This window comes from Artemia sp. Qi Xiang Cuo, chromosome 9 (genome assembly GCF_049724085.1).
Source record: "Artemia sp. Qi Xiang Cuo chromosome 9, ASM4972408v1, whole genome shotgun sequence".
NCBI lineage: Eukaryota > Metazoa > Arthropoda > Branchiopoda > Anostraca > Artemiidae > Artemia > Artemia sp. Qi Xiang Cuo.
This window is the reverse complement of record NC_142802.1, coordinates 29,743,938-29,888,116: the sequence shown is the minus strand read 5'-3', so window position 1 is coordinate 29,888,116 and position 144,179 is coordinate 29,743,938. Positions and strand designations below refer to the sequence as shown.

Here is a 144,179-nt window from a genome sequence, read left to right as displayed (position 1 = left end):
AATGGCTCTCAATATAACAAGAAAGGTCTTGTTGGTCAAGTCGGAGCTGGTCATCAACAAGCTGCGCACTTTCGTCCCTATCGCTGCCTTATATTTGGATTCCTATATTAATTTTCAGAACGATGGGCATCTAGTTTATATTTAATCATAAAAACTGCGGCACCTTGTTACCTGTGTTCTCTGCTTTATGTTGAAAATGAAGCCTTTTTTTTAGGGAGAAGCTAATGGCCCAGTAGTGCTAGGTTATTATGACTAAGACACATTTTGGGCTTTTCAATGTATAAACTGCAAAGGAAAAACACGAGGAGCAATAGAAGGCGTGAACCAAAATACCAAGGCTGAGCTCCTGTCGAGTGTTAGCTGACATTTTATCGATGTTGCGAAACATCTGAGACCAAGACTTTCTTCTATATGGAGGAAAGATGGGCTGTTCTACACGCAACTCCTTATTCCTTCTCTGAGAAAAAATTTCCTGATTATTTACGAGGTACTGGCTATTGCACGCCAGTCAGTGGCGAATCAGCGTTAATAGGTGGCAAAATGCGAGGTGGTTGAATTTATGTATGTATGTATAAATTTATTGCCCATCATAAATGTAAAATACAACACTGATGGAGCATAAAGAAAGAAAATGGAAAGAAACAAATAAATTCTGACAAATACAAACAGAACCAAAACAAAGGAGAACAGAGAAGAAGAAAAAAAATACAAATAAGGGCAATTATATGTAAGAACAAACACATTATCAACGACGGACTATTCCAGAGGTGCTTTCACCAATAATCTGCCTCCGATATCTCTCATTTCTTTTCTGCACCGTGGACACTGGACTAGCAACTTCATACCGCGAAGATAGTGAGCTGTTATTAGTCCAGAGAGGCAGCCTTAGCAAATACTTCGCACACTTGTAGAAACACTTCCGTATATCCCTAATATCTGAAGCAGTAAGAAGAGACCAAAATGGTGCAATGGCAAGTAGATGCGGAACAGCAAATGCATTATAAACGCTAGCTAAGATATGGCGGTTAAATTTAAGCTTTAACGCAACTAGTAAACCATACGCGTTCCTAGCTTTTCTGGCAAAAAATCTTTCAACAGTTGACGCGTGGCACGAAGATTTGACCCAATCGGTACACCAAGATACTTCAGTGTATCTTGTGGTTTAATAACATGTTCACCTAACTGAACATTTTTCGGGCAATCTGAATGGTGATTAAGCACCTGAATCTCTTTCTTAATCTCAATAAATCGAAGACCTATACGTTTTTACCCCCTATCGAGAAATCCAAAAATTTCCCCAATTCCATAGGTTATTTTATAAATATAAAGAAGGTACTCGGTATAGTTAGGTAGCGAAAAATCACTACCATTAAATATACATGTGGTTAGAACGTTCTGTTGTGGCACAATGACAGTATTATTAAACAGGAGGGGAGAAGTAACAGCGTCCTGTCTAATACCTTTTTTTACTGGAACTGAAGGAGTGAGTTCCACCGTACCAGGTGAGATGGTAACCTTAACTCTGGTATTAAGCTTTTTATATATATTACGTATCGATTTGCTGACAGAAATATTAACTCCACGCTTATAAACAGTCAATAAGATATGTGGATGTATACCCATGTCGAAAGATCAAGATACGTTTAACCCAGCACAATACAATACCTGATTATTTTCATGAGAATGTAGAAGTAAATTAGCAATCAAATGGTGAGCATGGTCACAGCCTACTCCTTTCTTGAAGCCGAATTGGTTATCCGGTGTATAACACTTATCAGATACTTCGTCAATAATTAGTAACTCAAAAACTTAGCATAAAACCAGTGACACCGAAATTGGTCTAAAAGAAGAACATTGGTCCTTGGGCTTTCCCCTTTTTAATACCGAGGTTATTACTCCAGTACTGAACAGATCAGGGACTATACCACAACATAATATTATCTGAAAGAGTAAGGTCAGATGCTCAATCAGGAGAGGGGACCCACATCTTAGATGCTGTGCACAGAGGCCATCAACACCACGAGAAGTGTTCTTTTGTAGCTTAGAAATGCACTCGAGAAATGCTACCGCAGATCGAGTAACAATAAAACTGATCTTATCAGTTGATTGGCCTAAGCAACCATCAAGCTCCATTTCATATTGGTTTGACAATGACGTATCGGGCTCGGAAAATTCACTTGTAAAGTAACCATACCTCTGGTCACTGGCAATTTTGAAAGCATTATAGGCTTTTGAATTATCTCTTTTGAGCAGTTTCCATACGAAATTAAGTTCACTCGCGGCTTTACTTGATGGTTCAACTACTGATTTAGCCTGATGTTGCCTAAGTGCTTTCACAAAATGTCGCTTTGCTTTCAGACGAATTTCATTTTCCAAACCTTGCCGTGGCATACCACAATCCTTCCAGACATAAAACCAGAATTTCGATTGAGCACAAGAATCAACGAGGCCAGGGTTACCTGAACAACCATGCTTCTCAGTCCCAAGACGTACTCTTCATATGGGTAAACTAGCACGCTCGGCAGAGCGTAGAGCGTGAACGATCTCTGCAGAGTAAATATTCAGCAATATTTGCTTCTCTGTAAATGTTAATAATTCCTTTTTTTGGGGAGAGTATATGAATCAGGACTTTGATCTTTTTTAAAATAGAATCACTAACAGCCCGGAACATAAACATATCTGCACGAGCCCAGTCAGCGGTTTCATGCCATTTACTATCATTGTCTGGACTTGGACAACTTGGTGCAATAAGTTGAACAGGGAATATATTACTGATAGGCATGTGGCCTGAGATTTGGAAAGTGGAGATAAGTGAGGATCCCGAGTCTGGTTTTATATTCGGGGAACATATGAAAAAGTCCAGAGAAGAGGTACTGCCAGAGTTATGGATATATATGAAACATTGGGTATTCTCGACCGTCAAGAGCTGAGGGCACATACTATTCAGAATATTTGCACGGCTGCTACTGTCATCAAAAAGGTTACAGTTCATATCACCAGTAAGGATTACTGCTAGGTTTTGCACTTCACGATCAGACACGAAGGAACTGACTAGGTGGCAAGCTTGATCAAATTGTCTGTCTGATGTAGCATTACGGTAATCGGTGGGTAAATACACTGAGACCACCACATAATTCTGAATTTTTACTGCCGTAAAATAGTCACTGTCACGAAAGTGTTCGGGCAAGAGGACACTTCTAGCAAGAATAGCAGTACCTCCACTCGGCCGACCAGCCCCGGTGTGTCTAGCGGCACGACTTATTACGACAGTAGAACCAGTCTTGCTCAACAAATATAGACTGTCGGCAGTGAGAGGTGCTCTTGTAGGCAGAGAAGGTCATTCGTCTCGCATCGAGTTTGGCTTATGGGTAATTTCACTGAGACGCCTCTATTAATATTCCATGATGTAACGCGTAGATCAGTCTGTGCACTGATGATGTTCCATGATGTAACGCGTAGGTCAGTGCACATTTTAGGGGATTCATATGTTTCTGTGCGACAAGACATTTATAGCTGAAACAAGGATGATCAGCTTGGTTGAACAGCACACACTTCATTTTATTTTGACATGGGGTTTCCAGCTTGTTCGAATGCCCAGTCTGCGAACAGCACGAACAACAAGTAAGAGCTTTATAGTGCTGGGCGATATGTCCGTAAGCTTGGCAGTTGTAGCAGTGAAGAGGGAGAGGGAGAAACTTATCAATGGGGATTCGCTCGTACTCGATTATTATTGATGAGGAAATGGCTGCCAAAAAGTCTTCTTGGTGGGAGACCCGAAGATTGTGGGACATAGTTTCGCCAATACGGTAGACTTCGGTCCAGTTAGTTGTCAAGTTATGCATCTGACCGTAAGCAACAGTGTCGGGACCAAAACGGGCAATTCCAGTATACAATGGAATTTTTAGCTGTAAGCTTAGCGATTGGTCCTTCGATTTAATAGCATCAGCTACAGCAGTAGCTTCATTTTAATTACTTACGACGAGGCGCCAAGTATCTTTTCCCGGTCTAAGCTCAGTTATCGCCGACTTCGAGTCACCACACAAGTTATCAATAAAAGTTTTGCGGTCCTTGGGGTCATTCAGCGTTTTAGGTGGATTCTTTAATATAACGGCAAAAGAGGGTTTGGATGATTTTCTGGGGGCTTGAGACAAAAAATGCAACGGGTTACACTTCGACAGGACGTAATTATCGAATTTGAAACATAATTCGTTAACCTTACGAGTAAGCGTAGCACTTGATTCCCTTACGATAACTGGTTCGTCAGGCTCGTACAGCACGAAACGGGGTTGGGGTATTTACTTTTCATCACACTTTTCAAAAATTTTAAGTATGTCCAGACAGTTATCAGAAGCTTTCGGTTTGTCACTTGAGTGATTCGTGCAGTTTGCAAAATTCCACAATATTTTTTTTGCTTCCATTAACGAATAAGTGCTAAAAAAAAGTCCGCACCAGTTTTCGCAATATCAGCGTGAACATTCCCCACAGCCCGGGCACGGTATAAAAAGTTCAAGACTGGAGACCATACAAGCTGCTGGCTCCACATTGTACGTAGCAAACAAACATACAACAGGTATCTCACTTAGTCAAAAACAAGGCTTACTAGCCGTACAGAGATCACCGGGAGCAAGGGCAGCGTGGAGACCTGCTCACCTGTCCCCTGCAATTGAAGGCTAATTAAAACCGGCAGGTACCAATTCGGTGCATCCGGCACGTTCTCTCCCCTCTTCTGCTTGGTCCCAATTGATCCACGCGGTACTGTTGACGCACCTTAAGAAAAGGTTCAAATTTGCTCCAAATTGACTGAATTCTAGTGATTTGGCTATTTTTTTTATAATTGGAAGATGATCTAAAGAACTATACGGTCAATGAGTTATCAGTTATCGCAGTCGTCTCCTTACATGTAACAAGGATATGAGCTATCTTTATTTGACAGTGTCGAACGTGCCGCTCTCATCGTTTCACATGGATGTACAAATGTTAAACGCCAATGTAGACTAAAAACTGTACTTAACCAGCCTTAATCCTTGATGCCAGAGAGAAATCTCAGTGGCAACTTGAAAGCTTAGATGCCACGAAAGCTTAGCTGCCACGAAAGCTGAAGAGACAGAAAGAAGAAGAGAGAAAGTGAAGAGATGAAGAAGAGCGTTGTGCATTGATAGAAAACATCGAAAATGAGAAATAAGCTATAGCTGCATTAAAAAATGTAGAGGATATAAAAGAAAAGCAGAAATGTTGTATGAGAAATAGATTGCAGACAATCTTTTATAAAAAAAAAAAAACATTGAAAAGGTTGGATAACGCTCTGAGGTCAAAGGACATGGTTGAGGTAGAGGTAGCAAAGGTTATATTAGATTCTCTTAAAGTTCACCGTGAACAGGAAAAAAAAACAAAGGTAAACGTTTGGAAGGTTGAATTTACTGTTAAAGAAAGCAGGAGTTAATCTCGAATGTGTTCAAGAAGTTCCTGAGAAAAAAAGGAACTTAATTAATCGGCTAATCCACCGCTCCTTTCTTTGTGATATTTTATCTTTATATATATAGTATATTTAAAGTAGCTATGCTGGATTAAATGGTGCACATCTATATATCTGCAAAATAAGTAAAGTGCGTTAACAGTGCTTGGCGCCCCATAGAATGTCTTTTGCAGTGCTTGACCATGGAAGGTCTTTTGCAGTGGTTTTGCGCTGATATGAAAGTGATATTGCTTGATTAAGACTGTCTGTGATTGCCTAGTACTCTTGCTCCTACGCCACTGTACTTGATGGCCAGGAGTATATTGGCAAAACACTGTGCTGAACACTGTGCTAAATTCTAGTCAGGTTCAGCGGTAGGAATACTACTCATTTTTTGGGATGACGGGTAGTGTATGGTAAGCTTTTGTACGCATAACTAGAACAGGGGTGGTAGTCAGCGGTGTCTATTTCAGTTATTTATACAGACAGGGGGTCTCTAGTCTGGCCCCTGCTTGGTCTTTTTGCTTTCGAACCCAAAAATCCCTAAGTCCCTACTTTCCAGCCGTTTTGTCTGTGCGACTTCTGATCATGCATCTCACACATAGAGGAGCATTTTTTTTTTAATAATCTGTAAATAATTTATGGTATTACAGTATGTCCCACTGTTCCTCTATTTTGATGTTTCTATTGCCGGGCTGAGAAAGAACGTCTTTTTTTTCAGACTTTGAAGTATTTTAAATGTATGTACTCGTAGTCCCTCTAACTCTTACTTTATTTTAGTATTTATTTATTTTGTCTGATTTCGCCCTAGCAACCAATAAAATTCTGAGTTATTACTTGTAATTTTCCAAAAACTAGTTTAAAATATGATTTTGTTTCTTTTTTGCAGAGTTCGAAGCATTTTAAATATATGTTCTGGTAGTCCCTCTAACTCTTGCTTTATTTCAGTGTCTATCTCTTTTTGTCTGACTGTGCCCTAAATAACCAATAAAATTCTGAGTTATTACTCGTAGTTTTCCAAAAACTAATTTAATAACTAATGTAATATAAAATTTATTTTCAAAAAATGGCTATCACAAGCCCAGAGTGACCCGATTTGCACTTCACAGTCAATAAACAAAGCAAGAAAAGCATATAAGATTAGTCAAAAGAAATGTAATAAGGCTGGTCAGAAATAAAGTGAACACTTTATTGGAAAAGAGAAATAAAGAAAATTTTTCAAAAAGTTCAAAACAACTAAAACTCGCAGAATGTATAACGAACTTAGACTATATAAAACACAAAGACAATTTACCCTTATGATTAAAAAATAATAATAATAATAAATGGCTATTAAAAGGTCAAAATTTTGAAGATCAACATTGTATAGTGATTGTAAGAAGGACCATATTCGTATATTTTTAACATATCAACTATGCAAGGGTAAAAGTTCTTCCTTATGTATTTATGGGGGAAAAAATTGGGGTAAAAGTGCGGATTTTGTTGAAGTGGAGCTTGGGAAGTGACGTTGAAAGGGAGGTGAATGACTTGGGAAAAGTGGTCCGGGGATTGTAGAAGGTAGGGTTGGCGGAATAGAAGGAAATTTAACTGTCCTTTATGGTGACCATATTGGCTCTCCAAAGAAGGGAGATATAATGAACTTTTCCCTCATTAAAGATGATTCTTAGGCAACTTTTTTGGATTGCCTCTATTCTGTCCAACAATTCATTAACAATTCTTGGATACCAAACAGGAAAGACATATTCAAGGGTTGGGTGTACAAATGAGAGGAAAGTTATCAATGCGATTCAGGACACTTAATTTTTTTACGAAGTTTGAAAAGGGAAAATTTGGGATTTGTACGTTTTTAAATTTGCACGTTTTGAGTTGCAACGTGATAAGTTTCTTCTGATGGATTCCTATCCACTGTTTGGGTTTGCCGAGGTACTTTATTAGAGGTACGAAAGTTCGACCAGAATTGGGGGGGGAAATTTTTCTATGTCTCTAGCTCAAAGATTATCAAATATGGTGTCATTCTCTATGTGTAAAAATAGAACCACTTTACTTAAGTAACACTTTATAGATTTGATGATGTTCTTCGAACTAAACTCTTGAACAAAAACACTTCCCTTGGAAAACCTTAGTTTCTTTTTTCAGTCTCCTCTACAATTATGAAAACGTGAGACACTTCCTTTCATTTTGGATACGACGATATGCTGATTCCAGTCTCTAGCAGATGACTGGAGCCACACAGTGAAAGTAGTGAAACAATTAAGGTAGAGTTCGTAAATCAGCATGTTAGCAAGTCTAGTATGATGAAAGTGAACTTGTGTAAAATATTCCTTATGCATAGAGATAACATATAGCCAATTTTCCAGGAGTGCAACAATTTGAAATCAAAACTGAAAGTTTGGTAAACTGAAAGTCAAATACTCCATGGGTATAGTTGAAAAAAAAAAAAAAAAATCTTCAAACAACAAACTGTTTTCGAAAAGTCTCCAATTGTGGTGAGGTAAACGAGTACTAAGTCGGACTCTTCGACTATTTATCTGATCTTAGCTTTCATTTAGGAGATTCAAGTCAAACTAGACCTAGTAGTTCCCAGACTGTTTATGGAGCTTACGATCAGCAAGCTGCAGCAACATCTTCGCCGCTAGCTTATGGATCGCCGGCTCAGCCAACTGCAGCATCACAACCAACTTTAAGCCGCATGAGCAAACAAACTCCAAGCCCCGGTGCATCAGGCTCTACGCCCAATCAGTGGAACCAAAGCCATATAAGACAGGTTACCATTATTCTCTCTCTTTCTCTCTCTCTCCCTCTCCCCCCCCCCTCTCTCTCTCTCTTTCTCTTTCTATTTCTCTCTTTCTATTTCTCCCCCTCTCTCTCCCTCTCTCTTTCACTCTCTGTCTCTCTCTCTCTCTCTGTCACTCACTCTCTCACTCAATCTCTCACACACTCACACTCTCTATCTCACTCTCACTCTCTCACTCTCTATCCCTATATTTTGAATATCTAATTTTGATATCCGTATCTAACTTTTATAGCCTCTGGACAATTTCATTGTTGTTTTTTTTTTTTTTTTTTTATAAATATACCCCTTATATGAAATTCCCTAATAATTTCACTAAATTGTATTGTCCTTCACATTTCTTAATATAATTTTTATCAATAGAATCTTGTATCAGTCTCCATTATGTTGAATTATCGAGAGCTTTTTTTCGGAAGCATTTATAATTACCTTAATAACTATACATGTAAGCCTTTTTTTGTAGACCTTGACAATCTATTGCTTTGTTTTCATGCTTAAGCATTGTACAAGTAAATGGAACATTGGGTTTAAATAAAAAGTGAATGTTTTATTAAAATATAAAAAGAATTGTACCCCAACCTGACTGAACTTGCTAAAAATCATAATTCAGGTATATATTCATCAATTTTATTGTGTAACATTAATTTGACCTTATGCATCCGGTTAATATGGTTCCCCCATTACTCAGGCCTCTACGTAGCTGAGTCATGGATTTTGTAGCTGAGATCTTGATTTCTCCAGTCTCGTCCCACCTTATTTAAAAGCATACGTTCATAGAATTTCTGTTTGTTTTAAGTTTTTATTGTTGTATGTCTTAGTTTTTGATATAGCTGGGTTTGTGTATGTCTGGGTTTTGATATAGCACTTTTCTTTGAAAAAGACCTTTTTTGGAGGTGTTTTTAAAACTTATGACAAAAAGGGGTTTTTGATTTAATCGACTGTTGTTTTCTTATGCGTGACCACAAGGCCGTATCCAGGGTGGGGGACTAGGTTTGAACCCCCCCCCCCTCCCCCAAGTGTTTTTCCAACTCGTAAAAACGTAACAAAAATGAATATAAACAATTTTTTTTTTTTTTTTTTTTTTTTTTTTTTTTTTTAGAGCATGATTTTTAGACTTATTTAATGAGTTATCGCAATTACTTGGAATTAACTGCAATGAGCTGTCTTGAACATGGGACTGATGTGAATGGGAGTTGTTTGTCATGAACGGTTGAATTGAATTATGGGACTTGATTTCCAGGGGATGATTTCAATAGAATGGAAATACTGGGGGTTGAGTTGTATGAAAGCTGAGCCAAATGAGTGTTAGGTTGAATGAAGGCTCAGGTGAATGGGGTTAATTTCAGAGGTTTAAGTTAATTAAGGTTGAGTTGCATGAGGGTTGAATTGAATGCGATTGAGTTAAATGAGGTTAAGTAGAGTGGGGTCTGACTTGACAATCTCCTTTACGCGTGCACATCCCCCTGAAATGGAAAGTTCATCAATTCTATGTTTGAATTCTTTTAAGCTAAGATTTTAGAGCATGATTTTTAGACTTATTTAATGAGTTATCGCAATTACTTGGAATTAACTGCAATGAGCTGTCTTGAACATGGGACTGATGTGAATGGGAGTTGTTTGTCATGAACGGTTGAATTGAATTATGGGACTTGATTTCCAGGGGATGATTTCAATAGAATGGAAATACTGGGGGTTGAGTTGTATGAAAGCTGAGCCAAATGAGTGTTAGGTTGAATGAAGGCTCAGGTGAATGGGGTTAATTTCAGAGGTTTAAGTTAATTAAGGTTGAGTTGCATGAGGGTTGAATTGAATGCGATTGAGTTAAATGAGGTTAAGTAGAGTGGGGTCTGACTTGACAATCTCCTTTACGCGTGCACATCCCCCTGAAATGGAAAGTTCATCAATTCCATGTTTGAATTCTTTTAAGCTAAGATTATATATATATATATATATATATATTAGCTAAAACCTAATGACCGAAATTGGGTAAAGGACCAGCGGCATATCAGAAACTGTCAGTTTACTTAGTATCGAGAAATATACAGTGAAACAATTTGTAGAGGCTGACCGTACATGACAGTTGTATTACCTATTTGAAAAGGTATCCCTTTTCATTTCTTTTATTTCGGAGAACTTGTACAACATATACAGTATATATCGGACAGTTGCCACACTATTATCTAAATTAATTAACAGTGACTGTTTTATAATAAATGGTATCTTATGATATCGTAATGATATCTTATGGAATTACAGCGTTCGGTATGGAATGTAAATGTTTTGCCGTTTACTTAATAAGAACAGATTTTGTGGTGTTTAAACCGAATGAAATGATTATTTCGTGTTTCTTTGGTTTTCGAACCGGATGTAGTCATTATAGTCATCTAAACAAATCGGGTACTGCAAAAAAAAAATCGTGAATTTAAAAACTGGAAAGAAGTCACCACAAGAAAAAAAAGTAATCGTGTGTACGCTTGACTCAAGTATGCAAAGTTTTGCGTGAAGTATCATTCTCAAGTACCATAAAATTTTACTTAAGTAAATGTCAAATACTTAGAAATTGTGTTAAGTACAACACTCTAGAATAAGTTTGGCTTTTTAGAATCAGATGGAATCTCCTGAAAAAGGTGAGAAATTGCAGATCTAGTTTAGTAGGCTGCGTAAAAATGGTAGCACATACAAGAAGTTATAGGTGTACTCAGCGGGAGCAGGAGGTTATATCCTTATCTTTTTTTCTTTTTTTTTTTTTTTTTTTAAGCTGTGGATTTTACTCTTTTTGAATATTTACAATATTCGAGTCATTGCATTGTATATTCGTTCCTACAATATTTACCATCGTACCGCCCCTCCCCATGTTCATTATGCGGGACGCGGTGCTACATCCCAATACAGAGAAACCAAAAAATGAGAAAAATCGATTGTCGCATTTAGTTCTTGCAGAGGGCCTCATATTTAGGAAAACATATTAAACACTGAAAGTACGGTGAAAGTGTCCTAGTCCCAAAATTAATTGGGATAAGGGTAAAAAAAATTTCTGCCCTTATCCCAAACGAGGAATTTATCTGGTCCTAAATCGTTTCTTAACCTTGGGTGGAATCTTGGCTGTTCGTTTACCCTCATTGTCTGAGATCTCTGAATTCCCTCTGGTGGATATGGATGACAAATGTTTAGTCCTTCCCAAAGATAGAAATCCCTATCTTCCTTCCCCTTCCCCCAAAGGGATCATATGAGGTTCAGATCCTTGAACAGAAGAACTGTGAGCCTGGCTCTTACTTCACAGCAATATTGGTTGGCATATAATACCCTTTCCTGTTAAATGTTCTGAGGACAAGATATTTAGGACCCCGCTTCCTCTCTCCTCAGAGAGACCTGGTAGAACCTGATTCCAAAACAAGCATACCTAGGACTGCAACTGCTGCTTCAGACGATATTTTACTGCGATTTGACTACAACTTTTATTAGGTATCTCAATGACTATAATTTAGAGCCCCTCTCCCTGCACATAGGTCAGGTTGGCCCTTATGGCCCGAGGGACAGAAATGCTTACTGAAGTTGATATTAAGCTTTTAAGATAAATGATGAAGCCGTATTGATTATTAAGCTTGCACGACGCGTACAGAAAAAAAAATCGCCCGAAATATTTTCTAGTTATGCTATTTACTTAATAATAGCTTCTGACGTCAAAACTGAGCAGTTGTTTTATTCTGGGTTTTCGAAAGTCTTTGTTGCATAATGGTTTTCTTTTATTTCTTATTATGTACAATGGTTCTTGGACTTATCAGACTTCTCTATTTGCATTCGCTTTATTTAGGTCCCCCCGTTAGATCAATCTGCCTGCCGTATACATTCTAGTATATGTACTTTGTACATACGAAAAGCCATTAACTTTCATTTTGTGTCAAATTTATTCCATTAGAACTTTAGTGTTTATTAGACTTTAGTGTTTTTAGGTCATCTATTTTACATCTATTAGGAAAAGCCGTATTTTTATTATTGCTTTTAAAATTACAAAAAATTAAATGGGATAATATTATGGCTTCGACGCGTGCGGTAGTTGTTTTAAATCTTTCACTTTATGCTCTTAGATTTTTGTTTGCCAAGTTCGTGTGTTTATGTTTTCACGGTGGTTTCATCTTCTTCCAAGATTGATGTTTAGATTGATCTACCCTTTATCCTTTGATAATTACCATTTTGTTGTCCTAAACACATGCTCGAAAACTCCCAAACACCTGCTCTAAAGTGACACCTACTCCGGACTAAAATATGTTTTCTTATTGTAACTTCTGCTTTTGCTCTTGTTTTAATCTCAATAGAATATTTTTTTTTTGTAACTGCCACTTGTGTTGCCAGGCAGTTTATTAGAAATATTATATTCAGTGTAGTTGTAAAGGAAGGAAGATTTTAATCGCTCAAAGAAGAAGAGGAATTAACAGTAACATTTGTATCTGGGTACTGTTCATTATTACTCCTGTTTGGTAACTGTTCATTCTTGGTTTCTCCTCACTGTGTATTCTTGTTCCTTATTAATCCTTGATTCATTATTTCTTACTCGTACTCCTGATTCCTGTTTAACACAGCCTTATTTGAAATTGCACTACCTGTTTCTTACAGGTGAATGTCTCTCCCGTTGATCACATTCTCCTGTTGAATCGAGCATCTGCATTTTTTGTATGCAGAATTTTTCTTGTGAAAATGCCATCTCAGGTTACCAAGAAGCTGAAAACTTATATAAATAAAGAAATGTCTTCACTTTAGTTCCTTTTTAGAAGAAGTTATGACTTGCTTATATTTAATTATCAACGAACAAAATAAAATTTCCAACAAACCTAATAAACAAATTCACTATCTTGACCGCTCTTCTGGATCGCCCAGGAAACTGACTCTAGGTTGTTTTAAGAGGCAGTCCAATATTTATTGAAATAACAAGCTTGGCCTCATCCAAAATCAAAACGTACATCCCTTGCCATTTATTTTTAAGTTTTTGTTGAAAACTTTGATGTTTAAGCTGAAAACTTTGTATCTTATAGTATCTTGTAAACCATAGCCATGAATTTTTGTTCTGTATAATTTAAATGCGATTTATGAATTCTAATAAACTCGTATGAATTCTAGCAAATCATAATTGAATGGTTCCTTTTTTAAGCAGGGAAAGGGGATGGGATTGAGTACAAAAGAGTTTTAATCTAGAAGCAGTTTTTGTATATAAAATTATAATTTTGAAGTGGATTATTGATACCGATCCGTTCTTGTATTGTGTTTATCACGTTTGTGCTATTGACTGAGTAACCTTGTCGTCAGTGTACCATTACTTATGTAATGAACAGACGTTATGGGCATTGTCATACTAATCCATTTGTCATAATGTATCCACTTGATTACTTGACTTCTTTGCTAATGTTTGCTAAATGTTGTAACTTCATACAATAATAGGTATTTCTTATTACAGGAAGGATATCAATATACTCCAATTAGCCCCAGTCGGTCACCTGGAGAAGGTGCAACTTACACTCAACTTGGTGCCGGACCATCTAGTAGGTCAACTGCTCAATACCACCCACATCCGTCTGCACCAGGTAAGAAACAATATTTTTTCAGTTCATTCCAGTCTCGGAATTACTTCAACAGAGTTGAGCTTCTATTCAGGTTTATAAACGGTTTATATCGTTCATACCAACTTATGAGGTTATGGTAAATTATAGCAACTATTTTGAGGTTAGTAGAATGAGAATCAATTTCATCAATTGATGAAATGAAAAATTGGATTAAAAATCAATTAAAAAATTAATGACAAATGGGTATGCCATTTCAAGGATATTCAACTATTAAGAATGTTGTGTTACTGTACCATCTTGTATATGGTTGGGATGTTTCAGTAGCCATCGTTAAAATCATTAATCTGGGTGCAAGTAGGAGAATACAACCAAAACTTTATACAAAATGCGGGATTATGTGTCGATCATGCGTGGTATCGAAAAGCTCAATTTTCCCATTAACAGAAAGCCCCCAAAAAATAATAGATATCTTCACTTTAAATCTAGCCAATATTATTATTATTATTGAGATTGGGGTGAGGCTCATGCCTTCAAGGCCCAATGCCCCAAAACTATGCTCCATTTGTGATTGGGGGAGGGGGCAATGACGGATTTTGCCTCCCCGGCCTTACTATAAATCTTGCCAACTGTCGGACTTTACCACCATCCTTCGCTATATCCTGCAGCTTGACAATAACAATATGAAAATCCCAAGCCGGTGTCTAATCCTAGTTGGACATTATTCAACAGATGCCTTCTTGTCAATTACTTGGACTATCTGTCTTGGCTTTTCTCTGTCTACAATTACCCAGCCCAGTCTTGATGCAACCTATGCAACTTATTGCGCAAAATACTTGATAACTTCAATTCAAAATCAACGGACTCGGTCGATTTTGCGCAATAGGTTGCAAAGGTTGCATAAAGACTGGGCTGGGTAATTGCAGACAGAGAAAAGCCAAGACAGATAGTCCAAGTAATTGAGAGGCAAATGTTTAAATGACATTAATGCCACGGGTAATTGAATTGAAGTTATCAAGTATTTTGCGCAATAGGTTGCATAGGTTGCATCAAGACTGGGCTGGGTAATTGTAGACAGAGAAAAGCCAAGACAGATAGTCCAAGTAATTGAGAGGCAATCGTTTTAATGGCTGGGGCACGGGTAAATGGCAGGAGTATGAATGACTCTCTTATTGGACACATACTTGTCAGGTTAGTTTTTGGAAAGGCATGCCTGCCTAGAGTCTTAGGCATGCTGATCAAGAATTTAAAAAAGAGGCAAACAAGGCACACCCGCCTATCTCGCACTTTTGACATAATGTAATTTCAGCCCTCCCTATTTAGAAAAGATTTTTCTCAAAATCTAACCATCCTCCAAAGGATGAAAGAGGTGTTGTGGTATCTCCTGTGAATTTTGTCGTTAATATTTATTCAGAGTCCTATATTTAAAATTAATTAGATCTTATTAGACGCATTATTTAAAAAAAAGGCTACATCATCTCTTTTCATTATAATGTAATCAGTCAAAGGTTAAACAGACATATTCCTAAACTCAAAAGTTTTTAATCTGTAGAACGATCTAAGTGCCCTGCAAAAAAAGGTTTACGTTTTATGCGATGCGAAATAGTGAAAAAAAAACTTTCTACGAAATAATGTATTGGTTATTTTTAAAAGTAACTTACTTGTTACAAATCTCCTTAATTCTTGTTAAAATAAGATCCTAGCTACTCGTCAAAGAAGGGTATATAAAACACCTTGTGGTTGCGAAAACTATGACAGCGACGGAACCCATCCAAACTTAGGAAGCCGTCTACATTAACTCAAGGAAAGCCTAACAAAAGCCTTAAATTCTAATAGGAGCCTTAAGTCTTTGGATTCACTTCTAAGCAGCCACATTTTTGGAAATCCCAGTCACTCCTTGCCTTTACAGGAACAAATTATAATTGGCAATTACCTGGGAAAAAACGAATTGCCATCGAAGCAATTGAAATTCAACAAAATTTAAGTAATAATGCCTCCTTAAATAGAGACTTGGGCGAGTAAAGATTCAGCCCTATGTGCATAAATTTGATAGAAAAATTATAACCAAAGTGAACTTGTATCCACAAAATATACAAAAATAGCTGCCGAAAAGCAAGAACTATTAAAACGAATTTTCTAAATTCTTAGCAAAAGTGTGTGGCATGAATAACTTTTTTGTCAGCCTGACCTTAATTTTTGTGAGGCAATAAAGCTAAGACTTGGTAAAATTTTTACTTTTTGTGTTTTTTTTAACTTCTTGTTTTTTTTGCAACTAGCTGGCGTTGACTGACCACCTATCTGGTATAACACCTGGTCTAGAGACCTATTTGGCTAGATTGATGTGGCTTCACTACCCAACAAAGGGCTGGGTATAAAAGTCCAGGCAAGGTTGGCTTCGACAATTTAGCTTTAATTTTTCCAGCCAGCGATGGTTACATCCACCCATTTTTATTATTTGTATTTTTAGTATTTAAAAAGAAAAATAAGCAAAAGAGAATATTTCTCCTGTAACTCTAATTAAAATATCGCATTTTTTTTGTAGCTGGGTCTTACCAGTCAACGCACTGAAAAGTATCGTTCATTGTAAATAAAAATATTTTAGCTACATTGACGCTTTTCATATTGCTATTGATCCTGCTGGATCGATTAGCGAAGTTGTAAAATTATTTTCTACATGAAATGTGTCATATATACCCTAATAATTTTTTGTGAAGTTTCAGAGTTCTTTCTTTCAGCTTCACAGATGTGGCATTGGCCTTCAGCTGGCAGTCAAGCTGCGCCAGAAGGTTCTCCTGTTGCTAATGCAAACGCATCCAACGTACCAACAAGTGTTGTCCACCCAGGACAACAGCCTCAAGCAGAACTGTCGGATATGCTTCATATGCTTGATCAAACTGCAGCCGGTGGTTTTGAAGACTTAAATATGTTTAGCTCAAATTTCGAGTGATATTTGCTTTTATGGTTCATGAAGTGCCATTCTGTACCTTTAAAAAGCAGCAAATGCACGAAAATAGATATTTCTTGAGTAGTTATTCCTCATTTTATTAAATTTTTGGAAACAAGAAGTTCACTGTGACCTCTGGTGGAAATTATAATGATAAATTTGAGCTAATTTAAATAGACTTCTTTTGTTTTTAAGAGTAAAATTTGTGATCATATCAATACCTTTTTTTTCGAGCACGATTGTTTGCACATCACAGTGGGTATTCTTGTAAGAGGAAATTCCATATGCTGATAGTTATTCAGCAAGGGGGTATTTTGAAGGAAGGCAAGTTTTGGGGTGATGATTTGGGCTCAAATCTAAAAGAAAAAAATTACGCTTTGTCGTCTCCTGATTCTGATCAACGCGAATCTTATGTCAGAGTTAACAGTGTTCGTTCTTAGTAGCAAGAGCCGTGTCTGTAAGCAATAATGATGGAAATCAGTTTGTCTTGGCAATTACAGCTTCATTGTATAAAAACGTTAAAGCTCTTCTTAAAGGGGGTCAAGCAGAAGTCCCCATATGGCTATGGGTATTACTTCCGCTGCAGGCAGCAATATTGAGAAAAAATATTGAGTTACTTATGGTACAAAACACAGCTAATTTGATGTAAAATTAGATTACATCAGACTAGTGAAACTTCAACTTGGAAGCATAATGCCCGTGCCACATTATAGTCACACGTCGATAAAATCAAAATTACGCACGACTACAGTGCCAATTACGTTCGTCATTCGTAATTTTTCGAGTTGAACATCGTTCAACTTTCAAACATAAATTTCTTGACTGACCAATCAGATTCAAGGTTAAAGGCATAACTTTAAAACTAGAAAAGATAAAAACTTAGAACAGCGGTTTTTCTATCTGGGAGAGGAATCTGACAAAAATTAAGAAGACTTAGTATTAGTAGAGAACGGATTGACACAAATTACTGTTGGTGTAAACTCTTTAAACTAATTTCTTGCAATTTTAACTTTTTGCTTTTTAAATACAAATGTGACGCTAAAATCACGAACATTGCCTTGTCATTCATGATATTTGACTTTCTTTATCGATAGATGTGACTATGATGTGTTACGGGCATAAGACATACAGAGGAATGTCTTATACATCTTGGTAACCAAAACAAGAGCAAAATTTCACTTTACAGTACATAAACTGTCTACTGATTGCCAGATAAAACTTATTAAAACATATTAAATATTAGAAAACTAAAAGAAGACACGATATGAAAACAACTCAGTAAACCATGTAAACATTGAAAATAACGTGTCTTACACCGAATGTCAGATTCAAAATCGAGATGATATGGAATATTGTTCTCAAATATGCTGAAATATTTTCTATCTGAGCAAATCCGAAATGTTCTCAGTTGATGCCTTTAAGCCCATTGGATGTTTGGTAGATTCATTAAGCATTGAAACCGCTTGTTTTTTTAGGGATTCCGAGAGTAACTGAAAAAAAAAACTATTCATACATTGTTTTAATTATGTTACAGATAATGTTTTTACGAAGAAACCTCCAAAATGAATATAGTTCTTGGTACCGGACATCATCTTCATCTTAAATCTACAAAATAAATAAATAATAATTTTTTGTCCAGAATAAAAATCTTCAACCAGTGCATTTTTGTTGCTGTTGTTTTGTGTGTATAAGACTTATGGTGCCGCCAATTGCTTGATGGCGTGTTATGGCCTAGGTATTTTTGTTTTTTCGTAAGGAGTAGTTGCAACTCATTTTAAAAGAGATTTATGGCGTCTATCTGGGGATTAATTCTGCTAAGAGGGCGTTCCACCTGGCCACTGATCGCCAGATGAAGCCAGACATTACTGATAAAAAAATGTAATGCAGCAGACAATTTTTTTCAAATTAGGTGAAAATTCTCCCACGCTATTATGGTCCGATTAATGGTCCGATTGCTATTAGTCCGATTAATGGCGAATGTTTGCCCAGTTTTTAAAATACTAATTTTGGTGCAGGAGTTGGCAATGAGTAGCTTGTGATCGACTCTGTGTGATTGCGAGAATGGTGTATATGAATAAGTTCTTCTGTTCTGTGCTTCATTTAGTCTTTAACTCATATAATTCTTTCCTTGTTTTCATTCTATTCTCTTTTTGTGTTTAACAAGGCTTTTAGTTACTTGGTTTAAAAAAGTATTGATTTAAATTTGTGTTTTCATTTATAGGAAATTTTTTGTGGATATTTGTGTAACTATGATTTTATGATACAGACTCTACAAGTAATCTCGAATTAGTTTTTATTCTGGATGTTGTTTTGTAAACTAGTGCTATTATATTAATTATTGAAAATGCATGCATTTTTTTGCGCCAAGTTATCTTAGTTTTTTTTTATGAAGGGTTAGACAAAGGCTGGCCTTAAAAAAAATGAACGTATTCCAGGTTTATTTGCATTATTGCCAAACTGTCGTTTTCAGCTTAAAAAAAAGTATGTTCAGAAACCCCAAAAACTAGACAGTAAGAGTTTTCAAGCTGTCCGGCACCCATCTAAAGGTAAGCTATTTTTGGTGATTTTGTATCAGATCTAAGTGAAGTAAAGTTTCTCCATTTCATAGTCAATGAAGTAAAGCTCTCTATTCTATAGTCATTGCAATAGTGCTGACTTCGTACAGAGGGATATGTCTCCAATTTAGTATTTGTTTTAGGACATTTTCATATTGAATAGATGGTTGCAAGAAATTGGAGGAGAGCTTAATCGATTGCAAAATAAAGGCCCTAGTGCCCTTCTTGAAGGCTTAAATTTGTCTTTTTGGGTACTTGTCTAAACGACCATATTTCAAACAGTAAGCTTTATGAAAAATGTGGTTTTATCCCGCTTTCTAGGGCTATATTGAGAGAAAGATTGAGGTCGTTAGGACACAATCTGTGGATGAAGATATATTGCCAAAAATCGTCCTTCTCGCCCAACCATCCAGGGCCAAACGAAAAGCAGGTCGTTCTCGAATGGGTTGGAAGGAGGTCATAAGGAAGGATTTAAGGGGAAATTGTAACCTCTTGGGAAGGTGTAAAGAGGGAGGCTCAGATTTGGGAGCGTGTGTAGCTGTGTTGGCCTTAGGTGTGTTGGTGCTGTAGTGAGATGGGAGTAGCAGTAATAGTATATCGGTCAGAAATCAGCCATCTCTCCTTTTTGTCCCAAGTGCCTCTAAGACTGTTTTGGAATAAATTTTATGATAGCAATTTTTACCAGATTGGTTTACAGATCCTCAAAATGTGTTTCTGGTGCCAAAATACGTTCATGCTGCACCAAGGGCAAGGTTGCCAGATTATGCAAATATCACATTGAAACCAGAGGCTGCATAGATGCATTTACTCAAAAAGTGCATAAATTAAACCTTTTTGAAATCAGTGTTTTAAAAACTCTGACCATTCCAACTTCTAACTCGATTCTAACCAGCACCATTAACCCATTCTAACTTCATTTATGGTGCACTTCTTTTGATTATTTATTGTTCAGGGATCATTTAAGAAGCGTTCTTAAATCATCAGTTGACTTTCCTAAATCAAAACATTGTAAGCACATATTTCTGACGTGAAGTTTCATTTCCATCTAAGTCGGTTTCAACGGGCACGTTGTGCCTTGTCAGAATCAAGATTTATCGAAGAGGCTTATCTACATAGTTGCAGGGCCCTGGTGCCCAATCAAGATGCCCTCCAACTTCACAATAATATATGTGTTGCTCTTCTTTTGACTCATGGCTGTTCAGGGATGATTTAGGGAGGAGTGTTAAAGGATCAGATGACTATTCTAAATCAAAAAGCGGTAAGTATATATTTTATTTATCAGGCTTAATATCAATCAAAGCTGGTATTCAAGGGTTTTTGAAGTCGCTAATTATACAGGTGGCGCTAGGATTGCAATTTTAGTCACCAGCTGCATTTGGTAAGGGTCTTAGATTATGCAGATGGTTCATTTTAAAACAAAGACTTCAAGTACTTACTTTACATAATTGCAGGGCCCGAACCCTCTTCTCTTAGCGTCATAAGTACGAGCTTGTAGCTCGTGATTGCTCAGGAGTTACTTTGAGAATGATCTTAAATGACCAGAAGATTGTCCAAAAAAAAAAAAAATAAATGCTTCCCATATCGTCTTTGATCAAATGATAAATTTATGTAACTATTCGAAAACTGCAGTAGGACTTAATGGCCCGTCCCTTTAGTTTTGGATATGTACCATTTAGGGGCTGTAATTGAAGTTTTGTGGATCCAAGCTAACCTTACTCTAGCGTATGCACAAGTGGCAGTTCCATTAAAGCTACCTCCTTTAAGGGAGCAAATTAGTGTCATAATTTAAAGTTTAGTAATTATATATTTCACACTTGGTGTATGGTTACCACTAAAATAGGTATTTAGGGCTTCTTCGGTCACTAAGGACTCAAATTTCTAGGTGAGAGACTGAAAACAAGACACAATTTTTATTAATTTATTCATAACCCACGCATACAGAAAGGCTACGAAACACTAAAAAGTAAAGAATCACAGTCAACAAAAAAATTAGATAAGACGATGATATGGGAACAAGTGCGTAAAACCCATTCCTGTGAATTTTTTAAGCCACATCTCCAACTTCAAACAATTTCGGAACAACAAAATTATTCTCATAAAACCAGTTGTTCATCCATTGTGGACGATCAAAAAGGCATCTTCAAAATTTAAAACAAGGTCCTACTTTTATTCAAGTCAATTGTATTAAGGTGATGTGGTAGTCTATTGCTCGATTTTCAGGCTCTCTTGTCGGTGAATTTGTCAAAGGACAAAGCTTCAATTAGTGACCTCTCTAGGGGGCTTAGTTATCAAGATCAATCAAGAATTTGGGGGTTGACAAGTAAGAAAAGTTAACATTTTCTGATGAATGAGTGAAAGCATGTTTGTTTTTACGAATGCATCACAGTTTGACGTAAGAAAAAAAGTACAAGAGAAGGAATTTTGATTGAACTGGTAATTTTATCAAATGAGCGAAATTTTATACGCTGGGATAATTTTTCGAGGGGCAACCGTCTAGGGAGGAAGTCATCCGGGAGGGGCATTAGCCAGAAAAGTGTTAATTCACAAATAACTACGAAAAATCCTTTGAAGTCGAATTCGAAGTATTTTCTGTGCGTAGGGCAGCGGGGAACTATTTGGACATTAAAAATAATTAAACAACTTAGATATTTTCGTTGAAAGTCAAATTTGAAACTGCGTTTTTTCTCTGGCTTTACCGGTGACAATCGTTCTAAGATTTTTAATTACGTTTAAAAAACTGAGTGTCAAATGGATAGGTGTAAGTGTATATAGATGGTAAGTTTGAAGGTAACCAGGGACGTAGTTTGCTACGTGGCAGGGGGCAACTACCCCTCCCAGATCTTGGTTTGCCTCTCCCCCAGACCTCAGTTTGCCCCCTCCCCAGCTGAAATTTAGTTTTTTCCAAAATCTTGTCAAAACTAAGATAAACCAGTAGTTCAAGCATCAAGAGAAACAGATCAGTTTTAGTACATATTTACCTTTACAGTTGGACCCCGGCGCCGCGCCGGCGGATCGACCGAACGCCGCCGACGAGAGGCCCGGTCGAACGCCGCCGAAGTGTCGTAACGCTGCAGGCACACCACCGCCGGCAAAGGCCGCGGCGTTCGGTCAACTTTAAATTAATTTTACGGCAATTTTTTATTGCGTCAATCGAAAAGTCGGAGCTTTTCCTTCTCGTGTGGTTTAGTATTTCGATTTTCCTGATTAGAAATCAAGCAGGGCTTGCGCTATCCCCGAATTTTCGGGTATTTCCCCGAAAATCTATGTGTCACTCCAAAAAAAAATTTGGTTCCCCGAATCCCCGAAAATCACACAATAACGGTGCCACCCCTAGTGATTTATCACCAGTGACTTTCCCTGCCAAATATTACTTTGTATACCATAATTCTTCACTGCTCTCTTGTTCATTAATTTTCCTCTCTTTTTGTTACTTTGCATAAAAACCAGACAGATGCAATATGCTATTGCAAATATTGCAATATACACAGTTCTTCATATGTTGACAAAAAAGTATCGTCTTTATGAAATGAGTTTAAATCATTTCGAATGCAGTTTCCCAATTGCTATTTCTTACATCATTCGTAGTCAAAAATGTTATTTTCAAGTTGAATAGAATTATAGAACTCATTCACTACTGTACAGTTTCAGCCTTTTGTTGGATTTTGAAATTGACAGCCGACAGATTGTTTCTATAGCTGAATTGTAAGTTTGCAGATTTTTTTTTTTTGCTGTTTTTAGATAAGATTTTCTTAATGTTTAATACTCTATTATTGAACACCTGATAGAAAATACAATTTTCTTTCTGGAACATTTTCACCCCCCCCCCAAAAAAAATCCTTCGGCTGAGACAAAATTTAGCTATAGACTAAGCTATGTACAAGGTAGGGGAATTAAAGATTGAACCGGAAGTTACCCCAAAAATATGTTTCATGAATAAATTGTAAATTATTGTCTATAGGGGAGGGGGATAGGGGACTATCATTTTTAAATGATAATACCTCATTTTTTTTTATTGAAAGCAGGGATGCCAAAAGATAATTATGTTTTTCATTTAAAGTGGAGACCGAATGAAAGGATATCAAATTCCCCGGAAAACCAGTAAAATGATTTAATTGACCCCGGACCCCCAATTGTGAATTTTTCATTGTCTTGGTCATTTCGCAAATCCTCATAGGCTACTGGCCTAATTTGGCTTTTTTGTGCGCTCCCTTTTAATTAGATTCTTTGGATCTTATGGAGTGCCATGGCGAATCTATCACTCAGTTTTCCAATAATTTGTTGTATATCTGAATAATTTCGACATTTTTGTTGTTGTCTTTGTACCCCTTTACTCATACCCTCAATTTTTTTTCAAGGAACACTAAGCTGTTTAACGTTATTTTGCGTGTTTGTTTGAACCATATAGTGACCTGGTTAATTATTCAGTAAATTATTATTCTAATGAAAGCTGAGACGGTATCCTATCAAGGTGGTATCCAGAGGGGGGAGGGGTAGGGAATTATTATATTTAAATGATAATAGCTCGAAATTTTATTTATTGAAAGCAGGGATTCCAAAAAGTTAATTTTTTTAATTTAAAGCAGAGACGGCATCCTATCGAGGTGGTATCCAGAGGCGGGGGGCGGGGGGTATTGAGCTATCATATTTGAATGATAATACTTAGATTTTTTTTTTAAAGCAGGGGTGCCAATAAGTTAATTTTTTTTTAAAAGCAGAGACGGTATCATATAAAGGTGGTATCCAGAAGGGGGGCATAGAGTGTTATTATATTTAATTTATAGTACCTTTATTTTTTTTTTTTTTTTTATTGAAAGAATGGATGCAGAAATTTTGAAAATTTTACAAAATTAACAAGATTTTCGTGTTTTGTGATTGATAAAGACCATGAATGGTTTTATCGTCAAAAGGTAAAGGGACATATGCGTCCAATCCGTTTTTTTTTCCTATTGATGAAACGGGTTTACTTTGAAAACATTCATTCATATGTACCAGGCAGATTCACACTAAAACGAATCGTTATGGCAAGAGCAATGTCAGTATCCCCACCTAATGTTACGCTCGACCGACAATGGCGACCAATGCCAATGGCCCTAGTCGCGTCAAAATGCTCGGTCATAATAAAACCTTTCAATTTGGAGGGCCCAGGGAATTTCCTTGGGCAGTTCCTTAACTTCAGGGTACTAGATGTTGCAACGTTCTTACGAATCTACAGTGGCTTAGAAAATTTGATCACCCCACAAATGATGACCAAAAATATACACAAATATAACAAATATTACATGTAGAATGTTATAACACCTTTTACAAAGCGTTGAAGAAAAGCAAAAAGGCTAAATACCCTTAACAACGCCTGAAAGCTGTTTTAAAAAGAAAACTCTTAAGAGATTTCCATGAAAATGACCGTAACAGAAGCTTTGAGCCTGGGTGGGGATTAAAGAGGAGTCTTAAGTATTTTGACCACAGGTGACTTATTGTTGTGATTTTCTTAAATTTTACTATTCCTGTGATAATTTGGATATCAAATGTTAAACTAAATTACTGATATTAAGTGTCCTGACATTTTGCATTGATTGAAAGCAACGAACTAGGATGAAAATTTCAGCATCTTCCTGGAACTCATTCAGTCTGAATATTATTTCATTTAATTACACTTAAAACGGATGAGCTTTTCATTTTTTACCTAAGAAAATAGCTGGCACCTCATTTTTCTTCATAGCGAATAAACTATTAAGTGTTTTTTTGTGTCATTGTAATTTAAGTGTTCTCATCTGAAGTGTCCATCATGTATTTTCAATTTGATAAATTTACTCCCTTTAGATACAGTTTATAATTTGACTGATGTTAGGTATTTATGAGTTTATAACTTGGAATGAATCTCCAAAAGAAAAATGAATAATATCCAAAAGAGCAGCCAAAAGCAATAAAAAAGCAGCAGTTCAGCCTTAGCCTACATGACATATATTCTTTAAAGGAGCCAAAAAAACTTTAAAATGCATTTTTTTAAATTGTAATTAAAAAACAGTTTTTAATACAAGAAGGCTCCTTAGGAATCCAAAAGAGCAAAAAAAAACAATCAATATCAAAGTCGCCCATTTCAACTGTTTTAAAGGTGACAAAATAGATACAGGCAAAGGGCATTATAAAAAAATTAAGCTTCTAAGTTCAAAGTTATATTCAAAGTTTTTACCCAGATAACTGACGAATTTTGTGATACGGTATTTGTATCGGGTTTGAAAACACTTGGGAAAGAACACTGTCGGAACGGCTAAGAAGTTCCAGGTGAGACATAAGGGAGGTGCACTCAATGGAATGGCATAATTCAGAAACACCATCACTGTCTATTGATTCAGATCTTTTTCTTTCACCAATAATAGATGAAAAAGATACTGATGTTATATGGCACTGGGAAAGGTTCATACTAAATCTTTTCTATGGAAATATAGCACAACTTTATAGAGATACGCACTTAAGGAGTTGAGCCCAATAAAGATTGGTTCCAGGAGACAATTACAACTTCGAAGTGAGAGATTAGATAAAAATTTCGTTGATTAAATCAAACGAAAAACAAAACTTATTCTAAAATTGTCAAGTATTTTTCTATTTTGAATTCAAAAACTAATATTATTGCTCAGACACCATAAATACTTTTGCAGTTTGCATAATAACTTTAGCTAGACCCTGGCACCGCACCGGCGGATCGACCGAACGCTGCCGACGAGAGGCCCGGTCGACCACCACCGAAGTGCCACTACGCCACCGGCGAGCCGCCGTCCGCAGAGGAGGTGGCGTTCGATTGACTTTAAATTAATTTTGCGGCAATTCTTTATTGCGTCAACTGCAAAGTCGGAGCTTTTCTTTCTCGTGTGGTTTAGCATTTCGACTTTCCTGATTAGAAATCAAGCAGGGCTTGCACTATCCCCGAATTCTCGGGTATTTCCCCGAAAATCTCTGCGTCAACCCAAAAAAGTTTTGGTTCCCCGAATCCCCGAAAATCACGCAATGACGGTGCCACCCCTAGCGATTTATCACCAGTGACTTTCCCTGCCAAATATTACTTTGCATACCATAAATCTTCACTACTCTCTTGTTCATTAATTTTCGTCTCTTTTGTTACTTTGCATAATAACCAGACAGATGCAATATGCAATTGCAAATATTGCAATATACACAGTTCTTCAGATGTTGACAAAACAAAGTATCGTCTTTATGAAATGAGTTTAAATCATTTCGAATGCAGTTTCCGTGTTGCTATTTCTTACATCATTCGTAGTCAAGAATTTTATTTTTGAGGCTGAATAAAATTATAGAACGCATTCACCAAGATACAGCTTCAGCCTTCAGTTGTATTTTGAAATTTATAGCCGACAGATTGTTTCTAAAGCTGAATTGTTAGTTTACAGTATTTTTTTTTTTTGCTTTTTTTAGATATGAATTTCTTAATATTTTATACACAATTGTTGGGCGCCTTATAGATTAAATTAAACACATTCTTTTTTTCTGAAAAATTTTTACCCCCCCCCCCCAAAAAAAAAAAAACTTCTATTGAGACAAAATTTAGCTGTAGACTAAGCTATGTACAAGTTTGGGGAATTAAAGATTGAAACGGAAGTTACCCCAAAAATATGATTCACAAAAAAATTGTAAATTATTGCCTATAGGGAGGGATAGAGGGCTATCATTTTTAAATGATAATACCTCACTTTTTTTTATTGAAAGCAGGGATGCCAAAAAGATAATTTTTTTTTTTAATTCGCAGTGTATACCGAATAAAATGATATAAAATTCGCTGGGGAACCATTTAAATTTTTTTATAGACCCAAGGCCCCCCCCCCCATTGGGACTTGTTCATTATTTTGGGTATTTTGAAATTTCTCATAGGCTACTGACCTAATTTGGCTTTTGTGTGTGCTCCCTTTTAATTAGATTCTTTGAATCTTATTGAATGCCACGGCGAATCTATGACTCAGTTTTCCAATAAATTGAGGTAATCAGTAATCTTTTATTGACAAAAGCACATGACAAATAAATTTCTAAACTGGTCGACGGAGAGCAGGGCTCGGATGTGTCGGCCATAAACAAATATAAGAAAATGCCGAAATAACAAATACAGGATATAAAAAAAACATACAAGATAGGAGATAACAGAGGAGGCCACCCCAGCGCGAGAACACCACAACATAAATCATACTAATATCAATTATCTATCAATCCCAACATCCAGACAAAGAACCATTTTTGAAATATGTTTTTTCAAAGAAGATCTGCTCTTGAAACTTGGGAACATTTCTACTAAATTAAGTTTATTTTCTATTTGAGGAATCTGATATCTGATTGAGAATCTAGCTCTTTCTGAATTAATTGGAGGAAGGCGATACTTCTTGGAGCGGACGTGGTGGGCAGGAGAAATCGGAGTCTCAATTATACCTAAATTATGGAAATAGTTTGTGGAAGATTGAATATCATAATACCGCAGTGCTGTATGCAGGTCCTTCAGTTGTTTAAGATTAAGTATATTGAAAAAAACATACAAAGTTTGGGTTTCAGAGAGATTCTGAAGCCTCATTGGGCGATGAACAAAAGTACCCAGAATTCTAAATGCCTTATTTTGAATTATCTGATGAGATGGCAGATGTACAGTAATTGTGTCGAGACATGTTAAAGGTTGATAACTAAGATATGAATCAATGAAATGTCTAAAATTTTAAGGATAGACAAAGGAAACGAATGTCTCAATCTATTAAGACAACCTAAGTTATGGCAAAGTTTCATACTCAATTAATCAGAATGTTTATGGAAGGATAAAAGCTCATCGAGAATAATCCCAAGGTAACGAAATGATTTTACTCTTTTTAACCTGCTTTGATTTACAATTAAGTTTTCTATGGTAATTTTATTTACTGCCCGCCGCAACCGCTCAAAAATTATGAATTCTGTTTTAGAAAAATTTGGAGGTAGGTAGCTACATGCAAACCATTTATTAATTGCTATCACCATTTTCTCAATAAATAAACATGGGATTTTAGTTGTAATTGTTACAGCAGCATCTTCTACAAAATTTACTGCGAAGCTGCTATCTTGGGAGGAACACGATGGAAGATACTTTATGTAAATCAAAAATAGTAATAGGCCAAACATTGATCCCCGGGGTACTCCAATATCATCACCAGCAATATGGCTTGACAGGTGCCCCTTTATTTCTACCTGAATTTTTCGACCATGCAGGTAAGATTTTATTAGATCTAGGCCTTTACCTCTAATACCTGTGTTATTAATTTTCTACAGCAAAAATTTCATGGTTTAGCGTATCAAATGCCTTTTTTATATCATAGAAAAGAGTAGACACATGATTATCATCATTTAGTGAATCATTAATCTCTAATAATAATGCAGCAATAGCTTTTTCAGTAGAATGATCCGACCTGAATCCAAATTGAATCGACCTGAGGTATATCTGAATAATTTTGACATTTTTGTTGTTGTCTTTGTACCCCTTTATTCATACCCTCATTTTTTTTTCACGGAACACTAAGCTGTTTAACGCTATTTTGCGTGTTTGTTTGAACCATATAGTACCTAGTTAATTATTAAGTAAATTATATTTTTAATGTAAAGCTGATACGGTAGCCTATCAAGGTGGTATCTAGAGGGGGGGGGGATAAGGAGGTATTACATTTAAATGATAATATCTCGATTTTTTTTTATTGAAAGCAGGGATGCCAAAAAGTTTTTTTTTAATTTAAAGCAGAGACGGCATCCTATCAAGGTGGTATCCAGGGGGGTGGGGGTAGGGAGCTATCCTATTTAAATGATAAAACCTCGAATTTTTTTTTTGAAAGCAGGGATGCCAATAAGTTAATTATTGTTTTTATTTAAAGGAGAGACGGTATCCTATCAAGATGGTATCCAGAGGGGGGGGGGGCATAGGGAGTTATTATATTTAATTGATAGTACCTTGATTTTTTTTTTTGAAAGCAGGGATGTCAAAAAGTTGAAAAGTTGACAAAAATTAACAATATTTTCGTGAGTTATACTTGATACAGCACTTGTATAGTTTTATCGTCCAAAGGGAAAGGAGCACATGCGTCCAACCCGTTTTTTTTTTCTTATTGATGAAATGAGTTTACGTTGAAACATTCATTCATTAGTACCAGGCAGATTCACACTAAAACGAATTGGTGTGACAAAAGCGATATCGACATCCCCACCTAACGTTGCGCTCGAGTGAAAATGGCGCCCTTGGTCCAGTGCCCAAGTTACACTAAAAGGCCAGGTCATAATAAAAGCTTTCAATTTGGGAGGTTCAAGGAGGAGTCTTTGACAGTTTTATGCCCTCAGGGTACTAAATGTTGCAACGTTCTTACGTGTCTAAAGGTTTAAAAAAATTCGATCACCCCACAAATGATGACCAAAAATATGCACAAACATGACAAATCTAATATTTGGAATATTATAACACTTTTTTCAAAGCTTTGAAGAAAAGCAAAAAAGGCTAAATACCCCTAACTACGCTTGAAACCTATTTTAAAAAGAAACTCTTTGGAGATTTATATGGATATGACCATAGCAGAAGCTTTGAGCCTTAGTGGGGATCAAAGAAGAGTTTTGAGTATTTTGACTTCAGGTGACTTATTGTTGCGACTTTCTTAAATTTAGTAATTTTTGTGAGCATTTGAAAATCCAAGCTTAAACTCAATAACCGATTCTAAGTCTCCTAACCTTTTGCTTGGATTAAAAGTGACGAACTAGGAAGAAAATCTCAACATCTTCCTGGAGCTACTTCAGTCTGCATATTATTTCATTTAATTACATTTAAAACACATGAGCTTTTCATTTTTTACCTAAGAAAATAGCTGGCACTTCATTTTTCTTCATACCGAATGAACCATGAAGTGTTTTTTGCTTCATTGTAAATTGAAGTGTTCTCGTGTGAAGAACAAATACATGATGTTCATCATGTATTTTTCAATTTGATAAATTTACTCCTTTTAGATGCAGTTTATAATTTAGCTGATATTAGGTATGCATAAGTTTATGATTTGGAATGGATCCCCAAAAGAAAAAATGAATAAAATCCAAACGAGCAGCCAAAAGCAATAAAAAAAGCAGCATTTCAGCCTTAGCCTACATAACATTTATTCTATAAAGAAGCCAAAAAAAAACTTTAAAATGGATTTTTTTTTTTTAATTGTTATTAAAAACCAGTTTTTAATGCAAGGAAGGCTTCTTAGGAATCCAAAAGAATGATTTATGAAAAAATTAAGCTTCTAAGTTCAAACTTATATTCGAAGTTTTTACTCTGATAACTGACGAATTTTGTGATACGGTATTTGAAGTTTTGTATGCAGTAATGCTCGATGAAAAAAAACTACTAATTTTGATAATTATTTATGTTAAGAATACATAGCTAATATATACTTCAACTATTATGCAAGGGTTCTGAAACATCACAGCCATTTTGTCTCTACCAGATTTCTACTTCTCTTGATGAATAACGAAGAAGACCACTTTCCAGCCAGCAATTTTTGAACTTTTGAACTCATGAATAGGCTTAAATCTGTTGTAAATTTAAGCTGTGATTTGAGAAAGACTGATGAAAAAATTAATGTTTGCGGTCAACATTGATCGCGCCGGTGGCGCGCCGCTGACATCTTACCGGTGGCACGGTGGCGGAACACTATTTTTGGCCCCGCCGCCGCCGGTCTTCCCTCATCGGCGCGGCGCTGGGGTCTAGCTTTATTGATTCTGAACTGAAAATATGTAAAAATATACTGACGTCATTATAGCTAACATATAATATTGTATTTACTTTTGCGCCAAATATGGTTACAACCTAAGCTTATGACGTCATTCATCAATCTTGTACATGAGAATACAGTTTTTCGTGAAAAATTGATTCCATTCTAAAAAATAGTTTTTCAATTACGGGCTTGGGGATGACCTAAAATACATCTTAATGAAAAGTCACAAAATTTCCTAATCAATTTATCCCTTAACTTAACTATTGCTTCCTCAATACTTCTCACAAGCAAAAATAATGTTCTTAATACCATCATAAACACAATAAATATCCCAATTTAGTGTAAGAGTTGTCCTTCATTTATGGAGAATCACGTTTGTTTTACCATGTCCTGTTTCAAGTCTTAAAATTGTTCTAACAAGTCTTCTATTATTATGGATCAAATCGGGGGGGGGGGGGTCTATAATCATACAAACCCATTATTGGGTTAGGAGAACTTCTAAAATGAAGATCAACATAACTTTTGTATAACCCTTTCCTTATTTCTTATTCCATTCCTCATTTGTTGTAGCGCACTCCTCAAACAGACCATAGACTCCAACCCATTTAGCCATCATATCTGGATTTTTGTTATCTTCAATATCTACATGTGCTGGAACCCAGCACAGACGAACATCTATACCTTGGGATCTTAAAACAGATATTTTTCCCTATATAGAAAGAACTATTTTCCTAGACTCTTTTCTTGGGAACTCTAAATATTTCAGAGTGCTCAATGAGTCAGAGCAAATTAACCACTTATCAATCACAGGGTTAGTATAAACATGACCTACCACTTTTATAATAGCAAAAAACTCTGCAAAAAAATCTAAATCTGAAGGCAATTCATATACAAGGCTAAACTATCATCACAAAAAAATCACACCTCTGTTTTTTATTCTATTAAATAAAAAAAAATTTTTTTACTGAAAGTAAAGAGCGAGATTAAAACTTAAAACGAACAGAAATTGTTTCGCATATGAAAGGGGCTGTCCCCTCCTCAACGCATCGCTCTTTACGGTAAAGTTTTTATTGTTCTGAAAAAGAGAGTTGTGAGAGAGAGTCAAACTTTAGCGTAAAGAGCGATGCGTTGAGAAGGGGACAGCCCCTTTCATATACAGAATAATTTCTGTTCGTTTTAAGTTTTAATGTCACTACTTACTTTCAGTTAATTTTTTTTAAATCTAATTTCTGAACGTTTTTAAATTAATGCAGGTTTTTATTTTGGCTCACCGTACCTGAATAATTAAAATGAAATGTGCATATTAATTTTACTTTTTTTTGGCTAAATGGCTTTTTCGAAAGTTGTTTAATTTTATTTACGAACGTTTTTATTAGTAATAAATATACGTAACTTACGAATTAACTTACGTAACGAACTTCTATATTCGTATATTTTTATTACGTATAATAGGGGTGTTCGCCCCACTAGTCAATACCTCACTCTTTACGCCAAAGTTCCGATTTTTCCATTTTTTTAAAGAATGATCCCTTAATCACAAAGACCGTTAATTAGAATAAATAGTTTTTATGAAAGTACTAAAAAAACTTCAGCGTAAAGAGCGAGGTATTGACTAGGGGCGAACCCAAGTATAAACGTAATAGTTTCTGTTCGTTTTAAGTTTTGATGCTGAAAAGTTTTCAGTTGAAAAGTTTTGAGTGGAAAACTTGTTTTTTTTTAAATTAAATTTCTGATCGTTTTCTTAAATAATGCTGGGAAATCTTGCACCCCCCTTCATAGCAATATCCTTTCTCCCATGAAAGCTTCCTCAGTGGAAAGAACCTCCCACGTAACCCCCACCCACCCACACTACCAGAAAAAAATTCCGCCTGAAAACGTCTGTATACTTCCCTCTAGTAGTACTAATAGTATACGTAAACATTGGGCAAAGTTAATAACTTGCAGCCCTTCCTTCGGGAGCTTTGGGGGATTAAGTCATCCTCAAGAACATAGTTATTATATTTTTCAATCATGCTGAACTGAATGGCTATCTCAAAATTTTGATCGGGTGACTTTGGAAGAAATAAGCGTGGGAGGGGGCCTAGTTGCCCTCCATTTTTGGTGACTTAAAAAGGGCACTAGAATTTTTAATTTCCGTTTGAATGAGCCCTCTAGCGATATTCTAGGACCCCTGGGTCGATACAATCACTTCTGGAAAAAAAAACAAACAAATAAACAGGTATTCGTGATCTTTCTTCTGGCAAAAAATACAAAATTCCACATTTTTGCAGAAAGGAGCTTGAAATTTCTACAATAGGGTTCTGATACGCTGAATCTGATGGTGTGATTTTCATTGAGATTCTATGACTCTTAGGGGGTGCTGCCCCCTTTTTTCAAAAATATGGTACATATTCTCAGGCACGTAACTTTTGATGGGTACGACTAACCTTGATGAAACTTATATATTTGAAATCAGCATAAAAATTTGATTCTTTTGATGTATATGTTGATATCAAAATTCCGTTTTTTAGAGTTTTGGTTACTATTGAGCCGGGTCGCTCTTTACTTACAGTTCGTTACCACGAACTGTTTGATATTTTTTTTACCGTGATTTTGCATCGCTTTCTTCTATTTTGCCAAAATTACCATTTTATGGTTCGTTTACACATTGTGGAAATTCATGCAGATTTAGTAATCCGTGCGGAAATTCCGTCCGTTTTCGTGCTAAAAAAAATCTCTAGCTTTCCGCAACGTTTTGGACAAATCAGGACGGAATCTTGGCAAGATTTTTAAATGAATAAAATCATGAGCATGGATTATCAAAAACTACACGATCTTATAACTTTGGTTCAAGGCTACCCCAGCTTCTATGATCCTGCGCACCGAGACTATAAGAAAACTAAGAAAAACGGTGTCATTTGGCTCTCTATTGCTCAACAGCTTTCAGAAGAGGGTAAGAACATAGGTCATGCTGTTGCAATAATTTGAAATCTTTGCCTTAAAACGCAGCGTTATTTTAGCCATAGTTCGAACAGAAACGGACGGATTTTCGCATTGATTTCCGCAATGTGTAAACGAACCATTAGCTACCATGGTGTTTTAGATGGCGAAAAGTGTACATTCAAATTATAAGTCTGGAAACCAGTGTTGCCACTTATACGCATTTTGCGGTATAATACCGCAATTTGGTGAGAAATGCCGCATTTTTTTCTGATTATACCGCAATTATACCGTGAAATGACTTTAACAAGAGCATCTATGCATCAAAATAAATTTTATCACTGAACTTATCCTAACTAATGTCACCGCACGGCAACAGGGGCAAATGTTTTCTCTCTACTTCTAATGACATATGGCTGGATAGGTTACTGCGGAACTCGCGAAAATTCAAACTAGTAATTAGCGTGCTTCCAAGAGCAAATATTTTACATATCAGTCAGGTGCCAGAATGAAAGTAATTTTCAACTATTAGTATGGTAAAGGTGTACAGACACTGCAAAGCAGAGCGAATACTATAGTCAAGTTTAGTAAATAAGTAGTCCTGTGCTATCCTATCTTGCTTTTTTTGGGCATTACCTTTTCACTGTTACAGCCCAACAGGCTAAACAGTATACAGTAAAAGAAGCTCATGTAAATATGTGTGTAATTCGGAATGCAGAGCATTGGTTGAGAAATAAAAATGTTATTTCGTTTAGAACTTAATACTGTATTTGAATAAAGCCTAACATTCATTTCCTTTAGAATATGCATTCCAAAATTTAGAAAATTATATATTTTTCAATTTTTACCTGATTTCTTATTGCATATCATTCATTCAAATTAAATGTGAATGAAAAGTTACAGAGCTGCTGTCCAGAGGAAGCAGGTTATAAACCGCTTATTCCTTCTTGTAGCCTAGGCTGTTTCAAGGTTCCATTGGGTCGCCCATCTGTAACCTTTATTGTCAGGGGTTAATGAAAATACATGGATTGCTTCGTCTTCTCAGACTCTGCCCCTTGTTCATCACTTTTTCCAAAACCGAAAAGGAGACCACAATTTAAGCATGGCTTGTCTCATTTCTTGTTGAACATGATATACCCTATTCGGTCACTGACAACTTGCTGAAGTTCGTGAAGCATATGCCACGGCCGAATTTGCAGAGCCATGCTAGTCTGATTAGAATAAAAGCAACCAACATTGCTCAACAGGCTCTGGCATTTCACTTTCATGAAATGCTTCTTGTCAACCTAAAAACTAACCTTTTCTCAGTGAATATTGACTAGACAATAGATCAGTCTATAGCCAAACAACACTGTTTGTGTCAGTTTCTGTAATATCATAATGAATTTACTGGTAGATTTACTTGCTCTGTTAGAGTGTAATTATGGATCAGGAAGTCTGTTATTTTCAGTCAGTTGGTTGGAAGGACGGACTATGTTAAGAAGACGGGTGTTCCCATACAGAACTAGATTGGAGAATGCACCACCAACAGGAATAAATCACTTAATCAAGAGGTTTGTCGAAGAAAAATAACGTTTGTCGAAGAAAAATAACACTTTAAACACAGTGCAAAATGACAAGATGCATATAGGAATAAATATATCTGAGTCTTCACTCAGGTGGAACAACACATATTCCATGCTTTGGCTCCCACCTGTTGGCTTTCATTTGGAAGCTCGACAAGGCGTATTCTCGAGTTTCGGGATACTCACACGTTGCATTGGGACTCTTGTTATTAAGGATCCCTCACATGAGAACATCCAACCAATTCTAGATCGTTTCCACTCCTTTGAAAAGATAAATTACTTCCTCTACTTTCTGACCCCTCTAGTTACGAGCTAAGAGCTCCAAGTCCTCAGTAATTTATTTAGTACTATACCTCTGACATATGGAATAAGGCAAAGCTGGACCAGGAATGGCAGTTCATATCGAGTGTAACTTTATCTGAAGGATTGAATCATGAAAATTTGGAGGATTCTGCCATAGTGGTGGATTAGTGGCATATCCTTACATTAAAATCTGCAACTGGAGCAGTAATGTTTCCAAACTTTCAAAATTGATACAATACTTTTTTCATTACCAATATCAAATGTCATTGCTGAGCGCCTTTTTTGTTTTTTAGAGGAAGTCAAAACAGACATGCCAAATCATCTTAGTTCAAAAAAACGTCAGCAAAATCATCTTAGTTCAATAAAACGTCAGCAAAATCATCTTAGTTCATTAAAACGTCAGCACATTCATTTGCTAACTCTTTTGTTGACATTAATAGTGGAATGTGATCTGGACTATCAGCAAAAAGGAAGGTCAAGCCATGACAGGGGGGGGGGCTAGAACTGAGACATGGTAAACGTGAACTTCAAGTGAACGGTAAAGCAGCCTCAAGTGCCGGCACTGCTGTGAATGAAAATGTTTTGTATAGTGCGGCCAATGTAGGTTAGACGAGCATGACCAAACTGTCTGATACCGAATGACCTTTGTCTGCCTATGCGAATGATTCTTTTTAAAGTTTTAGTATCTTAAATATGATAATTGTCATTAAAATCTAGTTGTGATCATAGTAACGCTCTTTTGCTAGCCATTTCGTTTTCTATTTTTCCTTTTCAGAAATGCCACATCTCAGGGTCATTATACATTATTTCTCCCATAAAAGCTGCAAGAGTTACTTTTGATATACAAAAATGGCCTTAAGGTAACCACAAACCCCGTAAGTGCACATGAAGCAAGATGTAATCTTTTCAAGCCTAGTTCTCATGTCTCCAAATACATTCAAGTTTTGATTTCGATCAGTCATTTTAACTAGGGTTTGTCGCGGTGATGGAGTCAAGCTTCGATAAGGAAAATTGAGGGGGGGGGGGGCGGGTTCAGGAAATAAAGCTTCAAACAATTATGTCTTGGGCACTTACGTAGACAAGGGTGTTACTACCTTCTTTGCTTTGGGGCCAGGGAAGGAATAAAGATATGCTGAAATTAAAAACCCGAACCATACTGAGGATTTTCTAAAGCAAGTGAATAATATACTTTCTCGAAAAGTTGAAAATTGTAGAAAAGTATCGGTACAAATTTTATTATTCTTTACATTAATTTTTTTGAATTATATTTTAAGGAAGTAAGTTATGTAAAAACTGCTTCTGTAGCGCAAAGCGTCTAAACTAAAAAGGGGGGAAAATGAGTATCTGCTCCAAAAATCTCGTTTGGCATATTTGCTGAGCCAGCAAACACTTTTCAATCTAGCGTCTCTCGTCTTTTGGAGTGCATCAAACTGTCTACTTTATTAAAAAAAAAAAACATGTGGCGGAAGACTGGAAGTGTAGACTGGCACATTTGTCTCATTTTATCGTTTTCAAGGCCGGTATATCAAAGGATCCAAAAATAGAAAAATGGGACAAAAACGACATTATACACAGTATTTCTGGAGAAAGCGCCGAAAATGAAAAAAATATTGATAAATAATTTTTTAATCTAGTTTAAAACAGAAAAGAGTAGATTATCCTGCTTCCAATTTTCTAGAGAATGGGTGGTCTGGTCGAGCTATTAGCGATGAAGAACGGGTGAGAGTGCTATAAAATGGGAAAAAGATATTAATTTATCAATGGGGACTACTTATCCCTTTTTTATGTGGTGTGGATTTCTGGGGGATGTCTCTATTCATTTTATTCTACCTTTCTTGTTCTAAGTCCATAGCAAAATCCAACGCTTAAAAAAATAACAAAAGAATAGTATCCATTAGTAGCAAGGAATTAATTGCTTTTAAAAAGTAAGTTTTTGTTGAAACTAGTGACAACGTATTTGCATTACGGGTATCAAAATATATCATAGATTATACTATGTTTCGGTAGAAAGGATACCGCAAAAACACGGCTTTTTTCATCGACCGGTACCGGTTTTTGGTATCGGTCAAGCGGCAGCAGTGCTGGGAACGCTCTCTCTGTAAAGCGACTCACCAGCAACCAATCTAGAAAGATCTGAAAAATTTTTGGCTACATTTAAATTCAACTGAGGCTTTTTAGCCAAAATGGCTCGTGAGTTTCATTCTAGTTGTCCAAAATCTATTATAGGCGAATCTAGTTCATGCTCCAATAACTAATTGAAATGCAAATACTAATAGCCTCAATTAAAGAAGCTGTTCCAACAAATGTTTTATCCTTAAATCATAGGCCTAGGTAAGGTTACATAGTACGGCCCCTTTAAGGGCTCAGCATTGTTGTGCCTAAAGCGATTTTCATATTTGGAAAGAGTAAAAAACGCATCAAGTAATGTGTTTTGTTCATTTTTTTCCAAACTAAGTTATAAAAAAGGGGAAAATTTACCAAGAAGTTAGGCTTAGGCCGTTCTGAGAGGGCATGCTTCAGTAGCCTATCAATGTGCACTGATTGAGCTGTTGAGAAGGTAGAATCATTAAAACTAAAGGTAAAATTCTACTTCAGCTACTTTTGGCTATCTTGGAAAGGGGTTAGGTTAGGAAAATAAAACTTTCAGGGATGGGTCTACAGGCTAAAGCATGCCTTTTTTCTGCTCTTTTCAAGTATAACAGCCATTTAAGTTGCAAATGAATTTTACCCCTATCCCTGTATATACCAATTCAGGGTAGGCCTATATATTTGCACATTAGGGGGGCAGGGTAAATTTTATTTCCTATGCAAATGAGGGTAAATTTGTTGTTGTTCATATTATTGACTTATGAATAAAGTAAACATACCACTGAATGCCTTTTTTTATACTCTTTCCAAATATAATAATTATTTTTGTCAGAAATGAATTTTACCCCACCCCTAGGCTATATATACCAAGTCAGGGTAGGCTATATATTTGCACATTAGTGGGGTGGGGGGGGGGAGTTTAAACTTACCACTCATTTACATCAGAAATAAAAATTTACCCCCACCTATTCATATTATTGACTTACAAATAAAGTAAACATACCACTTGATGCCTTTTTAGGCTAGGCCTATATTCTTTCCAAATATTCATGCTATATATTTGCACATTGGGGGGGGGGTAAATTTAATTTCTGATGTAAATGAGAGGTAGCCTAAGTTTAAACTCCCCCCACCCCCCTAATAAGCAAATAACCTATAGGCTATACCCTGAATTGGTATATATAGGGGTGGGGGGAAAATTCATTTCTGACAAAAATGATTATTATATTTGGAAAGAGAATAAAAAAAGGCATTGAGTGGTATGTTTACTTTATTTGTAAGTCAATAAAATGAATAACAAAAAATTTACCAAATTTTTGGCAGTTCATAGGCTATTATTGACTTACAAATAAAGTAAAGATACCACTCAATGCCTTTTTTTATGGTCATTACAAATATAATAATCACTTTTCTGGAAATGAATTTTACCCTCACCCCTATATATATATATATATCAATTCAGGGTATATATTTGCACATTAAGGGAATGGGGGTATTTTGATGCAAATGAGAGGTAAGTTTAAACTTTACCTCCATGGTAAATTTTTTGCAGGGCATATTATTGACTTATGAATAAAGTAAACATACTACTCAATGGCTTTTTTATGGTCTTTCCAAATGTAATAATCATTTTGTTTGAAATGAATTTTATCCCCACCCCTATATATACTAATTCAGGGTATGTATTTGCGCATTAGGGGGGGGGGGTAAAGTCTAGACTTACCTCTCATTTACATCAGAAATCAAATTTAAAAAATCAATTTACAGAATGTACTCAAGAATTATGCTGTGAAATACCTAACAGAAACTAGTTTCCCTTCCTGTGTTGGTTATGATTTGCTTATTTTTTAGTGAGAAAACTATGGTGTATGTATATTTTAATTAAATATTTATATATAGAGGTGTTTAGGGGTTAGGCTAAGTATTTATTATAATGAATTCAGTGTGGTCTGCTTTCTATAATTCTTCTACCTTACCTTAATCCATTTGAGAGCAGACAGCATTTTTTAAGATTAGATTCAAGCTTTAAATGTGTGGCTAAGATTAGGCTCAGCTATTGTCTATCAGTATATATGAAATCATGAGTGTTGTATAGCCTATGGTGTAAATATTCAAGCCAATCAGATACTTGTTAAGCTTAAAATACCTTAAATCACATGTCCAGCAAGATAAGGTAGTGATGAGCCTCCTGTAGAACATCTTGCTGGTGATGTGACATGACTATTATTATTATTATTATTATTTATTGGAAAACCCGTCATACAAAAAAGGAAAAGACGGAGCAATAAGAAAAACAAAAAAAAAGCAATGCACATAAACTTAGGAATTATACATGTGGTTTGTAGTGACGAATGCTGGAGCTAAGACATGGTTGGGACTCACCTATAAATTCCAATAAATTCCTATATTTTAATGCACTCCTATGAAATGCCTATATTTTGGCTAAAATCCTATTATTCCTATATTTTTGGCTGAAGAGCACCAAGAACATTGCTCATGATTTGCAATTTTCACTGCTCGTTAAGTAAGCCAAGATGTGGTTTTCTTTGCTTTTGACTCTGATTGTAGACTGTGCTGTCTTTTGGTGTAGATCAATAATTAATTACAACTGTTGAGCTGTTTGAACTTAACTAATGCTTTGTGTTGGGATTAGTAAGCTGCTTCTGCCTGGTCTATGCTGTTGTGTTGATTTAGTAGCCTATGTTTTGTTTTTTGTCATGTTGGGTCTGTCTGAAATGAGCAAAGATCAGTATATAGCCTAGCAGTCTCTGCTTAATGAGACTGTGAGTTCTTGCGACTTATGCGTTTCCTGGCTGAACACTATAAAAGGCTGATGCAAATATGGCCCAGTTTCGGACATATCCACATTTTTTCTTTTTATGTCCTTTTAATCATGGGATGCTATTTTGTAGGTGATGCTTGGTAATTAAGTATGGGGCCTACCAAGTTTAATAGTTCATGGCTTGCTAAGACGGATTGCAGCGGTAGAAAGATTGGCGAATGGTGTATGACTGGGAACAACCAGTACTTGTTCTTTTGCAAACTCTGCTTGAAAAATCTTGGTTGCACAGCTGGGGTTGCTCAGCTAAACCAACATGTAGAATCTGCAGAACACAAAGCCGCAGTTACTGCTCAACTACATCCACTACAGCTTCACCTGACCGGACAATCTCGATTTAATGAAACAACCAAGGATAAACCACTAGTTGGTACAAACATGTTTTGTGAGCGTGATGCCGCTTATAAAGCTGAGTTAATATGGACATTTCAGATTGTACAGAGTTCCATGTCTGCTAACTCTTCAGACCATATTGTCTCAACCTTCCATGCAATGTTCCCCGGTAAGATCCCCAATGGAATGTCTCTATGGGTGAAGAAACTCACGTATCTGATCACCAATGTGCTGCATCCTTACTGTAAGCAAATGCTTGTGAAGGACATTCAGTCATATTTTGTACTAGAATATGATGAGACAACCAACAACACTGGTATGAAAGAGTTACAGATGTGTGTTTGATATTGGTCCTCATACGGAAGCGAAATTCAGAGCAGACATTTATGCACAAGTTTTATGGGCCACACGACAAGTGATGACCTGTATAGGAAGATTATGTCAGCCATTGAGCAGAATCAGCTGCCACTTGAAAGACTGATCAGGCTTGGAAATGACAGACCAAACGTCAACAAAAGCGTTTGGAACAAGTTCAATACCGAAAAAAAGAAAGTGATGGGAAAGGGAATGTTGAACATTGGTACTTGCAATATCCATATAATTCATAACACTTTCTTGAAAGGTCTTCAGGTGTTTGGAGAAGAAAGTTCTGACTTTGTTATTCTTGTGCATTCATTTTTTGACAGCTCGCCTGCACATTGGGACAACTATTGAAAGTGCCAAAAGAAAGTGGGAGTGCCAGAGAATGCTTTCACAAAGCATGTCCCAAGCCGCTGGCTGACGATTGGACAGGCCCTCGCTAGAATCATGCAGCAGTGGCCGGCAATCATAGAGTACTTCCTGAACTTTGTGCCGAGAGAGAAAAAACTGAAGAATCTTCTGTCCACTTCAAAATTTCTGAAGATTGTGGCTTGTATCAAAAGTGTCACAATGAAGGCACAACTTGAGTTTGTTCTAGCCTCAGCAGAACTGTTCATGAGTTTCACCCAACTGTTCCAGAAAGAAGAGCCTCTCATTCATGTTCTGCACTCAGAGATTAAAAGACTAGTTGTCGCGCTGTGTGGACGGGTCTTTACTCCAGGTTTTGTGACCAAGACTGAAAATTTCTCACCAGAAATGTTGAACCTTGCTGAAAAATTTGCAGATTCGCCCATAGTTTCAGAAAATGTGGAACAAGCTTTTGGTGAGAAAGCAACACTGAAAGACAAGGCCATTTTCTATGTCAATGTGTGGTTATTTGCCATGTTTTGAACAAATTTCCTCTGGAAAAGGATGGTTTTCTAGAGGCTTTACGCTGTTTGAGTTCAATCAACATGAAGGATTCAAGAAGCATTGCAGACATAGTGGTTGTGGCATGCAAGATTGCGATTGGAGTAAGCTCAGACGTTGCCCAGGCCGAGTGGCTGCTTTTGTGAATGGAAACTGAACCCCGTGAGGACATTACTCGGATAGATCATTTTTGGAGTCATTATTTTGGACTGGTGAATGAGCGCAGGGACAGCAAGTACCCAGAACTTACGAAGCTTATCAAAACAGTGCTGACATTGTTGCATGGCAGCGCAGATGTTGAGCGTGGGTTCTCGCGTTCTGGTAGGATTCTCGGTGAAGACCAGGCCTTGATGTCTGAACGCGTTCTGGATGGGAGACTCATGGTATATGATATGTTGAGGCTTTATGGAGGAAAACCAGAACAGTTTGTTATTACAAAAGAGCTGTTGAATCTTGCACATTCCGCACAGTCTCTGTATCAACAATATCTGGATAAAAAGAAAAAGAAGAGGTATCTGAGAAGGAGAAAGCAGCTTTTGAAGAGGACAGCAAGCGGAAGTTGCAGGAGGTCCACAACAAAAAGAAAGAAATAGAAGACCTGGAAAGCAAAAGGAAAAAACTTGGAGCATCAGAGCAAGAAAAGAGAACAGTAGCAGATACTCTACTTGAGGAAGCAACCGACAGAATGAAAAAGGCTGCAGAGTCCAAGAGTTCCATAGACATTGTCCAAGCTGTGTCGTTGCTCAAAGGAGCTGTGAAGTCCAGAACAAGTGAAAGAGAGCAGATGGTGGAATCTGCGAGAATGGAGCAGTCTCTTGCAAATAGAAAAACTGACCTCATTTCGAAATTGATGCCCAAGAAGCAGCAAGAGCGATTCCAAATACTTTACCTTTATCAGTCAATCGTTGACACAGTATGTGTATCTGATTTTTTACTGTTTTTTACTATTTGTGCAGTTTGTATTTGAAATAAAAAAAAAAAAAAATAAATGAATGCAAAAACTCGGGAAATGACGAATTTATGTGACCAGGCATCCCATGCCATCTACCACATATCTGATCCTGAGGACTTCCAAATCCTATATTTGGGCCCCGGATATCTTATAAAAATAGGACAGAGCCTATAATTTGAAATGAACCGACCTGTCTGAACCCTGCTAAGATCTAAATCAGCACTTAGAACAAATTACACAAAACGAGAAAGAAAAACACAATTATACACTGCTCTGTAGGTATGCAACATGTTTCTTTTCTTTTTTTTAGGCTCCTAAATACTGAACAAACATAAATAATATGAACATCATTGCATCAAGCCATAATTGTTAAAAAAAAAAAAAAAACCCAAACATTCAAAAGTGAATTAAAAAAGATATACAGTAGATAATCATATTAACTAGTGTAAATATGACAAGAAATGGTAAAAACAGTTAAAAGACACTTGCGCCCGCTGGTCTTGAACTCAGATCACTCTCAACAAATGATTCATTTACTCCGATATACATAAATAACAGAAACAAGGAAATCATTAAATCACGGATCCTTTTACAACTTTACTTAAAACAATATGCTTAAAAAAACCAATAATTAATAAACAACTCTATTATTAGTAATATACGCAATATATTATCAAAAAAAAAATTGACACCAAAATTGAGAATAACCAGCGTCACTTAAATTGGACTCATACGAAAAGAGACTAAATCATCAGTCAGTTTAAAAACTGCAACAATTACACTAAGCACGAAAACAAACACTTAAAAAAAAACAAAACACAACAAATACATCTTAACTAATTGGCCAATACTGACGACCAGGGATGATTCAACTTCATTAAACGGGAATTATAAGCACGAGTTTGCTTTTCCACAGCTATAATGGGATCAGCAATGCTGAATTTTCTAATCTAATAGACAGTGATGATGATAACAGTGATAGAAATTCACAAAAATACCAGATATTCTGTATATGTGACCAAAATATCTGGTATTTTTGTGAATTTCTATCACTGTTATCATCATCACTGTCTATTAAAAGGATTTTATCCCTATTTGAACTTTTATTTATATATACCTTATATGCCCCCAGGGCATATCTTACAACCCTTGCCCTGTGGATTGTAGGGGGGTTGTCAACCTGAAAGACATAATTTCTGGACCTTTCAAGTTTCAACTACATTGAAGAAAATGGCTATCTCAAAATTTTGATTGGATGTGTTTGAGGAAATGGTGGGTATGGAAGGGGAGTTAGTTGCCCTGCAATCACTTTCGACTTTAAAAGGGCACTAGCCTCTTCAACTTCCAATCGAATGAACTCTTTTCGAAGTTTCTAAAACAACCAATGGCCATCTCAAGATTTCTATCAGAAGCACTTCAGGAAAATAAAAGGTGTGGAGGGGGATATCCACCCTCTGATCACTCTGAATCTTAAAAAGGGAACACTAGGAATTTTGATTACAAATCCAATGAGCCCCCTCCAAAGTTTATATGACCACCCTTTAAATATAAACTTTAAATGCACCCAGGGTATAATTTAAAACCCTTGCCCTGGGGGCTGTGGGGGGGGGGGGGGTTGTTATCATCAAATACATATTCTCTGGACCTATCAAGTATGTTGGAGAAAATGGCTGTTTCAAAATTTTTATTGGATGTGTTTGGGGAAATGGTGAGCATGGGAGGGGGGTTTGTTGCCCACCAATCACTTTTGACTAGCCAATCAAATGAGCCGTTTTCCAAGTTTCTACGACAACAAATAGTCATCTCAAAATTTCTATCAGATGTATTTTGGGAAAATACAAGGAATGCGGGGGTATCCACCCTTTGATCACTCTGAATATCAAAAATGGCACTAAACTTTTGATTAGCAATCCAATTAGCCCCTTCTGAAGTTTATGCAATCACCCTTTCTATATAAAACTTATATGCCCCAGGGCATACCTTACAACCCTTGCCCTGAGGAGTGGGGGGGGTCATCCTGAAATCCATAATATCCGGACCTTTCAACTACGTTGAACAAAATGGCTATCTCAAAATTTTGATTGGATGTGTTTGGGGAAATGGTGGGAGTGGAAGGGGTGTTAGTTGCCCTCCAATCACTTTTGACTATTAAAAAGGGCACAGGCCCTTCCAATTTCCAATCAAATTAACCCTTTTCGAAGTTTCTACGACAACTCCTTTGATACAAAGTGCCCTTGTCAAAAAAAAAAAAAAAGAAATAAATAAATAAAACATTCTGCCCACATTGCTCTTTACTTGGGTGGGCATTTTTGTAAAGGTCTATTCATGTTTTATCATTTCTTTGCTGAAATTTCCTTCATAACCTAGGCTAGGCTAACTTAAGCTCTGCACTTGATAGCATTTGCCTCTCCTTCCTTTATTGTCTTTGATTTCTTCTTTAATCAAAATTAAGTCAATAAAATCTAGTTTATTAATTTTTAATCAAAATAATAAATAAGGCAGGTATATATTCTAAATAAATGTTACAGGCAAACCTGTACAAAGACTCATCACTTTTCAATAAGTTAAAGAAAATTAACTAAAGAGGTAATATATGATATAGGTCCAAGTCTTACCTCAGTCTGAACCAAGTCTTCCATTTTTGTAAATTTGCAGAGTAGCTGCTCTTCAAAAGGTGACATGCTAAAAAAGAGGCATTTTTGTATTGACAATTTTATGTCAATCTCCTTCCTAAATCATCCCTGAAGAGCCATGAGTCAAAAGAAGAGCAACAAATATATATATATATATTTTTTTTTTTACAGTTTTTTTTTCATGGTCATGACTCTTCAGGCTGCACTCACTGGTTAACTTGCCATTGAAGCAAGCTTGTATAGGTTGACACTGGTCAAATGAAAAGATAAGAGTATTTTTACGCATCAAAAGACATACAAGAAGAAGCAGATCAAGGAAAAAGAAAAAATCAACAACAGCAACAGCAACCTTATAAGAAAATCGAAATATATTTTCTTGTGATTATTATCGCTTCTAATCAGCAGTTGTACCAAACCTATCCTGCTCAAGTCATCCTCAGGGCTATACTGTGGTGTTTATTCTCCCCTTAGTATAGTGCAGACGGTTTGATATCATCTATTTTCACTTCTTGTTTTAGTTTTATATTTGTGTTTAAATATTTTTCCAATAGGCAATGTTTAGAAGTCCTCCAAAAAAAAAAAGTCCCCCCACATCACAAATCAAATTCTATAGTGAAATATACCCAACCTGACACGTCAAGCAGATTATCTGAAAGTTCTAATGATACCTCCAATTCGGAGAATAGGACAATGATAACTGTTGATCCTAATGCAAACAAAAATGATGATAATGGGTTTCAAGAGGTCCCTTCTAGAAGCTCTAAAAAAAAAAAAAAAATCTCTCCAATTAAAAGCATTTTCCCTCTCCCTGCCATGGATCCCCCCTCCAAAAACTTAGGAATTTACCTTAAAAGTACTCCCACTACCCCCTTTGAAATAAAACTGATCACTGCAATAAGAGTTGCAATTTTTAAATTGCTAAAATCAATGTTCTCTCTTAACATTAACCGTGATGGATCTTTGCTAATAGCTGCAGAAGATCAGAAATCAGCAGATACAATAATTAACCTAAAATCCCTTCTGAATACCCCAATTATTGCATCTAATTGGAACCCAAAACAATCACCAACAAAAATTGTAGTTTATAGTGTTCCCCCAGAGATATCTACTCAGGAGTTAAAAGAAGGCCTCTCAGATAGGGCTGGAAACATAATCCCAGTTGAGGATGTTACCCAACTTGTAAAATCTAACTCTGATGGCCTAAGAACTAGTAGATCCTTCTTATTCGTACTGAAGGATAAAATTGATGTCCCAGACAAATTGTTCCAATTTGGGTAAACCAAACCACACAAGGAATACAAACCTAAGCCTATTCAGTGTCAGAAGTGTTTCAAACTGGGACAAACGACAAACAAATGCAATGAAATTCTCCAAGAGTGTAGTAATTGTAAATCTTTCCATCCTAAAGAGTTGACAACTTGCAACAACACTCAGTCTACATGCTTCAATTGCAAAGGCCCACATGAATCTACAAATAAATCATTATGCCCTGCATACAAGAAAAGAGCTCGAACGCTCCAAATATCACTAGAGAAGGCCTTCCCATACCCCTTTGCAGCAATGGAAGCACATGCTGCCCAACAGTACCAAATAAATCCTGCAATGAAACCAACTAAAACCCCCAAGTCAAACGCCCCATATGCATCAAGCAACCCATATAAAACACCATCGTCTAAGCCCCCAAGCTCCAATCCCTATCAGAAGGAATCACCAAGCCAACAAGCCTCCTTGTCTGGTGAGATGAGGTCAGCCTGGCCCCCCCTCCCAAGAAGAAACAAACCAGAAACACTACCAGGAATCAATCCCTTAACCAACAAACAGGATGCACAACCACAAATGCAATCCCTAAATATATGCTTATTCATTCTAAACTGTAATGCAGTTCAGGCCATGAACATACATAAACTACAGAAAACAAAAATCATTTCATAATTTTCAAAAATCTACATCACATATGATATTATCATTCAATCAAAAAAATATCTTGCTTTACTTTTAACAAATCTGAAAATTGATACACAGTCATATGAAGAACAAATCAACAACACAACATATATCAATACTCCAATGGAATGTAAGATCACTCACTGAAAATAAGCTAAATGAACTAATATCATTTATGAATAATAATTCCATTAATATTGCTTGCCTCCAGAAAACTCATTTAACCCAAAATCAACAAATTAAGTCTCTAGGATATACTATCCTGAGAAAGGATAGATTTTCAGAGAGAAAAGGACGTGGGGTAGCTTTATTAGTTAATAATAATATAAAATTTTGTGGCATCAATTTTCCAGATTTTGCAAATGATATTGATGTTATTGGTATCAGTGTTTGGCTGAATAATTAAAAAACCTACATAATAAGCTTTTATAACCCTAATGGCCAAACTACAGATGCCAAGGATTTCTTTAATTATATAAATAATTCTAATATGTTAAAAAATATCATTATTTGTGGTGATTTCAATGCCCACAGCCTTTTGTGGGGGAATAAACCAGCAAATAAAGCTGGTAAATTCATTGAGCATATGACTTGAAATTATAATGAATTAGCTGTTGCTACCCCTCCAAACCTGAACACCTATTTCAACCCCGAAAGTGGCAGATTCTCCACAATTGACCTACAAATGGTGTCATTAAATTTTTTGGACAAAATTTACATAAATAAAATTGATAGTCTATGTACTGACCACTTTGCTATAGTTTGCTCTCTAAATGAACCTGCTGAAACTTTATCTCATACCTCCAAATATATCAACACTAAAGCAGATTTGTCTATGTTCCAAAATAAGCTAAATGATGAAATTACAAGTTTCACCCAAAGTTCATGCAATTCTAACGCAACAGTTGACACACATGCTGAAGCCTTGACATCTTTACTAATAAATACAGCTAATCATGCTATCCACAGGACAACACCAAAGAAAACATTCACTAAACAAATTCCTAAAGCATGGTGGACAAATGAGTGCCTAAATAAATGGAGGATAAAAAAGGCAGCTAGGACAGAATTCATAAGAAAATCATCACCTACTACATATTTAAAAAAAAGTACAAGCAGAATCTAATCTAAAAAGGACTATAATAGATGCTAAATATAAATACTGGAATAATTTTGCAAATAATCTCTCCAGAGAAACGCATGAGCCAATTATACATAAAGTCATAAGCCATATCTGTGGGAAAAAGACTTCCCCCAACCCACTCCTGTATGAGCTTTTACATAATAATACCCATTATGACAATGATAATGGAAAAGCTAACCTATTTGCAACTCTTTTTGTTAATAAGCTAACATCAAAGTAAACTGTCCACAATTCCCATGAACCCAAGCTACCAACCACGCACAGGATCCGAGTACATAACCAATCCATTTTCAATCCAGGAATTGAATAGTGCAATACATCAGATTAGGACCAAAACTAGCAGCAGCTATGACAATATTCACCCTACATGGATAAAGAATCTTACACCTTCATACAAACAAGAACTGATAAATTGTTATAATCACGCTTGGGCATCTTCTAGGTTCCCCAATATATGGAAATGTTCGTCCCTCCTACCAATCGTAAAGAAAAATAAACCAAAAGATAACCCTGAGTCTTATAGGACCATAATGATTACACCTGAGATGGGGAAAATAATGGAGAAAAGGATTTATCACAGACTCCTCTGGTTTGTTAAAAAAAATAATATGATCCCACACACTCAAACTGGATTCAGGAAAAACCACTCTTCAACAGATGCTTTTATTTTGCTAACAAATGCAATAAATGAATCTCTCAAAAAATAATCTCATAGCGGCAGCTTTCCTATATTTTGAAGGGGCATATGACAATGTGAACCACCTAATCCTTTTAAATAAACTTGCAAACCTTGAAGTACCCCCTAAGCTAGTATCTTTTATTAAATCCTTCATAGAAGTGCGAAGTTTAATTGTTTGTGTTGGTTCAGCCTCTTCACCCCAAAAAACAATATCCAAAGGCCTACCTCAGGGAGCAGTCCTCAGTTGCCTCCTATTTGCCCTATATCTCTGGGACATGAACCTACCCCACACAAATCTACAATATACTGATGATCTGGTGCTATGGTCATCTGGCAACACCTTTGAGATAGCACAGTCAAATCTACCAAAATCACTTTTCCAGTTTGAAAAATTCTCTCAACATTCAGATTTACCCATTGCACCCACCAAGTCAAAAATAATCCAATTTCACCGGAAGCGAAACCATGTTAATGCAAAACTAACTCTAAATAAAACAACTATTCCAGAAGATAATAATATTAATTACCGAGGTCTCATGCTTGACCAAAAACTTAATTTCCACCTCCACATTTCAAACACAATAAAAAAAATGCTATAGAAAAGCAAATATACTAAAAAGACTTCTTTCCACACCCTGGGGTTGTAAAGAGAAAACCTTACTCCAGTTTTATAAATCACATATAAGAACCCATATTGACTATGGGCTCATCGTCTATGGTGCATGTGCAAAGACCCAGATGCAAAAAATCGAAACAACACAAAATGATATAATACGTCTCATATTTGGTCTTAGGCAACCCACAAGCACCAAGTTTCTGCTTATGGAGAGTGGATTAACAACAATAAGGGAGAGACGTAGCTTTCTCTTGATAAAACATCTTACAAAAATTGAATCAAATAGCTCACACACATTACATAATTGGTTAAGAAATCCAGCCATGTATAGAGGTATTGCAGATGAGTATGCCAATATTCAAAAGAAGTTCCCTGTACCAGCAGTCTATTGCACCTACTTTCCCCCCAATCCCCTCCATGGAATTGGTCATTTCCCATAATAAATACTGAATTTTCAAAATGGAATAAAGATTTAACCCCCATTGCTTTTGTCCAGAAAAAATTTGCAGAACTTAATACAATTACCTATAAAAATCACTTCCAAATATTTGTTGATGGGTCAAAAATGAATGAGAAGGTTGCAAGTAGTGTTTTCCTTCCTCACCTGAAAATTGCAATGGGCGAGAGATTATTTAATAATTTATCTATAAAGTCTGCTGAGTTAAATGTCATAATCATGGCATTAGAACACCTTAAGCAAAACCAATCTTTGATTGAAAATTCGAATAATATTATCATCTATTCCGACTCTTTATCAAGCCTTGAGTTGCTGGCCTCAGCTCCTCAATATAAGATGGACATTGACACTTATCTTTGTCTCAGTATTATTGATAACCTTGCTTCAAGTGGCATAAAAACTTACTTTCAGTACATCCCTAGCCACTCTGGCATAAGTGGTAATCATCAGGTTGATGAAATAGCAAAAAATCCTATAAATATTGACCAGCCAAGTGGGAGACCATTCCCAATTAGAGATATTTACCAATGGAGGCTATCAGATATTAATTTTAATAAGATTAATCCTATCCTTTCCCCCTTTCCCAATAAGTATCTTTCTAAAATTTATCATAGAATTCGTTCTGGAACAAATGGACTAAATTTCCTTTCATTCTCATATAATCTTTCTAATTCAATTGGTTCAATTCCCCTGTCCACTATTTTCAGTAATTGTAATATGAATAATGAAAAAATTTACCATTGACTATTTGAATGTAATATTATGACGTCTGCACAAAATACATTGATTTGTAAACTGTTAAAATACTTCAAACACCACAAAATCCCACTATCAGCCAAGAGCCTAGCCAACTATTCCTGCACACAGAGCATAGAAATCGACATCTATCAACTGATATTTGAACTCCTAGAGTCGAAAGATCTGCTGAAAGATATCTGAATATATCTAATAAATATGAGGCAATCAAGCCAGTAGCTCTGTAGCCCACAGAGTGAAGCAAAAGGAAAAGGGCTAAATACTTTTACTGAAAAGCCTGCTTGCTGTTAAATAGAAGAAGATCCACCTCTAAAAAAAATCAAACAGCTTATAAATAATGCTAAATAGCAGGAGGGAAAAATATCAGATTCATATTACCCACATTGAACATAATTCACTACATCTAAAGGGTTAGGAACAGATTATTTTTGCAAAATAAAGCTATTCCCATAAGAACTCCAGACAATAGCAAGACCCCAAGCAAGCCTTCAACTGCTTTTTTAGACAGAAAATCTCATTGTGGTAAAATATACAGTGCATGGGACAGAGCCAGGTAACAATACAACTTAGTGAGTTTGCACTTACTATAACTGTACTTTAGTGTGACAAGTTTAGTTTAACTGGCATGGAAATTTTTATTTGTCTTACTTTATCTTCCCTGACTCAATTTTACATGTTCAGCGGGGTTGGATTTGTCTGAAGGATTTTTCAGGGGGGATTCCTGTTAGAGGAACTCTCCATGGGGGAAATCAGCAAGAGAAATTCTCCATGGGGGAATTTTCTGCAGGATCAACTTTCCAAAGAGGGTGTAGGGGATTTCTGGGAGAAGTTTTCCAAGGTATTTTTCAGATAAAATTATGCTGAGGAGAACTTTTCAGGTGGAATTTGTCTGCAAGAAATTTTCTGGGGAAATTTATGTAAGGGATGGGTTTGTCTGGGGGACTTTTTTCGGGGGGTGGGGATATTTTACATGGGAGAAGCTTTACTTGGAGGAATTCTCCATGGAGGGAAATTGGATTTCCTGTCATTATTTGAAAAACGATTAGAAATGAAAAAAACTGATTTTTTTCAACTGAAAGTAAGGAGCAACATTAAAACCTAAAATAAACAGAAATTATTCAGTTGACGAGGGGATTGCCCCCTCATCAATACCTACTTTCAGTTGAAAATTTTTTTTAATATTTAATATCAATATAGGTTGGGTAAACACTTCAGAACCTTACTTAAAATACTAGAAACAATAATAGTGTGGTAACTACCACAAGAATTAACGTTTTTGCCTTTTTTTTTATATTTGTAACAACTTCAGAAAAAAATAAATTAGGTACTCAAGTTGTATCAATTCACATGTGTAATAAAAGGTTAGATGCTTAATTAGTTTTGCACTTGTGTTTTGAAGGTGGTGGGGTGTGGTACCATCTAAACGAGTGGTTTTACCACACTTCAAAAGCCAGATTACAGTCATGATGTTACTTTTGGAAACAATAAGTATGCTACACTTATGCAAAAGAAAGTCAAGCCTATATTTTCAGTTCCCAGATTCAAATCACTGGATCCAAACCCAGCAGAATGCTGTTGATCATCATAAATACCAAAACTTGCTTAAATGCAACCACTCTAATCTTTTCTATACTTTTCCCACATCAAGTCCAGATTTATAGGAACCTCAACAGAAACATACTCAGATTCATTAATTTTAAGGTCACTGACACACCTGGTATATTCCTCTTTTTTGTCTTTCTAAAAAGCTGAAACAGAACACCAGATTTTGGCCTACCACAATCATGCAAAACTACCACATTTGCAAACAACTTTTAGCTGCACTTAAGCTGGGAGCATGACTCCAGCCAAACGTACAAGTACCCTTTTTCACTTTATCAACTAAGTCAGAGGGTAACTTCCCACTTTTCATTGCATGAATAATTATGGCAGCATATATATCAAGATTAATCCTCTTGTACTAATGATATTTTATACACCCCTGTACTTTGATAAACTTCTCATATAATATTATTTTGAGTTCTAGGTTAAAGTTAGAATTTGGAAAGGACTAGATTTTGTTCATTAGTGTGCAACATTTTCCAGAATTGTTTTTGAGATTCTACTTACTCTTAGTATTATTTATGTTATTGCTAAACTGCTTAAAAAAATCAGTTTGTGTTTTCTGCTAAATTGGCAGAAAAAATAGCAGGCTAGAAAAAAAAGTAACAATGACAAAAAAGCTGCTGAAAATTGAATAGCTTGCAGATGGACTTCCTTGAAACTTTCTTCTGTAGGAAGCAGTTTAGGAGCCTTTTGAGTTCTGTCAGATTGCCAGAACTAATTGAATTATTGGCTGACCAGCTAGTGGCTGTTTACCCCAATACTAACCTTCTCATCAATATATATGGATGCTAACTTCTCATTAAAAACCCTCTAAAGTCAATTACTTTTTTTTAAGTCTGTAGTGGATAGTCATCATTATTTTTTCATTGTTAGCTGAATAAAAGTTTTGAGGAATGTGTGAGGAAACCACAGCCTGTAATGTTTGTTTATTAGAACGAAACTGAAGCCATTAAAATTTTTTAAAAATGGCCAAGGTTGGCACATGCTCCAAAACTTTTTTTTATGTATTATAAACCAAATTTACTGTGAAGATATAAATCTGCAAGTTTTACTCACTTAAAATTTAACCCTTTTGTAGAACTTGCCTATCTACCTCCCTCTCTGTCTCTCTTGATAGTCTGCACTCAGAAGAGAGGAGGGGTCTCTTGGACTTGGATTTGAAAACCTAACAAGGATGTAAAAAAAATAGGCATGCCAAGATGTTTTGATGTCCTTTTCTCTGAATTTTTTGGGGGATGGGAGTCTTGAGAACTTTTGTGTTTGGGGGGTGTGTGTGGATTCTCCTTCATTGTTCAAGTAGAAAATGTTTTCAGTGTAAATTTGTCATTTTTATGCTCAATGAGCAAACAAGAGGAATAGGCTGAAAAGCTGATGTCTGCTTATTCTAAGGGGCTCTTCTCTGATATCTCTTTCGAGGGCTGGGGTATATTGATTACTTTCTTGCATGAGGATGATAGTTCTTTTTGTGTATAAGGGTAGCGTTTGTTTTCAACATAGCCTCATTTGCTAAATATTCAAGTATATATTGTCCTTAAAAATTACTCATAGTCTGGGTCTTTTTTATTCTTTTTTTTTCTGTGAATTGACCATTAATGAAAGTTTGTTTAGGCTTGAACCAAGTTCTGTCACTGTTGTTTATATGTGAATACTGGCCTAACTATCAAAAGGGGCTATAGATGTTTTTCTATAGGATGGGTTAAAAAATACAAACAAAAAAATCTAAAAATATCCTGCAGAAGAGGTATCCCCCCCCCCCTATGTAAGCTGTCAGTTAATTGTTAATACTAGGGATATTTTCCACAGTTATGCTTGTATGTGTTTGCATTCATGTTTAGACAACATATAAGCACAATTTTTCGAGACAGTAGCAAAGTTAGTTCAGAAATAGTGTTCCTAGTCGAATTTACTTGCAAGTAGGGAAACTCTACCCTCCCTCTCCCATTAACTAGTATTTGACCTGTGCTCACTTATTATTACATATGTAGCCAATCTTTTACATAGAAGGGGAAACCTTTATAATAAAGAAAAGACAATTATAAATCATTTGCTGTAAAATAATATTTTAAATGGATATATATATATATATATCTGTTTTAGGTGGAAATCAGAGAGATCTTGCAAGAGAGAAAAACTTGAAAAAGCAACAAGAAGAAAAGAAGAAAAAAGGTTCATCTAACAAAGAGAGTAATGTTGGTCTTACATTTGAACAAAGAAAAGCCAGGGATGCAGAAATGATGAGACTAAAACAGCTAAAGGCAGCAGAAAAGTTGGCTCAGGAAGCTAATAAAAAGTAGTAGTGGTCTAATTTTTATGTATAAGATGCTTCTCAATATCTGTTTGGAATGATGGCTAATCAAAAAAGAAAAACAAATGTTCATTTCTATTGACTTTGCAGGAATTGTGTGTCTGTGCTATATCATTGCCAAGTATTTCGTATCGAAATCCTGCTGGGCTGTGTAGGATACTTATGATTTTATTGCTTATCTCTCAGTTTCTTTTTAATGTGCATTAGTTTACACTTACATTGTGCTCCTCATATATTTTTCAATACAAAATTTAAGTTATTTATGCTTCTTTGTTTAGATTTGTTTATTTATTCCTGCTAACTTATCATCTTGGGTCCTGGGTATGTTCCTGAGTAGGTGCGAATATGAAATTTGGAATTTACCGATAAAAAAATAGCAGAAGACGATGTAATGGAAGTTTTTTTACGTCCTGGGGGGCTGGGGGGGGATGTATAACCCGTTATATATTGGGCGGAGCCGGTTCCTTTTTTGAGCTTACTTAAGTAAGACCAACATCCGAGCGTCGTTATGCATGGGCAGAGCCGGTTCCTTTTTTGAGCTTACTTGAGTAAGACCAACATCCGAGCATTCAAAAAGCTTATCAATTATAGAACCCTTCGTTATTGGTATATAAGAATCACAAGATCGGAATTTCTTGTATCAGATTTTGGGATTAGAGTTGCTCTCTTTTGTAAAGTTGACTTTTATTTCAAACTTTTGGTTATTGTAAACATGACAGCCAATCCAAAGCGGTTAACAATAATATTAGAAAATAGATATTGCTACATGAACTAGGAAAATAGTTAGTAAATTCATTTGATTGGAAAGTCTGACATTTAAAATGTTTTTTTTCAAGATTCATATCGTCTCAACTTTTTCTCTCCTGTGGTGAAAATGGGCAGGGATATTTGGCAGAGGCCAAACTGAATCTTGGACTCATGCAAATCTTTGTTTACGACACTCGTGAGGTGCTTCGTTTTCAAGGATGAGAGGGGGTTTGTATCACTATCATGTATGTTTATAATGTACCAAGCTGGACCAATATCATGGGGAAGAGAGTCCTCCTCTGCGCAAGTGTAAAAATGTGGCCATTTGGGTGTAAAACTAATGACACTGAAGAAATAGGCCTACCTGCCTAAAGAAGGGTCTTCTTATTTTTCCTGTAAATATTTGAATTTCTGATTACCCATTATAAATTGACTGAGCATCCTTACTTTTGGTAATGGCTCTAAAAGCCAGTAAGCTATTGCAAGATCCATCTGCTTTAAGTGTGATCAATTTTTCCACTAAAAGCGAAGTGTGATAAGTAAAAGCTAATGAAAAGAAATCACTTGTTTTTGGAGAGTTTCGGTAATTGCTAAGATATTTTAGTCAATGCATGAATTATAATTAAGCTCATGAATCCAATGCAGTTTTAAGCTTCATTTTTTTTTGTGGTATTGGGAAGCTTGGCAAGGGGGAGGGCTAAATTAGTGAGCATGATGGTACTTCTTAGACAAAGAGATGCTGTAGATACAGTTTTAAGAGGAGAATTGGTGCAGTTTTAGGAAGAGGAGAAAATCTGTTGACAAATTTTCTCTATTAAATTAGTAACTGAGAAGTGTCTGAATCGTCAGACTACTTCAGCCATCTATGAAATCATAGATGATGATCAGGCATTGAATTTGGCTGATAGAAAAGCTAGTGAGTGACCTATTCTTGCATAATATACCAGACAAGTAAATTAACATGATTACTGTTATGACCGACAGTAAAATTGCTGAAGTTAAGGTAGGAAGTGAGGTTAGTAATTACTTTGTTGTAGAATCTGGGGTTAAGTATGGTTGTATCCTACCCCCATATATATGGGTTATTTTAATGGTCTCAGTCCTAAAGAACATAGTAAAGGATATGTGAGAAAATGGTATCAAACTATATGATAAAATTCTCCTAGACAAAAGTTATGCAGAAGACTTGTCTGTCCCAAATAAGAACATTAGAGGATGCATAAGTTTTTGGAAGTTTTGAGAGTTCAGTGTGCAAAAATAGGTTTGAGAATATATATTAATAATATTAAGTCGCTTAGACTAGGAACAAAAGAGAGCTAAATAGTAATGCTAGGTAACGATAAAATCAATCAAGTGGATTGCTTCACTGACCACGGGTAGTATCATAGGCAGCGCAATAGCGCTGCCTAAGTAAACAACAGTGTGGGCACAATGTATTATTTATTTATTTTTTTCTTTTAGACCAAGGCACTTCGCATCGAAGGAGTTGTCATAGAAACTTCGAAAGGGGGTCATTCGATTAGAAATTAAAAAGGCTAGTGCCCATTTTAATAGTTGAAAGTGATTGGAGGGCAACTAACACCCTTTCCACGCCCACCATTTCCCCAAATACATTCAATCAAAATTTTGAGATAGCCATTTTGTTCAAAATAGTTCAAAGATCCGGAAATTATGTCTTTGAGGATGACACTCCCCCCACAGCACCCAGAGCAAGTGTTATAAGTTTTGCCTTGGGGGCATATAAGGTTCTTATAGAAAGCATTGTCGTAGAAACTTCAAAAAGGGCTCACTCGATTGGAAATAGAAAGGGCTAGTGCCATTTTTAATAGTCGAAAGTGAATGGAGGGCAACTCACCCCCCTCTCTCGCCCGCTATTTCCCCAAACACTTCCAATCAAAATTTTAGATAGTCATTTTGTTCAACGTAGTAGAAAGTTCTGGAAATTAGGTCTTCGAGGATGTCCCCCCCCCCCCACACCCTCAGGGCAAGGTTTGCAAGTTATGCCCTGGGGGCATATAAGGTTTTTATAGAAAGTGTTCTCGTAGAAACTTCAAAAAGGGCTCATTCGATTCGAAATTCAAAGGACTGGTGCCCTTTCTAATAGTCGGAAGCGATTGGAGGAGGGCAACTTACCCCTCTCTCACTATTTCCTCAAACACATCCAGTCAAAATTTTGATATAGCCATTTTGTTCAACGTAGTTGAAAGTTCTGGAAATTAGGTCTTTGTAGATGACAAAACACACACCCCCCTCAGGGCAAGGTTTGTAAGTTATGTCCTGGGGGCGTGTAAGTTTTTTTTTTTATAGAAAGCGTTGTCCTAGAAACTTCAAAAAGGGCTCATTCGATAGGAAATTGAAAGGGCTAGTGCCTTTTTTAATAGTCGAAAGTGATTGGAGGGCAACTAACCCCCCTCTCGCGCCCACTATTTCCCCAATCACATCCAATCAAAATTGTATTATGTTCCACGTAGTTGAAAGGTCCGGAAATTACGTCTTTGAGGAAGACAAACCCCGCATACCCTCAAGGGTAAAGGTTGTAAATTATGTCTTTGCGGCATGTAATGTTCTTGTAGAATATTTTCTCATAAAAGTTTCAAAAAGGGCTCATTCAATTGGGAATTGAGAGGGCTAGTGTTCTTATTAATAGTCAAAAGTGATTGGAGGGTGAATGCCCAACACGCCCATCATTTCCCCAAACACTTCCGATCAACATTTTGATATAGCCATTTTGTTGAACGTAGTTGAAGGGTCCGGAAATTGCTGCTTCTACGGTTACTGTAACTAACAACACTAATGGCATTAAGTTGAAACTTTTAGGGAAATCTTAGGAGGAGCGTCAATTAAATGAAAAACCTATATGTATGCAGGTATTAAAAGGAGATATAAGCACTGTAGAGCATATAAGGACACAGGCTGTGATGTTCTACCATAGCTAGTAGTATCACTGATATTTTAAAGGAATTAATTTGATAGCAAATTAAAATTTATAGTGCCCTCTTAAGAGTCAAAAGTGATTGGAGGGCAATCAGCCCTCCTCTTTAGCTCATAATTTTCCAGACACTTCCAATCAAAATTTTAAGACAGCTGTTTTGTTCAGCATAGTTGAATGATCTAGTAACTATATCTCTAGGGTAATCGGGTAGGTCAACCCCTCAAAATGCTATGTAGTTTGCCTATTTTGCTTAAAAACTAAATGTTGCTTTATAATTAAATCAAAAGACCCTTTTTGTGTCCTGGTTGCCAATAAGGCATCTCAGCAATGTACCAAGAACGAGCGAGGGTATTAAGTTCAAATTTTCGGGGCTACTTCTGTTACTACTTTTGCTCTCGACATTTTTCTTGATCAAAAGAGTTCAATTGTATTTAGACTGTGAAGGAGTATTAACATAATCCTGGGGAATGGCATCGACGTACATCTATTGGTTCAACTGCGTGGTTGTGTTGCCAAAATTAACACTACTATTTGTGTTGTGATTCTCAAAACAGTTTGCTCCTAAAACTTACTGAAAAATTCCCATCAGGATATAAATAGTAGGCCCAAGTTCAAACTACTAAAGGAAAACCGGAAAGATTCAAATATTATTTTCTTTTTCCCTGATTTTTCCCTGTGTGCCTTGTTTGCCTCTTTTTGAATTCTTGATCAGCATGCCTAAGACTCTAGGCAGGCATGCCTTTCCAAAAACTAACCTGACAAGTATGTGTCCAATAAGAGAGTCATGCATACTTCTGCCGTTTACCCGTGCCCCAGCCATTTAAATATTTGCCTCTCAATTACTTGGACTATCTGTCTTGGCTTTTCTCTGTCTACAATTACCCAGCGTCTTGATGCAACCTATTGCAAAATACTTGATAACTTCAATTCAATTCGGACCGAGTCCAATGATTTTGAATTGAAGTTATCAAGTATTTTGCAATAGGTTGTATCAAGACGGTGGGTAATTGTAGACAGAGAAAAGCTAAGACAGATAGTCCAAGTAATTGAGAGGCAAATGTTTAACTGGCTGGGGCACTATGTCAATATAAAACGAACAGAAATTAATTAAAAACATTTCCACAAAATAAGTTTTTCAAAAAAACGTAAAGACTTAAACCAAAAATGAACAAAAATAGAATAAAATAATCTACCAAGCATACAACTCCCACAAATCAGTATCAATAAATAAATGAAACCCAAAACGAACAGAAATTAAAATAAATAACAGAGTCAAACTCAAAACGAGCAGAAATTATATTAAGGAGCTGTCAAAACCCCTATGGTTTCTAAAAGCAAGAATGCAATATGTACTTCACTGAAAAAAATTCAAATGAATGTGCATTGTCAGTTTAATATACATATGCTGATATTTATTCCTAATCTTAATTAATTTTTGATTTCTTAAAGTTATAAAAGTGAAAACATTAAATGTTTATTAAACTGACAATGCACATTCATTTGAATTTTAATTGTGATTAAAATTCATTTGAAGTTTAATTCATTGATTTTAATTGTGACATATCTGGGATATTGCAATGAAATGAAGTTGATGTAAAGAAAAAATTACAGCTGATCCAAAAAGATGAGTAACAGAAGACATATTATCAATCTGAAAAAGTATCCTTATCTCTTTATTTTGTAAAATTTTATGGAGCTTATAAACTGAAGGAAAAGTTGAATCCCACACAGAAACACAATATAGAAAAAAAAGGGTGGACCAGAGAAAAGTAAATTCATTTAAGTATATTAACCGGAAAAACATGGCGGAGACGGCACATAAACCCAACATTCCTAGAAAATTTTACCGACAGAGTTTTAACATGTTCATGGAACAACAAATTTTCATCTAAAATTATCCCAAGATATCTAAACTGTTGTACCAGTTTCAATTCCACATTATTTAAATAAAGAGAAAAAACATCAGAATTGACTGAACCAACTCGTGAAAATAGTATATACTGGTAATTCCTTTCATTTAATAGAAGAAGGTTTCGACAATACCACTCTGAAGTAGTTGATAGAGTACTATGGATGTTCAGGAAAAGCTGTGTTAAATCTGAATGGGAAGAAAAAAATCACATCATCCGCAAACATAACAATTTTACAGATTGGAAGAAAATCATGCAAATCATTAATAAAAGAAGAAATAGGGTAGGACCCAAAACAGAGCCCTGAGGAACCCCACAATTTACGGAAAATGACTTAGATCGGATTCCATTTTTACTATCATGACATTCAATTTTTCTTTCAGCAAGGTTAGATGCAAAAAAAATCAAAGATTTTGAAGAGAATCCATATTTTTTTAGTTTATTTAGTAAAAGACGGGGATCCACCGAGTCGAACGCCTTGGCCACATCCAAGAATATAGCCAAGGTGCCATGACCAGTGTCCAGCACATTATTTATTTCAATTAAAAGCTGATGTATTGCTAGTTCTGCTGATTTTCCTTTGATGAATCGATGCTGCGAGGGACGCACTATTTTATTATTACATAAATAATTTTGAAGTTACTTATGAGCAATTTTTTCAAAATTTTACTAAAAACAGATAACAGTGAAATTCCTCTATAATTTTAAGGATCCGTAGAAGCACCCCCTTTATACAAAGCTAATACATGGGCATTTTTTAAAAGATCAGGAAAAATTCCATTTAGTAAAGGCAAATTAAAAATATGTGCCAACAATGGGGCTATATTAGGAGCTATTTGTTTCACAATTTGTGCAGAGAACCCAAAATCATCCAATGAAAAACTGCTTTAGTTTCATTATATGTTTTTTAACTTCCTGAGGTGCAATTTCAGAAAAATCAAATGAGTTTGGTGCTTCATCTTCAACAACAAAATCAAGCGACTGACTCTCTTGCATATTTGTACTCGATACAATCCTAGACCCAATATTACTGAAATGCTTTCCAAAAATATCCAAAATTTCTTTTGAATCCTTCACTTTTGAACCATCAAGTTCAAGACAATTAACTCCAGAACTCGAACGATGATTGGGGCGGATTTTATCATTGATTAGCTGCCATGTCTTTTTCATATTTGACTTATACTGTAAAAATTTATCGGAAAAATATTTTCTTTTAGCATATCTTATAATAGAATTCAGTTTATTTCTATAAGTTCTATATTCCTCATAAAATACATCAGATTGGGCAGCCAGATACTGACGACGTTTTTTTCTTTTCATCTTAAGTGAGGTCAAAATACCATCCGTAATCCACGGGTCAAATTTTTTTGAAAACTCCACGCAAAAATCTTGTCGATGTTGCTTGATCTCGTAGTTGCATCATATCATTGATAAATTTCGAAAAAGCATCATTAACATCATTTGAATAAAAAATGGGGTCCAGTCTTTATTATCAATCAATTCACGCAAAAGCTTAAAATCAATCAATTTTTTCTGTCGGTAAGAATTTTTATTTCCATGTTTTTTAAATGCAGGTTGAGATAAACTTCCGGCTAAATCTAGAACAACACTAACTGGAAAATGATCAGACATGTCACATATACTAAAATAAGACTTTATCGCTTAAAAAAAAAAAAACACAAGAAAAAAAATCTTATCCAGCAAAGTTGCAGTAGTCTTTGTTACTCTCGTAGGTAGCGAAATACTTGGAAAAGGCCTGAACACAGCATGCTGTTCAGAAACACTTTATGAAAAGCCACATCGAAATTCAACAAATCAAAATTGAAATCACCTGAAAGTATTACTGTTGTTTTACATCCACCAAGTTTTACAACTAGGGGCTCAAAAATCTCAAAAAATATTTGGGGTTACTTGATGGCGGTCTATATACTGAACCAAAAATAAAAGATTCGCAGCCAATGGGACTTAATTCAACAAATAGAGTCTCACATAAACGTTCTTCCCAAACTGAAAAATCCTCAAGTATATTAACAGACGAATCCTGTCGGACATAAATAAATTGGCCACCTTTCGCACTCTCAGACCTACACCTTGAAACAGATTTCATACCCGAAAGGGACAGCATAGACATTGGAGACTTTTGCGACAAAAAAGTACGTGGAAAACGGAAACGTTTGTAGAAAAACTATAGGTACTTAGTTTTGAGTGCTTTTCGCGTGGTGATTATGATTAATGATAGTTTATTTCCTCGTACTAAGCTTCTAGCCGCATCGCCAACTTTTGAGAAATTCCTTCCCATCCCTATTGTGTGATCCACGTCTATAACATAATTATTTATTAATCACACGAGTCGGGACTTGTGAAGAGAGACCGAGATAAGTCTTCGTCAAATAGATAATTGACAAAAATCTAAATAATAGAATCTTGAAACTGATATCCTAGTTAAATAAAGGCGAATGTGTAAAAATGCGCTTTCTCTTTGATTTGTATTTGATAAATCTTATTTACGAGAAATAATTCCTGTTTTTAGTATTTAAAAGGATTTATGTGGTACAAACTCAATTACTTGTCCCCAAGACGAGTGTACTAGCCTGCCCTACTAGACAGTTGTATCAATTGAGGGAGGGAGGGGGGCACCTACCCCCTCGGTTTTGAAAAAAACAACAACAAATTTTCGAGGGTAATTGACGCAACTGCTACTAGCAGCTAGCAAATCACAGAGTAGTCTTATATTACGTGCATCAGGTTTAGGCCCAATTTCATTATACCTCATAACCCGTCATGCCTTAAGAGCATATTTGCGACGATTTTTTAATTTAGTAGTTATTAAGGTTTATTATTTGCCATTTCGTGACAGCCTATAAGTTGTAATAATTTGCAAACGACGCCGCAAAGCACCACCTCTTGCTGTCATTTGTTACAATCAGGTCGACCCACAAAAGGATTTTTAAAGATTCTTTTATATTTGACTCAATAAGGAATTTTATTAAGCCTTCATATCAAGCATTTCTTGGATCTCAAGAAAACTCCCTTTTGACAAGGAATTCCCTAGGGGTTTTATTTGACCTGCGTTATTTAACAAAGCTTGACAACCTGTCCATGAAGAAGAGCCCCTTAAATTGAATTCGACAATGATTAAGGTCCGATGAATTTTATGTGCAAGGCAAAGGTACTGCCGAACTCATAGGCATAATTAGTGCTGCAGCTTTGAGCATTTAAGCCGTTTTCAGATCAATCGACCAAGAACTATAAATTTTTTAATGTAAATTAGCGATAAATAATAAAATTGAATAAAAATCAGCATCAATAATTAAGAGAAAGTCATTGAAAAAGCACTAAAGCACTCAAAATTGCAAATCTGCCCTGCAGTGGCGGATCCAGGGGGAGGGGCCCTAGCGTAGTCTAAAGTAGTGTAATTTCCTTAATTAACTCAAGTTTGCGTTAATTAAACTTGCTCCTAACGCAAGTTTATCGGATCAACCTATTTTGCGCCCTCTCCCCCCTAAAACAATCCTGGATCCGCCCCTGCTGCCCTGAATGTTTTTAAATGTAAATCCTCAATGAGACATTACTAATGATTACCTATTCTTACATAAGGCTACAAGAACAATAAGAGAACAGTACAATTTGCACTTTAATTGGCATATCATATGGACAAAATATTAATCACACTGGACGGATAAGGTCAAGGACGGAACAAATTGCAAGATATACTTCAATAAAATGTTGTTACATACTAGAAATTATGAGAAAGATATAGAGCAGCCAAAAACATGAGAGAAACCAATATTACACCAGTTATATTCAAATTAAAATAATAGTAAAATAAAGGAAATAATTCCAAACTAAAAATGGAATGGAAAGAACAACAAGATGACAATGAAATAGAAAAGAACAGAGAACTATGTACAGATACTATGTCTAACGTAATAAAAATCATGGAGCCACGGCCCCCCCCCCAAGTAAGGCTCTGACATATTTCGTCTAGGCTGAAATAAGGAGCAAATCGCTGGTTCCACTTGATTTCTTATCAATTGGGTGGTATTTAATGAATCTTACAACTTCCCGTATATAGATTGACACATCTTCATTTGCATTAGATGGGCAGAAGTTATTATTTAATATTAAGAAAGTTCTTTAAGTCAGACTGGTCCCTCTTTTAGGGGGGGGGAGCTATACGTTCCACAGAGGCGATGGTGCAAAAAATTAGTATTTCTATGCAAGGCCGTATCCGGGGGGGGGGGGGTTACCCGGTTTGAACCCCCCCTCCGAAATTTTTGACCGAGTCGAAAATAAGTCGACAATTAGTAAAACCTAGGTAAAAATCAGTAAAATTAGTCAAAAACTGAGTCAAAAGTTAGTAACCCCCCCCCCAAAAAAAAATCCTGGATCCACCCTTGTTTCTATGCCATTGTCGGTAATATTTCCTGCTTTTTTCCAAGCAGGTATTATATACTTTTGAACCTTAGAAGGGAATGACCTAGTGACCCTCTTGACCATACTTCTCTGTGCAGAGGAAGGCAATTTTAACTGGTGCATGAGAATGAGATTCAGAAAAGGATGGTCACTAAATCGACGAAGTAGCTACTATAAAACTATGTTAAAAAGAAGAAACTTTTAAGTTTCTTTTAAAGTCACAAATGTCACACTTGTAAGTTACAAATGTCACACTTGTAAGTCACAAATGAACGGAATGAAAACATACTTTCATAAATTTCAGTAAGAAATTTATGGAACGCAAAGTCAAAACATATGAAGGTCAAAGAAGAATGTTCACTTCAACATTTACACAATTACCTTTTTCTACAATACCCAATTTTGTAACAGCAGTTTTCGACGTGAGATCTTCATGGTAAATGTAAAACAGTAATTTTTATTTTAGCATAATTTTATTTATTATTATAATGGATTTGTATGTAGCACAGCAATTTCTACTGAAAGTATTAAAATTTTCAATGTGACAATTATTATTTTCATCTACAGGGCAATGAGACATGTTCGAATGATAATTATTTTAAGTGAACTTGCTTGGGTGTCATTTCAGTCAATATTCACTGAATTCATGTATCATTTATCTTGCTATTGGTAGGGGATTATTTACCTGCAGAAACTACCGGCGTTGAAAAACAGGAATCAACAAGCATTTTGCATAGCGCGTTGCTCTGTCGAAACCACTTCTACAAGGCCGTTGTTCATACACACATTTTTTGGAGCGACGCAGTTTGGAAAAACGAAGGTTGTATTCGACGATTACAAGGGTTGTTAGATAAATATCTGACATTAAGGAGTAATTGCTTCAACAATATTTAAACCAATGCTCATTAATTGCAAACTTCCAATAAATGCCATCATAGTTCAAGCTAATTAGGTTATGAAAATTCCGAAAAAGTCATTTCCCAACAAGACAGCGCAAGGGTAAGCATGCGTTATCGTCTCCATACCATAATTTATCCATTAGCATGTGAATTTGGGTTTACAATGTTCCCTATTTTAGCCCCCACTCTCCCTTGCAATAATTTTGTTTATAAGGCTATAAAAATAACGGCTAACCAGAAAAGGAATTAGCTTAAAGAATCAAGTTATTAGCAAATAGAAACCAATTGAGAAGAGTGTTAGAGTCCCTAGTTTAGGAGGGGTCCAGAAATCAGAATAGATCCAATTTTATCCAAATAAAGGGTTCTAATTTAAAAAACAAATTTTATCCCTACTAGTGATTTTTTCCAAGGTCAGTAATTTACTGAACAACTCGCTCATAGTAGTTCGTCATCGGCGCAACGATCTTATACTTGGATTATAGTTAGTTATTTTACTATGTTAAAGCATCAAGATTGCTCACCTGAAAATAGTGATTACAAATGACTGAAAAATAAATGGCAATTGTCCAGCATTAACTAAATGTTACAAATACTGGGTCATCGTTGAAAAACATTGCACAACATGAAGAATAAAATTAATGAGATGGAAACAACGGGAATGCGATTGCATTGCTTTTTACTCGTTATGTAGCAGCTCTAATTAATAAACTGAACACAAAAGAAAAAAAAGTGACAAAAAGAACAGAGCTCGTAGAAGCAGTGTTAGCGTCTTGCTCTTCTCCCATCCGGAAATTCCATGTTGGAGACGACATTTTACCATCACCTCCATATGAATATGCCAAGACACGGAGATTGTATCTAAAAATAAACACAACATTATGAATAATGAATTTTAATGATAAAAAACATCTACTCGCAGACTCGGAGAAGCGCATTAATGAAGTCGCTTATACAGCAAAATGCTTAATTTGCATTGACTGTTCCATAAATAGAAATCTTGCTTAAAGCGCAGGAAAATAGAGCCTTTTTATTGAAGGAAAATTTCACTTCAAATAAATAGTCTAACATACAGTAAAGAATAAAGTGGGCCAGCTTAGGAGCACTAGCTTACTTGCATTATAACCGAAAATCTAAGATACGGTTTATTTTCTTTAGTGAATAAAACTTTACAGTGGAATCGTTTTCGAGAATTGGGGTTTTCGAAAGCAAATCCTTGATTTCTGATTCCAATTAATCTTTTTATCACGATTATGTACTTTTACGGTGCTTTAGTTACAAAGACTACCTTTTATTCTTTAATACTTTTTATAACAAAATTCAAGACATTATTCAATACTTGCTATTTTAGGCAATCAGATAATTCCAACGGCACATATCACTAGCCCGGCAACAGACAAGAACTATCTACCATCAGCATTCCTTCATGATTACCAGTGACCACATCGTATTCTTAACAAACATAGTAGTAATTCCCGAAAGGGTCTTATGTGGGTAACCGACAGGGTTGCCAACATCTCTATAGCTAATCAGAACCAACTACAACAGATGCAAAAATACTACGAATCCGCCGCAGCGTTCAGCTACCCGACACCAATACACTCTTAAAAGCTCATCCATCCCATCCTATTGACAATTTCTGTTTTAACCACCTCCTAAAAATTCTCGAAGATTTTAAGTACTTTTTTCATAGCTCTATCCGAGTCTAATATGGGGCTTCAACCCTTGCAAGCTTTTAGTTTTTCAGGCAATTAGTAGAACTTTACAAGGCGAACAACATGTCTATTCGGAGGAAATGTCCAAGCCACATATTCATGATGCATACAAGCCAGATCGAACGCTATGTTGCCAGTCTCATTACTTACTTTACAAACCTCGTACCTGAAGTGGGACCAAAATCACTTCATTCATAGTCTTTTTTTGCACCTAATTGCCGTTCTTTATTGCCAAAATTATGAAAAAAAAAGAACAAAACGGACTTTTTTTCTAAATAAGCCAATTTTTCAAAATTTGCTTTAAGAACCAAAATCTAAAAATTATAGTCACTTACCTTTTACCATAAGTTAATCCAGTAACATAGGCTTCAAGCTTATTTCCAATTTTGACAAATGTATCGTTAGCAGTAATCATGTCCTGGTCACTTTCCCAAACTCGCACTTTGTATCTGCAAAAGTAAATCAGCTAAAAATTAACTCAGACTTGAGGAAACTGTTAATTTTAAAATCAAACCGTATTTCTACCGTTATAGTGAAAATAGTTGATGAAACAAGAAACTCACCAACAAACAAAATCGCTGTTGACGGTTCCTTAGTGAGAAAAAAAAAAAAAAAAAAAAAAAAAAAAAAAAAAAAAAAAAGATCGATTTCCTCTTTCAAGAAATTAATTAAAAAAACTTTTTCCACAAAACAAGTTTTTCAAAGAAAAGTAAAGAACTCCATCACACAAAAACATAGCACAAATAAAATCAAATAATCTACCAAGCTTGAGACTACCACAAATCAGCATCGATAAATAAATGAAACCCAAAACGAACAGAAATTACAATAAATAGCCAATTCAAACTCAAAACGAGCAGAAATTAATAAAACTTGGGCGCAAAACCCCTATGCCTTCCCAAGGCCAGAACACAATTTGCACTTGACTGAAAAAAATATAAATGTTTTTACTTTTATAACTTTAATAAATAAAATAATTTAACATTTTGATTACTAAATATCAGTATATGTATATTAAACTGACAAATTCATTTGTATTTTTTCAGTAAAGTTCAAATTTTGTTCTGGCCTTGGGAGGGCATAGTTTTGCGCCCAAGTTATGTTAATTTCTGCTCGTTTTGAGGTTGAATCGGTTATTTATTGTAATTTCAGTTTGTTTTGGGTTTCATTTATTTATCTATGCTGATTTGTAGTAGTTTCGAGCTTGGTAGATTATTTGATTTTATTTTTGCTCATTTTTCGTTTAATGGAGTTCTTTACTTTTCTTTGAAAAACTTATTTTGTCGAAAAGGTTTTTTTTAATTAATTCCTGTTCGTTTTCCATTGACATAGTCTTTTCAGGGAAAAAGAAAATAATAATTTAGATATTTTCGTTTTTTTAAGACTTTATAATTTGGCCTTCTATTCTTGTAACTGGGAAAATTTTTCAGTAATTTTTAACAACCTACCACTTTTCAAAAATCTAGAGATAAATAATAGAGTTTAACTTAGTTTCGCACCTCCGGTAGTTGTCCTGAGTTGTAAAACATGATACAATTCGCAAAAAAATCTGTTGTAAAAAAATCTGTGTGTATGTGTTTCTACGACAACGCCTTCTATAAAACCTTATATGCCCCCTGGGCGTAACTTAAAACTCTTGTCCTGAGGGCTGTGGTGGAGTATCCTCCTAAAAAACATATTTTCTATCTGTAAATAAACTACGCTTAACAAATTGGATATCTCAAAATTTTTATTGGATTTGTTTGGGGGAATGATGGGCGTGGGGGGGGCTAGTTGCACTCCAATCACTTTCGACTACTAAAAAGGGCACTAGCCCTTTGAATTTACAATCGAATGAGCTGTTTTTGAAGTTTCTACAACCACGCCTTCTATAAAAACATTATATGCCCCCTGCGGATAACTTAAATCCCTTGCCCTGAGGGTTGTGTGGGAGTGTCCTTCTCAAAAACATAATTTCTGTCTGGGAATGAATTAGCCTACACTAAACAAAATGGCAATCTCAAAATTTTGATTGGATGTGTTTGGGTGAATGATGGACGTGGGGGGGGGCTAGTTACCCTCCAATCACTTTCGATTATTAAAAAAAGGCACTATCCCTTTGAATTTCCAATCAAATGAGCCCTTTTTGAAGTTTCTATGACAACGCCTTCTATAAAAACTTTATATGCCCCAGGACATAACTTAAAACCCTTGCCTTGAGGGTTGTTGGAGTGTCCTGCTCAAAAATATATTTTCTATCTGGAAATCAACTAGCCAACGCTGAACAATATCGGTATCCAAAAATTCTGATTGAATGTGTTTGGGGAAACGATAGGCGTGAGGAAGGGTCTAGTTCTCCTGCAATCACTTTCGACTAGTAAGAAGGGAACTAGTCCTTCGAATTTACAATCGAATGAGCCTATTTTTAAGTTTGTACGACAACGCCTTCTTATAAAAACATTATAATTATGCCCCAGGACATAACTTAAAACCCTTGCCCTGGGGGTTGTGGGAGAGTGTCCTCCTAAAAAACATATTTTCTGTCTTGAAATCAACTAGCCTACGCTAAACAAAATAGCTATCTCAAAATTCTAATTGGATGTATTTGGGGGAATGATGGGCGTGGGGGCTAGTTGCCCTCCAATCACTTTCGACTATTAAAAATGGCACTAGCCCTTAGAATTCCAAATCGAATGAGCCTGTTTTGAAGTTTCTACGACAACGCCTTCTATAAAAACCTTATATGTCCCCAGGGCATAACTTAAAACCTTTGCCCTGAGGGTTGTGGGGGAGTGTCCTCCTCAAAAACGTATTTTCTATCTGAAAATCAACTACGCTGAACAAAATGGCTATCTCAAAATTTTGATTAGAATTTTGGGGAATGATGGGCGTGGGGGAGGCTAGTTGCCCTCCAATCACTTTCGACTATTAAAAAGGGCACTAGCCCTCTGAATTTCCAATCTAATGAGGTTTTTTTGAAGTGTATACGACATCGCCTTCTATAAAAATCTTATAAGCCCCCAGGGCATAACTTAAAACCCTTGCTCTGAGGGTTGCGGGGGAGTCTCCTCAAAAACACATTTTCTGTCTTGAAATCAACTACGCTGACAAAATGCCTATCTCAAAATTTTGATTGGATGTGTTTGGGGGAACGATGGGCGTGGGGGGGGGCTAGTTGCCCTCCAATCACTTTCGAATATTAAAAAGGGCACTAACCCTTTGAATTCCGAATCAAATGAGCCTGTTTTGACGTTTCCACGACAAAACCTTCTATAAAAACCTTATATGCCCCCAGGGCATAATTTAAAACCCTTGCCCCGAGAGTTGTCGGGGAGTGCCCTCCTCGAAATCATATTTTCTATCTTGAAATCAACTACGCTGAATTGATGATGGGCGTGGGGGGGGGGGCTAGTTGCCCTCCTATAACTTTCGACTATTAAAAAGGGCACTAGCCCTTGGAATTTCCAATCCAATGAGCCTGTTTTGAAGTTTCTACGGCAACACCTTCTATAAAAACCTTATATGCCCCAGGGCATAGCTTAAAACCCTTGCCCCGACGGTTGTGGGGGAGTATCCTCCTAAAAAAGATATTTTTTATCTGGAAATCAGCTACGCTGACAAAATGGCTATCTCAAAATTTTGATTGGATGTGTTTGGGGGAACGATGGGCGTTGGGGGGAGGGGGCTAGTCGCCCTCCAATCACCTTCGACTATTAAAAAGGGCACTAGCCCTTTGAATTTCCAATCGAATGAGCCTGTTTTGAAGTTTCTACGGCAACACCTTCTATAAAAACCTTATCTGCCCCAGGGCATAGCTTAAAACCCGTGCCCTGAGGGTTGTGGGGGAGTGTCCTCCTAAAAAAGATATTTTTATCGGGAAATCAGCTACACTGACAAAATGCCTATCGCAAAATTTTGATTGGATGTGTTTGGGGGAACAATGGGCTTGGGGGGGGGGGTAGCTGCCCTCCAAACCCTTTTGACTATTAAAAAGGGCACTAGTCCTTTGAATTTCCAATCAAATGAGGTTTTTTTGAAGTTTCTACGACAACGTCTTCCATAAAAACCTTATCTGCCCCCAGGGCATTACTTAGAACCCTTACTCTGAGGGTTGTGGGGGAGTCTCCTCCTCAAAAACAGATTTTCTATCTGGAAATCAACTACGCTGAACAAAATGGCTATCTCGAAATTTTGATTGGATGTGTTTGGGGGAACGATGGGCGTGGGAGGGGGGCTAGTTGCCCTCCAATCACTTTCGACTATTAAAAAGGGCACTAGCCCTTTGAATTTCTAATCGAATGAGCCTGTTTTGAAGTTTCTACGACAACGCCTTCTATAAAAACCTTATATGACCCCAGGTCATAACTTAAAACCCTTGCCCTGAGGGCTGTGGGGGATTGTCCTCCTCAAAAACATAATTTCTATCTGGAAATCAACTACGCTGAACAAAATGGCTATCTAAAAATTTCGATTGGATATGTTTGGGGGAATAATTGGCGTGAGGGGGGGGGGGGGGCTACTTGCCCGCCAATCACTTTCGACTATTAAAAAAAGCACTAGAACTCTCGATTTCCAATCGATTGAGCCCCTTTTGAAGTCTCTATGACGACCCCTTCTATATGAAGTGCGCTGCTTTAAAGAAAAAAATAATAATAAACCGTACATTGTGTCAACATTAATCATATATGCCCTTAGGGCATAACTTAAAACCCTTGCCCTAAGGGTTGTGGGGGAGTGTCCTCCTCAAAAAGATATTTTCTATACGGAAATCAACTACGCTGAACAAAATGGCTATCTTGATTTTGATTTGATTGGATGTGTTTGGGGGAATGATGGGCGTGGGGGGAGGGGGCTAGTTGCCATCCAATCACTTTCGACTATAAAAAAGGGAACTAGCCAGTCAAATTGTCAATCTAATGAGCCCTTTTCGAAGTTTCTAAAACTCCTTCGATTCTAAGTGCCCAGGTATAAAAAAAAAACCCCAAAAAAACACATTTTGCTCACATCGTTCTTTACTTAGGCAGCGCTAGCGCGCTGCCTATGATAATCGTAGTATAATACTTCTGCTTTTTAGGGTTCAATTTTCAGATATTACCCAGACACATGTTCTGTAGATTGTAACCAACAAAAAGGGTTGGTAGCAATTATTAGTAAAAAATGACTGTTGGAAACCAGCATCAAGAGCCATCATTATCCAAACTTATCCATTAGCTAAAACAGACCTAGAACCAACTACATAAAAGTTTTCATCATTTAGCAGTTACACAATTTTTTCTGTTCAAAGACCCGAATAGAGGTACCCTCCTTCCACCTTAAAGTTACACGATGCATAATGTCTTTTTTAAGATACATCTCTAAAAAAGCAAAAGTTTAAGTCCTCTCGTATATTGACTTGACTTGACTTATGTCCCATCCGTCCTTGAAGGTCGTTTTGGGGCCTCTTCTTTAACCCGTTCATTGATGTGCCTCCTGTAGGTGCTTCTGTTGTCAGCCAGGCGACAGAGTTGTGGCAGGTTATAAGGTGAGAAGTTTTCTTTCCATCTCTTCAGAGGGCGACCTCTGGGGCGAGAACCGTGTACTCGTCCATCGAAGGTTATCTTCGGGAGACGTGTGCTAGCCAGGCGTTGTGTATGTCCAAGCCATTTGAGTTGCTGTAGTTTTATTTTGTCCAGTATTGTAAATTTGAATTTCAGGTTATGGAGAAGCTTGGAGTTGGAGATTCTGTCGTGGAAGATGATACCAGCGATGCGTCGTAGGGACTTGGTTTCAAAGGTAGCTAACGCATTATCGTCGGTTACCCCGGACGCGGTAGCACTGGTTCTCATATTTGATCTCTCATTCGTATTCATATTCATCATTAAAATTAAAGAAGGGGTTTCTTGGCTGGCTTCGCGACAACGGTAAGCCACTCCTCTCCGTCCCTAGCAGGGGCCGACTGTATCTATTACCGATAGTGCACCCTTTTGGTGTCCTGCAACACCAGCAATTTAACCATTGCTGGGGGAAGATTTGTGACTGACGGGACGTATCCATACGCCGATAGGCCCTGCCCAGTGCACATTAGAGGGGTCATCCTCCTCCTCCGTCTGAATTTAAGGCCCTCAGACGAGGGTGCTCCAGCAATGTTGCAAGACCCCCAGAGACTGGGTCCTCCCTTGGTCCGCGCCTCACTACCCATGAGGTACCCTACATATCTGCAGGGCGTTTCCCTATCCGCCACCTGGGGACGCGCTGAGTGGCCTGGGGCAGGCCCCACTGAGAACTCTGAAGTTCTCAGTAGTTCTCAAAATATTGATTGCCTCTCGTATATTGATTGCTTGTAATTCAATACGTTCTTCTGTGCCTTAGCCCGAACCAGCTTTTAAGAAAATAGCCTTAAAGAAACAATTGTCACTTCAAGCAATTTGATCAACTGATAAAGAATTCTCGCCGAGAAGAAAAGAACCTGAAAATTTGAAATTTAGATTAATTAGTGCTCAGTGAATTTGATCAAATTTGTCATGGAACGAAGTTAGAACCAATAAAAAGAAAAGAAACAAGAAAGGCTTTTTTAAGCCTCAACAACATCAAAATTCTAGTATATTATAAGCTAAGTACTAGCGTTACCTGTTAGCGGCGGGGAGTAGTGTTCTTTTTACTAGGCTAACATACCAGCTTCTGGTATAATAGTTGGTAACATATAATAGGGGTATAATAGGGTATAATAGGGGTAACACTTCTGGTATAATAGTTGTTCTGAAATCTAAGTTTATAATTTTTCGAAAAGATGCCTTAAGACGTACCAACATTAGTATATAAATTACTAACCCTTGCAAAGGTTCTTCTTCAGGTCCAGGCGCAACATAACGCCAAGTAACACCAACAGTTGAAGGATTAATTGGAATTACATTCACTGTGGTTGGAGGACGCAGTGGGGCTTTTTTAAATGTTCTCTCACGGAAATGTTCACTCTGCGGACCTTCACCAGCTGAATTATAAGCCATGACACGGACTCTGTAATAAGTGTTTGGGAAGAGACCCACAACAAGAGCCCAGCTATCAGTTCGTCGACTCAGGTAAAACAATGAGCTGTCTTCACTGTCAGACTCTCGCCAGTACTTGACCTGAAAAAAAAAAAAGCCGTCAAATATGCCAAAAGCTTCCTCTCCTTTTCTCAAAATTCTTAACAAAGAGAGAAAAAACTCAATGAAAAAACGACAAACGAGACCGCGACCAGTACAGAGAAAAGATGAAAAACTAAAACAACGCGGATATTTCGCCTGTATCAAAACTAAACGTCTTCAGCACAAGAGAAACAAAGATAAAAAGCCAAACCAAAACAAAAAACTGTCAAATATACCAAAATCTTCCTCTATTTTTCTCAAAATTCCTGCAAATTCTTCGCTAAGACAGAAAATAGAAGAAGAAATAAAACAAAGAAAACACATACAGATTAATATTAAAGTACAATTTTTTAAAATTTCTTTTAAATTGTTTATCAACGCCCAACTTTTCCTCAAATTTTTTACACTATTTGGAAAACGATAATCAAATATAATTTTGTTTCCCCTTTTAAACATAAACGTTGCTTAACTTGTTACCAGTGGTGTAAGGACAATGTAAACGAAGAGAATCACACCCTTCCAGAGGGGCGGGGATTTCTCTTTTTTTAAGTACGTATAGCGAGCTTTGGGCTTCCGACCCATCTCCTAAAATCCCTTGATTTTAAGTACTGTAAAGCAAACTTGTCAACAGCTTGTAAGAATTACGGCCTTACGCTAAAACTGAGTACAGAAGGCCAAAAACATAGGCGTTTGGAACAAGACACGTTGATCTGGTACTGGCGCACAAGGGCACGTAATATAAACGGTTCAAGTAGATTTGGTTCTCTATTGACTTGAAGACAAATCAAATATAGCCCTTTCATAGCAATACAGCATCTACTGCTATTAAATTTTAGCTATGCTAGGGATCAGTACTTTGAAAAGAACAAAAAGCTCTCTTTCTTTTTAACTTTGCATTCACCATCTAACAAAGAGGAAGAGCTTTGTTAAACTATGGGTTATTCAAGCCCAAATACAATAAATCGATTTTTTCATTGGCTTGTAAGGATTTTTTTGGTTTTTCTAATATTGTTCCATCCGTAGGAAGAGGGAAGAAACACAAGAATTCAAATTTCGTAGAAGAGTTGAGACAGTTTTGAAATTTTTTTTATAGATAAATAATGCAGTTCCAGATGAATTTTGGAGTTTTTTCTCCGGAGTCATAACAATAAGGAAAAATTAACTTGCAGGAACTATAGCTGGAGGACCTTCAATCCTTGGGCCCCAGTGCGCAAGCTCACATGTTTTCCCCCTCGTAAAGAAGAACTTTCAAGCTTCCAAATTAGCTACCTTTTGGAATATGTTTATTAATGGAGAAAAAAAGATATTAGGTACACCAATGAGAATAAGAAACAATTAAAAAACATAGTGTCAAGAAAGATTGAAAAAAAAGACGTTTTCTTTCAAAGTTAACACCCCCCCCCCCCAAAAAAAGTTCAGTATATACGCTAGATCTCAACTAATTAAAACATTTAAAAATTAAGATTGTCAATTTTTGCGTGAGAAGTTGAGCTTTTTTTAAGATGTTGAAAGTATTAAAAGAGAAAACAAACGTGACTTCTATTTGTGTATGTGGTACCTTTTTGGGCAAATTTGGCGTTTTTATTCTACTTCGATGGTGCAAAAAACATTTGCATACCTGGATACAGCTATACAGTGTCTCAAAGAAACTTGAAAAATAAACTTTGTTTAAAAAATATCTTATATTTTACAAAACAATCTATCTTATATAATGAATATTGGTGCTGAATGTCATTAAAAATCTAGGGTACTAATAGTGGGATACTAAGAGGAAAATGTTAGAAAGCGCTGCTCAAGTAAGAGGAAAATTTTAGAAAGCGCAGCTCAAGTAGCTAGATTCGAAAGAAATGGTAAAAAAACAAAGAAACAAAACTGACCCTAAAACCGATCAATTTTCCTCTCATCTTGACGCGAGAATTGTCCATTTGAGTCCAGCTAACGTTCAGAGCTGTCGAGTTGAAAGCACGTGCTACAACACGAGATGGGGCCACTTGTGGCATGTCTTCCGCTGAATAAATTACAGCCGGCTTGGACTCTGGACCTTTACCCATTTCATTGATGGCTTGAACTTTAACTTCGTATTTTGTATAATAGTATTTTCGATTCCTGTCGACAGTCACGACAAAACGTCCTATAAAACAAATAATGGATGAGTAAGGCAAAAAAGACTGTTCTGAAATTGGAGGAAAAATAATTTCTTTAGAAAGAAATATAAACTTCTAATTGGATATTTCTCCCAAATTACTCAAGGTCTTTCCAATAAACTACCTACCTCCTTGTTAGCATCTTTAATTTTATCTGCGGAAGCAAAGCTCCGTCATACCAATAAAAAAGAAAGGCAAAGATTTTGAAAGCCTTCAAGCTATAGTTTCCTTTGAAATTTCCAACAGATTTGCTTAAAGCAAAAATCTATACCCCTTAGGGATGATGAAAAGTTAGGAAATATCAAATACACTTCCACCTGTCAATACTTAACAAGTCTTCTTGATGTCATACACAACAACCTTGAAGTACCAAATAATTGAAAACACTTGTTCTAGTTGTGCTGAAGTAGGATTAATAGTTTTGGTGAAACACTACCCTAAAACTAGTGATTCGTTGATTGATATGTCTGTCTCAGAGGCCTTAAAAAAAAATATATACAAGAGATATTCAAGATATTCTTGATGACAATACAACTAAAGCTTTACCTAGATACATAAAAGTTAGTGAGAATAAATCCTCCGCTCTCGTTCTTAATTTTCCGAATCAATAAAAAAAATAGTTAAAAATGTAATTGTAGTTAGTAATATGGATTGATATTTTTAGATATTTATTTAAAAAAGATCACAATCACAAGCCCACAAAGGGCCGAATTCGGACTTTGGAGTCGACAATATAAATGGTTGAACTAAAACTGGCAAAAATGCAAAGAACAACAACGAAATAGAAAAATCATAATGAATAATCATTTAAAAGTCAATAATTAGAACTGTATAAAGTCAATTAAAAAATTAAAAAGATAAAAACTGGTCAAACTTAAACAAATACAAATCAGAAAAAGAATTAGAACGGGCATAAAAAAAAAGGGGGGGGGGGAATAAGCAAAAATACACAAAAAAAGAGCGAGACATAAATACATTTAAATTAAAAGGGATACTAAGAAAGTGTCAATAATTCAACTACAGTAATTCAATAAAAGAGTTAAAAACAATAAAAACTGGTCAAGAAAAGGGGGGGGGGACAAAATAAATAAATAAACCCCTGTAAAAAGAACGAAAAATAAAATATAAAAAATTACCGGGGGAACTAAAAAAAAGAGGGGGGGGGGCAAGCAAAGGACTGCAAGAACCTGGGTAGTATCATCAGCTAATAAACAAAAAAGAGAGGAAAAAAAGAAACTATTGAGACATTTTATTAATTTTTTCTGTAATGAACGGGATAAGAGTTCTTTCGTATCTGGAAGTAACGCAGCGAATGGGGGGACAAAGCAGGGATGGGCTCAGAAACAGCTCGAGGCGGCCGTAATCTGGATGGGGAGTGACGTTTGGGGAAATACTTGCCGTCCAAAGGTTTGTTATGGCATTTTTTGCAAAACGGAGGCACAACGAAACCCTCCTTTGCTCCAGGGTTTTCAGACTAGCTTTTTTAGGAGCACAAAGTATGGCACCTTGCCTTCTTTGAAAATTATTCGCAAAGCCCTTTTTTGAATTGATTCGATTTTTTCCGATTCTTCGCGAGAGATACCAGGGCAAAAAGTCCATTACATTACTTATCCGCGCACAGAAGGGTAGAATCGTCTAACCCACGTAAGACCAACTTAAGTACGTTAAGTTTCCAAGTTTTTTTTTTGTATTTTTTTTACTAAAAAGGAAGATTCAATCTTTATATATGAGAAAGAATAATATTAAAGAATATTATAAAGTCTAATATAGTTGGGTCTTGAGCCATGGGTCTAGTGTACCGGTAAAGGTTCATTACCCTACCCACACACAGAAGGGTAAGTTCGATCTGAAGGATCCAACTTGAAGAGTTTTAGATGCTTGTGCCTAAAACCTCACTTTTGAGGAGCAGAGCGCTCCCCCTTGGTAGAATATTACAAGCTACCTACAGATTGGACCTGCGTGCATACCATGTTATAAAAGACACAAATAAATATAGATGTGTATATTGATAATGCGTAGACGCACCATTTTGAATACTTCTCTGTGACGAACATCTATATAACTGCTGCAAACTCAGAAGACCTTATTCTGCCTTTATTGTGTTCGTTATTCCGCATGTCACTTTCTCCATTTTTCAACTTTCATCACAGGAAAAGATCCTCCCCCCCCCCCGGACCCGCCTCGTTTATCTATACCTAGAAACTGCGATTCTCTTTTTTTTTGTCGACATTGCCACGTTTAACAGTGACAAGTGGGAATTCAAACCTACGCATAATTCAGCAAAAACATAGTTGGATTTTAATTAAAAATCAGTTCAATTTAACTCATTCATAAGAATTCAAATATTAAAAATCTTTGATTCCCAAACTTGATTCCTTCAAAGGAAAGATAAATCTTCTTAGCTGTTAAGTGTCATATGTTTTTTTCTGTATAGATTTTTTTGCCAACATTTCCTTTATTTGAATACGGTGCCCAATATTACTAAAACCGCGTAGCTACGTATGGAGGTTCTTTCTGTCAGAATGTGAACTCCCGATTTTTCCTAGTTTTTTAAGATGTGTATAGTTCTTACTTAACCTGCTTAACCAATTAAAAGAATCAGATTTTATTTCCATTGTCCTTGGTAATTTAGAAAACATGGGATTGTGGACCTGTCTAACCTAATATTTACACAGAGCTTAGGTCTACGGAAAACCGCTTCCTTCTGCATTTTGTAAAAAAAATAAATTTTTATTCCTTTGTTTATTAGCAAGACCTTTGCGTTGAAATAATACAACACACGTGGTCAAGGCCGTATTCAGGGGAGGGTGGGGGTGGGGGGCGTTAGGGGGTTGAGCCCCTCCCAAAATATTTTTCCGATTGGTAAAAACGTAGCTAAAATGAATTTAAACAAATTTTTGATGCTTAAAAAAAAATTGTACCCCCCCCCCCCCGAAAAAAATCTTTTTAAAACCCCCTTGAAAACAAACCTGGATACGACCCTGCACATAGTTAATGCTCTTGCGAATTATAGAAACAATAGAATCTAGGACTGACTAAAAACCTGAAATAATCCAGAAGAGGATGTGTATATTCCAAATATGTCATCTTTATATTCCTAAATTCATTAATGAGGTTGGCTTATGTTTCTTTCGGCTTAAAGATTACTTGTGGTTTACTTTCATATAAGTAAAATTTACTTTCAATAAAAGTAGATCTAGGCTATAGAAAACGTCTTATTGTCAAAGTGACTTTCACTAGCAAAAATTATAAGGCCATAAGCTAATAGTGTCAATCAAAATTTGTAATTACATTTGAAAATTGCGATTATTCGTTGTTCATTCTCTTTCATTTCGATCATTCTTGACAATTTGAGCAGCACAAATCAATGAGAATAGCCTTTTTCACCACACCTCATTGCACCGCGTATCTAATGTCACAATGACATTTTTCACCCTCTTCACCTGATATAACTAGTGATTCTCTATGAGTGGAAGACTAATATTTGAATATTGATCAAAAGTATTCCACAGAGGTGCTTCACAGGGAGTCATTCTTTGCAAAAATTTTGGCAGTTATGCGCTTACAAATTGACAAGAAATCTACAGGGGTGGGTCACACTAGAGGGTAGGTAAGGTCATAAGATCATACATAGGAAAATATAGCATATGACCAGCCTTATAAATTTATGCGATATATATGTGTGAGGAAATATTATGTAAAACAAATTTTTGTAGAGCAAAATCACACAATACATATTGAACAAATAAAACACGAATGTCCAAAAAGTTTATGTTTCCTTTATATCGAAAATTCCGACTAACCCTCTACTGCAATGTTGTCAGACATTTATGAAGCTATATTTTTGTATTTTCTGTTCATGATAAAAAGAAAGAATAGCATTTTTAGCACAGAAAGTCCGTAACATTCGTTAGCTCCTAACCCTGATTCAGCTAGTACTGACTAAAAACATCATAATCATCATCCATTGTTTTTACAAAGCTGTTCATAGATCCATATTAAACCATATGAGGATTTGAGACAAACAAAGTACTTTTATCTAAAGGGGGTTCAGCTGTATTCACACAAACTTCGGTTACGTAGGATTACTGCTTCTGTTATAACACTAAAAGCACAATTTAGCCATTAATCATAGCCTTGGCAATTTTTGTTTAACCAAAAAGTTGATATTATTATACTTCTATCCCAATTCAGAATGATCGACATGCTAAAAATTTAACATGAAACAGAAATAATTTGTATAATCATTATTATTGGGCATTATTCAGTTTCATGTTTGTATTCAAAGGGATATTATGTAGTAATTAATTGAAAAAACTTTCCACAAAATAAGTTTTTCAAAGAAAAGTAAAGAACTCCATTAAACAAAAAATGAGCAAAAATAAAATCAAATAATCTATGAAGCGTGAAACTGCCGCAAATCAGCATCGATAAATAAATGAAACCCAAAACGAGCAGAAATTAACATAAGTTGAGCTCAAAACCCTTATGTCTTCCCAAGGCCAGAACATAATTTGCACTTTACTGAAAAAAATACAAATGAATATGCATTGTCAGTTTAATATACATATACGGATATTTAGCAATAACAATGTTAATATTATTTGATTTTTTTAAGTTATAAAAGTAAAAACATTTATATTTTTTTCAGTAAAGTGCAAATTATGTTCTGGCCTTGGGAAGGCATAGGATTTTTTAGCACAACTTATGTTAATTTCTGCTCGTTTTGAGTTTCACTCGGTTATTTATTGTAATTTCTGTTCGTTTTAGGTTTCATTTATTTATCGACACTGATTTGTGGTAGTTTCACGCTTCGTAGATTATTTGATTTTATTTTTTTTTAATTTTTTGTTTAATGGAGTTCATTACTTTTCTTTGAAAAACTTATTTTGTGGAAAGTTTTTTTCATTAATTTCTGTTCGTTTTATATTGACAGTCTTTTCAGGGAAGAAGAAAATAACACTCTAAATCTTTTTGTTTTTTTAAGACTTTATAATTTGGTCTGGAAATTCGACTCACTTTCGACTATTAAAAAGGACAATTTTAATTTCCAAACAAATGAGCCCTTTTTAAAATTTTTACAACAACTTTCCATATAAACCTTATATTCCCCCAGGGCATAACTTACAACCCTTGCCCTGAGGGATCTGAGGGGGTTATCATCCTCAAAGACCTAATTTCTGGAGCTTTCAACCACGTTGAAACAAATTAATGTCTCTAAATTTTTATTACATGTGTCTGGAGAAAAGGGTGAGCGTGAGAGGGGGGTTAGTTGCCCTTCTATCACGTCTGACTATTAAAAGGGCACTTACCCTTTCAATTTTCAATTGAATGAGCCCTTTTTGATGTTTTTACAACATCGCCTACAATAGAAACCTTTCATGCTCCCAGGCCACAACTCAAAACCCTTGCCCTCAGGGTTATGGGGGGGGGGGGGGTTGTCATCCTTAAAAACCGAATTTCCAAAACTTTCAACTCCGTTGAATAAAATACCTGTCTAAAAATGTTGATTGGATGAGTTTGGGGAAAAGATGAGCGTGGGAGGGGGGTTAGTTGCCCTTCAAACCCTCTTGGACATTAAAAAGGGCACTATTCATTTCAATTTTTAATCAAATGACCCCGTTTTCAATTTTCAACGGCAAGCCTTTCCATAAAGACCTTATCTGCCCCCTGTATATGACTTACAACCGTTAGCCTGAAGACTGTGGGGGGAAGTGTCCTGCTCAAAGGTATAATATCCTGAATCTTAAACTGCGTTGAAGAAAATAGCTATGTCAAAATGTTGATCGGATGTATTGAAGTAAATGTTGGGTATAGTAAGGGTGTTTGAGGCCTTCCAATGACATTCAACTACTAATACAGGTACTAGCCGTTCCAAATTTCCAATTGAATGAATCTTTTTTGAAGTTCCTATGACAACATGTTCTATAAAAAAAACTTATATGCTCGCAGACCATGCATCGCAGCCCGTGCTCTGCCAGCTGTAGGACAGTGACCTGCTTATAATCCCAATTTACGCTTGAAAATACACCACACTGTAGAAAATGGCTCTTTAAAAATTTTAATTGGATTGGTTTAGGGAAATCGTGGGCAAAAGAGGGGGTTAAATGCTCTAAAATCCCGTTCAACCATTAAAAAGGGCACTAGAGCTTTGAATTTCAAATCGAATGAGCCCTTTTTCAAGTTTCTATGACAAAGATTTCCATAAAAACTTATATGCCCCCAGGGCATAAGTTATTACCCTTGCCCTGAAGACTGTGGTGGGGAGTGTCCTGCTAAAAGATATACTTTCCTGAACTTTAAACTTCGTAGAACAAAATGGCTATCTCAAAATTTTGATTGGATGTGTTTGGGGAAATGGTGGGCGTGGAAGGGGTGTTAGTTGCCTTCCAATTACTGTTAAATATTAAAAAGAGCACTAGCGATTTCAATTTCTAATCAAATGACCCCTTTTTGAAGATCCTATGACAAAACTTTCTCTAAACATCCTGTAAGCCTCAGGGCCAAAACTTACAGCATTTGCATTGAGGGCTGTAAGGGGGTAGTCATCCTCAAAGACCTAAATTTACAGGGCTTAAAACTACATTGAATAAAAGGGCTATCTCAAAAATTTTGATTGGATGTGTTTGAGGTAAAGGTGGTCATGAGAGGGGGGTTAGTTGCCCTCCAATCACTTTCGACTATTAAAAAGGGCATTAGCCCTTTGAGTTTCCAATCGAATGAGCCTGTTTTGAAGTTTCTACGACAACGCCTTCTATAAAAACCTTATATGCCCCCAAGACATAATTTATAACCCTTGCCCTGGAGGCTTTGGGGGAGTTTCCCTTTCATAAACCTAATTTCGATCTTGAAAGCTGCTCTGATCAATGAAGTAGCTGTTTTCAAATTTTGTTGGAATGTGCTTCGAAAATCTTTGGACGTGGAAGGGGTGTTAGTTGCCATCCAATCGCTTTTGGCTATCAAAAAGTGCACAAGCCAATCCGATCTATAACTGAATCAGCTCTTTTCGAAGTTTCTACCATCTTCTTCGATACAAAGTGCCCTGCTCTAAAGTAAAAAAATAATAAATAATACATTGTGCCAACATCGTTCTTATATGCCCTTAGGGCATAACTTAAAACCCTTGCCCCGAGGGTTGTGGAGGAGTGACCTCCTCAAAAACATATTTTCTATCGGGAAATCAACTACGCTGAACAAAACGGCTATCTCAAAATTTTGATTGGATGTCTTTGGGCGAATGATGGGCGTGGGGTGGGCTATTTGCCCTCCAATCACTTTCGACTATCAAAAAGGGATTAATTCATAGGCAGCATTATTGCGCTGCCTATGATTCAGTGAAATTAACATTACTCTGTGACGTTACAAAACAGAAGAAAAAAGCCATTACATTGCTACAGAAAATAAAGAAAGCTACCTATATTTCTCGTATCTTTAACAACAGCACTTGAAAATTCTTTCTCTTCAGGTATTTCCAAAGGATTAGCTCCAGCCAAACGCCTCCAAAATACTTTATAGTAGACTCCAGGGGCATTTTCTTCTTCCCTATCAAGTCTTGTCCAAGTAATCGAGAGGTCTCCTGTTTTACCACCACCACCACCCACATTCCGGGGTGCTGTATATGGTTTATTGGGCAATGTTCTCGACTGTGGTGATGCCAGTGAAAAAGGACCATATCTAAAAGTAAAATAAAAATATGTATGACCACATTGATAAATTGACTCATTGTAAAACAAGTTATGCTAATACCAAGAATAACAAGATTGACCCATAATTCTTGAAAGGAGGACGTTTGCTTACTGTTCAGAGCATACATTAACGTCAAGAAGGACGAAGGCAACATGCTTTTAGTCAATGTACGTCCATAACAAAACAAGGTATACATAACATAACATAACAAGGTATAAATTTCGACTATGAATTCATTCCAGAAACGAACGGCGAAAAGCATAGTCTGCAAAAACTGATGTCAAACCAGAAGGAATGACGCTCAAAATGTTCTTGGAAACAATACATTGATGCACAGAATAAAATTAATTTTACTTAGTTCGTTCTCTTTACCTAATCAACAATTTTTTTTGTAATCTATTTCTTAGCCTGACAAGGTAGATTTAGTAAAAAGACCAACTTTTTAACTAATGATGGGCATTGGATGATGTTGGGGAAGGGCTATAAGAGAGCCCTTCCGTGTCCATAAGAGAGGTCTATTGGGTCTAAATCAAATTTCTCAGTACTTAGCTGCACTCTCAAAGCGTTCGATTTCAATCCGATCAAAACTGTCTTAGCGTTGCTCTACAACTGTGATTCATTGGTCACAGGTGCAGCTCCAAAATTCCACGGGACACTGGTGCCGGAAATATATGGTTAAATTTACGGCCATATGGGATCCACAGCTCCACAGATAAGATATTCCTTGGGCCACATGGCCTTTCAATCCAAAACAAAAAGGATTTCTTAGAACCCTGAACTTTTTTCAGGTACACATACACGAATAAAAGCCCGAATATTTCGATTTCACATCCGGAAGTCCTTATCAACGGAAAAAGATGAGAGAAATAAAGAAGAAAAATTGAATTGGGTAGTAAATAAATACTAACAAATTATATATAAAAAAAAATAGGAATCACAAACGTTACAAAAAATAATAATAATATAAATGAAAGAAACTCAAATCTAATAAATTACAATTATTGTTTCAAACAGATCGGATATGATAATTACAACACAGAACAAATCGAAAAAAATACTTCTATTATATTGCGTTATGGTATGAGATTTTAACCGAAAGAAACGATTTTTTCATTGAAAAAGTTTTGCGCCTAATCTAAATTACGCTGCACAATATGAGAGAAGGTTAAAGGTTTTTAACGGAATTGGCAAAGGCCTTTGACTGAATTAATAGGTTTTTAACGGATCATTAAATCTAAAAAAAAATATTTGAAAAAATAAGACAAAGGATACCCTGCTTTATTGGCTGCCGCAATTCGAAACTCATAAGTAACAAATGGAGATAGGACACCAGTGATTTCTGCTTCACGTCTACTAAATGCCCTATTAATCTCTTTGGCTGTGATATTCTCTGCAATAGCTCTCCAAGTTTGATTAAACGCTGTTCGAAGCTGAATCATGTAGAACTGAATAGGCGCACCATTTGACCCGCCATCTGTCCAACGAAGGACTGCAGAGTTTGCTGTAGTAGCAATGACTTGAACACCACCTGGGAAATAAGTAACAAACATTAAATAAAATAGAATGCGTACAGGTGACTAAAAGTTGCCACATAGCCCAAAGGATAGCTACAATGTTTTTATTCAACCAGAAATCATTATCCAACATTTGACACGTGTTTTATCAGGTCGTTGCTTTTTGGTAATAGTTGTGTCTCTCAAGTAGACTATAATATTTGGCAGAGACACTTTGGAGGCCAAGTGAGTTTAGCTTTTTCCACTTTAAGATGGGAAAGAACGAATAAAAATACTAAATTAATAATTTTCGGAAATGAAGACACGAATTTTCATATTTCTTATCAAGTCATGGAGATATAAATGGGCTTTAAAAAAATAAACTGGGCACAAGAAGCTTATATTCTCCGGTAATTACTAGCTTTTGATGCTACAGCTTTGCAAGCTACTAAAAATCTGTCGGGGATTACAGTTCTAGAAGACAGACTGACTATATATATGATATATATATATATATATATATATATATATATATATATATATATATATATATATATATATATATATATAAATAGAAATAAAATGACGAATAACCCAAATCTTTCCAGGGCTTAAATGGCTTTTAAGGTTTTTCTTTCCCTCTCCCTTGTTCAAATTCACTAGCTAGACAAATTTTCTAGTTCTAGCTTAAAAAGGCCCTTGAAGACTAAAAACATATGTCCTTGAAGACTAAATAGACTATCCACCGTAAAACGTTAATAAAAACTGCACATTTTGAATATGCGATACTAACTTTTTAAATAGAATATATTTTTTTAGATTCATCCTCTCAAAAGCCAACTAGAAAATTAATGTAATGTTTTTGATTTACTGAATAACAAGAGTGTTTTCCAAAATTGATGATGTAAGTTACAAAGTTCAGACTATAATATAAAAAAAAATATTTATTTACACCCCTTTCATCATTCACACAGCGCAAAGCTTTTCGAATTACGGTCGAACCATGTACAAACTTCAGTAGCTATTTTCAATTAATATGATATAGTTCGGTCCCTTCAAAAGATGAAAGTTAACTGACAATCCAAACTTCGTTTTACTCTAAAACAAACATATTTTTCTATTGACTACATTATTAGCAAGTAGTTTTGTAACTTACATCATCAATCGTGCAAAACTAGGTTTTGTTATTTTAGATTTTAGGCCAAGTGTTGGATATTGTCTCAGTGTGGGCTGTTACCAATCTTCAAAATAATACGACACACCGAATAATTTAGTGTCTCAGAGGGTGCAGATATTCTAAAGACAATCTGTTATACTATTTATCCCAAACGTACAGTTACTAAAACTGTACAGTTTTTTTTTACTTTTTAAAGTAAGCAATCTACGGGTCACTATAAAAATATAAATTTCTCTACTACATTTATTTGGAAAAGAATTTGTATGAATGTGGTGCTGATAGTTATTACTGAACAATATAGACATAGTTTTTGAGGAAGGTGAAGTACCTAGTGATTTTAGAAAAACTTGAACTAAACACCTTTATCACAGAGGTGATAAGAATGAGTGTGATAATCCACTCTTAGATTAATAACCAAGAAGTATCTGAATCATTATACCCTTTAGTCCGTATCTTAATAGATTATGAACAAGCACTTGATTCAGCTGATAGAAACGCTTTAGGTCCTGTTCTAGTATATTATGCCAAATAAGTACATTAAAGTGATAACCGCTATGGACGAGAATAATAGTGCCGTTAAATTAGGAAGTGAGATTAATAGTTAGTTTGGTGTTGCATCGGGAGTTAAGCAGGGCTGTGTTGTATCATCATTCTTGGCTTGGATTAGGCAGGTGATTTGAGTGGCACATTGAAAATCTTCACAAAATAAAGGAATTTTTGAGGTTTTGAGAGTTAAGAATACAAGGTTGATTGATTGATATTTTCTGTTCATGATAAAAAGAAAGAATAGCATTTTTAGCACGGAAAGTCCATAACATTCGTTAGCTCCTAACCCTGATTCAGCTAGTACTGACTAAAAACATTGTTTTGAGAGTTAAGAATACAAGAGTCGGTTTGAAAATTAATTTTAAGATGTCTAAGTCGTTTGGATTAGGAATAAGTGAGGGCGAAGAGGTGATGTTAAATACGGACAGAATGGATCAAGCGGATAGCTTCACTTACATGGGCAGTATTATCCGTTAAGATGGTAGATGCGTTGAAGATGTAAAAACAGAATAGCCTGGGCTCCGGATTGTTTTTTTTACAGTAAAAAAGAAAATATGACGAGAATATTGGAGGCCACGGTAATGACAACGATCAAGTATTTATCTGAAACGCGGAGTCTTCGAAAGGTCAAGGAAGATTTGTCAAATGTTTATTGTTTAAGGATAATAATGGGCACTCCTTTGACTAAACGTATACCAAATAATAAGCTGTAATAAAAACGTGCTCCAATCTGACATTTCAAGGTTACAATGAAGGAAAGGCTTGGATGGCTAGGTCAAGTCTTACGGATGGCGTATTGCCAAAGATTGAGCTTTTTAGCCAAATGAAAAGCTGATCGTTCTAAAAGGGGCAGAAATACGGCATGAGGAAGAACTTCAAGGAATCCGGAACTGCATGGGAGGGGGTAAAGAGTGAAGCTTTAAATAGACTAGGACGAAGGATTGTACACAACAGTATTGGTCTCAAGCAAATTGGTGCTGCAGTGAGTTGTTAGTAGTAGTAGCAGTAATGAAGTCCAGTAAGGTTTTTGGTCTTCAAGGACGTATTTAAGCTAAAACTAGAAAATCTGCCAAGCCGATAATTCCGAAAAAGGGAGATGGAAAGAAAACCTTGAACTGTTTAAAAACTCTTTACAGCCTTGAAAGATTTGATTTTTCATCTGCAAAGCAGATTTTCCTTCTCTCTTTTTTTTTTTCTTACGTCAGCCTGTCCTCTATAACTGTCGACGAATCCACACCTTCCTTTGACAAAATAAAATAAATATAATATATATTATCAGGAAACTGGAAGGAAGCTGCCATAAGTGTCTAACATAAATAAAAACTTTTAAAATTCTGCTTTACTTCCTTTCTAATATTTTACCAGCTTATTATTCAATAAGAGCGACTTAAAAGTCTAAATTTAAGAAAAAGAGCTTTAGACAAGAGAGTTGAAAAAATAGAAAATTCTACCGTAAAAGTTCTGCTTTGATTTCATCATGCGTCATTGATTGTGGTGTAAATTTTATTTATTTATTGCATAGTGGAATTGTAGGGCTACTTTTGCACAAAGAAATCTTATCTTTAACATAAAAATATAATAGTTGAAACGATAAGTAATAACAAAAAAGGAAGAAAAGATAAAAACAATAATTCGAAAAACGTCCATGCGTCAGTAAGATAATCAATGATTTCATTACGAATCATAAGATAAATTCAATTAAAGTTCACTTTCCTAGAATACGGTTATCTGTTCCTTGATCAAGTATAAATGCTTTCGGTAAAGCAAGAGTGTCTCTGGACCAAGGGAACCCATAAAGAAAGACAGACAGAGGTTTCAGCCCCCTCTCCCAAAGAGACAATATTTAAAGACAGCACAAAATTTTATTTTAATTCAAAAAAATTATATTTAACAAACGATACAATATATTTTTCAAACCTTATCCTCTATAAACTATTTAATTTAAATGTTTATCCAAGAAATACTATATTTTTTAAAGGAATTCTTTCAACATTTTTGATTCTGATTAATTCTGCCCTAAAATATGTATGGATATTCCAAAACAGCTTTATCGGAGAAATTTTTTTCCCAAAACTAGATAAATAATACCACCAGACGGGATACTTGATGACAAAATAATAAGGACTTGGGACATTACCTTTATATGAAATATGAAAGATTTCCCCTCTTAATATAAGTTAACTTGTGAACAATTTTTTCTGGATTTAACGTTAGTATCTTTTAATACAAAATCTATTTTTTTATAAGCCTGAAAAAAAAGTATACATCCCAGTTGTGCTCGTTTCCCCAAAATTTGAGCGGAAAACCCCCTGGAAAAAATATCCAAACTTGGGGCCTTACAATACACTTATTTAGATTTTGAAAATCGCACTTTATTTGATGCAGACTTCGCAGACGATATAACGCTCCTTTCTCACTTAAGAGAGGAGCTTCAGTACAACATAAATGAGCTCTCGAAACTAGGTGAACGAATAGGTTTGGCAATAAGCACGCAAAAGACGAAAATCGTGCGCAATAATGTGAACAAAGTATCTGCTGAGCCACTGACAGTTAAAGCAAAGGAAATTGAAGAGGTAGAGGTGTTTAGATATCTTGGGAGTCTAGTGAGCACCGATGGAGACCCCAAGCATGAAGTTGCCACACATATCGCGTACACAGGAAGCGCCTTTGATAATTTAAGAAACGTTTGGAGAAGTGCCACTTTCTCTTTGAAGCTGAAACTGAGGCTCTTCAATAGTAATGTTCTGTTAGTACTAATGTATGGTTCTGAAAGCTGGGCGCGGACAAAACAGCTAGAGAAAAGAATCGAAAGTTTCGAAAATAATTGTCTTCGACGGATTCTCGGAATCAACTGGACGGACAAAATTACCAAATCATTCTTTAGAGAGAAGACTATACAGCCACTCTTTATTGATAGTCATAAGCAGTCGATGGCGATATTAGGGGCACATGGTTAGAATGGGCAGCAAACGTCTGCCTCATGATGTTTGGTGTTGGACTCCTCCAGGAGTTCGACGGCGCGGACAACAGGAGGCTACACTTGGACAATGCCTATATAAAGACGCAGCGCTCCCAAGAGCAATCCTTGACGAACTTTGGCCAAAGACACTGGAGAGGTCATCGTGGAGACATCGTTGCCGCCTTATGCGCCTACCGGCGTGGGAAGTCCTAAGAAAGCTAAGAAGAAGTACAAATTATCTGGTATCCCCGAAAATTGTGACTCAACACCAATAAAAAAAAGTTTATATACTTTAAACATTTAAGAATGTACAAACCTGGGGGGCCTGGAGGGCCAAGAATCACAAATTCAGAGAAGGCTGATATGCTCCCAACTGATGTTTTTGCGACACATTCGTAGGTTCCACCTTGCGCGTAGGTTATATTATGAATTTCGAGTATCCTTCCATCTATGGTTCCTGTGTAATGATCCATCACAGGGTCAAATGGTGTTTTAAGCTTAATTCTAACACTGTTATGCCTCCAAATATAAGCAAGGTCAAGTGAAGGGTCGGCTACAGCATTACATCTCAGCACCTCCCGTTTGTTGACAAATGATACCACACGAGATGGAGGCTGCTCACGGAAAACAGGTCCCCGTAAAACAACAAGACGACCATAAGTTTCATCCATTCCATATTTATTCTCAGCTGTACATGAATAGTTTCCTTCATCTGATTTTGAAATTGACCGTATGAAAAGACTTCCACTATTCAAAACCGTTCGAAGTCCACCGCTGCTTACGAGAAATTCATCTTTTCGCCATGTAATCTTTGGTCGTGGGGCAGCCTCTGGTCTACACTTAATAGTAACGTTACCACCCTCGGCGGCATAGATGCGAGTAGGAAGAGGACGTTTCTTAAAACTAGGTTTCAAGACTAAAACCCTAAGCTGACCTGAGCTATACCTCTCAGCCAACTGATTGGTTGCTTTGCACATGTACATGGCTGGATCCCTTTGTGGATCTAGATTTCTTATGACCAAGACATTGTCACGGACTTCGTATCGAGATGCGTCACGGAAGTCCAGTTTTGTTGCATTGAGTAGGACACCGTTACGGTACCACGAGTAAGAGACCTCAGGTATGCCAAAAGCTTCACAAGTCCAAACTAAGTCCTCTCCAGCATCCATATGCATGTCACCTAGAGGCACAGTAAAAATAGGTCGAGATTGAATGCTGATTGTTACAGATGCCTCTTCTGATAGCTTGTTGTTAGTTGCTCGACATACATATTCCCCTCGATCTTCTAAACGGACCTAAAATTAATAAAATGTCATGAGACAAACACATAATTTAACTTAAGATGTAAGAAATCTATTGCAAGACCCTTTCCCCTGAAAAAAATAATTGCCATGAACGTGTTCGTGTTTTTGATCCCTCTACACTGCATAAAAAAGTTTTTACATCCCCTCTCCCACCTAAGGATCACAAATACATGCATCTATGGATAGCAAGTTTGTTTTCTTTTTTTTAAATTATAAAAAATCCCAAATAGCTGCATTCGCATTTTCTAATAATAAATGAAAGGAACAACAATGTAAAAAAAAACAACTACCCAATAAAACCAAAAAGAGTACATATTAAGGAATGTAAAACTAAAAAAAAACAAAACAAAAAAAACATACAAGCTAAACGAGTTTTCAAAATGTGGTGGTTGCGAGTGTTAGAAATGAATTGCTGAAAATTAGGAATATGATTTTTGAAAAAGGGGAAGTACCTAAATGTTTTAGGAAAAACTTTAATTAAGTCCCTTTATAGAAAATGTGATAAGAGTGAGGGTGGTCATTAGAGAGGCACTAACTTGGCTTCTGTATAAAGCAAACCTAGACTTAGATTAAGCAGATGACTTGAGTGTCCTAGATAATAAAAACGTTAGCAAAATGAATGAATTTTTGAAGGTTTTGAGAGTTGAGGGTGCAAGAATAGGTTTGAAAACTAAAGTTAAGAAGACTAAATCGCTTAGACTAGAAATAAATGAAGGTAAAGAGATGATGTTGGGTATAAACAAAAATTTTAAATAGAAGAGGCTGATTCATTTTGTGGTAATGATGCAGGCAAACTTAGTTTCCTTTTTTATGTATTCATAATAAATTAACGCAAGTTTTGAATTTTTGTTGACCTTTGCAAGATGGAGTCAAATTATGGGATTAGAAGGGGTGACACTCTCAGGGAGTAGGACCCACATGAATGTGTACAACCAAACGAAGTTATTTTCCAACAAGGCGTTTCCTCCTTTGGGTAGCCAAAGCAGGATATGTGCCTATGTATATGTCTTGTCGTCTTCACAAACGATAAGACAAAGGGAGAAAGCTTTTCAGAAAAATTCGAGAAGGCTGACTTGTAGAAGATAATCTTTAATACCAGAACAAGCCTTCTTTTTTAAGTTAACAGTTATTCAACAGAAATGCGTAGCGCTATTTTAGATCTTGTGGAATCGCACCAAGGGAGTTTCGGTAGCTCCAGCAAAAAGCAGGGACTCTATCCTTATATACGATGCATAAATGGATCTATTTGGGGCCACAATTGTTCCTTTCGTTTTTGCTTGGCCCACTAACCAATCCTGACTGTTAAGTTGACCTTATTAATGCAAATTAAGTCCAAATTCTAACCTCCAGCATTGCTGGAGTTTAATTAACTCATCAACAGAAGATTCATCATGGCAATTAAATTTTAATTAAGTATGAAGGTGATAACCAATTTGGCTTCCACAAAACCTGACAATATTCTTTGCTTCTTGATTGCTTATTAGTTAAGACGTCACTTTACATTTTTTGTATTTTTATAAAAACTGTGGGGAACACAACTGTGGAAGAAAAATTTCTTTTTCGACTAGCACTCGCATGCCATACATAGTTTTTGTTTATAAAATTTGACAAGGTAGCTACAGAATATTGATCAGATACATATATGACTACATACTAATGTATATGCAGGTCCAATCCTTAGACGATAGGCATTAGACGGTTTTTCCTGCGTCGAGTCGGGTTCAAAACATGAAAAGATGCTTTTATAGGCAATAATCACTCAATCTTGTGAGCTAACTTTGTAACAAACAAAAGGAATAACCCCCTTCACATTTATGTAAATGCTAGAATTTATACAGATATGATACAAAAATTAAAAAACTAAACATTTACAGCAAAAAAAAAAAAAAAAAAAATGCAGCCTCTAAAAAGTTGTTCAGACTACTCCATAAAAAAAACAGAAGATGAAATACTTGGTTTTATTTTACGAACTGTAAGTAACGAGCGACCCGGCTCAATAGTAACCGAAACTCTAAAAAATCGGAATTTTGATACCAATAGATACATCAGAAGAATCAGATTTTTATGCTAATTTCACACATATAAGTTTCATCAAAAGTTACGCGCCTGAAAAAATTTGCCTTATTTTCGAAAAAAGGGGGAAACAACCACTAAAAGTCATAGAACTCTAATGAAAATCACACCATCAGATTTAGCGTATAAAAAAAACTACTATAGAGGTTTCAAGCTCCTATCTGCAAAAATGTGGAATTTTGTATTTTTTGAAAGAAGAAAGATCAGGGGCGTGTTTATTTGTTTGTTTTTTTTTCCCAGGGGTGATCGTATCGATCCAGTAGTCCTAGAATATAGTGAGAGGGCTCATTCGAAAGAAAATTAAAAGTTCTAGTGCCCATATTAAGTGACCAAAAAAATTAAAGGGCAACTTGGCCCCCTCCCACCCTCATTTTTTTCCCGAAGTCACCCAATCAAAATTTTGAGATAGCCATTTTGTTCAGCATAGTCGAAAATCTAATTAATATGTCTTTGAGGATGACTTAATCCATTACTGTTCCCGGGGGAAGGGCTGCAAGTTATAAACTTTGCCCATTGTTTGCATATAGTATTGGTTATTGGGAAGTATACAGGAGTTTTCAGGAGGGTTTTTTTTCTAGTGGAGGGTCGGGGTCAGAGTAGGGGTTACGGTGGAGGATCTTTTCATTGAGGATATTTTCGTGGGGCAAGGGACATTTCTATGGAGGGGGCGCCAGATTTCCTAGCATTATTTAAAAAACGATGAAATCAAATAAAAAACAATTTTTTTTCAACTGAAAGTAAGGAGCAACATTAAAACTTAAAACGAACAAAAATTATTACGCATATGAGAGGATTTACCCCTAGTCAATACCTCGCTCTTTACGCTATAGTTTTTTTTAGTACTTTCATAAGAGCTATCATTTCTAATTAACCGGCCTTTGTGATTCGAACTTTAGTGTAAAGAGCTAGGTATTGACTAGGGGGGCGACCTCCCTAATATACGTAATAAAAATAAACGAATATAGAAATTCGTTACGTAAGTTAATTCGTAAGTTACGTCAGAACAAAATTTCGAGAAAGCCAACTAGCCAAAAAAAAGAAAATTGATACGCGAATTTCGTTTTAATTATTCATATACGGTGAGCCAAAATCAAAGCTGCATTAATTCAAAAACTTTCAGAAATTACATAAAAAAAAAAGTTTTTTTTAACTGAAAGTCAGGAGCGACATTAAAACTTAAAACGAACCGAAATTATTCCGTATATGAAATTGTCCCCTCCGCATCGCTTCACTCTTTACGCTAAAGTTGGACTCTGTCTCACAACTTTATTTTTTTAGACAACACAAAACTGTAGCGTAAAGAGCGAGGCGTTGAGGAGGGGACAGCCCCTTTCATATACGGAATAATTTCTGTTCGTTTTAAGTTTTAATGTCGCTCCTTACTTTCAGTTAAAAAACTCGTTTTTTTAGTTAATCACACACAAGTACAGGTGGCTGCCACAAAAAAATCCAAAAATTCTCAATCTTTATAAGAAGATAGGGGCAGGTGGGAGCTTTTTGGACTAGTCTTAGAGGAAATTACCCTATATGAAAAAAATAATACCATATTTATTGCATTTGTAAAATTCAGACTTAAAAACAATTTTTGACGTTCCAGATTATCTTCCGTAGAAAAACTCCTTGATTACTCCCCCTCCCATTAAAACCAAGACATCAGTTTTGCTCAGATCTGTGCTAAGATAATGATTAAACGACTAATTAAATTTGTAAGTAATAGAAGAGTTAAAATGGCTACCGTATTTTTGTCATTGTTACAAAACAGGTTCTTAATCCCTACGCATAGCTTTAGGCCTGAACTGTTCTTGCAAAATAGAATGTGTCAATCATGGCTGCATCCGGGTGTGTGTGTAAGAGGGGGAGGGGGGGGGGGGGGGGTACCCCGTCTCCTCCCTACTCCGAAAAATAATGTCCGACACGCACCGAATTAGCGAAAATACAAGTAAAATATATCCAAGGGAAGATTTTTTGGTAACACCCCCCTGAACAAACTAGGTACGACCCTGGAGTGAACTGTAACCTCATAGCCCATATTTCTTTTAACTTTGGATTTCTTACCTGCTTAATAGTCAAAACTCTGTTGAAGTTTGACATCTGTGAATTCTTTGGTAACGGAGCACCTCGCCTGTACCACTTGTAGGAAGGGACTGGATACCCAAAAGCAACACACTCAAGTCTAACATCATCATCAACAATGGGCGCTGCAGGGAAACTCTTTGGAAAATTATTGGGAAACTTCAACTGCTGATAGTTCGGAGACGATCTAACTTCAATCTTAAAAAATGGGCCATTTCTTCCTCCCAGTCCTTCACCACTGAGAACATTACAAGAATATTGACCAATATCAATATTCTCTAAGGAAGAAAAATACATATTTCCATCATTGGAAACAAACGTCCTTGAATCCTCTTCAACAAAGTTAGGGAAATAATCTCTAACCCAGTAGAAGTTCACATTAGTTGAGTACTGTGGAGGGTCACAGTACACAGCCTTTCCCCAATGCTCATTACCAACCTCAAGTGATCTTTTTAAATTGAATTCACCAATGAAACTGAATGCAAGTCTTACACTTTCGGAGACGATAGAGCCAAACTTATTGGTTGCATTACAATGGTATCTACCACGGTCTCTAACTTCAACTGGATCATTTATCATAAGGGTCCCTCCACTAACAGTATAGAATTCGTTTCCAGGCGTCAAGGGATCAATTTTCCTGTAAATTAATTGATCATTTTCAAAATCTTCTTTGTACCATTCGTAATCTGGAGCAGGATATCCACCGGCAAGGCAACTTAGGCTTAATTCATTTACAGAGGCACGTCTTGTTAAATCAAATGTTACAGACACAGGTTGGTTAATAAAATATGGACCCCTGGGTATCATTTTCTTTGGAGGAGATTCCTCCAGTCCATAATCAAATCCTCTATCTACAAATGATAAAAGAGATACGTCTGACTGTTTAATTTCACAAATAAAAGGGAATGGCTCTCTTCCATCCACTCTAGTCATTCCCCATCTTAGCTGCTGCAAAGAATATGAATAGACAAGAAAATCTCTATCAGCAATGCCTTCTTGTCCTGGTAAAAATGCAGAATCAAGATTTAGCATACTAGAGCCATCACCATCATTGTTCCAAACTCCAGGTTGTGTTTGCCTCCCAGAGATATACCAAGCTTGATGAGTTGGATCAATTTCCTCTAGTCTCTTCACAATAAAACTATGCTCTTCAAGGCTGTTTATGCTAGCTAACTCTGAATCAAAGCCTTGGCAATATCTCCTCGCATCCATTCTAGTTTTCATTGGACTTCGTATGAAGCGGAAGCAGGAAGACTGGTATGGTACCCAATTCTTGGGACATGGTTGATCAAAATTTGAACAGGATACAATATGTACCAATGCCAAAAGGAATATTTTCGCACTGGGTTCCATCTTTGAGACACAAGTCTGAAATAAAAGAAAAGTTTTACTTAGACTTTTTTATAATATAGAGAGATAGTCACTGGGGAGGGTGAAAAAATACGTTGTTTTTAAGCTCGTTTTCCTTAACTCACCAACGTCTTTGCCACATAAATTTCTGAGCCACTTTTAACCATTTCCGAATGTTTATTTACTTCCAAATTTTATCAGTGCATGCATTTTTGACGACAGTGCAATAATATAACGTCAAAATTACACTCTCTTGTAAATTCCCGCCGCATAAATAAACGACAAAAATAGGTGATTGGGCACAGTAAGAAGTATAAAACAAACATAGGTAATCAAGACTTGATAGCGTAGCGATGAGAACACTTTCCTGTAGCCGTGGTAAGTTTGGTTCGAATCTTGGAAAATGCTAAAAACTGAAAAATAGGAAATTAGATTTTTAAACTCCTTTTAAAAACGGACTAAAAAGTAGAAAATATTTTTTTTTTCGAGAATCGATGAAAACATGTAAATGCAAGGGGTGCAGAATGAACAGAGAATTACCTAAATTGATCTTTTTAAATCGTTTTTTATCAACTCACCAGCTTCTTTCATCTATGGATTTATAACTCAGATCAAATTTGATATTTATGTTATGTAAAGCGCAGCCCATTTTTTTTTTACTTATATTCACAGATTCTCAAGAAAAAAAAATTATATTTTACTTTTAGTCCATTTTGAAGGTGATTTTTTTCGTATTTATTATTTCTGTTTGTTTTTTTCCTTCAGACAAAATTAGCTTTGGGATGGGTTAAAAGGAAAATTTGGTAGTAACATTTTCTAAGGAATCAATAATTACCCTTCTCTGTTTGTGAATAATAATTTTACACAGAGATAGAGAAGTCATGCACAGGGGCAGGAATATGCCACCCACACACCCCCCAAAAGCCTTCTTTGATGGGCTTTGTCCTAAGGAGCACAGCAGACAGAATGATTTAAGGATCCTAAACGAAAATATTAGCAATATGAATGAATTTTTAGAGGTTTTGAGAATCCAGGGTTCAAAAATAGGTTTGAAAATTAATGTTAAGAAGACGAAGTCACTAAGACTACGCATAAGTGAAGGTAAAAAGACGATGTTGGGGAACGAGAAGATCGATCAAATGGACAGCTTCACTGACCTAGGTAGCATTATTAGTAAAGATGGTGAGTGCAGTGAAATTGTTAGAAGTAGAACAGTCAAGGCCCGGGGTGTTTTTTACAGTTCAAAAAAGTTTGGAAGAATAGGAAGATAACTGCGAATTAAGATTAGAATATTGAAAGCTAAGGTGATGGCAGAGGTCAAGTACGGTTCTGAAGCGTGGGCGCTCCAAAACCGCCCCCCTAAATTTCTTTTCTTCTTTTTTTTAAGCGCCAATATAGTAAGTTCCGAAATATTAACGCTTTTAAGTTATTTACAACACCCGTTCTTTTTTTGATTTCTTGTTAAATGGCTATCCATTTCTCCAGCAAGTTTGTATCATTATTTTATCATCAAACGTGCAATCGCCTCCTGTAATCAAACAAGATGTCAAGAAATATTTCTCACTATTTAACTCCCGCAGCTATTAGCACTAGCTTATCTGCATTGAAGGAATTGCGATAAGGAATCAGACTAAGAGGCAATAGTTCATTCAAAGTTTCAGACGCTGCTATAATTCCAGTGTAAGCTATGCATTGAAATGGATCACGTGAGAGGAAAGAAAGAAAATTACCTTAAATCGCATGTCCAGTGAGATAAGGTGGTGTTGAGCCTCCTGTAGAAATCTTGCTGGTGGTGTTTCAAGGTTATGATTTGACATCCCAGTTCAGCCTCCATTCAGCGTTGGCCGAGTCTTGATCAACTCCTTTCTTGAAGGCATCTAGAGTTTTAGATTGGACGGTGGCTTCGGACAGGCTGTTCCAGAATGGGACGGAACGGACTGAGAAGAACTGTTGGCGCTCATGCTTGATGGAAAAGGGGGCCTGCAGCTTCTTGGTTTGTTCTCTTGTGGTAGTTGAGAAGGACAGGGAAAAGACATGACTTAATAGGTCATTTTCTAGCAACTTACAAGTTGCTATTACGTCTCCTCTTTTCCTACAGTATACTAAGGTAGGGAGTTTGAGTAAGGTGAGACGTTCCTCGTAAGGTTTGTCTTGGAATGCAGAGATAAGCTTAGTTGCTCTTATTTGGACACTGTCAAGTATTTTCACACCCGTCTTATAGTACGGAGAGGCTAGGGTCATGCCAAATTCCAGGTGAGGACCGACCATGGCTGTGTACAGTTTCATAATCACTCCCGACTTCCTGGTGGTAAATGTTCGCTTTATGAGGCAAAGGGCTTGGTTTGCTTTTGCAGCTTGAGCTCGTGTGTGGCAGTGAAACTTCAGCTCATTGTCAACAATAACCCCCAGGTCCTTCTCCTCACTGACTGCCTCAAGCTGGGCGTCTCCTATGTGATATGCAAGTTTTGGATTATTGCGTCCAAGATTGCACAAAATTTTCAAAACAAAAAATCATGGACACAAATAGTCAACTGGAGTCTATTAATAGTTACTTGATTAATCTTAGCTCAGTTCTCAGTTTAATTCTCAAGCTCAGTAGTCGGGTCTTTCACCAGAGATATCTCTGGCTGACTGTTTGTTTGTATCCCTATTTTTGGGTGATGATCATGTTGAAAATCAGAATTGATTTTGTAAATCTGTTGAAAATCTTTCAGTCTCAAATCGACGCAGATTTCCTTTAAAATCGGCGCTAATTTGGAAATCAGTTCCTGAAATCAGGTACCTGTGCCCAGCCCTTTATTGAAGAATTTGATCAAAGATTTTTGCGCCATCAGGAGGCATCTTTCAAAAAATCGGAAGGCTTTTGCCAGCAAACAGCGAGTCATTAAAAATTAATGAATTTGTGAACGCTGTTGCTGTTTACGAGGGATTTCACGGGGTAGACGTGCGCTCGAATGTGAGTTAGTCCTTTGGAAACAGAAGTGGCTTGGAATGTCTGAGGAACCATCAACTGTTCCTTCGAGTCTTGCGTCATGCAATGCAAAATTTTTCCCATGCATTCGAAGGCTTTTGACGATTTTTCAGACATTACCTGTGACTACCGCTTCTGCTGAGAGGAGCTTTAGCTATCTTAAGCGATTAAAAACCTATCTGCGGAGCTCAATGGGCGAGGAGCATCTGAACGGACTAGCTCACATGACCCTGAACCACAATATCCAGGTCGATGCTGACCAAGTTTTTGATTGATTTGCAGTAAAAAAAGACCGGCGGCTGTTACTGTGAGAGGTTAGGTCGTCTTTCGTTGCTCGTTTCTCTAAGTGCAGTTGATTTTAAACTTTAATTGTGCTTCATCCTCTGTAAACAATGTTAATATCAATACATTTCTTGCTTTCATGGCTGCTATATTAGGTAGACTGAGGCCCCCACCCCTCCGAAACCAAAATCTGGGCAATTGTCTTTGATATAACATTATTTTTCATTTATTTGATTCTCTAAAACAGGGTCCTATAGGCAAATATAAGGAACAATACACTTCTTTTTTTATATTTTCTAAATTCTGCTGCTTTGTGGCAGTTCCAAAACATCTACTTGCCCAAATAGAAACTCTAACTGCTTCTAACTTTTTTTTTTAATTCTGACTTTGTTGGCAAAACTTTGTCATCCATTCTCAAACAAAAAAGTCTACAACTAGAAATACTCATGACAATTGTATACTTTTCATTTCTTTACCTAGCTAACCCCCCCCCCATACCCCCGCCTGAAATCTTGCACTATGATAGATAATTTTCTTGCTCACATGACTGCTATAAAAAGGTAGACTGACGCCCCCCCCCCCGAAACAAAATCCTGGATACGCCACTGATAATGAGAGAAAGGTTGAGAGGGCAAGGACCCGTTTTGCGGATGAAGCATGATAGATTGCCAAAGAATATCTTTGTCTGCCAACCGCCTTGCGTCAAACAAAAAGCAGGCTGTCCCCAAACGGAGTGGGAAGATTTCACAAGGAATGACTTAAAGCAAATAGAAACTTGTTTGAGGTGTAAAGAGGGAGGTTCTAAATACATTAGGATGGAGGAGGAGCATGCATAGCAGTGTTGGCCTCAAGCAGCTTGGTTCTGCAGTGAGCTTTTAGTAGTAGTAGTACATTTCTAATTTTGCTCCATGTAAGAAGCTCTATTCAAGCAGGCGAGAAGAAGGCACTAATTCAGATTGAAGTTAGACTAAAAGTCAAAAGCACTCAGGATATACAATGGTTGCCCAACTGCCAAAATGCTCTATTAGAATGATATAGACAAATTTCGAGATTAAAAAACAAAACATTTTTCATGAGCTCAAAAATGGTGCCATCTAGAACTCTGGAAGCCATTTCTGTTTGTGATTATGGTTGAAATTGTCAATTAATTTTCTGTAGTTGGGACTGAGGTAGAGACACAGTATTACATGCAAGTCTTAAACAATGATGGGTTTCCATTGCTGAGAAAATTAGAGGTTATTCTTGGGAAAAGTGATTGAGGACAGCTTCTTTTTTTAGCAGTAATACTAGAAAGTTGACCCATGGCTAGAGAATCATCTTTTGAACCAAAAGAGATATTTTTGGGGCAAATATTTGGTAACGAGATATACCATTTATATAACTCTAAGAAGCAAATGACTTCATTGTTGTGGTATACATTAGGAAAAAAATGGATAATGACTTTCCAGAAACAAGTAAGTCCTATCCAGTGGAAAAACAAGATTACTCCTAACTAATTCCAAATACGAACTAAAGGAGCAAAGTGGACCCATGGTCATACTATCACCCTCATTTCCTTCCTCTTCACCTAAACATTTTAGCAGAATGGCAGCCGGTTGCACCTTGTTTGAAGTAGAATCACGCCAACTCTTTCAATTTGCATTAATAAAGGGAAAAGGTGGGTCTGCAACCCTTCTAACAGCCCAAATCCCTCCAACCGCCAGCTTTTTTTGCATAATGGTAGGTATATCAAAGCTGTTTGATCCAAAACCAGGTAAGCATTTTCAACTTGTATGACTGACGAAAGTGAAGACATGGTCTCTTCAATACCCCCTGTCCTCCACCACCACCAGATTTTTAGCAGAAAAAAAGGAGCATGGGGCATAGTTTAAAGCCCAAATACACAAAGGTTTTAGTCGATTTTATTGGAGGCATAAAGTGTGCCCAAGGCCCTACTAATATCCCAATCCCTCCTCCTGTCAATTTAATAGAAGAAATTTAGGCATATTGGATTTTGGCTGACCTTTAGTCCCACAAGAATATTCACCCAGTGTAATTTGAGAGCCGAAGGCCCCTGCAATATTCATCAGTTTTTTAGCACAGAGGTAGATACACTATATGTTGTTTGACCTGGAATTGTGCAAGTGTTTTTAATCTGTACGACTAGAGGATCTAAGTGGGCCGCCGTCCCCTCCAATATCTCCCACCCCTTCCATTCAGTACTATTTAGCAGAAATGTAGTACCTTTTTTCTAAATCAAAAAATGAATTCGAATAATTCAAGGGATCTATTCTTTTTTTGTGGCAGATTAATGTAAATGTTAGTCAAAACTGCAACATAGCCATGGGTACCCAGAGGCTGAATTTTTGGGGGGAGGAGGAGCTTACCTGGTCTAATCGGCAATTCCAATGCTGCAGTCCAACCTCTTTTCTGTGGTTTCTGAAAAAAAATGAGATCTTTGAGTCATTGTTCACAATAGATTAAATTTTAGCACCCATTCCAAGACTCTGTCATATTCTGCTTACGATCCCTGGACTTCAAATTTTTCCAAGGTAAACTACTCTGTCCATTCTTACTTTAGTTGGTTGGTTCATAAATATTTGCCCCTTACAGTCTCAGAGTACAACATTATTACTGTGTCTCTATCGTCTGTCAAAACTGCAGTTAAAAAAGTGAAATCTTCATCTACTGACTGTGATGGAATTTCCGCGCGTCACCTGCAGCCAGATTGCCAACCCTTGATTTCGCACCTTCAGTTGCTTTTTCAAATCTTTTTAAGCTCGTCTCTGGTACCTAATAGCCTTCTGTGCGGGACAGTAACTTCATTTCTCAAAAAAGGAGAATATCCTCTTAATTGTTCTTCGTATCGACTTATTACGGTATCTTGCAACCTGAGCAAAGTATTAGAATATATTCTTCTTCCGCATCTTACTAGTTGGACTGATTTTGGAGAAAACCAGCTTGGTTTTCAGCCTGGGATCGGATGCAATCAGGCTCACCGAATTCTTTCTTCTGTTCTTTTAGATGCTTCGCGAAATAAACAATCTATTCACCTTTGTGCTCTTGATATTTCTAAAGCTTTTGATTCATTTAACCATTTTCAGCTTTTTCCCTCTCTTTTTACTAAAGGGACTAACCTTTCTGTAATTTTCTTGCCGAAGTATTGGTACTCATCATCTTTTCTTAAAGTTAATTGTTCAGTTTTTGAAAAAAAGATACCCTTCCGAAAAGGAGTCCGACAAGGAGGTGTTCTATCACCTAGCCTATTTAAAATTTGTGTTTCTCAAGTTCTAATTAACATACCTCCAACTATTTTTATGGGTCATCTAATGTATCATATCTTGCATATGCTGATGATCTTCTTGTCATCTTGTCTTCATGTCATGTTAAGCAGAAGTAAAGACAGCCTCTCTAAATCTGCTAATCGTATTTCTGAAGCATTTGTTCGGATTGGTCTATATCTAAATGTTGATAAGTGCGAGTACCTTACTTTCGGCTCTTCCCTTTCTTCACCTTCGCCTCTTGCATGCAAATCATTTTCTGTCCCTTCTGTCCAATCTTTCAGATGGTTGGGCATTAATATTACTAATAGTCTAAGATCTTTCCGTTCCCGGCTGATTTCTGATTCCAGGTAGAAGATTCAGGTTGGTTACTCTAGGATTGTTGGAAACAGAGGAAATTATAATCGTAAAACCTTATGTAAATTATATTCAGTTTTTTGTAATCATTCAGTTGTATACCTTTCTGGTTTTTACCCTTTGTTAAAAAAGAAAGTTTGCGTGTCCAGTACTTTCAATTTTGCAGATTCCTTCTTTCTCTCACTCCTTGGTACCGTGCTGGTAAAACAATGTCAAAATTCGGATTGAATGATGTTTTCGGGAAGGTTGCCGTGTTGAGCAGAAAGCTGTCAGATATAAAGAAGAACAGACTGCCGCCGATTCACTGTCTTGAGTTTATATATTTTTTGTAGTTTGTGTTTTTTTTTTCTTTTATATATTACTCCGCTATTTACCATGTTGTCATTAGCGGGGAAAAAAATTATCAAAAGAACAATGACAAGCCAAAGGCAGATCGAGAGCAAAATCTTGGGGGGGGGGGGGCAATATGACAAGGGTGCTAATAATTGATCAAATTGACATGTTTACTTAAAAAAGAGGGAAAAATGAAAGAAAAAAAAACACGGAATCAGGGCGCCAGAATTTTTTTTACGGGACCCAGGGTCCCACTGCCCCCTGGATCCGCCAGTGTCCTAGAATGTTCATGAAACTCTACAAGGTATTTGCACAAAAGCAACTTGAGATTGGAATGTCTTTGGCATCTCCTTTTCTCAAAGGTCCTGGAAAAAGAACAATGCAGAACAACCAAGACAATCAGTGAATTGCAGCATGTGACTTATGAAGAACACCTACAACATCCAAAACTCTCAACACTAATTTATAGGATGAAACAAAAGAACATAATTTTAGCCCAACAGAATTATATTTATAAACATCATTCCTGCTCATGGACGCCCACAGGGGGGGGAAAGGCTGGGCCATGCCCCCCCCCCTAGAATTTAGACCAGAGTAGGAAAAAAATAGAAGTGTAACAACTAATCAAAGAAAAATAATTTCTTATTTTTGTTTTGTCTTTAAGAACTGCTATGAAACTTGTTTAGAATCAATTCAGAGTTTAATTTAATTCTTAGACCTTAGATTAACTCAACATAGGTCATTATTTATCTCTCTAAAAGAGACCGAATCTTGTTAAATAGCTTGATGGATGAATCTAAAACTTTCCGATAGTTTTGGAGAGGGTAGAAAACAGAAAATAGGGACTTTCAAAAATAATTAAGTAATTTTGTTTACTTTGCATGCTTTTTAATTTTTACAATAAATTTTGTTGCTTGAAAGCAAAGTGTAACTTGACTTGTCTTCCAACACAATTTTTAATGTGTTTCATTCACACACTGAAAACCCATCTATGAACTACTGACAAAGTTGAAAATAAATGTTGGACTTGAAGGATTATAAATTGATAAGTTTATTGGAGTTTACCCTAGCGAATTCACACCAAGGAAATGTATGAATGTGAAATTAGCATTGGATTTTGAATCAAACAGCATGCTTTCATTTTAATTCTATCTGTACAAAATTAAGAACAAAGAACTTTAGGCATCCTGTTTAGGACTCAAATGAAGTTTACAAGGGTAGCAATTAGTATATCCAAAATGTGTTAGAAGAGTTACTTTAATAGGAAGCTACTGTAAATGTGACTTCAAATGGAAATGACCCTGAAAATATGATTGATAGAAATCTTTGTTTTTATAATATTTCCTTATGAAGTTTTCTTTGCAGCCTAGTGCTATATCTGGCCTTATTATGAGGGGGGTGGGGTGTAAATATTACAGTAGAAAATATTGAATTGTCATTAAGTGTTAAATGGGGAATACAACAGTACAACTCTTTTATTACAAGGTTAGTGTTTTGATTGAAGGAAGAATCTTGCACATAATATCCAACATTTCTTACTCTGACTGACTAGCAAAGATAGGTTACCACAAGACAGAAAACAAATCAGCAAAACTAACTATTCTATTATATTCTATATTATATGCCCATTCCAAAAGCAATAAATGCTTCTAGCATACTCTAGTTGCATCCTGGTTCCTATCCCATCCATGTTGGGCCCTTGAGCTCAGATACTTTTGTCTTTGTGTAAGGATCTGGAGTATGTAAGAGATGATACCAACCCAACATACATTCACAACTCTCGGTCTACCTCTTGTCTGGACTTTTTCTTCATGTCTACACAAACCAATTCTCAAGCAATCACTAAATTGATGACCAATATTAAGATATCTGACCATTTTTCAATCATTAATACATTCAAATTTAGCAGTTCTGTTGATGCCCCATGTTGAGAGAAAAAAAGTAGTTTTATAGATCTGAGTAAGATAAAAACAGATGCTAATTTGCTTCAATCAGTCTGTGATGATATACTTGACAAGATTAAAGTGCCATTTCAGTTACTGCAAGAAACCTCATCATCACCTGCATCAGAGAGGCAGGTTCTGCTGAATATCTATACAAGTGAGCTGATTCACACAATGCATTGTGCAGAAAAAAGACTGTTCCAGTCAAAAAGATCTGTGTTGGATCTGAAGACCATAGTTGGAACACTGAGCTAGTTGGTGCTTGGCATGCCTCTGGGTTTTGCTTCTGGTATTCTTTATGGAAAGAGTCTGAAAAGCCTTGTGGCTTTTGGCTTTAAACGATTGTTTTGCCTGTTATTTCAAGCAAATTTATGGTCCTATGTCAATTTTAAATTCTTTGTCAACCTTCTTAAGACCATAGGCGGGTGTGCCTTGTTTGCTTCTTTTTGAAATTCTTGATAAGCATGCCTAAGACTCTAGGCAGACATGCCTTTCCAAAAACTAACCTGACAAGTATGTGTCCAATAAGAGAGTCATTCATACTCCAGCCATTTAAACATTTGCCTCTCAATTACTTGGACTATCTATCTTAGCTTTTCTCTGTCTACAATTAACCAGCCCAGTCTTGATGCAACCTATTGCCCAAAATACTTGATAACTTCAATTCAAAATACAATGCCCAAAATACTTGATAACTTCAATTCAAAATTTTGGGCAATAGGTTGCATAAGTTGCATCAAGACTGGGCTGGGTAATTGTAGACAGAGAAAAGCCAAGACAGATAGTCCAAGTAATTGAGAGGCAAATGTTTAAATGGCTGGGGCACGGGTAATACCATTTTACCTATATACCATTTTATTTGTCCTTTGAATAAAGTCTGTTTATATTTTATATGTGATTTTGCCAAGTGTTTGTCTAAACATTGCACTAACATAGTTGATCAAAATAGTGAAATAGTCAATTGAAATCCCATGTTGGTGAGGAAGCTGATAAAGAATAAGAAATACTGTTGCCATTTCAATGCTAAGCTCCCAAATGAGGCTGAGTGGATCTTCCATTATACATCTGATTTTTCACCACTGGACCTCCAAATACAAGATGAATCAGAACTTGATGCTGCCCTTGAACATTTGGACCATTTTATTTGTTTCTTAGTGTCAGTGTCAATGGTAAAAAGCTATAAAGAAGCTACAAAAAAATAATTAAGAGGTGGTGATGAAGTATGCAGCATGCATTTGTTTTATGGTAGTGCTAAGCTCACTGAGCACCTTGCTTTACTTTATCAGATGATGTTTTCTTCTGGATCACTGCCTGATGTTTTTTATTAGTAGAGCTAGAACAATAAACCTCATACCATCCTATTAATTAATATATTAATAGCTGCTTATAATTAATGATGTAGATAGTTTGTGTTCCACTCCCAATATGTCAATTTGGCTTTCAAGTGGGCCCAAGTAGAGAGCTTATACATTGTCTCCTTGTACACCTGTTGATTGATTGTAATGAAAAGAGGGAAAAGCTTATATTGGTTGTGCATGATGTTAGGAGAGCTTTTGAATTTTAAGCACTTGTCAGTGTTATCTCTCAAGGTCTATTGTCATAATGCTTAGAGATCTGTACCATAATCATATACTCCAACTAATAGGCCTATAATGTTGATTCCTGTTTGTAAAGGTATTAAGCAGGGATCTATTAGCTCCCCTGCTTTATACAATAATAGTGTTGTTGAGCCACAGCAGGTTATATTACAGAGTTGTGCATTTTATGGAATTGATATTGCGTTATTGAATTATGCTAATTATATCTGGAGTTCCAGCAGGTCATTGTCTCGAGTTGAGGAAAACTTTTGTGAACTCGCAATTACACATCATAAGATTGGTCTTTTGTTTAATGATAGTAAAAGTGAAATGCTTGTGTGTGACCCTGCTCTAAACAGCCCTCTACTGTTTCCGTTTGCCTTGGTAATCATGTTTGTACTGCTTCCAGCTCTATTACTTATCTTGGCCTACCAATTGCATCAAACCCTAACTTGACTTGTTTTGCTCTTATTCAGCATTTTGCTGAAAAAGATTGCCATACCTACAGGCTTCTTGTTTGCAGTAAATTATTGCTTAGCTATTTTTTACATGCACACCTTTATAGTGTTTGTTATACCACACATTCAGTCATTCTCTCCCTTTTGACCAATCCTGCCAGAAAGGGATAAAAAAGCTATCCATTATTATTATTATAAATACTGTAAATACATCTTAAATATCCCGCCTTGGGCCAGAAATTCAAGAGTAACATCAAAATATGGAGCTAGAAAAAAAGTGCAATTTATCTTATAATGTAATTTATTAGTTGTATAATGTGTAATCTAAGCATAATTTATATGTTGTGTGCAAAATGTAATTGATCTTTTTGTTTTAGTTGATTCACTCGATGATCTTCTTTTTTGTTGGTGTGTATCACAGACAGAAATCTAGACAGTATAATCATCTTCTATCTCAACCATTAGACAAAGTCAGACTGCAATGCAGCTCCTCTGGAGAACATCCAAGAGAATAATAAACAACATTAGATTTTTTCATGGGTAGGCATACATGAGGCATCCCCCCCCCCACACCCCACGGAGCAAGGGTTATAAGTTATGCCCTGGGGGCATATCAGGTTTTTATAGATAGAGTTGTCATGGGAACTTGAAAAAGGGCTCATTCAATTGAAAATTGAAAGGGCTAGTGTCTTTTTTAATAGTAGAAAGTGATTAATAGTAGAAAGTGATTGAAAGTTCTGGAAATTAATAGTAGAAAGTGACTGAAACATACTTGGAAGTTCTGGAAATTATGTCTTTGACAATGACAATTCCCCCCCCTTCTCCCCCACAGCCCTCAGGGCATGAATTTTAAGCTATGCCCTGGGGGCATATAAGGTTTCTTAGAGAAAGCAGTGTCGTAGAAGCTTCAAAAAGGGTTCATTCGATTGAACATTCAAATGGCTAGTGAACTTTTTAATAGTAGAAAATTGTTGAAGGGCAACTAGTCTCTCGCTCACCACCACCATTTCCCCAAACATATCCAATCAACATTTGGAGACAGTCATTATGTTGAACGTAGTTTAAAATTTTGGAAATTGGGTTTTTAAGGATGACAACCCTCCAAAACCCTCAGGGCAAGGGCTGTAAGTTATGCCCTGGGGGCATATAAGGTTCTTATATAAAGTGTTGCCCTTTTTAATAGTCGAAAGTGATTGGAGGGCAACTAATGCACCTCTCACACCCATCAGTTCCCCAAACACATACAATCAAAATTTTGAAATAGCCATTTTATTCAACGTAGTTAAAAGTTCTGGAAATTATGTCTTTGAGGATGACAAACCTCCAAAACCCCTCAGGGAAAGGGTTGTAAGTTATGCCCTGGGGCCATATAAAGTTTTTAGAGATAGTATTGATGTAGAAATTTCAAAAAGGGCTCATTCAATTGGAAATTGAAAGGGCTAGTGCCCTTTTTAAAAGATGAAAGTGATTGGAGGGCAACTAACCTCTCATGTCCACCATTTCCCCAAACACATCCAATCAAAATGGTGAGAAAGACAACCCCCCACCCCTTACAGCTCTCAGGGCAAAAGTTGTAAATTATACCCTGGGGGCATATAAGGTTTTAAATGAAAGGGTTGTTGTAGAAACTTCAAAAAGGGCTCATCTGATTAGAAATTGAAAGGGCTAGTGCCCTTTGTAATAGTGAGAAGTAATTGCGGGGCAACTAATCCCCTTCTTACACTCACCATTTCCCTAAACACATCCAATCAAAATTTTGAGATAGCCATTTTATCAACATAGTTGAAAGTTCTGGAAATTATGTCTTTGACAATGACAACCCCCCACAGTCCTCATGGCAAGGGTTGTAAGTTAAACCCTGGGGGCATACAAGGTTTTTAATGAAAAGGTTGTTGTAGAAACTTAAAAAAGGGCTCATTTGATTGGAAACAGAAAGGACTAGTGCACTTTTTAATAATCAAAAGTAATTGAAGTGATTCAACTAACCCCCTCCCACGCCCACCATTTCCCCAAACACATCTAATTCAAATTTTGAGATAGCAATTTTGTTCAATATAGGTTAAAGTTCTGGAAATTAGGTCTTTGAGGATGACAAGCCCCCCAAAACCTCTCAGGGCAAGGGTTCTAAGCTATGCCCTGGGGACATATAAGGTTTTTTACAGAATGTGTTGCTATAGAAACTTCAAATAGAACTCATTCGATTGGAAAAGGGCTAGTGCCATTTTTGATAGTCAAAAGTGATTGGAGGGCAACTAACCCCCTCTCACCCCCACCATTTACCCAAACACATTCAATCAAAATTTCAAGATAGCCATTTTATTCAATATAGTTGAAAGTTCTGGAAATTAGGTCTTTAAGGATGACAATCCTTCCCCTTCACAACCCTCAGGGCAAGGGTAGTAAGTTATACCCTTGGGGCATATAAGGTTTTATTGAAAGCATTGTCGTAGAAACTTCAAAATTAGGTCTTTGAGGATGGCAACCCTCTCACAGCACTCAGGGTAAGGGTTGTAAGTTATGCCCTGGGGCATACAAAGTTTTTATAGAATGTGTTGTTGTAGAAACTTCAAAAAGGGCTCATTCAATTGAAAATTGAAAGGGCTAGTACCCTTTTTAATAGTCAAAAGTGATTGGAGGGCAACTAACCCCCTCTCACCCCCACCATTTACCCAAACACATTCAATCAAAATTTTAAGATAGCCATTTTATTCAATATAGTTGAAAGTTCTGGAAATTAGGTCTTTAAGGATGACAACCCCTCCCCCTCACAGCCCTCAGGGCAAGGGTAGTAAGTTATACCCTTGGGGCATATAAGTTTTTATAGAAAGCATTGTCGTAGAAACTTCAAAATTAGGTCTTTGAGGATGGCAACCCCCTCACAGCACTCAGAGTAAGGGTTGTAAGTTATGCCCTGGGGCATACAAAGTTTTTATAGAATGTGTTGTTGTAGAAACTTCAAAAAGGGCTCATTCAATTGAAAATTGAAAGGGCTAGTACCCTTTTTAATAGTCGAAAGTGATTGGAGGACACCTAACCCCTCTCACCCCCACCACTTACCCAAACACATTCAATCAAAATTTTGAGATAGCCATTTTTTTCAACATAGTTGAAAGGTCTGGAAATTATGTCTTTAAGGATGACAAACGCCCCACAGCCCCCAGGGCAAAAGTTTTAAGTTATGCCCTGGGGGCATAAAAGGTTTATTATAGAAAGCGTTGTTGTAGAAACTTCAAAAAGGGTTATTCAATTGGCAATTGAGAGGGCTAGTGCCCTTATTAGTAATCAAAAGCGATCGGAGTGTAAATGCTCCCCCACCATGCCCATCATTTTCCCAAACACTTCCAATCAACATTTTGATATGACCATTTTGTAGAACATAGTTGAAGGGTCTGGAAATTATGTGTTTGAGTACGCCACCCCCCTCATAGCCCTCAGGGCTAAGAATGTAAGTTATGTCCTGTGGGCATATAATGTTTTTTTTATAGAAAGCAGTATTGTAAAAACTTCAAAAAGGGCTCATTTGATTGGAAATCGAGAGAGCTATTGCCCTTTTGAATAGTCAAAAGTAATTGGAGGGAGAATCCCCTGCATGCCCATCATTTACCCAAACATTTCCAATCAACATTTTAATATGACCTTTTTGTTCAACATAGTTGAAACGTTTGGAAATTATGTCTTTGAGGATGACAACCCCTCCCATAGCCCTAAGGAAAAGGGTTGTAAGTTATGCCCTTGGGGCATATAAGGTTTTTAAAGAAAGTTTTGTCGTAGAAGCTTCAAAAAGGGCTCATTCGATTGGAGATTGAGAGGGCTAGTGCACTTCTTTTTAGTCAAAAGTGATCAGAGGGCAAATGCCCCCCCCCATGCCCATCATTTCCCCAAATACTTCCAATCAAAATTTTGAGATAGCCATTTTATTCAATGTATTTGAAAGGTCTGGAAACTATGTCTTTGAGGATAAAAATCCCCCCAGCCCTCAGGGCAAGGGTTGTGAATTCTGCCCTGGGGGCATATAGTTTTTTTTTATAGAAAGCAGGGTCATATAAACTTTGGAGGGGGTTCATTGGATTGGTAATCAGATACTCTATTGCTTTTTTTAAGAGTCAAAGTGATTGGAAGGTAGCTACCCCCCCCCCCCCCCCCGCACACACACATGTCATATTGTCCCAAAAGGCATCTAATAGAAATTTTGAGATAGCCATTCTATTCAAAATAGTCTAAATATCATATAACAAGGCTTATGGGGTTGAAACAAACCTTGGAGATTAGTGGCAAGGGTTGTAAGATATACCCAGGGGGTATTTAAGATTTTTATGGAAGGGATAGATGTTTAACTTTAGAAGAACTTTAGAAGGCTCAGTCTTTTTCCCTGAAAAAGACTATGTTAATATGAAACGAACAGAAATTAATTAAAAAAAACTTTTTCCACAAAATAAATTTTTTCAAAGAAAAGTAAAGAACTCCATTAAACCAAAAATGAACAAAAATACAATAAAATAATCTAACAAGCATACAACTTCCACAAATCAGTATCAATAAATAAATGAAACCCAAAACAAACAGAAATTAAAATAAGTAACAGAGTCAAACTCAAACAAGCAGAAATTAATACTGAAAAAATTATTTTAAATGTTTCAATTTTCATAACTATAAGAAATCAAAAATTAATTAAGATTTTAAGGAATAAATATCAGCATATGTATATCAAACTGACATTGCACATTTTTTTTTCAGTAAATTGATTAGAATTTTTTCAGTAAAGTACAAATTATATGCAACTACAATATTACTTCAGAATTTCTCATCTTCTCAAAACCTACCAGTCACAAAATATAGTTAGGTTTTTTTATAGGGGTTGCGTATATTTGTCCATAAAATTGTATAAACTGCAAAGGATTTTTATACTTATTTTGATACATGCTATCCACTCATATTTCCATGATTAGATTTTTATGAATCAAAATTTTACAGGACAATTCTTTTACTCAATGCTATCTGAGTCAAATTTCAAATTTTTGTATTTGTGCATAACAGACATATCAAGATTGAAACATTTGAATGGAATATCTGAAAAATCTCAAGTTTAAAAAAGATTAATTAGAAATCTACTGCAGCTTGAAACCCTGAGAATATAAATCACCAATCTATATCTATCAAATACAAAAATAACAAACACATAATTATTTATTTTTTAAGGTGTGTTTTGACTTGTATACTTAGTTTAAAGCACATACTACATGCATCTTTATGAGAGTTCATATTTTTCTGATGGTTTTGGTCTTTATTTGAATATTTTAGGATGAATAGAAGAGGAAATACTAACAAAGAGCTCAAAACTGACAGGACTAGCCATTATAAACATTCACCAAAATATTGAGGTAGACATTAACCATGTAATAAACAGATATGGCAGGAGTAGAAATAAAGAAATAGAATTTTCCTTATAAAATTGTTAATTCTGTAATTTAAGCAAAATATATTGGACTTTAAAAAGTTGAAATACATTGCTATAAAAAGTAAATTTTTTAGATTTTGTCAAAGTTGACGCTGTTAATTAAAACACTATTTTAAAAAAGAAATATTGATTAGTTAATTCGTTATTGCCTATACTTAAAAGTCTTGTTTTAAATGTCTTCTATGTATTTCTAACTCTTTGTTCTATTTTTCTTGTTATACCCCTAAAAGAACTGGTATTTAATGTTTAATGCATCTTTTACGAATATACAAGTTGTATCTTAATCCTCATTTCCTACTCTTCATTACTATCATAGTCAGGGGCGTCCTGAGGCTTGCCTTATTCAGGGGGTGATCTTCATAAATTTTACCAAATCCCTATCTGATTTATGCCAAATTTTCTGCAGAAATCAAGAAATTTGCTAAATTTTGGCCAATTTTGCAAAATTTCTGCCAAAATTTTTGCCTTCAGTGAAAATTTTACCAAATGTCAAAAAGTTGGGGGGTCAGTGCGCCCCCCCCTCTTTGGTACACCCCTGATCACAGTTACTAAGCAATGCCACAAAGTTAGACAACATGCTAAATGGTTTGACCTATACAAATTGTCACAAAGAGTGTATGACCCCAAAAGATGGTTCAATGCCAATTTTTGTTTTGACAATGAAAAGCTTAACTCACTTGCTATAGCCTAGTGGTCAGAAGTGCAAAGGCAAAAAAAGGCAGAAAATATTAAATATCATACTTTTTTATAGATGGAGAACAGCTTTTTTTTTTTATGGCTGGGTGATTTTTACAACTTACTATTTTTTTGTATCAATATTTTTATATCATTTTAATTTCAACAGATTTATTAAAACTTTAACTTTCACCAGATTTTAGATTAAATTTACAACCATTTCCACTACCTACCTATGACACATAATTGTCAAGGTTCCCTTTAAATTGCTAGTATTTGTTTGTTTGCAAGTTTATCAAAGCAGCCTATTATGCCCCCCCCCCTAAAAAAATCCAGTACTGTTTGATTAGCTGTAAAACATGCAAGAACTGAAGTTTGGCTAATGCTAATGAAATAAAACAAAACAGGATAAAAATATAAGCTTAGAAATAAATTTTGGCTATATATTTGCACATAAGGGGGGTGGGGGTAAAGCATGGCATATATAAAATATGTAACCTAGCCTAACCTAACCTAGGTACCTTTACCCCCCTAAACCACAATAAACTAAAGTTTAAACATAGTTCCTGGAGTGAGATATCCCTTGTTTATACAGTACCAGAGCAGGTAATGTCTATTTGATATTTGCTTTTCTTGAGTGAATGCCTCATGTGTTTTACAGCTAATAGAACAGTATCAAAAATCCTAGATCTGCCCCTGCCTAAAAGGGCTTAAAACTGAATTTAGAAGAACAATTAATATATTCAGAAAGAGCATAAGAAATGGCATCTAGTGGTATGTTCACTTTATTTATAAGTCAATAATATGAAGAGCAATATATTTACTGTAGTGACCTTCAATGACCTTTAGAAAATTTGTGTTATAAAAGTGAAACCTTGCAAAATAGAGCTTCTGCTTAAATGAAGTAGGCTATAAGAAAACTGTTTCAACTTCACAACTTTGCTCAATCCCAATTTATGAGGTTTCAAAGAATTTGCAAATACATTCCCTAAATTAAAAAAAAAACATGGTAAAACATCAGGTTCAGTTATCAGTTTCTTTTTCTCTGTCTTTAGTTCTGAAAATGCAATTCCTGTCACTTAAGTAGAATTCTGAGCAGCCATATCAATGTTATTTGGTACTTGTGCATTATACCCACTCTTTTATATACTGCTAGTTTGGTTAATGCTAATGAAATAGGATGAACATAGAATAGTTTAGAAACAAACTTGGGCTATATATTTGCACATTAGGGGGGGGGGGTGGAGGGTAAAGAAGAAAAGACAGAAACCAAATTATAATGGCTTATGAACAAAATTATAATTATTAGGCCTACATGTTACAATTATGCACCCAGAATGCTATTATGTCTTTGAGAATTGCTGTAAAATTATCTCTACCTTCACACTTCACTTTTGCACACCACATGTACTTGGCTAAGTAAGTTGATAAATGTTGGTGGTGAGTACCTTGGTGCCATTTATTTTGCCATTTGGCTGAGCCCCACATTTGCTCTACTTTTTGTGTATTTGCGCCCATTATTGGGTAAAAAAAATTTTCTTGTGATTTCTTGTTTTATGAATAAAACCTGTTTTTTCCAAGTCAAATTCCTTTTTCCTGGCAAATTCCAAATTATAATTTTATCATTCATTTTAGATCACCTGTTTCACACAAATTGACTCTAACAACTGTTTTATGATCGGTTATCTCTCCTGTATCTGTCCTGCTGCTGCGTCTCATTTGACATATATAAAAGAGTGGGTATAATGCACAAGTACCATTTTTTTCAAAATTTAGGAAAGGTATTTGCATATATTTTTAAAACCTTATAAATTGGGATTGAGCAAAGTTATGAAGCTGAAAATAATTTTGTTGTACTTCAATTAAGCAGAAGATCTGTTTTGCAAGGTTTCACTTTTATAACACACAGATTTTTAAAGGTCATCAAAGGTCAGGACTTTCTAGAGGGAGAAAGAGTGGAGGTAGGTACTTCAAAATCCCTTTCCAGGACATACTTTAGCCTATCCTTGAAAGTTTCATTTTTCTAACCTAACCCCTTTCCAAGATAGCCAAAAGTAGCTAAAATAGAATTTTACCAAACCCATTTTTATGGCTAAGAATTCTACCAAAATAACAGAAACTGAATTTTCAAGACTAAAACCAGAGAAGAAGAAAGTGAAAACTAAAAATTAAGGTAAATGCTGTTTTGTCAAAATTCCTACCTGTTAAGTAGGCAAATTTCAAAGACTTAAGAAATGAGAAGAGGGTTAACATAGAAGCCTGACAATACCATTCCAGAGTATGTTTTGACCCTGTATTCAATACTGAAAGTTTCATTTTCCTAACCAAAGCCCTTTCCTAGATAGCAAAAGTAGCTAAAGTGGAGTTTTGGTAAATATTTACCAAATCATATTATTGAGTTACAACTAAAGTGAATATACTGCTTGATACCTTTTTTTATGCTCTTTAAAAATATAATAATCATTTTTGTTGGAAATGAATTTTAGCCCCCACCCCTATATATACCAATTCAGGGTATATATTTGCACATTAGGGGGGTGGGGGTAATTTTATTTCTGATGTAAATAAGAGGTAAGTTTAAACTTTCCCCCACCCAACCCCCCTAATGTGCAAACATATACCCTGAATTAGTATATATAGGGGTGGGGGCTAAAATTCATTTCTAACAAAAATGATTATTATATTTGTAAAGAGCATTAAAAAAGGCATCAAGTGGTATAGGGTAAAAGACCTCTTTTGGGAAAGACCACTTTTCTTTGGCATTTTGGAAAAATAGCAATGGGTTTTTGGACCTCCCCTTTTTACTACAACTTGAAGCAATGTGAGAGCAGCAACAAGAACCCTGCCTTCTTGGTCAAATTTTCACCAATGATTTGTCAGCATAAATTGAAAATGTGGTTTCTGTTTTGAAAAGCAATTGAAAAGAAAAATTATATTTAAATATTTGTGATTTATAGAATAAATATCAAGCAATAAGTTACATTTCTAGAATCAGAAGAAAATCAGCTTTCTGTCAATATATGAATAAAACTGAAACACTAAAAGGATATATACATCACAATAGGATAGGCCTAATTGGTATTTCCAAAAAGAGGTCCCTGCAGGTAAGTGGTTGATCTTAAATAATCTGAATAATAACCATATTGATGCATAGCTTAGACTTTTAGCTATTCATTAATATACCCAATCCTTCTCAATTCCTCTGTGGTAACAAGATGTGAGGGTTTTAGTTTTACATAATTTTGATCAATTGGATACTGGTACCCTAGGCCTATTCACTTTAGTCGTAACTCAATAATATGATTTGGTAAATATTTACCAGTTTTTATTTTAAAGTTGTTACATAATTTCTTTCTCAACAGTCCCAACTAGGCTGATACTTACACTGATACCAAATATTAACATAGGCATATGTTTGGAGAGCATTATACAATAGAGGATCTAACAGTATGTGATTTCTTTCTTATACTAGACCTTTACTGACATATCTGGCCAAGCTGTTCACTCTGAAGAGTAGACATCTTGGTATTAGACTAGCCTATAAAGGCCCTTTCCAACATGAGCCAAAAAACAAGACTGAGTTCTTCATATACAAGATTCCATTTAAGAGCAACACGGAAGCAAAACAGAGACACTTCTGACATTACATAAATTACCTTAATATAATGTTCAAACTATTCCATGCCCAAACGATTTAAAATTATTCAAAACCATTTCCTTCTATAACAGAAGAAAATACTAAAGTATTAGTGGGTTCAATTTTTGATTTTCACTCAGATGAGAACAAATTAACCAATTATAATCAAATAATATCGTTCTTATTGTACTATTTGGGGTTTTGGAATAATTATTGTCTATCATTAATATACATATAGTAGTTAATATAAAGGCACAGGGTGTGTTCCAGCTTCGACAAAAAGTTACTAAAAGTAACTTTTTCCGTTCCAGCTGACGTTATTTAATAGCTGGAACAACAAAAAAGTTACTTCAAAGTTACTTTTACAGTAACTTTTATTAAAGATAGTTACCGAGCATCTTTAGTAAGTAACTTAACATCATTATCATCATACACCAAATTCTATAGGCCTAATGGATAAGACAAAATTATAAAGATTTTGACCCTTTGTGCAGGGAAGACAATGGATCTGTGATTTTTCAAAGAAGCAGTGATGGTAAATAATCCCATTTTGACATTAAAATAAATCGTGGTAAAAAAAAATGATTAGCCTATTACTTACTTACTAAACTCCCATCCGGCCGGATTGGCCGACTCGGGGCTTCTCCTCTGACTGAACTATGGCAAAGCTTCTTATACAATTCCCTGTTCGCTGCAGTCCGAAGGAGTACCGACAGGGGATGGCTGGGAAAGTTTTCCCTCCAGCGCTTGGAAGGTCGTCCTTTTGGGCGGGAGGCATCAATCCTTCCTTCAAACGCAATTTTTGGAAGTTGGGCTGGGGACATCCACTGAACGTGGCCTAACCATCGAAGCTGTTGAAGCTGGATGGTCTGCATGATGGTCTGGGAATAGTTGAGCGAAGACAATAGCTGTTCGTTTGATATTCGGTCAAGGTAGGTGACACCAGCAAGCTTCCTGAGGGATTTTGTTTCAAAGGCCGCCAACCGGCGTTTGTCTTCTGCTTTCAGGTTCCATGTCTCTGCTCCGTACGTTGCTTCTGGAACCACAAGAGCTCGAAAAAGTCATGTTTTTAGTTTCAGCAACAGATGTTTGTTTTTCCAGATCGATCGTAATTACTTGAAGCTTGCTGAGGCAAGGACGAGGCGTCGTTTAATGTCTTTTGAGGAGTCGTGTGTGGACGTCAGCTCACATACTAGGTAAACGAGAATGGTCAACCCACACGATTTCGTAACCCAGGATCATAATTTCTCTAGGTTGATGGCCTATATCTGTATGTCACGTTACCTTTATGGTTTTGTATTGTTAGCATTGATATTCATCCCAAAGGAACTAACTGCATGATCAATATCGTTAGCGCTTGATTCCAGCTCCTCTAGTTGTTAGTTTAGGCGATTATCATCATCAGCGTCTGCAAGCAAGTCAAAGAGGTGTCCACTCATGAGTGCTCTCGTGTCATTGGGCACCAGTGCCAGTACAGCATTCAGGAATAGGCAGAACAGAGTGGGGGAGAGTAGGCATCCTTGCAGCACTCCTGAAGAGGTTGAGAATTCTTCAGTAAAGCCTTCGCTGGTCTGCACCATGCTTCTCGACTTCTCGTACATGCTCTTGATAATGTCAGTGGGAATACCGTAGTGTGCCAGGATGTGCCATAGGCCATCTCGCCAAATTAGATCGAAAGCTTGTTTGAAATCGATAAACAGCTGGTATAGCTCTTTCCCGAATTCCAGGTATCTTTGCATAATCTGTCTGATCACAAAAATTTAGTCTCTGGTGGATCGGTTTTGACGGAAGCCAGCTTGATATTCAGGGATTACGTGTCTTGTCAGGTTTCTGATCCGATCAAGGAGAATTTTCGTAAGGATTTTAGCTGGTTGGCAAGTAAGCAATATGGGTCTGTAGTTTTCGCAGTTACTTTTAGATCCTTTCTTGTGCAAGGGCACTATGACAGATTTCGACCAAGACCCGGGGAAGTATTTCATTTCCCATACAGCTGTTACTATTTTGTGGTACAGATCAACGACGACATCAGATTCCACTTTTAGCAGTTCTGCCTGCATACCGTCTTTTCTGGGTGCCTTATTTGACTTGAGGGATTTGAGTGCGGCTTCTACTTCTGACCTTAAGGGTGGTGGGGGTGGTTCCTCATCTCTGTGTGCTGGGAACTTTCGAAGCAATTCAGGATCTGGGTTTACTGTTAGATTAAGCTTTTCCTGGAAGTGTTCTTTCCAGCGATCTCGGATTCCGACACAAGTAGTGATTTTGTGTCCATTTTTATCTAAGAGATCGAGGCACTTCGCTTCTTTGCGGTTTGTCAGCTCTCTAGCACGTTTGAACATGAGGTGTGAGTTACCCCTACGGGAGTCCTCCTCACACTGCCGACATTTTTCAGTAATCATGTCTTTTAGGGCTTGGTGGGTTTTCTTCTCAATTTGACGTTTAAGGTTTTTGAATCTATCCTTGCTTTCTCGATCTCGCTTGTTTTGGAGAGTTCGTTTCTCGGTACACATATCAATAATCTCTTGGGTAATCCATGGCTTGTCTTCTGCAGATTTACGGCCGAGGACGAGCTCAGCTGTCTCGCATACGGCCAGGCTGCTTTGCGAAACAAGTAGATCGATGTCGGCTGGACATCAGCAGATCAGGTGTTTCTTGCAAGGTCTTTGACAGTCGTTCGTTGAGCTGCATTCTGTACTCTTGTCTCGTCTTAAGGTCTTTAAGGGCTTCTATCCGGAATCTTGGAACTTTTTGTTTCGGCTTGACAACGGCCTTTAATCTTATGCGAAGCGATGACATGAGGAGATTGTGATCACTATCAAAGTCCCCACCTCCTAGCGTCACTGTGTCTGTGAATGAAGATTTCCATCGGCTGGATACCAGTATATAATCTATCATGTTGGCAGTCCTTCTATCGGGGGACCACCACGTGACTTTTCTCTTTCGTCTGTGCTTGAACATTGTGTTTGTGATAAAAAGCTCGTTATCTCGGCAGAATTCAGTGAGTCGTTCTCCTCTGCCGTTGATCTGTCCGATCCCGAACTTACCCATGACATCTTTGTTTCTGCTATTGTCTCTCCCCACGATGACATTGAAGTCCCCGAGGACTAACACGATGTCTTTCTTCGGAATGGTGTCGACAAGGCTCTGGAGCTAGAGTAGAAATCTGCCAACTCTTCGTCCGACCTTGATGAATCCGGAGCATAGACCTGTACCACGGAGAGGTTTTTCAACTTGCTTTTGAGTCGGATCATCATTAATCTCTCCGAGACAGACACCACTGATAGAAGAGATTTCCTTGCTGCTTTTGTCAGCAAAAAGACGACTCCTTGTCTGTGTGTTCCGTCTTGTCTTCCAGAAAGCAGGAGGGTTGCGTCTCCTATCAGTTCTTCGCTGATACCTGGTAGATGAGTCTCTGAGAGGCCGATGATGTCCCAGTTGTAGCGGTTTGCTTCACGGAGGAGCATGTCTTTCTTTCCTGGTTTCGAAAGTGTCCGAAGATTTAACGTGCCGATTCTGGTGGTGATTTTTGTAGATAAAACCGGTCTAGTGTCCGTTTGTGACGGACTTGTCAAACGTTGCCTTGATTCGTTTCCAACGCTGTTGGCTGTCAATACATCGGTTTCCCCGAATACGGTAGCTTGTCCGTCAGTGTCCCCAGACGCGGTGGCTTCTCCGTTAGTTTCTCTGGACGCGGTATCCCTATTTCGTGTTCTCATTGATTGCCTATTCATAATTCATAATGAGGAAAAGTTTCTTGGCTAGATTTCGAAGCAATGGCAAGCCAATCCTCTCTGCTTCTAGCCGGGACCGTTGACACCCTCGAGTGTGTCTTCCGCTCTTCGCAGTTGTCCTCACTGGGAGGATCATCCAGCCTTCCTACAAAAGCTTGATTATTCAAATTTCTTGAGGGGTTAGGTCTTCAGGTTTTGTTCTAGGGAGCTTCTAAGTAAATTTGTGCAACTATTGAGCTGTGGCTATTCAAGGATTGTGGCTGGCTAGCCTAATTTGGTGAATTGTTGGTAAATATTAAGCAGTTCATATTATTGACCTACAAATAAAGTCAATATGCCGCTAGATGCCATTTGTTATGCTCCTTCTGAGCATAATAATTGATTTTCTTGTAAATTTTGTTTTAATCCTTTTTTGGAACCCTCAAAATGATAATTGATTTCTGTGATTTTTGGTTTAAAAAGAATTAAAACATTGGCTTCAAACTTACTTTTCAGTATAAATCCATTTTGTTAAAGTTATACAATTGGCAAGCAATGATTTCTTCATTTTTCCATCTGCCATGTTTCTTCTGACAGCTTTGATATTTTTTGACATATAGGTTGAAACATATTGATTTGATTGCTTTGCTTGCTTTGCTTTTGTGTTGTTTGCTTATGCTTATGCACTTTATTTATAGGTGTTGGGTCTCCATTAAATAATTAAATTCAACTCTTGACTCCGAAGATAGAATACGTTACATGGTGTCAGAATGGACAGCACACCCTATCCAACAATTGACTGGTTGTCAGTCAATCTCAAAGCCTCGTGGAAGCGATTTCGCCAGCATGCTGAACTGATGTTCACAGGACCCTTGTCCGGAAAAGCCGACGCTGTGAAGTGCTCCTACTTGCTGATATGGGTTGGAGAAAAAGGACGAGATATATTTAACACATTCCAGATTCCAGAAGTAGACAAAAATAAAGTGGATGTATATCTGAGAAAATTCAGTGAGCATGTTGAACTCGGTTCCAATCCCATATTTTCCCGATTCGTTTTTCACAAACGAATTCAGAAAGAAGGATAGACATTTGAAGCATAAGTGACATCTCTGAAGTTACTGACCCTCGATTGTAGTTTCGGAGATAGTTCAGATGAAATGGTGAGAGACAAACTGGTGTTTGGAGTAAAGAGTGACCGGATAAGAGAAAGACTATTGAGTGAAGGTGGAATGCTTACACTAGCAAAAGCTATTGATATTAGCCATGTAATTGAAACAGTTGTGGAGACCCATGCACAGATGAGAAATGAACAAAGTACTAGTGCTGTAAAGCAAGAAGTGGAAGCCATATACAAACAAAAAGTGTTGCCAAAGACAATGACGCCAAACTGTTACTTCTGTGGTAACCAGTACTTCGCGAACACAAATGCCCCGCAAAAGGGAAGATCTGTTCCAAGTGTCGGAAGCCAAATCATTTTGCAAAGGTTTGCAAAAAAAAGGTCTGTCAACGAAATTGAAGCCCTGCCAGCTGAGAACGAAGGAAACAATGAATACTTCATCAAGTCTGTTGACAGCAGAACCGATTCAGTCCAAAAGCCAATGATTAAAGTTAACTTACCTGAATACCGACGAGAAATAACCTTCAAAATTGATACAGGGGCTGATGCAAACGTTCTCCCAGCAAGTGAATTTAGATCCCTAAAACCAAGACCTACCTTGCTTCCCAAAAAAGATATCCTGACAAGCTACAGTGGATGCAGCCTTGAAGTACTTGGAATTGCACAGATTGTGATTCAGTATAAGGACCGAGAACCGCAGGTTCATGTGTTTCATGTTGTTGAAACCCACAAAGGACCAATTCTTAGTAGACAAACGAGCGAACAGATGAACTTGATCAAGTTTGTGCTTAGCATGTCATGTAGCATGACTGAAGACCCAGCCACGGTTTCAACCAGACCTGAAGTACGACAGATCCTCGAGGAATATGATGATGTCTTCCAAGGTATTGGGACGTTGCCCGGAAAATGTCAGATTTACCTGAAGGAAGGATCTGTTCCGACAGTCCAGCCACCAAAAAGAGTTCCGTATGCCCTTCAGCCGAAGCTAAAAGAAGAACTAGACAGATTAGAAAATATTGGCATCATAGAGAAGGTACAAAAACCGACAGACTGGGTGAATTTGATTGTCCTTGTAAAGAAACCAGACGGAAAAATCCGAATTTGTCTAGATCCAATGGACTTAAACAAATGTATCAAGCATCCTTACCACCCCATTCCTTGCTTTGATGGTGTAGCAGTGAGATGTGCTGGAGCAGAAAGATTTTTCAAAACTGATGCTAGAAATGGTTACTGGTCAATGGTTTTAGACGAGGAATCTGCTGACCTCACTACATTCAGCACAACATTTGGAAGATACCGCTTCAAGAGATATCCTTTCGGGCTCATATCAGCCCAGGATGAGTACCAAAAACGAATGGAAGAGGCGTTCGAAGGTATTGACATTGGTCTGATAGTAGATGATGTTGCTGGAATGGCTGAAAGTACAACAGATCATGATAGGAAACTAAGGACAGTTATGCAGAGGGCTCGTGAAAAAGGCATCATGTTCAATAAAGATAAATGCCTTTTCGATGCCGTAGCCATTCCCTACTTTGGACATATACTGACAAAGGGAAGTATGGAACCAGACCCTAACAAAATTAGGGCAATAAAAGAAATGCCAGCCCCCAAGAGCAAAGATGAATTGCAGACTTTTCTAGGGATGTACAACTATTTGTCGAGGTACATTCCCTGCCTCTCTACCCTAAGCCAGCCACTTAGGGACCTGGCCAAAGCAAAGGAGTTCAATTGGAAAGTAGTACACAACGATGCCCGAGTCAAAGTCCAGGAAGCCATTTGCAGCAAACTCACATATTTTGATACAAAAAGTGCCCAGGTGGAAGTGATAACAGACGCATCAGAACACGGGCGAGGTGCTCAACTGGTTGCGGATCTCGCCAAAGTAGTCTTTGCTTCTATATCTCTTAGTAACACAGAAAAACGGTACTCACAAATCGAGAAGGAGCTTCTGGGAATTGTGTTTGCCTGCACACATTTCCATCAATATATTTGTGGTAGAAAGATCACTGTGACAACGGATTGCAAACCTTTAGAGGCGATATTGTCCAAACCGATAAATAGGGCACCACCCCGATTGCAAAGAATGATGCTAGTGCTCCAGCAGAATGAACTGTCATTCCAGTATCGTCCCAAATATCGTCCCGGCAAAGAAATCCCGGTAGCTGATGCCTTATCACGAATGCACTTACCTGACCAAGACCCAGAAATTCAAATTGAAGGAGAAGTAGCCATCCATACATTCTTTAGAGATATTCCAGTAAGCAGAAACAAACTAGAGCAAGTCCGTGAGGAAACCCTAAGAGATGTTGAGCTGAAAACACTGTCAGACATCGTCGAATCTGGCTGGCCTAACGACCGAAGAGATATACCATCTATTGTTCTTCCATTCTGGAACTACAGAGACGAGCTGGTTATCAACGATGGTATTATACTGAAAGGCGAACGCATTGTTGTGCCTAAGGCACTGCATGGAGACATACTGCAACAGCTTCATTCATCACACGTTGGCATTGTGAAAACAAAAGAAAGAGCTTGTAGCTCTGTATTCTGGCCTAACATCACGAAAGATATCACGCAACTAGTATCTGGTTGCGAAATATGCGCCATGCATCAAATGGATCAACAGAAAGAGCCATTGATATCCTCAGAGGTCCCCCAGTATCCATTTCAACACATAGGCTTGAAAATCTTTACATTCAGTGGTATGGAATACCTAATAACTGTACACTCTTATAGTAGATTTTTCAAGGTGAATAAACTTGCCATTTCAAACTCACAGCAAGTGATCTCGAAATTAAAAATGTATTTCACCAGATATGGTATACCAGAGAAGATTACTTCAGACAATGGGCCACAATTCAGCTCGGAGCAGTTTCGAACGTTTGCAGCATCCTGGGATATCAACCACGTCACATCGAGTCCCCGATACCCACAGTCCAATGGGATGAGCGAGAAGGCGATCCAGACGGCAAAACGGATCATGACGAAAGCGACAGAAAGCCGAACGGATCCATACATCGCATTGCTGGAATACCGAAACACCCCAGTTGATGGAGCGTATACACCGGTTCAGCTGCTCATGAGCAGGAAAACCCGGTCAATGGTCCCAGCGCTGCCATCCCATCTGCAGCCGAAAATAATTGCGAAGCCAGTTTTCGAGAAAGCAAGAGAGAAAGCTCAGTCTAGACAGCAGAGAGCTCACAACAAGAACGCCAAAGAGCTGAAAGAATTGAGCATAGGAGAGAAAGTATGGGTGAAATTTGACGAAAGTAGTGGATGGCGCAAGGGCGTAGTCGAGAAGAAGTTGAGACAACAAGAGCGCTCTTACCTGGTGCGGCTGCAAGACAACAGTACTCTTCGGAGAAACAGACGCCACCTACGTCACAGATCGGAACCATCTATAGCCGAGCCGGGGCCTATACCATCCCACCCATTACATGCAGGCCCGTGTTACCCAGTACCCCAAACTACATACTTACCCGGATGGAACAGCGACAGTTGGAGCCAGTACGATGCCTGTCGCAGAGCAATCCAGTGCCGAATTGAACAGCAGTACTGACGAGGAAACCCCGTCAGTAATCGAAGATGATGATTTCACTATAGCCGAAAGGCCAAACATCAGGGGGGAGAAGGAAAGAGCATTAAGTCTACGATGTCAGTCAACTACTGATACAGGCATACCCCCTGTGACCAGCGCTGAAGCCCCGCCAGATGCAGGAAGAGTCACTCGCTCAGGTAGACTTTCCAAACCACCTGCGCGTATGAACCTGAGCATTGATCGTCACGTTGATATCCACCTCTGTCTATGAAGGTCTAAATCGGGTCAAAACGTCCCAAATTCTCGTAGATAATTCTACGAGAATTTGGGAAGTTTTGACCCGATTTAGACCGTCTGGGCAAAACTTCCCAAAGTCTCGTATATAATTTTCCCAAATTTCGTTGATTATCAACGCAAATTTGGAAAGTTTTGACCTGATTTAGACTGTCGGGTTAAAACTTCCCAAATTTTCGTTGAAAATTTCAACGAAAAATGGCAGAATTATAAAGTCGAATTTGGATAGTATTTACCCAATGTAGACCTTCATACAAATAGGGTTAAAAAGTTATAAAGTTAAGGGCTGACCTACCTTTCAAGAATTGTGAAGTACACAAAACCCATCTCCTTTGTCACAATCATTAATTGCGTGAATTTTGAATGCTCTTTTTACAATTTATTATCTCTTAAATACTCTTTTTAAATAGGCTAAATCAAGTCCAAGATTGTGATCCTGTTGTTCCTGTTTAGGAAAGATAAATCTTGATCAAAATAAGTGTACGAGTACTGAGGGTCTTATCCTGTAGCCTGGGGTTATATCTGGTCCCTTAAGGGAAGGGGGATAGGTAATAATTGTGATAAATTATAGCCTAAATGCCCGAGCACATGGGTTAAGATGATTAGGACTAGTCTAAGATGTAATTTTATAAGCAGTCCATTACACAAGGACACATGTTAATAAAGCAATTCTTCCTTTATGATATGCAAAATGATCCTAGTTAGGTAAATCTTTACCAACTCATATTATTGACTTACGAATAAATCGAATATACCACTCAATGCCTTTTTTCATATTCTTTCCAAATACAATAGGCTAATCATTTTTGTTGGAAATGAATTTTACCCCTCCTCTCCTAGATATAATTAGAACAGCTATATATTTGCCCCTCAGGGGGGGGGCAATTTTATGTCTGTTATAAATGGGAGGTAAATTTAAAATATATCCCCAACCCCCTAACTGTTACAATATAGAAAATGTCTTTTTATATATGACTGAGGGTAAAATTCATTTATGATAAAAATGATTATTATATTTGGAAATAGTGTAAAAAAGGCATTGAGTGGTATATTCAATTTATTTGTGAGTCAGTAATAGGATTTTGTAAAAAATTACCCCTCGTTAACATATTTTCCAGGGGGAGAATTAAAATCAAGTAGGCTATTTTGCAGGCATCAAGGCTAATTATAGAAAAAAGCCAAGACAGATAGTCCAAGTTATTGAAAGGCAAGTCTGGGATAAGCCCATTGTAGGATTGTATAAAAATGATGTCATTTCATTTGTTGGTAGCCTAGATAAGTCTATTTATCATCCATCCAAATATACATTTTCCCAATATCTTACAACAAAATTAGAGAAAAAGTATAAATGAAAAATGAGAATAGTAGGGCAAATTTGGGGGCCAAAAATGTATGTTGCAAAACAGCAATGTGGGAACATTGTGTCTAAACATTTGGACAACAACATGATTACATTGCTGAAGCAAATCCCATCTCCTTTGTCACAATCATTAAATACACAGTGATTGAATGCAACTGTTATTAGGGAGAAGAAAAATGTCTGCTGAAACTCTGCATTCTTTGATTTCAAGCAGGTAAAAAGACTTGATAGTTAAAGAAGGGTAGACGTTGGCATTGATATGGACCTACATTTAGATAACAATCCTGCTTCTATGTAACCCAACAAATTTTTTACCAACTGAAAATATAAATATCTAAATGCCCTTAGAAGAAGGAACATCCAAAAATTGATTATAATTATAATTCTTGATGTATATCACAGAGAGGAAATAAATACCATTAAATGTGATGCCTTTCCCAAAGAAAAACGTATGTTTTCAGGAGCTGACCAATCTCTTAGAAAAAGGAAAAGCATGGAAAGAAGTCTCTGAAATTCTTGGCATTAGTATAAGTACTGCCAAAAGAAGGCTTTTGCATAGTGGTCAGTTCAGATCTGCTGTTATATTACAGGGTTAATGAGTATTTTCTTATCACACATTCATTCTAATCTTTTGACAAAATTAGGGTAAATAACCAGTGATGAAACCATGTTTATTATGTTAAAATATAACACTAATAACTTCTAAATTCATCAAAAATGAACTGAAATGTATAAATCATTGAATAGCTATGCTTAGAAACTTAATAAAATATATTTATTACAAATTTTCTAAAGACAGCTTCCTTGTTTGATTATTTACAGGCTCTTGACATGGAAAAGAAATTCTGAAGTAATTTGGTTTTACATAATATGGCAAATAGATGCTCAATTATTTTTTATATTTGATTTAGTTCAAATCTCCCTCAATGTTCTGTCAAATTTTCACCTTTATATATGTAGTCTTAATTCTACTAGTATCAAAGTAGTAGTGGTAGTAGTAGGAACAGTAGTAGCAGTTATAGTTTATTATTTAGGAGAACGCCTCTCCTGAAAGACCCATTTTAATGGCCTTTGTATTTTGGGAAAGTAATAGTCAAACATGCATACCTTTTCTCAATAACATATACTATATGTAAACACTGAACATATTGCAAAAATTACAGCCCGTGACCTGAGGCCTTGGGATGGTTAGGGGAGGGGGGTTGATATCCCCAATTGAATAATTACTTAACCTTAAAATATTGCTTATAAAATTTGATTTCTTTATTTTTTTTTGGTTTTTTTTTTTGGGTCGTGGAGGGGGGGTAGGGTTGGTTGCTCTTAAATCACTGACTCTTAAAAAGGGCACTATAACTTCCTTTTTAAAATCAAATAAGATCAATCTGAATTTTAAATGACCACCCATTCCATTAAAACCTTATATACCCAAAGGACCTAACTGAAAGCCCTGATCCTGGGTTCTGGGGAGATGTGTCAACCCTGGACAAAATGGACATTACACAATTTCAATCAGATGTGTTTGGTGGGGATAGTTGGGGGGACTAGTTGGCCTCCATCACTTTTGTCTCTTAAAATGGAACTAAAACTACTAATTTCAACCAAATGAACTGCCTCTAATATTTGTAAAACCATCCCATCTTAAGAATCTTAAATGCCCCAGCTGCATAACTGGTAACTATTACCCCTAGGCTCTGGTGGTTTGTATCAACCCCAAAAGCTTTGTTATATGATTGTTGGACTATTTTTAATAAAAGTACTGTCTCAAAATTTTTATTGGATGCATCTTCTGAAAATATGACATGTGTGAATAGAAGGGAGGGGGTGCTGTGTTCTGATCACTTCGACCCTATAAAATGGAATTAGAACTTCTGATTTACCAATCCTTTTAAATGTTTGTTGAAAACGCAGTGGCAAAAATACAAAACTACAGAAACTATGAACAGCCAGGATGAATGCCATCTATAAAAAAATATCATTCAGTACAAATTTGAAAACAGACAAAAAGAATGTTTTTTTTCATATATTTTATTGCAAAGTTGGAAAAAGAAGTAAATATAAAGGTTCTCCTCCTAAAAATATGTTAACTAGGATCATTTTGCATATCATGAAGTAAGAATTGTTTTATTTACGTGTTTTCTTATATAATGGACTATTCATACATTTCACACTAGGCTAATTGAGATCGATTGACTACAATTTTTTTCTTGGCATTTTAACTTAGGTCAAAGTTATCCTTACAGCCTAGCCAAAGATTTTATTACTATTATTCTTAAACTTTAGTGTAAAATTCTGTTTGGAGCTACTTTTTATTATTATGTAAAGTGGTTAAATTAGGAAAATGAAAATTGGGATGGTTCTACAGACAAAATTATGTCCCAGGAAATATTTTGAAGTACCTACTTCTGCTCCTTCTCACTCTAGTGGGCAGCGACTTTTGATGCTCCTTTTCACTTAAGAGAGCAGTGACTTTTGATGACCTTTAATAAACTTTGTGTTATAGAATTAAAAATTTTGATTTTAACCTAAATGCTATAAAAACTATAGGCTACTTGGCTTTTATTTTCTTATTTGAGTTTTATTTATAGTAAATATTTACTTGTAAATCAATGGAGAAAATTCTTTTCCAGTAAACTCTTCTTCATAGCTTCACCTATTTTATTACTTCCATTGCATAAAATAAAGCAATGAAATTATTTTATGACTTTTCATTACTAAAACTTAAATTTTAAAACAGCTATTAGAGTCAAGAAAGTGTTGCAATTATTTCTAATCATAGACTGCTTTGATAGAAGTATTGTTGCATTACTTTTCACAAATTTGAACATTCATAGCTATAGTATAAGGCTAGAATTGAAAAAAAGTCTACCAATAAATTTTCAGTGAAATTCACTTTCCCAATATTATACTCACTCTGGTCATCCATGCCTCCTACCCCCCCCCCCCCCTCTAATGGGTACAAACACAGCTCTAGGCCATACATAGAAGTACTGATATTGAAGATATGATGTATTAGTAACAAAATTATGGAAACTACAACAAACAATTATGGAAAGCAAGTGTTCAGAATGAATAATTTAAAATTCCTAACCGAACCAAATCTATCTGTTAAATATTTAGTTACAATATATCTGCACAGTAGTTTATGACATTTAGGCTAAGCTGGTTATCTGAGAGTGCACACATTCTGTCTCTAGGCTTGGGACTATCTTATTTTACTGACCAGTCTGCATTGCATGGTGATTTTACATCAGTATTAAGCCCAGATGCCAATAAATAGGCATCAGCCATGTTATCATTGTAGTTTGTGTTGACCCTCCAGCATTACGATCAAAGGCAGCAGCCCCCTTTACATATAGGATAATTTGTTCAAGTTTCATATCACTGTTTGTCCTTTCTGACTTAATATGAAATTGAATTTTTGTAATAAATGAAACTACATACTCACTTTATATTTTCTTCTTTAATAATACATTATTAATATGCAATAGGAAGAAATAAATCATATACCCGCCCCCCCTCCCAAAAATAGTATTGGCAACTACCCCCCATGAGCCTGTTTTTTACTGAAAGACTATGATCAAAGTTTTTACTTAGCCCTTTTATTGAACATAGTTGGCTGGTCCAATAACTTAACGTTGAAGATTATATGACCTTACTCCCTCCCATAGCTGCTGGGTAAGGGATTGCTATTAATGCTATTTGCATGTCTTTGTTTTCGCATATTGCTTTTTGGCCTTGGTGCTATTGTTAATTTCTTTTTTTTCGTTGGAGAGTAGAGTCCTCCAGAGAGGGCAGTTTTTTTTGGGGGGGGCGTAGTATTGGCGGTACTGGAATATTGTTAAAATTGTTATTCAAAAAAAAAAAATAAAAAAATTCTAAATAAAAAATTTAAAAAAACATAAAATAAGTAAAAAAGTAATTAATCTGTATGTTAGGGATGCCCCTTCTTCAACCACTGCTAAAAAAACTGTTTAAAAAAACTTTAAAATTTTAGCATACAGTACAAGGGGAGGCCCCCTTCACACATGGGATAATTTCTGTTTTTTTTAGTTTCAAATTTGTTTCTTACTTTTGGTTGGAAAAACTTGGTCTTTATTTTTTGAAGCAGTTTGTGGTAACAAACTGTGAGTAAGGAGCCTTGTTCCTCAATAAAAAAAAAAACTTTAAAAAATAGAGTTTTGGTGACAATAGATACATCAAAAGAACCACATTCTGATGCTTATTCAAATTATGTAACAACCTGAGAAAATTTTCCCAACTTTTGAAAAAGTGGGGGAAATGCTCCCAACACATCAACTGAACTTAATGAAAATAACATCAGGAGATTCAGTATTCAAGAAAACTCAACTATAGATGTTTCAAACTCCTGTCTAAAAAATTTAAAATTTTGAAGTTTTTTGGAAGAAGAAAGATCATGGATGCGTTTTTATTTTTGTTTGTTTTCCCCAGGGGTGATCGTATCAAGTCAGAAATTGCAAAAGGTCAGGAGAGGGCTCATTTGAATAGAAATTAAAAGTTATATTGTCCTCTTCAAGTGACCAAAAAACTGGAGGATATCTAGCCCAAGTCCCATGCTCATTTTTCCCTCAAAGTCACCCAATCAAAATTTTTTGATAGCCATTTCTTCAGAGTTGTCGAAAAGGGTAATAAATGTCTTTAAGGATGACTTAACCCCCCACATTATGTGAGCATCTTTTCCGGGAGGGAATTTTCATGGAGGGGGAGTCTGATTTTCACATATTATTAAAAAAAAATCAGAAATAAATTAAAAAATAAGTTTTCAACTGGAAGTAAGGAAAAACAATATAAATAAAAGCAAGTAGGACTTATTATGTACATGAGTGGGGTTGCCCCCTCCTTTTATAACATATTTCCCATTTATTCTGCCAATCTGTCTCTCAACCCATGTACCTATTAATTGAATCAACTGTAAAAACATTTGGCAGGTGGCAGAATGTATTGGAAACATATAATGTTGGCTATATATTTACTTATTAGGCAGGTTGGGGGAAATTATAGTATAGAGCTGCATGATTTTCCTCTGGGTATGTAGGCTAAGCAGAAGGTCACTTGTGCTTGATGCTGTCACTACTTTTTTTAGCTGTGTTGAAAAATATCTAAAGAAAGTCCCCTTTCAAAAGAAAAGAGCCCAAAGTGAGTTTGAATTTGTTAAAGCTTGGAGGTTTTCCCCTTCTGTCTGTTTAAACAAAACGGATTCATAATTGAAACTTTGTTCATTTCAATCTTTAAGGGTGACATATATTTACAACACTTCATTAAATAGTTGTAAAAGGGTACTTTTATTTATTTGGTTCTCTTTGTCCTAAAAGATTTTTTTAAATCCCCAAGTTGATACACATATATTACAAATAACTTATTCATACCTGAGGTCAATTTGCAAGTTTTGACCTACTTTGGAATCCATTTTCTCAAAATTACATTTAAATTCATTGAAGCTAGGAAACATGAACCTGCTACCTTGTTAGATAAAATGGATGGACTTAAATAGGTTTTATTGCACTAAATCAATAAGATCATGGCAACTAAAAAAAAGGAAATTAACTTTTAATTACTAGACTTTACATAAGTATAATAGAAACAAAGAAAAACAAATCACAAAATGTCACTTCTGTACTCAATTGCCAACCTGAGCAATTGTCCTAAATTTTAAATCTTGAAAAACCTTCAACCCTTATTACATTCAACAGCCGTCTCTCATGACATACACTCTTATCCATACATCCACAGTTCAGGCAAAAGTAAGGACCATCTTACTTGCATTTCTTCATTTCTACTTACATTTAATGTGTTTAAAAGAATTTTTGTGTGGCTAAGTCAGTAGGCGTACTTAAATATTTGTTTTCCTAATTTTTGAACATTTTTAAATTGGTAAAAAAGTTTAGATTTTCAAAATTTTTAGTGACCAAAATATATGTCAATCAATATTAAGTGCACTTGAAAGAGCAACCACTGGTAATAGACCCACAGAAATATTTAAGGTGATAAAAAATGTTTATTGCCTGAAAATTTGACAAAACTACAGAAAGGGCTCCTCAATAATTAATAGCTTAAAAATATCTACTTTAAACACAGCACAACACATTTGTTTGAAAGTCAGAATGGCCTGATAAATTATTTAATCCTAATCATGCTTTGAGGCCTTTGGCTGATTGTCAAAATACTTTTGAAAATCAGTGAAGATAAAATGTTGTGTGCAAACTGAACACCAATATGTAAGTAAGTATGGTGTCACTAGACTTTTAAGGTCCAAACTGGTAGCACTGATCTCCATTTTGTGGCCCTTTAGCCAGGAAGTGCAATTGGAAGCTAGGGGCGAGTAATCCTATGCTTTTGCATGCCCTTCCTGCTTACCTTCCCCAGATTTCTCCAGGTACCCATTTAAAGCTGGGTCATCTATGGCTGAGCTTACAGAGTACCATCTCCAACCCATATTCCAAACCAAATAAACTGGCAATGCCAGGAATTAAACCTGTGCCCCTTGGACAAAGGATTCTCAACCCAGAGCGCCAATCACTTAGCCAGGAACACTAATGGGACCAGGGAAAAAAATATTTGAAACAATATATTAATATAACAATATAAACAATATAACAATAAACAATATATTTATTGATGTATTTTATACCTTCTTTTTATGCACTAAGTAACATGCTATTGAACACAAATCTGCCTAGAGTTTTTATTACAAGAACTGTCATGCCTCAAAGATAACAACATGGTCTTAATCAATGTAACATTATTTGTCATAATTTGTCAACCACCAAAAAAACCCAAGAAGATACATTTGTTGATATTTCACAGTCATGCTGCATCACCACAAATGGCACCTAAGTAACCCAGTCATCATAAAGTAACTATGTTGTTCCCCATCTTATAGAGAACTTGGAAGACAAGAATAACTCAACAAAGAGGCATATCCTCCCCAACAAAAGGTTATAAACTCACAATATTCCTCAAACTAGAAGAAACTTATACCAAATTAAAAGAAGTCAAACGTATGCAGACCAAATCCAAGTATCCAAGATAATCAACTGAAGACAATCAAATGAAAAGCATTAGTCATACAAGTCAGCAAAACAATCAAATGAGACGCTTAGTCATACAAGTCATGAAGCAGTAGAAAATTGATTTGCAGCAGGAAATCTATAAGAACAAATTCATCAAGAAAAAAGATAAGATATACCTTACATAAACTCCAATCTTTATCAAATGAACATTACCAAATAATGTTTTGATAGATAACTTGATATATAAACATTGAAAAATATGGAACCAGTTAAAACTTTTGACAATAATCCTACAATTTATAGACTATTACAAATTTCATGTTTAATTATTGTGATAATGGAAAAAATGACTAAAATTTGCCTTTGCACCAATAACAGTAATTACTCAAAATCAACAAGTGGAAAGGGTCGATAAGAGACATGTAGAATCATGGCAAGATGTGAAACAGAACAGATTAAAAAAAGATATACAGTAAAAATTAAGTGAACAAAACTAATATGCCAGAAAATCAGTGTAATATTGTGAATCTTTGTTTTACTATATTTTTTAAGTTTGGTAACCATGTATGTTTATAATTTTAAATACCCAGCATAAATTGAACAAAGCTATACTTAATTATGTAATCCTAACAAAAACAAAAAATACTAAACCTTAAATAAAATGCAACATAAGAGAAACAATTAAAGCTTGGTATTAATAAAAAACAAAAAAACTAATTATTGTCAGTGTGTTTAAAATATTATTTTACATTTAAGCGACATTATTATGTTCAAAGATGTAGGAATATAATCTAATGAATATTATTGTAATTTTAAGTAAAAAGGAAATTTTTTAAAATTATTAATCCCCCATGGTGAATGAAGCGTATTTCTTTTACATAAAAATAATGAACAATGTTTTAATTGTAAAAATAAATGCATAACATAAAATATTTTAATTATATGATGTGGGCATCATCAACTGGGGGAAGGGAGATATGAAATGTACTGCATAGCCAAGAAAAGCGTTTCCTTTGCATAGAAGCAAAAAATTGCATCTTTTGAAAAAAGTACTGTTTTAAATGACCATACAATTTTGCAATAGCTATGGCTTACGTGCAAAGTATAGCATACTTGCTGGGTGTTGCCTATCTTGAATTTCCCAAGTAGGAATTCAAATTTTTTTGCTGTCATCCTTACTTAGTTGAAGCAAATTAAAGTTTTGGGAGTGGTCATATAAATTGTAGTTTTTTTAATCTAACTTTTTTCGCAGTCAGATTTGCATCTAAACAGCGTTCAAATGTGTTAGTCTTTTTTTTTTGTATCTTACCAAACATGTGAAAGGTAAGAAAACCAGTTGTTTTACAGTATATACACACTGAAAATTTTGTGAATAAAGTCAGTCTTAGGAATGTATCCAGAGACAACTCATATGCATTTTTGTCCAGTTGTCATTTTGAACTTTGTCAATTGTTCATTTTAAGTGAGTACTAATAAATTTATTGTTTATTATGATTTTCTTGTTTGTATTGTCAGATGTCAGACAAGCCTCACACAAACTCTAGGTAATGCTCTCATTGGGAATCACAATCATAAGAGTAACATGGTATTCCTAAACCCATAGTCCTTAGTCTCAAGATAGAGGTAACAAAACTTAATCAGATCCCATTTCATACAATTCATAGGAGGAGGGATTCAAACCCTTCATTCTGCTGCCTCTCAAGGAAAAGTAAGAAACAACCTTAAGATGTAAAAACCCCCTTAGGAAAAAGTGAACTTATAAATTAAATATACCCCCCATTTCAGGAGGTAGCATAAAAATTGCTCTTCACTAGTATTTCATATGGGTTTGTATTAGTGTGCAAGAGTTACTGGTAAGTTTCAAAACTTACTTTTACCAAATAAGTTACTGGTAACTTTGGTAAGTTACTGCTTAAGTGGTTAGTTTCAAATACTCATGAATTTAAAAGAAAATATTATCTTTTCTCTGACAGATTGGTAAAAAAAATATATTATTTTTGCATCATTTTATTTGTTTAGTTCCTGCCTTGTTTACACAGGGGAAAAATTATAAAAAATTTAGGCTTCAGATATTTTCTATAAGAGGTGATTATCTCTTACTAGGTTGATAGCTACTGCTGCAACCAAGATAATAAGAGATAAGCTAAAGCTGCTGCTCCACCTTCTCACCTGGTGCATCTTCAATTGCTATGTTTGGTAGATCATCTTCCACCAGATTATCTCCACTAACATGTGGCAGTGAACTATTGATAGAAAGGCATGATGGCAGCATGAACATCCCTTCTAGCCTTCACATCAATTTCCAGGCATTTCTGAAGCTGCACAGCAATGCTTTTTTTGCTATTGAATGACCAATGGACCATTAGAATTTTGTTTACTGTTTTGAGAATTTTGCATCATGCTTGATGCAGTTTCTATGTTCTCTCTGTACTAGTCCATAGCCTGACCAGATTCTGTTGCAGGAGGCTACAGTAAAACAAATTACTGAGATTTTTACAGCCACTTCTGTAAGCACCAACTTTGCAAAAAAAACAAGCCCATCAACAAACTGCCAATTTGACAGCTTTTGCAGTCTCAGAGTACAATGATTTGGAAAATGGGCCACTTTTGTAGATGTAGCTACTGAGTTCGATGTTCAAGACCCAGAAAATGTCAGCTTTAGATCTTTCATTGAATGAATCACCATCCTTCGAAACAAGAGTATCCTGGAAACGCTGCTGTAGCAAATTGAAGTACAGGATGATACAGAAAGCTGAGCTTCATCTCCTTCAAAGAAGTGGCACCCAAGTGAAATTGGCTTCAATTTCAGACAGGCTGCTAATTGATCCAGTTTCACATCATTGTAAAGCACTTTCCTGATATCCTGAATGCCCTCATTTATATCACACCTTCTATCAATTGACATATACCATAAAGATTCCCACAACCCTGTCATGAAGCGCATAGACTGGTAGGACATGAATATGTTCTCTCAATATGCCTTGCTACTGGTATTACAGCCAAATATTCATTTATTTTTAATATTTATTCTGCAGTTAAAGATAGCCAGTCAAAAAAATTTTAGTCAAAAGTCAAAAAATCACCACATTAAACTTACCTCTACTATGAACGTCTTTTTTATTAAGACTGACTGACTCATAATGTATACTTTTTTTTTTACTCAGTCAGGGAATGACAAAGTAGGAGTCTGACAGAGCAATATCAGCATAAGCTCAACGAGGTTTCACTCATGCATTGAATCTGATGAATGAAGTATTTTATGATAGATTTTAGTGAAGTGGCAGCTCTCTTAGGGATGGATTTGTTTCACTTGAGAAGATTTTTGTTCATCAAAAACTTAAACTTACCAGTAAGTTTGACTTAAACCTTACCATTACCAGGTAAGTTACCCAGTGGTAGGCTAACTTTTGTCTTACACACTAGTTATTATTAGCTAACAGTTAGGCCTACTTAAAAGGAAATGCTATAAAATTATAAAACAACATTATTACTACTACTACTAACAGATCACAGCAGCACCAAGCTGCCTTTGTTCAACAATGCTACACACACTCTTCCTCCATCCCAATCTATTCAAAGTCTCCCTCTTTACACCCTCCCAGGAAGTTCCTATTTCCTTTAAATCTTTCTTTATTACATCCTCCCACCCCAGACAAGGACAACCTGCTTTCCATTTAGCCCTAGACAGTTGGCCAAAAAGGACAATCTGTCATCCTTCATCCCCAGAACATGCCCTAGCCATCTCAGTCTTTCTTTCATTATAGCCCTAGAAAGCAGGATTGAGCCATATTTTTTGTACAGTCTACTGTTTAAAATATGGTCAGTCAGCCAGGTACCCAGAACAATCCATAAGCAATTCCTCTGGGAAACATCTAGTAAATCTTTATATACTTTTTGGAGCACCCATGCCTCAGAGCCATATTTTACCACTGTCATCATTGTACCTTCCATTATTCTAATCTTAATTTGTAGACTTATCTTCCAATTCTTTGAAACTTTTTTAACAGTGAAAAAACACCCTGAGTCTTGGCTATTCTACTTTTAACATCTTCACTGTTCTCATCATCTTTATTAATAATTATACCTAGGTAAATGAAGCTGCCCACCTGATCAATCTTTTTGTTACCCTATGTCACCTTTTCATATTCACTTATTCCTAGCCTTAGTGACTTAGTCTTCTTATTTAGATCCTGTTTACTGCTCCTGGAACTGTAAGTAAAATTAATCCAAGTCACTAGTATCTCAATCATTTGGTTCAACAGGGGCATATACTACTAACTGATACCCTGAACTTTTTTGTCATAAAATGAGCAATCAGTACTAGATTATTAATACCTTTTTATAGTTTTAAGTTTTAATACCTTTCAAGTCTAGCAGCAGTTGGTCAACTGGATGGCCTTGGTCAATCAGGTTTGTAATTATCTCATATGATTCCAACAAGTTTGTTTCAATTGATTTTTCTTATTATTGATTGAATTATCTTATTTTCATTGATACTTGTTGCATATTCTATAGTAGGACTTCTATAATTTTTTAGTTAGGCCTACTTTTTATATGTTTTACAGCTATATGAGACCATTAAATGAGGGAGGGGGTAGAGAAGATTGGGGCATTGTCAGAAACAGAAACAAAACAACTAATGCTGACCATAAATGACCAATCCAAAATTGTCTCTCTTTCTGTTGTAGAATGTTTCCTTTTGCTGAGGTCAAGGCCAGAGGCCTTGACTGAGTCCATTGATTTTGAATGAAAAATCAAGTATTTTGCAGTAGACATCAAGACACGGATATATGTGGAAAAAGCCAAGATAGTCTAAGTAATTGAGAAGCAAATGTTTAAGTGGCATGGATAAATGGTGGGAGTAAGTATGACTCTCTGATTGGACAAATACACTTGTGTGTTAGTGTTTGGAGAGGCATGCCTGCCTAAAGTCTCAGGCAGGTTGACCAAGAATTTAAAATTTACATAGGACCATTAGATTGCCTGGAATGAGATGCAAACAAGGCATGCCGGCCTATGGTCTTAGGAAGGTCATGCCACCCAAAACATAATTTAGGCTCTAGAATCACTCCTGAAACTTTCATTTACCTAAAACAACTATTTTCTAAGATTGAAAAAAAACCCTAATTTACTAATGTAGGCTATTTTCTTTTTGCTAGATAATTTCTGCCCTATGCTATACCCTACCTTCATGAATTTGACCCTTTCCTCCCTCTGATCTAGCAGATAGTCTCCATTATGAAGTCCTTAGCTATTCCTAGGAATATGATAGTATTTTAATTTGGGAACCATACACTATGTAATATTTTCCTATATACTAAAAAGAAGCATATTTCAAGGCATTCAAATAATACTTTTTCAATGATTGTGATGAAGGAGATGGGTTTTGTCTTGTTTTAGGAATGCTTAATAAGGTATGTCATCATGTAACTGTTCAAACGTTTTGACCCGATTTAAGACCACTCTCCCAAATTTTTCCTCTTCCAATTTGAAAATCGGAAGAGGAAAAATTTGGGAGAGTGGTCTAAATCGGGTCAAAACGTTTGAATAGTTATGTGATGATATACCTTACAAGCATTAATGAAACGAAGCAAACCCATCTCCATGTCATAATCATCAATTGCACGTTGTTTCAAACAAAAAGATTAAATTGTCAGAAGAATTAAATATTGACTGGCTTGATTATTATCGCTTAATTTACCTGATTAATTTTCTTGATTATTATCGCTTCTAATCAGTAGTTGTACCAAACCTATCCTGCTCAAGTCATCCTCAGGGCTATACTGTGGTGTTTATCCTTCCCATAGTATAGTGCAGACGGTTTGATATCATCTATTTTCCCTTCTTATTTTAGTTTTATATTTGTGTTTAAAGCTTTTTCCAATAGGCAATGTTCAGAAGTCCTCCAAAAAAAACGTCCCCCCAGATCCCAAATCAAATTCCATAGTGAAAGATACCCATCCTGGCTGGTCAAGCACATTATCTGAAAGTTCTAATGATAGCTCCAATTCGGAGAATAGGACAATGATAACTGTAGGTCCTAATGCAACCATAAATGATGATAATGGGTTTCAAGAGGTCCTCTCTAGAAGCTCTAAAAAAAGGAACAAAATCTCCCCAATTAAAAGCATTTCCCCTCTCCCTGCCCAACAACCACCCACCAAAAACATAGGAATTTACCTTAAAATTACTCCCACAACCCCCTTTGAAATAAAAATGATCACTGCAATAAGAGTTGCAATTTTTAAATTGCTTAAATCAATGTTCTCTCTTAACATTAACCGTGATGGATCTCTGCTAATAGCTGTAGAAGATCAGAAATCAGCAGATACAATAATTAACCTTAAATCCCTTCTGAATATCCCAATTATTGCATCTAATTGGAACCCAAAACAATCACCAACAAAAATTGTAGTTTATAATGTTCCCCCAGAGATATCTACTCAGGAGTTAAAAGAAGGCCTCTCAGATAGGGCTGGAAACACAATCCCAGTTGAGGATGTTACCCAACTTGGAAAACCTAACTCTACTGGCCTAAAAACTAGTAGATCCTTCTTATTCACACTAAAGGATAAAATTGATATCCCAGAAAAATTATTCCTATTTGGGCAAATCAAACCACACAAGGAATACAAACCTAAGCCTATTCAGTGTCAGAAGTGTTTCAAACTGGGACACACGACAAACAAATGCAATGAAATTCTCCAAGAGTGTAGTAATTGTAAATCTTTCCATCCTAAAGAGCTGACAACTTGCAAAAACACCCAGCCTACATGCATCAATTGCAAAGGTCCTCATGAATCTACAAATAAATCATTATGCCCTGCATACAAGAAAAGAGCTCTAACACTCCAAATATCAACAGAGAAGGCCATCCCATACCCCTTTGCAGCAATGGAAGCAAATGCTGCCCAACAATACCAAATAAAGCCTGTAATGAAACCAACCAAAACCCCTAAGTCAAATGCCCCCAATGCATCAAACACCCCATATAAAACAATATCTTCTAAGCCCCCTAGCTCAAATCCCTATCAGAAGGAATCACCAAGCCAGCAAGCCTCGTTTTCCGGTGAGATGAGGCCAGCCTGGCCCTCCCTCCCAAGAAGAAACAAACCAGAAACACTACCTGGAATCAATCCCTTAACCAACAAACAGGATGCACTACCAAAAATGCAATCCCCAAATATATGCTTATTCATTCTAAACAGTAATGCAGTTCAGGCCATGAACATACATCAACTACAGAAAACAAATATTATTGCAGAATTGGCAAAAATCTACATCCCAGATGATATGCTCATTCAAGCAAAAAAAGATCTTGCTTTACTTTTAACAAAGCTGAACATTGATACACAGTCATATGAAGAATAAATCAACAACACAACATTTATCAATACTCCAATGGAATGTAAGATCACTCACAGAAAATAAGCTAAATGAACTAATATCATTTATGAATAATAATTCCATTAATATTGCTTGCCTCCAGGAAACTCATTTAACCCAAAATCAACAAATTAATTCTCTGGGATACACTATCCTGAGAAAGGATAGATCTTCAGAGAGAAAAGGAGGTGGTGTAGCTTTATTAGTTAATAATAATATAAAATTTTGTGGCATCAATTTTCCAGATTTTGAAAATGATGTTGATGTAATTGGTATAAGTGTTTGGCTGAATAATTTAAAAACCTACATAATAAGCTTTTATAACCCTAATGGCCAAACTTCAGATGCCAAGGATTTCTTTAATTATATAAATAATTCTAATATGTTAAAAAACATCATTATTTGTGGTGATTTCAATGCCCACAGCCTTTTGTGGGGGAATAAACCAGCAAATAAAGCTGGTAAATTTATTGAGCATATGATTTCAAATAATAATGAATTAGCTGTTGCTACCCCTCCAAACCTAAATACATATTTTAACCCCAAAAGTGCCAAATTCTCCACAATTGACCTACAAATTGTGTCTTTAAATTTTTTGAACAAAATTTACATAAATAAAATTGATAGTCTGTGTACAGACCACTTTGCTATAGTTTGCTCCCTAAATGAACCTGCTGAAACTTCTTCTCATACTTCCAAATATATCAACACTAAAGCAAATTGGTCTATTTTCCAAAATAAGCTAAATGATGAAATTACAAGTTTCACCCAAAGTTCATGCATTTCTAACACAACAGTTGACACACATGCTGAAGCCTTGACATCTTTACTAATAAATACAGCTAATCATGCTATCCCCAGG

General features: G+C 36.3%; 3 protein-coding genes across 9 annotated transcripts in view; 2 read left to right on the top strand and 1 right to left on the bottom strand.

The window, feature by feature from the left end:
- The window catches only part of LOC148948546 (aryl hydrocarbon receptor nuclear translocator homolog), a 207,094-nt gene extending 189,836 nt beyond the window's left edge, over positions 1-17,258 (top strand). For all 5 annotated transcript variants that reach the window (XM_089094455.1, XM_089094454.1, XM_089094453.1 and 2 more), the window contains 3 exons: positions 8,002-8,216; positions 13,690-13,816; positions 16,528-17,258. In XM_089094455.1, coding sequence (XP_088950581.1) covers positions 8,002-8,216; positions 13,690-13,816; positions 16,528-16,739 — 554 coding nt within the window. In that variant the 3' untranslated portion in view covers positions 16,740-17,258. The remainder of the gene's footprint in view (positions 1-8,001; positions 8,217-13,689; positions 13,817-16,527) is intronic.
- A 16,469-nt stretch (positions 17,259-33,727) lies between these two features.
- On the top strand, positions 33,728-55,695 carry LOC148948545 (modifier of protein aggregation 4). 2 transcript variants are annotated; one of them, XM_089093981.1, is made up of 2 exons: positions 33,728-33,961; positions 55,229-55,695. In XM_089093981.1, the coding sequence occupies exons 1-2, from the start codon at positions 33,802-33,804 to the stop codon at positions 55,423-55,425; spliced, it is 357 nt and encodes a 118-aa protein (XP_088950107.1). In that variant the 5' UTR covers positions 33,728-33,801; the 3' UTR covers positions 55,426-55,695. The 2 variants fall into 2 exon arrangements, with proteins under 2 accessions (XP_088950107.1, XP_088950108.1); XM_089093982.1 differs by lacking the exon at positions 33,728-33,961 and adding an exon at positions 37,914-38,006.
- Positions 55,696-64,641: 8,946 nt separating this feature from the next.
- Cont (Contactin) lies at positions 64,642-118,961 on the bottom strand. 2 transcript variants are annotated; one of them, XM_089094449.1, is made up of 10 exons: positions 118,907-118,961; positions 103,559-103,610; positions 96,572-97,957; positions 91,456-92,434; positions 86,237-86,492; positions 84,693-84,952; positions 77,012-77,265; positions 74,839-75,134; positions 68,388-68,501; positions 64,642-67,198 (listed from the first exon to the last, which is right to left on the bottom strand). In XM_089094449.1, the coding sequence occupies exons 3-10, from the start codon at positions 97,940-97,942 to the stop codon at positions 67,024-67,026; spliced, it is 3,705 nt and encodes a 1,234-aa protein (XP_088950575.1). In that variant the 5' UTR covers positions 97,943-97,957; positions 103,559-103,610; positions 118,907-118,961; the 3' UTR covers positions 64,642-67,023. The 2 variants fall into 2 exon arrangements, with proteins under 2 accessions (XP_088950575.1, XP_088950576.1); XM_089094450.1 differs by lacking the exon at positions 103,559-103,610 and having other exon boundaries at positions 118,907-118,959.
- Positions 118,962-144,179: the final 25,218 nt, after the last annotated feature.

Bases quoted from the DNA above. Each gene is read 5' to 3' on its own strand.
- Cont (XM_089094449.1), bottom strand. From the start codon at position 97,942: ATGGAACCCAGTGCGAAAATATTCCTTTTGGCATTGGTACATATTGTA. The intron at 68,502-74,838 runs GTTAGTAATTTA...TTACTTTTGCAG, and splicing joins GAAGAAGAACCTTTGCAAGG to ATACAAAGTGCGAGTTTGGG. The intron at 67,199-68,387 runs GTAAGTGACTAT...GTTTATTTTTAG, and splicing joins GGATTAACTTATGGTAAAAG to ATACAATCTCCGTGTCTTGG.
- LOC148948545 (XM_089093981.1), top strand. From the start codon at position 33,802: ATGAATAAAATCATGAGCATGGATTATCAAAAACTACACGATCTTATA. The intron at 33,962-55,228 runs GTAAGAACATAG...TATCTGTTTTAG, and splicing joins TCAACAGCTTTCAGAAGAGG to GTGGAAATCAGAGAGATCTT.